This window comes from Oncorhynchus kisutch, linkage group LG12 (assembly GCF_002021735.2).
Source record: "Oncorhynchus kisutch isolate 150728-3 linkage group LG12, Okis_V2, whole genome shotgun sequence".
NCBI lineage: Eukaryota > Metazoa > Chordata > Actinopteri > Salmoniformes > Salmonidae > Oncorhynchus > Oncorhynchus kisutch.
This window is the reverse complement of record NC_034185.2, coordinates 39689676-39833854: the sequence shown is the minus strand read 5'-3', so window position 1 is coordinate 39833854 and position 144179 is coordinate 39689676. Positions and strand designations below refer to the sequence as shown.

At 43.2% G+C, this 144179-nt stretch overlaps 1 protein-coding gene, 1 long non-coding RNA gene and 1 pseudogene across 3 annotated transcripts; all 3 read left to right on the top strand.

The window, feature by feature from the left end:
* Positions 1-60381: 60381 nt before the first annotated feature.
* LOC116376529 (uncharacterized) lies at positions 60382-63504 on the top strand. Its single transcript, XR_004211950.1, has 3 exons — positions 60382-60587; positions 60695-60754; positions 60895-63504. It is a non-coding gene; the product is annotated as an uncharacterized LOC116376529 (long non-coding RNA).
* A 12297-nt stretch (positions 63505-75801) lies between these two features.
* On the top strand, positions 75802-91980 carry LOC109900397 (poly [ADP-ribose] polymerase 1-like; annotated as a pseudogene).
* Positions 91981-92243: 263 nt separating this feature from the next.
* Positions 92244-135078, top strand: LOC109900318 (protein lin-9 homolog). Of its 2 annotated transcripts, XM_031837542.1 has the most exons (14): positions 111632-111710; positions 115361-115446; positions 118760-118864; positions 124527-124657; positions 124740-124865; positions 131502-131659; positions 131869-132002; positions 132326-132451; positions 132630-132731; positions 132819-132899; positions 133039-133164; positions 133466-133648; positions 133732-133829; positions 134003-135078. In XM_031837542.1, exons 2-14 carry the CDS (start codon positions 115438-115440, stop codon positions 134106-134108), a joined length of 1485 nt encoding a protein of 494 aa, XP_031693402.1. In that variant the 5' UTR covers positions 111632-111710; positions 115361-115437; the 3' UTR covers positions 134109-135078. The 2 variants fall into 2 exon arrangements, with proteins under 2 accessions (XP_020351599.1, XP_031693402.1); XM_020496010.2 differs by lacking the exons at positions 111632-111710; positions 115361-115446 and adding an exon at positions 92244-92327.
* Positions 135079-144179: the final 9101 nt, after the last annotated feature.

Sequence of the window (144179 nt, the reverse complement as noted above, 5' to 3'; positions counted from 1 at the left end):
GGTGCAGAGGAGGGCCCTGAGGATCATCTCCAGAGGTGGAGCAGAGCAGGGAAGAGCAAGCTGCAGTGCACCTAGTTAAGGTCATGCACACGCTTGAACACCCACTCCATGACCTGCTCCCTCCAAAAAGTGGTGACTGCACCACCAGGCTCCCGAGGAACAGACACGAATGGTCCTCTGCCATATGAACTGCCTGAGAAACACGACTCTACCAATTACTGTCAGGCTGTACAACAACTCTAAAATGTTTTTTTTTACCAATTACATTTTAACATTTCAGTTTCCATCATGAAAACATTTCCTGTAATGTTTTTAAGTGTCCTGTATTCTATTTATGCCATGTGTTATGTAAAAGTGAGTGTTTTGCAATTTTTTATTAAGTAAATTCTGCATTTTTTTCAGTTACATTGAGACAGATGTTTCCTATTCCCTATCGCCTCAAACTAATTGCTAAACACACAGAACTAGAGTTAAAAGGAACTCACCTTCAGTGCGCATTTCAGACAGGTACCTCTTGACCAATGGACGTCCACCTCGTTGCTGCTGCTCGCTGCTCCTCTCCGCTGTTCACCAGCTGTGGGAAGACACATTACAACACTATCAATAGCACTACTAAAGGAAAGTGCTTATTTCCAGCATCTGAGTGTGACTTCATTTGTTGGCCGGTACCAGCTCTAATTGTATGTTTTGTCTCCCGGGTGAGTACAGACACGGGGTACACTCCTGACGCAGCTGCGAGAGGCTACAACCAACGTCACCAAGAGCTCAACTCATACAAATCATTCAACGCTCTATTTCTCCCAAAAAGGAGACATGATTACAAGCTCGGGTGGAGTGGCACATAAAACATACTCAGTCGGTCCACAGGTCAAAAGGCTCACGGGTCAAACCCTCTCATGGCCCCAGCTTGTAGCTTAGAGGTCTCTTGGGAAAACTTTGCTGCCTGCGTTGATAAGACTAATGGGTTGGTAGTACGCTAATGGACCCAGTCAGGGAAGCAAGGAGACTAATGTTAATTAAAGAGAGAATGCCTTGTTTCTTCTCTGTTCCCTTCCTACGACTCGGGCCTTTAAATCATCTTCCAACGAGCAACGACTTCCATCCAGAGCAGTGTTTTGTCATCTCTCCAATTAAGACATGGACAAGTGGATGTGCAGTTGGAGAGGGTCGCTGACTAATCCCTTTTGTGATGCATGAACGAGCATGAAGGACAATAATAATGGATGTTTAATACCAATGCGCATGAACTCCTTCACTCTGGTCTTTCTGAAGTGCTGCTTGATGAGGCCAAAGCACCAGTTGGGGGAAAACTTGGTGTGGGATGTGATCAGGAAGTGAAGGTCCAGACTGTGGTGGAGCTTGTGCATGGTCTGCCAGGCACAATATCAGAGCACAAACTTGTTCTTGTTTTGGCCACTGCCGTTATCACAATTCAGTTCCACATGTGTTTCCCCAACCAACTATTTGGTGAAGAAATGGTGCATGTAGTTGATGATTGTGCTGCTGCCATTGCTGGATGACATGCCTTCATCAATCAAGTAGTTGACTTGTTGTGGTATTCCTTCACAGCAGACACCAAACAAGCCATGCTTGCAAAGAGTTAAAAAGTAGATTGGACCTGGCTACATAGGATCAGAAGGATAGTACACCTGCAAACAACAAAAGAACATTAAGATAAATTACAATGAACTGTCAATTAACAGGCCTCCCATATATATACACTGCTCAAAAAAATAAAGGGAACACTAAAATAACACATCCTAGATCTGAGTGAATGAAATATTCTTATTAAATACTTCTTTCTTTACATAGTTGAATGTGCTGACAAAAAAAGCACACAAAAATGATCAATGAAAATCAAATGTATCAACCCATGGAGGTCTGGATTTGGAGTCACACTCAAAATGAAAGTGGAAAACCACACTACAGGCTGATCAAACTTTGATGTAATGTCCTTTAAACAAGTCAAAATGAGGCTCAGTATTGTGTGTGGACTCCACGTGCCTGTATGACCTCCCTACAACGCCTGTGCATGCTCCTGGCCAACTCCTGGCCAGTCTGTGGTGCAACTTGGCGTTGGTGGATGGAGCGAGACATGATGTTTCAGATGTGCTCAATTGGATTCAGGTCTGGGGAACGGGCGGGCCAGTCCATAGCATCAATGCCTTCCTCTTGCAGGAACTGCTGACACACGCCAGCCACATGAGGTCTAGCACTATCTTGCATTAGGAGGAACCCAGGGCCAACTGCACCAGTATATGGTCTCACAAGGGGTCTGAGGATCTCATCTCGGTACCTAATGGCAGTCAGGCTACCTCTGGCGAGCACATGGAGGGCTGTGCAGCTCCCCAAAGAAATGCCATCCCACGCCATGACTGACCCACCACCAAACCGGTCATGCTGGAGGATGTTGCAGGCAGCAGAACGTTCTCCACGGCGTCTCCAGACTGTCACATCTGTCACATGTGCTCAGTGTGAACCTGCTTTCATCTGTGAAGAGCACAGGGCACCAGTGGCGAATTTGCCAATCTTGGTGTTCTCTGGCAAATGCCAAACGTCCTGCACGGTGTTGGGCTGTAAGCACAACCCCCACCTGTGGACGTCGGGCCCTCATACCACCATCATGGAATCTGTTTCTGACTGTTTGAGCAGACACATGAACATTTGTGGCCTGCTGGAGGTCATGTTGCAGGGCTCTGGCAGTGCTCCTCCTGCTCCTCCTTGCACAAAGGCGGAGGTAGCGGTTCTGCTGCTGGGTTGTTGCCCTCCTACGGCCTCCTCCACGTCTCCTGATGTACTGGCCTGTCTCCTGCTAGCGCCTCCATGCTCTGGACACCACGCTGACAGACACAGCAAACCTTCTTGCCACAGCTCGCATTGATGTGCCATCATGGATGAGCTGCACTACCTGAGCCACTTGTGTGGGTTGTAGACTCCGTCTCATGCTACCACTAGAGTGAAAGCACCGCCAGCTTTCAAAAGTGACCAAAACATCAGCCAGGAAGCATAGGAACTGAGAAGTGGTCTGTGGTTGTAACCTGCAGAACCACACCTTTATTGGCGGTGTCTTGCTAATTGCCTATAATTTCCACCTGTTGTCTATTCCATTTGCACAACAGCATGTGAAATTTATTGTCAATCAGTGTTGCTTCCTAAGTGGACAGTTTGATTTCACAGAAGTGTGATTGACTTGGAGTTACATTGTGTTGTTTAAGTGTTCCCTTTATTATTTTGAGCAGTGTATAAATATATACAGTGGGGCAAACAAGAATTTAGTCAGCCACCAATTGTGCAAGTTCTCCCCTTAAAAAGATGAGAGAGGCCTGTAATTTTCATCATAGGTACACTTCAACTATGACAGACAAAATGAGAAAAGAAAATCCAGAAAATCACATTGTAGGATTTTTTATGAATTTATTTACAAATTATGGTGGAAAATAAGTATTTGGGAGAACTTGCACAATTGGTGGCTGACTAAATACTTTTTTTGCCCCACTGTATATATTATTTGAGTGTATATCTATCCATCTATGTCCTTAATCAGTATAAAGGAGGAAATGTTGCTTACTTGTTGAGCAAAATCAAAGCTGTAATGCATCCAAATGTCTTTGCTTGCTGGTTCAGTAGGCCCCCCAGAGGCAACTGCAGGTCTTGACAGGTCAGCAACCATCTTCTGGTAGACAGACCGCTCACTCTGAACAAGCAGGAGATGCTGCTCTTTCCTCTTCAGCGTGGCTGACTAAACAGCTTCTGGCAGATTGGCAGATCTGATAGTTCTCTGGCGCTGCCAGCACAGGTCTGTCCTGGGCTTAGTGCTTGAGATGTGGGGCAGCAATTTTCTCCACAAATTCCTGAAGGGAAACAGCTCGACGACACGTACCTCTGGAAAATACAGAAAAAAATGTGTGATCAATAAAAGTAGTGGTAATCATGGTGGAGGTCAATTAAATAATAAAAATGTGTTTATGCTTTACATACCAAGTGTTGTTATAGATTCCTTGTAAAAATGTTACACTGCTGCTTTTGTCACATGGGATGGCAGCAGCTTTCCACCAAAGTGTTGTGTCCTGGGTGGTGTCCTGGTAAAACTATTGCATTATCCTCTGCGTAGTTGAGTTCACCACTCGCTGTAAGTCCTCATGCTTCAGGTGTAACCTGTGCTTGCTTGGGCCAGCTTTCTTTTTGATGGGAGGCATTAGACCATTCTCATTGTATGACTGGTGGATGAGAGTCAGGCGTGTTCTACGGATGCTGAAAGACAAATTCCAGACACTAACGTTACACACACTTCATACATGTAAGTTGATTTTAGCTTGCAAGCCAGCCATCTAACCTCCGCTAACGTTAGCTAGCTAACAGCAAGCTTTAACTTGGGGTCTTTTGTTTAGACATGTAACGTCAACGTTAGCTAGCTAACAGCAAGCTTTAACTTGGGTCTTTTGTTTAGACATGTAATGTTAAACTTCTTACATAATGTTTCTGCCACCGTCTCTTATGACCGAAAAGAGTTTCTGGATATCAGAATGGTGATTACTCACCTCGAATTGGAATTTTTTATTTATTTAAGTCGGACACGAAGGATTTACTCCATATACCATACTAGGCCCCAATCCCTGTCATTTGCATGAAGAAAAGATGCTAATGCAGGGGACGCAGGTCTGGGTGCCTTGTTAGAATTTGTCAACAAGTGGGTAACCCACCTCTACCATCTGTCCTACTGGCCAAAATGAAATCATTGGAGAATAAACTGGATGAGCTCCATTCAAGACTATCCTACCAACGGGACATTAAAAACTGAAATATCGAGTTGTGGCTGAACGATGACATGGATAATATACAGTTGGCTGGTATTCCCGTGCATCGGCAAGACAGAACAGCTGCCTCCGATTCGACAAGGGGTAGCGGTCTGTGTGAATTTGTCAATAACAGCTGGTGCTCAAAATCAAATATTAAGGAAGTCTCAAGGTTTTGATCACCTGAGGTGGAGAATCTCATGATAAGCTGTAGACCACACTATTTACCAAGAGAGTTTTCATCTATATTTTTTGTAGCTGTCTATTTACCACCACTAACTGATGCTGGCACGAAGACCGCAATCAACGAGCTGTATAAAGCCATAAGCAAATAAGAAAATGCTCATCCAGAGGTGGTGGTCCTAGTGGCCGGGGACTTTAATGCAGGGAAACTTAAATCCATTTTACCGCATTTCTACCAGCATGTTATATGTGCAACCAGAGGAAAAGAACTATACACCACCTTTACTCCACACACAGAGATGCAAAGCTCTCTCACGCCCTCCATTTGGCAAATCTGACCATAATTCTATCCTCCTTATTCCTGCTTACAAGCAGAAACCAAAGCAGGCGGTACCAATGACTCGCTCAATACGGAATTGTTTAGATGGCGCAGATGCTAAGCTACAGGACTGTTTTGCTGGCATAGACTGGAATATGTTCTGGCACTCATCCGATGGCATTGAGGAGTATACCACAACAGTCACCGGCATCGATGACGTTGTCCCCACATTGCTCGTACGTACATACCCCAACCAGAAGCCATGGATTCTGTTTAACATCCCCACTGAGCTAAATGTAGAGCGGCCACTTTCAAGGAGCGGGACTCTGACCTGAACGCTTATAAGAAATCCCTATACCCTCAGACGAACCATCAACTAGGCAAAGCGTCAATACAGGACTAAGATTGAATCCTACTACTCTGGCTCCGACGCTCGTTGGATATGGCAGGGCTTGCAAACTATTATTGACTTACAAAGGGAAGCCCAGTCGTGAGCTGCCCGGTGACAGAAGCCTACCACACGAGCTCAACAACTTCTATGCGCGCTTCGAGGCAAGCAACACTGAAGCACGCATGAGAGCACCAGCTATTCCGAATTACTGTGGGATGACACTCGCCGTAGCCAATGTCAGTAAGACCTTTAAACAGGTCAACATTCACAAGGCCGCAGGGCCAGACAGATTACCAGGAAGTGTACCGCAAGCATGCGCTGAACAACTGGCAAAAGTCTTCACTGACATTTTCAACCTGTCCCTGGGAGAGTCTGTAATACCTACATGTTTCAAGCAGACCACCATAGTGCCTGTGCCCAAGAACACCAAGGTAACCTGCCTAAATGACCCATAGCACTCACTGTAACCATGAATTGCTCACATCAACACCATCCCCCCAGAAATCCTAGACCTATTCCAATTTGCATACCGCCCCAACAGATCCACAGATGATGCAATCTCTATTGCACTCAACACTGCCCTTTCCCACCTGGACAAAAGGAACACCTACGTGAGAATTCTGTTCATTGACTACGGCTCAGCGTTCAACACCATAGTCCCCTCAAAGCTCATCACTAAGCTAATGACCCTGTGACTAAACACCTCCCTCTGCATCTGGATCCTGGACATCCTGTCGGGCCACCCCCAGGTGGTAAGGGTAGGGAACAACATATCTGCCATCACCAACAAACTATCATGGTCCAAACACACCAAGACAGTCGTGAAGAGGGCATGACAACGTGTATTCCCCCTCAGGAGACTGAAATGATTTGGCATGGGTCCTCAGATCATCGCCTTGTATGGCAACTGCTCAGCCTCTGACCACAAGACGCTACAGAGGGTAGTGTATACGGCCCAGTACATCACTGGGGCCAAGCTTCCTGCCATCCAGGACCTCTACACCAGGCTGTGTCAGCAGAAGGACCTAAGAATTTTCAAAGACTCCAGCCACCCTAGTCATAGACTGTTCTCTCTGCTACCGCACAGCAAGCGATACCAGAGTGTCAAGTCTAGGTCCTAAAGGCTTCTTAACAGCTTCTACCCCCAAGCCATAAGTTTTATTTTATGCTGCTTCTACTCACTGTTTATTATCTATGCATAGTCACTTTACTTCAACCTACATGAAACATATTACCTCAATTACCTCAACTAACCTATACCCCCGCACATTGACTTGGTACCTACCCCCTGTATATAGCCTCGTTATTGTTATTATATTGTTGCTCTTTTATTTTTTACTTGTATTTTTCTTAACCTTTATTTAACTAGGTCACCACAGTAAGGTCTACAGCACTTGAATTCGGCGCATGTGACAAATAACATTTGATTTGATTGGATCACATAGGATTTTGGAGTTAAAATGACCCATTATTGCACAGTGGGATGGTTATGGTAATTTTGTTCACTGAAACTCAGAGGATGAGAAGTGAGGGAGGAGTGACAGAGATATTTTCAGTAACATTGTATTCATTGCCCCCTATCCCCCATCTTTACTTTTATTTAATTTTTACATTGAAATTAATACTATAATAAACCATATCTAAGACATTGGATGTATCTAAAATTTATAAATTGTTATGACATATGTACAGTATGGCAACATTATCCGTTGGAAGGTGTTTGCTTCAATTAAATGTTTGAATGTTAGCTATTGTAGCAGGTTGGGGATTTGTCTGCTGACATTGTCACATATGTGGGTGGGGGGAACAGGAGGGGAGTGTTTTCTGTAGTGTTTAACAGAATATGAGGGGAGTGGAGTGTTGTCTGTAGAGTTTTGCAGTTGCAGGTGCAGGGTAGTTGAAGGTGCAATATGTAAGAATTGTTCATTCAAATAGCGGTAAATGGCCATAATAAATGGCTAGGATTAAAGAATAAAATGTTTTTTAGATTATATGCTATCTTCAGACCCTAGTTTTGCCTCTCTGGCAGTTGGGTTAGGGTTAGGTCATTCTACTACTTGCTCCCTTCCTGATAAATAGGACTTTACCCAGCCTAGAGGGATACTGCTTAACCCCAGTGCCTCCAGTTTGGAGATTAGGAAACAGTGGTTAACTGTATCAAAGGCCTTCTGTAGGTCAAGCAGTTTCTCTCAACAAGCTCTTTCCTGACGAAGTCAGTCAAAGAAAGTAGACATGAATCAGTTGAGAATCTTTTCTAAAAACCAAACTGAAAATCATACATGAGACTTTATTTGTTAACATATTCATACATTTGCTCATGTACAACTCTCTCCAGGATCTTTGATGTTACACAGAGGATAGATACAGCATCACTGGCGGCACACTGCATGCACTCCAGGACATCTAAACCACCCAATGTCACAGGAAGGCCAAAAAGGTCATCAAGGACATCAACCACCCCGAGTCATGGCCTGTTCAGCCCGTTATCCAGAAGGTGAGGTCAATATAGGTGCATCAAAGCTGGTGTCAAGAGACTGAAAAACAGCTTCTATCTCAAGGCCATCAGACTGTTAAATAGCCATCACTAGCTGGCTACAACCCTGCACCTTAGAGGCTGCTGCTCTATGTGCATAGACATTGATTCACTGGTCACTTTAAATGGAACACCAGTCACTTTAATAATGTTTACATACTGTTTTTCTAATTTCATATGTATATACTGTATTCTACTCTATTTTAGTCAATGCCACTCAGGCATTGCTCATCCTAATATTTATATATTTCCATTATTTTACTTTTAGACTTGTGTGTATTGTTGTGAAATGTTAGATGCTACTGCACTGTTGGAGCTAGGAACACAAGCATTTCACTACACCCGCAATAACATCTGCTAAATATGTGTACGTGACCAATACAATTTGATTTGATTGCTGTGAATTGCTGACTGCCAGTCACACATTGACACATCAACCAGGATCAAGGGGCAATTTGTGAGTTTTGTGGTTTTGGTATTCAGTGGCTGTATTGGAGGCGGAGTGGTTTATCCTCTCATAAGAAATTAGTACCGGTAGGTGTGCTCTTCACCTTTGCAAGGCAATTAGCAATTAGTATTAGTAATTTAGTCTCCGCTGTTTTCTCAGCAGCGACCGTGTCAGCGACTTTCTAGGACGGTTTTGTCTAATTGTTCTGCGGAATTGTTCGAGGAAGGAAAGAGAGGAAGGCTACACACCACTCTCTCACCTGTATCTTACCTAGTTCTTTTCAGATGATCTATTTTTGCTTTTGTAGCTTTAGCACCTATGTGTGTGTTTTCTATCCCAGTTCGCTCCTCTCCCTGTAGGCTTTACAGACACTCTCCAGCCCTTGGCTGCAACCCCTTCTAATTTAGTGTACCCTGTTTGCACAACACATGGAATTCCTAGTCTCTGGCAGCATTTGGAACTGCCGATCTGTGGTCAAGAAGGCGTGTTCATCTCAGCCTATGCTGCCCTTCAGTCCCTTGACGTTTTGGCCCTGACGGAGACATGTATAACCCCAGAGAACACTGCTACTCCAGCCGCTCTCTCTTCATCTGACTATGTTTTCTCTCGTAGTCCGAGAGCATCTGGTCGTTGCGGTGGTGGCACAGGGCTACTCATTTCTCCTAGGTGGAGATTTTCTCTTTTCTCCTTCTCACCTGTCCAACTCCTCATTTGAATTCCATTCCGTTACTGTCACTTGTCCACTCAAGCTTAAGATTGTTGTCATCTATCGCCCACCAGGTGCCCTTAGAGAGTTCTTCAATGAGCCTGACACCTTGATAAGATAATTTCCTGACGATGGCTCACCTCTCTTCGTACTTGGCGTCTTCGCCTTCCCCTGCTTGCCTCTTTTGACTTTTCCCAGTCCCCTCCCACTCATAAGGCAGGCAATATGCTTGAGCTCATCTTTACTAGAGGCTGTTCACCTACTAATCTCACTGCAACCTCCCTCCAGGTCTCTGACTTTATTTTCTTTCCTCCAACCTTGGACACTCAGCCACTACCCAGATGGTCATGCATTGTCACAACCTTCACTTAATACACCTTCCTTTCCACATCCTATGACTCGCACTGTCACCATTCCCCCCGGCCGGCTTGGCCCTCCCATCCTGCTCCGTGGCTGAGTGACTCATTGCGAGCTTACAGAACAGGGATGCAGGCAGCTCAGCAAAAATGGCCCAAATCACTCCCCTGCTCAAGAAAACATCACTGGACTCCTCTGACATCTGACTTTTTTATACATCCTACCAGATGTCAGTGAGAGAAACTGTGTCTTCTCCACATACTCTTGTAACTGGTGCACCCCGGGGCTCGGTTTTAGGACCTCTTCTCTCTATACACCAAGTCACTCGGCGCCATCATATCCTCACATGGTGTCTCCTATCACTGCTATGCAGATGACACTCAACTACTTTTCTCCTTCCCCCCTTCTGACAACCAGGTGGTGACACGCATCTGTGTGCCAGGCAGATATCTCAGCTTAGATGTTGTCCCACCACCTCAATCTCAACCTTGACAAGACAGAGCTGCTCTTCCTCCCGGGGAAGGCCTGCCCGCTCAAATACCTCTCCATCACAGTTGACAACTCCACGGGGTCCCCCTCCCAGAGGGCATAGAACCTTGGCATGTCCCTGGACAACACCCTGTTGTTCTCTGCAAACACCAAAGCAGTGACTCGCTCCTGCATGTTCGTGCTCTACAACATCCGTAGTGTACAACCCAACCTAATCTGGACTACTGCAACTCTCTGTAGGCTGGGCTCACCGCTTGTGCCATCAAACCAAGTTGTTTAGAACGCTGCAGCCCACCTGGTTTTCAACCTTCCCAAGTTCCCCTCTGTCACCAGCTCCAACAAACACTCCACTGTCTACTCGTTAAAGCTTGCATCCACTACAAGACCATGGCACTTGCCCACGGGAGCGTCAAGAGGAACTTACCTTCCCGACCTTCAGGCTATGCTCAAACGCTACAACCCGAGCACTCTGTTCTACCACTGGTCTCTTGGCCCTCCCAGTCCTACAGGAGGGAAGCTCCCACTCAGCCCAGTCCAAGTTCTTCTCTGTCCTGGCACCCCAATGGTGGAGCCAGCTACCCCTGAAGCTAGGACAGCAGAATCCCTGCCCATCTTCCGAAAACATCTAAAATCCTACCTCTTCAAAGAGTATACTAAATAATATGTTTTGTGAACCAACACTCGTACTTGATTCCCCCTCCCTTCCCTTACTAGCTGTAACTAGCTACTTTAGAGCAAACATGTACCTACTATAACTGTGATATGTGGTTGTCCCACCTAGCTATCTTGAGATGAATGCACTAGCTGTAAGTTATTGCCATTTCTGTGATAAGATGCGTCTAGGTGGTAGGTAAAGGAGTCAGGCGCAGGAGAGCAGGGAGGTCTGAGAAGCGTGTTTTAATAAGACAGTCCACCAACACAGAAATGGCACAATCGAAAAGGACAATGCCCTCGTTAAACAGAGAACCCGTGCAAACGCACGGAGGAACAAACAGAGTTCCTACACTCATACACTTTACTGAACCGAAAAAACAAATAACAGTAAATCCAACCGAGCACATCACAATAAAAGACTAATCGCGCACAAACTTAGGCAGTCAACAGGTTACAATTATGCACACAGAAATTAACGCAAATGAAATCCGGTGTGAAAAAGACAAAACAAAGACAAAACAAACAGAAAAGGAAAAAGGGATTGGTGATGGCTAGTAGACTGGCGTCGCCGACCGCCGAGCACCGCCGGAACAGGGAGAGGAGCCACCTTCGGTAGAAGTCGTGACAATTTCCTTGATTCAATAAATATTTCACCAAATATATGTTATCTTCTTTCAATCCAGAAGACAAAAGAGGGTCTATGCATTGAAGACAAAGGCAGTACATCTACTCCCCAGATCTCCAAAGAGCTGACTAACATCTGACCGGGGTATAGCAAGAAGAAGCCTAAGCCTAACCTATGTCAAAGACTGGAGAACGACTGTCACATTGCACAACATACAGTAAATGTCATTCAGAGGATAGGTGTAACGGTTGTCGTCTTCCTCTTCTGAGGAGGAGTAGGAAATATTGGACCAATATCCAGCTTGGTAAGTGTTCGTCATATTTATTACACTAAACACAGAGAACAAACGGATAAAGAAAAACCGAAACAGTCCCGTATGGTGAAAAACACTGAAATGGAAAATAACCACCCACAAACAAGAGTGGGAAAACAGGCTACCTAAGGCTACCTAAGTATGGTTCTCAATCGATTGACAGCTGCCTCTGATTGGGAACCATACCAGGCCAAACACATAGAAATTAAAACACAAGAGCAAAACATAGAATGCCCACCCCAACTCACGCCCTGACCAACCTAAAATAGAGACATACAAAAGGAACTAAGGTCAGGACGTGACAATAGGTTGGGAAGACTGTAATGTAACATTTCTAAATTGTCAGAAATACTAGGATGCTGAGTTATGGGTGAATGGGTTTGATGATATGTTGTTGTGTATCCATGGTTTAGTTATTATTCAATGTTTTTTTATGCAATATAGGCCCACATTGCTCGGAATGAATTTACAACTTGTAATTTGCTAAAAAAAGATTTAATTGCTAAAGTATATATGTTTTGTATTAGCTTGGGTTCACGTGTAATATGTCGATATATTTATTTCATGTTTCAAATGCATGTTGACGTTTGTGCTTTAATTTAACCAACATCTGAGTCATGTCAAAATTAACTCTTTCATCAACGACAAATTACTAATCGAGGCATGGGACATCCCAGGCTGCCTCAACTGAAAGTAGTTTGGACCAAAGCTACCAACTACCCTTGGTTTACTAGCTAATTCATTTGAGATATACATTTCCATCATTGAATTATAAGCATTTTCCTATGTATTGTTATGTGTACTCCAGTGGATGTGAGGAGCTGGTTGCTAAGCGTTAATGTTTACATGACTACAATTCCAAAGTGAAAAATATCAAAGTTGTTGGGAAAGTGTGAACACAGATGCAATTTTACTGTAGAAATACATGTTTTCTTTGTCACTGCTATCAATTATGCTCCAGGAAAGTCCAAACATTTTCTCCTTGACCGTCAATTCTAAGCGGGCACTCTGTAAGACAGCCCTGTCTCCTAGAGTATGGGGCACGAGATGAAGCACTTTGGAGTGCAGTCAAGCAATTATTCTCACTGACACTAGTGTCGACATTGCGCCACATGTCCAACACTACAAAGTATACCTTTAAATGTTTACAGGAGGGAGCGTGGGCACAGCTCCTGCCAGTTAGTGCCCAGTCCCCTGTGCGCGTGGGGTAACTTATTTTCTTTGGCAAGGTTGAGCACACAGTCACTTGGTTTGTGTTGTGTGATTGTAGCTCTGAAAGACACTCTCTCCCTCTGTCTGTGTTTCTCTCTCTTTTCTCTCTGTCTTTCTCTCCCTCTCCCTCCCAGTTTCTCTCTCTCTCTCACTAACCTTTCTCTTCCTTTCTCTTTTCTCTCTCTCCTTCCCACTTTCTCTTTTCTCTCTCCCTCCCCCCCTCACTCTCTCTCCATCCGCTCTCTCCCTCCACCTCCACCCCTCACTCTCTCTCCATCCGCTCTCTCCCTCCACCTCCACCCCTCTCTCTGTCACACTGGGATGAAGGCTGTCTTGTTGTGCTGTGTGTTTGCCTGCCTGGTTCCAGGCTGTGTTGTTAGTAAATTGGGTCATTAGAAGACACTCTGACATAACCAAAGGCATTTAGTTCTTGCTGCCGTGTGCAGGGGTGCGAGGTAATTGAGGTAGATATGTACATATAGACATGTTTATCAAATTGAGCACACAGCCATGCAATCTTCATAGAACATTGGCAGTAGAGCTCGGTGACTTTCAATGTGGCTGCTATTTTTCCAACAAGTCAGTTTGTCAAACTTCTGCCCTGCTAGAGCTGCCCCAGTCAACTGTAAGTGCTGTTATGGTGTAGTGGAAACGTCTAGGAGCAACAACGGCTCAGCTGTGAAGTGGTAGGCCCCACAAGCTCACAGATTGGGACCGCCGAATCGCCTTTCTTCGGTTGCAACACTCACTACCGAGTTCCAAACTGCCTCTGGGAGCAATGTCAGCACAATAACCATTCATCGGGCACATCATGAAATTAGTTTACATGTCCGAGTAGTGACACACAAGCCTAAAATCACCATGCGCAATGCCAAGCGTCAGCTGAAGTTGTGTAAAGCTTGCAGCCATTAGACTGTGGAGCAGTTGAAACACACTCTCTGGAGTGATGAATCACGCTTCACCATTTGGCAGGCCAACTGATTTTTCTGGTTTGGCAGATGCCAGGAGAAAGCTACATGCCTTAATGCATAGTGCCAACTGAAAAGTTTGGTGGAGGAGGAATAATGGTTTTGGGCTGTTTTTCATGGTTCGAGCTAGGCCCCTTAGTTTCAATCAATCAATCAAATGTATTTATAAAGCCCTTTTTGCATCATCAGATGTCACAAAGTGCTATACAGAAACCCAGCCTAAAACCCCAAACAGCAAGCAATGCAGATGTGGAAGGGAAATATTTGATTCAATGGAAATCTTAACGCTACAGCATACAATAACATTCTAGACTATTCTGTGCTTCCAACTTTTCAGCATGACAATGTACCCATGCACAAAGTGAGTTTCATAGAGAAATGGTGTAACGGCGTTCTTCGTTTGTAGAAAGAGAGTCGGACCGAAATGCAGCGTGGTGGTTACTCATGTCTTTAATGAAAAAAGTGACGGTACAAGAAATAACGAATAAATACAAAAACAACAAACGGAACGTGAAACTTATTACAGCCTATCTGGTGACACTACACAGAGACAGGAACAATCACCCACGAAAGACAAAGCGAAACTCAGGCTACCTAAATACGGTTCCCAATCAGAGGCAATGAGAAGCACCTGACCCTGATCGAGAACCGCCTCAGGCAGCCAAGCCTACACTCGACACACCCCTAATCAACCACAATCCCAATGCCTACAAAACCCAATACGAATACAACACGTAAACCCCTGTCACACCCTGGCCTGACCAAATATATAACGAAAACACAAAACACTAAGACCAAGGCGTGACAGAACCCCCCCCCCCAAGGTGCGGACTCCCGGACGCACCTCAAAACCAAAGGGAGGGTCCGGGTGGGCGTCTGTCATTGGTGGCGGCTCCGGCTCGGGACGTGGACCCCACTTCATTAATGTCCTCGTTCCTCCCCTTCGCGTCCTGGGATAATCCACCCTCGCCGCCGACCATGGCCTAATAGTCCTCACCCACAACCCCACAGAACTAAGGAGCAGCTCGTGACTGAGGGGCATCTCGGGACTGAGGGGCAGCTCGGGACTGAGGGGCAGCTCGGGACTGAGGGGCAGCCCGGAACAGAGGGGAAGCCCAGTACTGAGAGGAAGCCCAGTACTGAGAGGAAGCCTAGTACTGAGATGAAGCTCAGGTAAGTAGTAGGCTCCGGTAGATCCTGGCTGGCTGGCGGATCTGGAAGATTCAAGTTGACTAGTAGATCTGGTAGATTCTGGTTGACTAGCAGATCTGGAAGATTCTGGTTGACTGGCGGATCTAGCTGCTCTATGCAGACTGACAGCTCTGACTGCTCCATGCAGGCTGACAGCTCCTTGCAGACTGGCAGCTCTTTGCAGACTGACAGCTCTGACTGCTCCATGCAGGCTGACAGCTCCTTGCAGACTGGCAGCTCCTTGCAGACTGACAGCTCCTTGCAGACTGACAGCTCCTTGCAGACTGGCAGCTCCTTGCAGACTGACAGCTCCTTGCAGACTGGCAGCTCCTTACAGACTGGCAGCTCCTTGCAGACTGACAGCTCTAGCTGCTTCATGCAGACTGACAGCTCCTTGCAGACTGGCAGCTCCTTGCAGACTGACAGCTCCTTGCAGACTGACAGCTCCCTGCAGACTGGCAGCTCCTTGCAGACTGGCAGCTCCTTGCAGACTGGCAGCTCCTTGCAGACTGGCAGCTCCTTGCAGACTGGCAGCTCCTTGCAGACTGACAGCTCCTTGCAGACTGACAGCTCCTTGCAGACTGGCAGCTCCTTGCAGACTGGTAGCTCCTTGCAGACTGGCAGCTCCTTGCAGACTGGCAGCTCTTTGCAGACTGACAGCTCAGGCTGCTTCAAACAGGCAGGAGGCTCCGGCAGCTCTGTAGAGAAGGAAGGTTCTGATAGCGCTGAACAGGCGGGAGACTCCGACAGCGCAGGAGAGGAGGAAAACGCTGGTTGCGCTGAACAGGCGGGAGACTCCGACAGTGCAGGAGGGAAGGAAGGCTCTGGCTGTGCTGAACAGGCGGGAGACTCCGACAGAGCAGGAGAGGCGAGGTGCACTGTAGGCCTGATGCGTGGTGCGGGCACTGGTGATACTAGAGCGAGGACACGCACAGGAAGCCTGGTGCGGGGAGCTGCTACCGGAGGACTGGTGTGTGGAGGTGGCTCTGGATAGACCGGACCATGCAGGCGCACTGGAGCTCTTGAGCACCGAGCCTGCCCAAGCTTACCTGGCTCGATGCCCACTCTAGCCCGGCAAATACGAAGGGCTGGTATGAACCGTACCGGGCTATGCACCCGCACTGGAGACACCGTGCGCTCCATAGCATAACACGGTGTCTGCCCGGTCTCTCTAACCCACCGGAAAGCACAGGGAGTTTGCGCAGGTCTCCTACCTGGCATTGCCATACTCCCTGTAAGCCCCCCCCCCAATAATTTTTTGGGGTTGTTTCTCGGGCTTCCTTGCCAACCGTGTTCCCTCGTATCGCCGGCTCCTATCTCCTGCTGCCTCTGCTTCCTCCTTGGGGCGGCGATATTCACCAGGCTGAGCCCAAGGTCCTCTTCCGTCTAATATCATCTCCCAAGACCAGAAGTCCTTATATCGCTGCTCCTCATGATTAACAGGGAGAGTTGGCTCAGGTCTGACTCCTGACTCTGCCACTCTCTCCCTGAGCCCCCCCAATACAGTTTTTGGGGTGACTTTCGGGTTTCGCTCTGCGCCGCCGTGTCTTTCTTTTCTCCAACTCCATTCGCCTATAGCCCTCTTCGCACTGCTCCAGCGAATCCCATGCGGGCTCCTGCACTCTCTCTGGGTCGGCCGCCCACCTGTCGATTTCCTCCCACGTCGTATTCTCCATTCGCTTTTCCTGCGGTCGCTGCCTGTTTCCACGCTGCTCGGTCCGTGTGTGGTGGGTGATTCTGTAACGGCGTTCTTCGTTTGTAGAAAGAGAGTCGGACCGAAATGCAGCGTGGTGGTTACTCATGTCTTTAATGAAAAAAGTGACGGTACATGAAATAACGAATAAATACAAAAACAACAAACGGAACGTGAAACTTATTACAGCCTATCTGGTGACACTACACAGAGACAGGAACAATCACCCACGAAAGACAAAGCGAAACTCAGGCTACCTAAATACGGTTCCCAATCAGAGGCAATGAGAAGCACCTGACCCTGATCGAGAACCGCCTCAGGCAGCCAAGCCTACACTCGACACACCCCTAATCAACCACAATCCCAATGCCTACAAAACCCAATATGAATACAACACGTAAACCCCTGTCACACCCTGGCCTGACCAAATATATAACGAAAACACAAAACACTAAGACCAAGGCGTGACAAATGGTCAGCGTGGAAAAACTAGATTGGCCTGCACAGAGCCCTGACCTCAACCCTATCAAATACCTTTGGGATGAATTGGAACGCTGACTGCGAGCCAGGCCTAATCGCCCAACATCAGTGCCCAACCTCACTATTGCTCTTGTGGCTGAATGGAAGCAAGTCCCCCCACAGCAATGTTCCACCATCTAGTAGAAAGCCTTCCCAGAAGAGTGGAGGCTGCTGTGGTAGCAAAGGTGGGACCAACTCCATATTAATGGCCATGATTTTGGAATTACATGTTCGATGAGTAGATGTCCACATACTTTTGGTCATGTCGTGTAGGTAGGGTTAAAGTGACTCGGCGTATGTGATGAGTCAAAAGAGATTAGTGCAAAAAGGGTCAATGCAGATATTTCTGTGTAGCTATTGGTTAACTTATTAACTAACTATTAACATGTTATTGAATACGGGATGGGTGTCTTTTCAGTCATAGAAACATAATTCATAGAATGGACCTATCCCTTCAGACCACTGGAATTGATCTGCTATACCATTGAAATTGAATGGAAATGGTAACTTATATTCTATATTTATATGATTTCAATAGGTTTTCCAATGAGGATTAACAGTATAATAAAAAACAACAGATGTTCCCATTCAAGTCAACATTCTCTGATGTCTGGACCTCCAACTATCTTTGTGGTACCATTTGAAATGTGAAATGTATTCCCATTTTAGGACATTTATCAGCCAAAACATGACTCCCACCCTGTATTCAATAGCATGATGTGTCTCATCCGATTGCGGGCACAGCACAAAAACCTAAGACGATGAAAAATAAGATATGTGAATATGAAAATAATTTGAGTTGATGCATTTTTGGTTAACAGAGGTTTCTATTTTTGGTTAACAGAGGTTTTCTGTTTCTATTCTATGTACCTTCAAGACCGGACGGCACACTGGGATAAGACGAAAGGAGGAGGGGTGTGTCACTTTGTTACCAACAGCTATGACTGAGTGGAATTTATTTGAATTGCACTGAATTAAATTCGACTTCCTGTCACTCAAACAAAAATTATTGTTCTACACTCTTTGGGGTGTGGCCAATTCAATTAGAATTTCAATTCATGAGTTTAATGGGAGTCAATTCCAAAATGCTCAATTGAGCCCAACCCTGCTTGGCATAGCTCCTGGTCAACAGTCGTTCTGAAGCTGTTCGCTGCAACAAAAACACCACTCAACATGGGTCCGTGCCCATATGTTATTCTCTTTCATCTCGAAATCACCCCTAATGATTTGACTATTTATTGGTTTGTCCATAATTCCGTTCTGACTCTTTATTTCAAAAGGTTCGTCACAGTTCCTTTCATGATGTGTGAATAGAACGTAAACATCACAAGTGTATCAGTCTCTCTCTCTGTCAATGAGTTTTAATTGTCAGTGAATGTCGAGGTTCAGCACATGTATTTTATCTCATCCTGAAACACGTCTTGTGTAATGTTGTCCTTTTGTCGAAGTACACTCATATCATCCTTCATACACAGTGTCTCTGACGTATGTCCTATTGTTCCTCAAGTACCCATTTTGATGTTGGAGCATCAACAAGCATCTATTGGCTGAAACAAAATTAGCTTTAACACCTTATTACTCACCTCCATTTAAAAGCCTGGACCTTGACCACTTACGCTGTGAAAGAAAATTACCCTGGCACAAAGACCGAGCTCTTGTCTCCCCAAAACACATCACCGCACCCTTGTCATTAGTGGAGGGTCTATTATTAAAAAAAATGTAGCCCTTCACTGTGGCCAGTTTGGTCTTTGTGCAGTTGTGGGTTTGTATCACTGGAGAAGGACAGAGTATAAACAATGGATGAGCCGTTTAGTCAGAGTAAGACTACACTGTGATTTTAGAACATCACGGGGTGGAAGTCACATGGGGTGACCGGTGAAGATGGCACTCTAGGCACTAGCTGCGAAACCCAGACCAGAATTGTTATGAAAGATATTCTCTGGAACCTTTGTATACTTTTTAGCCAGTAGTTCTGAAAGCAGTTCTCACAAGCCAAAAGTGGTCCCCGAAAATTACATACAGGTACAGTATGGTATAGCCTCAGGATAGTTACAGAATGAGAAGTGTAACCTCAAACATGTACATGCCCCTAATATTTCACGTCACCTTTCTCTCTACCTTGGAGCCTGTGATATCTAACTCTCTTGAGGGTCCCAGAAGTATGGATGGTGACGTTAATTTGCTTTGCAAATCCTTTACTAGACCATTCTGGTGCCCTCCTTCTCTCAGACACATGCCACAGCAGCAATGGTGGAATTTCAGTCAAGGCTATCGCTTTCGGATGTGTGGCTCCTGGTTAATTCAGATTCATGGGAATATACCTTTTACCTGATCAATTGAAACAGATAGAGAACTAACAGTCTATTCAAGCCATTAGGGATAGTGAGAGGGTACTTCAATGTGATGCCAACAGAAGTAATCAATATTTTAGGCACTTCTATTCCAAGTTGTATGGGTCAGAGAATAGAGCAACAGGGCAATGACTTTAATGCCTTCTTTAAACTTACGGTATAGGGGGCAGCATTTTCACTTTTGGATAAATAGCGTGCCCAATTTCAACTTCCTGCTACTCATGCCAAGAATATAAGATATGCATATTATTAGTAGATTTGGATAGAAAACACTCTGCAGTTTCTAAAACTGTTTGAATCATGTCTGTGAGTATAACAGAACTTAGGTAGTAGGCAAAACCCCGAGGACTAACCGTTCAGAATTTTGATTTTTGTCTGTTCAGTGAGTTCTCATTGGGAAACAATATTTCTTAGGCACTTGTTTTCAGTTCCTACCGCTTCCAATAGATGTCACCAGTCTTTGGAATTTGGTTGAGGGTATTCCTTTGTGCAATGAAGAAGTATGGCCATATTGGAAAAAGGTAACGCAGTTGAGAGTGCGCAAGACTTGAAAAGTAGTGTTAGTTTCCTCTCGTCCTCTATTGAAAACAGATAGACCCGTCTTCAATTTGATAGATTATTAACATTTAAAAATACCTAAAGTTGTATTACAAAAGTAGTTTGAACCCCCCCCCCCCGGCATCTCTTCACTGTCTTCTACAGATAGCTTCATAGTTCTGGATGGATGTCCCATGATAATGTCCCATTTTCAATATCTCACCTGGGCCACCACCTTTAAAACCCATTATGTCTTGTCCATTCGTCAACGAGTATACCAGCAACATAAGAGAAGTTTGGAACAGATCTCTCTCCATGATCACTCCAAGTGGACTCCTGTCACACCCCTGAGAGAAACGACATGAGAGAAAAAGCAGTTGATTGCTTAGATTGGATTCTGTACACCGGTTGCAGGCTCGAACTCAGGTGTCAGTTTTATCATGTAATCATTAATACCCATGTTTGGTTATCAATTATGATCATGGTCACTGCTCTATCGCAATTACCTATCTGTTATTTTTCCATTTTCACCTAAAATGACGTACCTAAATCTAACTGCCTGTAGCTCAGGACCTAAAGCAAGGATATGCATTTTCTTGATACTATTTGAAAGGAAACACTTTGAAGTTTGTGGAAATGTCTAATAAATGTAGGAGAATATAACACAATAGATCTGGTAAAAGATAGTACAAAGTAAAAAACGTGCACACCATCAACTTTGAAATGCAAGAGAAATGCCATAAAATATTATTCCAGCACAGGTGCAATTTAGGTTTTGGCCACTAGATGACAGCAGTGTATGTGCAAAGTTTTACACTGATCCAATGTATCACATCTTCGCCTGCTCATCCCCTCCAGCATAAGACATCACCGGAATACTAACCACCGGTCCTGGGATTCATCATTACGGGCACCTGTTAATAATTATGATTCACCCCTGGACTTCATTACCTTCATCGTTTCCTCCCGTTTATATGTCACTCTATTATGTTCACTCATCAGTTGGTATTATTATTGTGTTCCTGCGTGTAGCCTTATAGATAGGTGTCATCGTCTTAAAAAAACTGATTTATATGGTGGTCAAACCCATCTACAGTTGAAGTCAGAAGTTTACATACACCTTAGCCAAATACATTTAAACTCAGTTTTTCACAATTCCTGACATTTAATCCTAGTAAAAAATCCCTGTCTTAGATCAGTTAGGATCACCAGTTTATTTTAAGAATGTGAAATGTCAGAATAATAGTAGAGAGAGATTTATTTCAGGGTTTATTTCTTTCTTCATATTCCCAGTGGGTCAGAAGTTTACATACACTCAATTAGTATTTGGCAGCATTGCATTTAAATAGTTGAACTTGGGTAAACGTTTTGGGTAGACTTCCATAAGCTTCCCACAATAAATTGGGTGAATTTTGTCCCATTCCTTCTGACAGAGCTGATGTAACTGAGTCAGGTTTGTAGCCCTCCTTGCTTGCACGCACTTTTTCAGTTCTGCCCACACATTTTCTATAGGATTGAGGTCAGGGCTTTGTGATGGCCACTCCAATACCTTGACTTTGTTGTCCTTAAGCCATTTTGCCACAACATTGGAAGTATGCTTGGGGTCATTGTCCATTTGGAAGACCCATTTGTGACCAAGCTTTAACTTCCTGACTGATGTCTTGAGATGTTGCTTCAATATATCCACATTTTACTTCCTCATGATACCATCTAATTTGTGAAGTGCACCAGTCCCTCCTGCAGCAAAGCACCCTCACAACATGATCTTGCCACCCCAGTGCTTCACGGTTGGGATGGTTTTCTTCGGCTTGCAAGCCTTCCCCTTTTTCCTCCAAACATAACAATGGTCATTATGGCCAAACAGTTCTATTTTTGCTTCATCAGACCAGAGGACATTTCTCCAAAAAGTACAATCTTTGTCCCTATGTGCAGTTGCAAACCATAGTCTGGCTTTTTTTATAGCGGTTTTGGAGCAGTGGTTTCTTCCTTGCTGAGAGGCCTTTCAGGATATGTCAATATACAGTGGATATAGATACTTTTGTACCTGTTTCCTCCAGCATCTTCACAAGGTCCTTTGCTGTTGTTCTGGTATTGATTTGCACTTTTCGTACCAAGGTACGTTCATCTCTAGGAGACAGAACGCGTCTCCTTCCTAACCGGTATGACGGCTGTGTCGTCCTATGGTGTTTATACTATTGTTTGTACAGATGAACGTGGTACCTTCAGGTGTTTGGAAATTGCTCCCAATGATGAACCAGACTTATGGAGGTCTGCAAAAAGAAAATCTGAGGTCTTGGCTGTTTTCTTTTTTCCCATGATGTCAAGCAAAGAGGCGCTGGGTTTGACGGTAGGCCTTGAAATACATCCAAAGGTACAACTCCAATTGGCTCAAATTATGTCGATTAGAAGCTACTAAAGCCATAAAATAATTGTATGGAATTTTCCAAGTTGTTTAAAGGCTTAGTGTTTGTAAACTTCTGACCCACTAGAATTGTGATACAGTCAATTATAAGCAAAATAATCTGTCTGTAAACCATTTTTGGAACAATTACTTGTGTCATGCACAAAGTAGATGTCCTAACCGACTTGACAAAACTATAGTTTGTTAACAAGAAATTTGTGGAGTGGTTGAAAAACAAGTTTGAATGACTCCAACCTAAGTGTATGTACAGTGCCTTGCGAAAGTATTCGGCCCCCTTGAACTTTGTGAACTTTTGCCACATTTCAGGCTTCAAACATAAAGATATAAAACTGTATTTTTTTGTGAAGAATCAACAACAAGTGGGACACAATCATGAAGTGGAACGACATTTATTGGATATTTCAAACTTTTTTAACAAATCAAAAACTGAAAAATCGGGCGTGCAAATTTATTCAGCCACTTTACTTTCAGTGCAGCAAACTCTCTCCAGAAGTTCAGTGAGGATCTCTGAATGATCCAATGTTGACCTAAATGACTAATGATGATAAATACAATCCACCTGTGTGTAATCAAGTCTCCGTATAAATGCACCTGCACTGTGATAGTCTCAGAGGTCCGTTAAAAGCGCAGAGAGCATCATGAAGAACAAGGAACACACCAGGCAGGTCCGAGATACTGTTGTGAAGAAGTTTAAAGCCGGATTTGGATACAAAAAGATTTCCCAAGCTTTAAACATCCCAAGGAGCACTGTGCAAGCGATAATATTGAAATGGAAGGCGTATCAGACCACTACAAATCTACCAAGACCTGGCCGTCCCTCTAAACTTTCAGCTCATACAAGGAGAAGACTGATCAGAGATGCAGCCAAGAGGCCCATGATCACTCTGGATGAACTGCAGAGATCTACAGCTGATGTGGGAGACTCTGTCCATAGGACAACAATCAGTCGTATATTGCACAAATCTGGCCTTTATGGAAGAGTGGCAAGAAGAAAGCCATTTCTTAAAGATATCCATAAAAAGTGTCGTTTAAAGTTTGCCACAAGCTACCTGGGAGACACACCAAACATGTGGAAGAAGGTGCTCTGGTCAGATGAAACCAAAATTGAACTTTTTGGCAACAATGCAAAACATTATGTTTGGCGTAAAAGCAACACAGCTCATCACCCTGAACACACCATCCCCACTGTCAAACATGGTGGTGGCAGCATCATGGTTTGGGCCTGCTTTTCTTCAGCAGGGACAGGGAAGATGGTTAAAATTGATGGGAAGATGGATGGAGCCAAATACAGGACCATTCTGGAAGAAAACCTGATGGAGTCTGCAAAAGACCTGAGACTGGGACAGAGATTTGTCTTCCAACAAGACAATGATCCAAAACATAAAGCAAAATCTACAATGGAATGGTTAAAAAAAACATATCCAGGTGTTAGAATGGCCAAGTCAAAGTCCAGACCTGAATCCAATCGAGAATCTGTGGAAAGAACTGAAAACTGCTGTTCACAAATGCTCTCCATCCAACCTCACTGAGCTCGAGCTGTTTTGCAAGGAGGAATGGGAAAAAATGTCAGTCTCTCGATGTGTAAAACTGATAGAGACATACCCCAAGCGACTTACAGCTGTAATCGCAGCAAAAGGTGGCGCTACAAAGTATTAACTTAAGGGGGCTGTATAATTTTGCACGCCCAATTTTTCAGTTTTTGATTTGTTCAAAAAGTTTGAAATATCCAATAAATGTCGTTCCACTTCATGATTGTGTCCCACTTGTTGTTGATTCTTCACAAAAAAAATACAGTTTTATATCTTTATGTTTGAAGCCTGAAATGCGGCAAAAGGTCGCAAAGTTCAAGGGGGCCGAATACTTTCGCAAGACACTGTACATTTCCGTCTTCAACTGTAGGTTAATGGATATATTTGCTAGCTATTAATCTGATTGATAAAGTTGCCATTACTAGCCAGCTATCTTCCAACTGCTGGGGTAAAGCTAGCAAACTCCCACCATGACAGTTTACATTAACTAATGTAATTAGTTTTGTAGAAAATAACAACTAGCTATATAATTGTTAGCTATATTTTAAAGAGTAGGTAGATTCTGAATATTCAGCAGTTTTTGACAAACTACCCCTGCCTGTTTTTTGATTTATTGGTGACTAAAAGTTGGCAAGAAAAATGAACCTCCTAATTGCACTGGAAATAGTCTGTTTCTTTTCTCCATATAATTTGGCTTATTAGGCTTGTGCACATTTACATGAGTGTTGTATTTACCTACCTAGTTAGCTAAGTTACTGAGTGACTAAGCTAATTCTTATTCATGTTTTTGTTGCATTTCAGGTGGAGTGGCATTGCTGACAGGTCAGCATGCTGAGAGGCCAGGGCCCATATTCACAAAGAATCTCAGAGCAGGAGTACTGACTTTAGTGTGTGCAAATGAGGTAGGATAAGGGAGGTAAGGCAATAAATAGGCCATAGGGGTGAAATAATTACAATTTAGAAATTAAACACTGGAGTGATAGAGACAGGAGTGATAGATATGCAGAAGCTGAATGTGCAAGTAGAGATATTGGGGTGCAAAGGAGGAAAAAATAACAGCATGGGGATGAGGTTGTTGGATGGGCTATTTACAGATGGACTATGTACAGGTGCAGTCATCTGTGAGCTGCTCTGACAGCTGGTGCTTAAAATTAGTGAGGGAGATATAAGTCTCCAGCTTCAGTGATTTTTGCAATTCGTTCCAGTCATTGGCAGCAGAGAACTGGAAGGAAAGGGGGCCAAACAGGAATTGGCTTTGGGGGTGACCAGTGAAATATACCTGCTGGAGCATGTGCTTCGGGTGGCTGCTGCTATGGTCACCAGTGAGCTGAGATAAGGTGGGGCTTTACCTAGCAAAGACTTGTAGATGACCTGAAGCCAGTGGGTTTGGCGATGAATGCGAGGCAAGGGCCAGCCAAGGAGAGCATACAGGGCACAATAGTGGGTGGTATATAGGGCTTTGGTGGCACTGTGATAGACTGCATCCAATTTGCTGAGTAGTGTTTTAGGCTATTTTGTAAATGACATCACCGAAGTCAAGGACAGGTAGGATAGTCCGTTTTTACGATGGTATGTTTGGCAGCATTAGTGAAGGATGCTTTGTTGCGAAATAGGAAACCGATTCTATATTTAATTTGGGATTGGAGATGCTTAATTAATGTGAGTCTGAAAGGAGAGTTTACAGTCTAATCGGACACCTAGGTATTTGTAGATGTCCACATATTCTAAGTCAGAACTGTCCAGAGTAGTGATGCTGGATGGGCGGGCAGGAGTTGGTAGCGATCTGTTGAAGAGCATGCATTTAAGAGCAGTTGGAGGCCACGGAAGAAGAGTTGTATGGCATTGAAGCTCATCTGGAGGTTAGTTAAAAACATCTTAGGGATTGCGAACCTCTAGTGGTCCACCTGCGACAGCATCTGGTCAAATTGCAGAGCGCCAAATTCAAAATAAAATAATCTTAATATTAAACATTCATGAAAATACAAGTGTTTAACATCATTCAAAAGCTTAGAATCTTATAATCAATCTGCGTTGTCCAATTTGCAATAGGCTTTACGGTGAAAGCATAGCATTCGATTGTCTGAGGACAGCTCCCCACATCTAACATATTTTTCAAACCAGAACAGCGTCACAAAATCACAATTGCCGACAAAATAAATCACTTACCAAATCTTCCTCTGTTTGAAATCACAAGGGTGTCCAGCTACACAATAAATGGTTGTTTTGTTCGATTAAGTCCTTCTTTATCCTCTTGGGCTAGACGTGCCGCTAGCGGCACACCTCCGTGAAATTGCAGAGTGCGAAATTCAAAATACAAAAATCGTAACATTAAACATTCATGAATATACAAGTGTCTTACATCGTTTAAAAGCTTAACTTCTTGTTAACTCTTGACCCTATCCACTACAGCCCCGTTGATTGTGTGTTTTATTTACTGCTTTAGCACAAACTGCCAACCCAGATGTCCTAGCCGTGTCTGAATCCTGGCTTACGAAGGCCACCAAAAATCCTGAAATGTCCATCACTAACAATAACATTTTCCGACAAGATAGAACTGCCAAAGGGGGCGGAGTTGCAATCTACTGCAGAGATAGCCTGCAGAGTACTGTCTTACTATCCAGGTCTGTGCCCAAACAACTTGAGCTTCTACTTTTAAAAATCCACCTTTCCAGAAAGAAGTCTCTCACAGTTGCTGATTGCTATAGGCACCTTCTGCCCCCAGCTGTGCCCTGGGCACCATATGTGAATTGATTGCCCCCCTTCTATCTTCAGAGCTCGTGCTGTTAGGTGACCTAAACTGGGACATGCTTAACTTCTTTGGGGTAGGGGGCAGTATTGGGTAGCTTGGATGAAAAACGTGCCCAAATTAAGCTACCTGCTACTCAGCCGTAAAACTGAGTAAAACAATTATTTCAAAAAGTATGGAATCAATCTTTAGGATGTTTTTAACATAAAACTTAATTAATGTTCCAACCGGACAATTCCTTTGTCTGTACAAATGAAGTGAAATGTTTCACGTGAGCGCGCCAGACCGAAGCTGTGGCACTCTGCCAGACCACTCACTCAAAGAGCCCTTATGAGCCCTTCCTTTAGAGTAGAATCCTCGAAACAGGTTCTAAATACTGTTGACATCTAGTGGAAGCTTGGGGAAGTGAAACATATTTAATATCACCCTGTATCTTCAATGGGGGCTGAGTTGAAAAACTACAAACCTCAGATTTACCACTTCCTGGTTGATCTTTTTCTCAGGATTTTGCCTGCCATATGAGTTCTGTTATACTCACAGACATCATTCAAACAGTTTTAGAAACTTCAGAGTGTTTTCTATCCAAATGTACTAATTATACTTAGGTTGGCATGTTTCTACTGGCTGTAACCAGTACTAGACAGGTTAACACCCCGGCCATCTGAAAATCTAAGCTTCATGCCATCAATCTCACACAAATTATCAATGAAACTACCAGGTACAACTAAGTAATTCACAGAAATGCGTAAGGTAAATATGGTTACAAGAAATGATAGGAAAATGTGCCCCAGCAGGCTAAACTGGCATCGCGGCTTGGTAGACAAAAGGGGGAGTCAGCTGAGAAGTCACTACAGAGTGATAATTCTAACAATTGAAATGCTAATCCTTTGCACATGAACGCTCACTCATTCGGGAACAATTGCAATTAATATATATATTTACGCTCAGTGTTTCGTCTTGACCGCTGTTGAAAAGTTAGTTTCTGTTGGAGAGTTTCCGTCCTCTCTCTCTCTCTCTCTCTCTCTCTCTGTGGTTAGGATGGGTCGTACAGAGTGACATTCATTCGTTTCGTTATAGAATGGATGTTTCGGCGGTTGTCGTTCTTTGCGTTCAATGATACTGAATTCCTAGCTGCAGACTAGTAATTAATATCAAAGACTTGTTCTTATTCTGTCGGTATCGATAGTCTAAGAGTTTAACCACGTGGTATAGTTAAAAGATTCAGCAATGGTCTGCAACCTTCGTCCTCCCGTGATTGAGAGAAACATGGTCTACTGAGAATTTCTCAAAGTTGGGTTTTATTCGTAATTGCAGAAAGGGGGCTGTCCCAGGAAGCCTGACCCTAACTGGGCTCATGGGCGGTCCTCTGATTTAGTTCAACTCAAAAGGGAATTGGAGTTTCCTTCATTAAACAGTCCAAAATCACATTACACAATTTTACAAACAGTATCATACTCACTAATTTTTCTTATACAACAATTAGATGTAAACCTGATATCTGAAGCTATTATATAAACAGCGTTATGGTAATGTGGCCGCACCGTCTCCCATGAGCTTCCCCAAGTTGTAACAAACGGACCAGTTCGTAGCTGGATTCTTCACCGATCTTTTTTACCTTCTCCGGAACGTAAAGCTTGTTCAGACCTCAAGTTCTGTGAGGTGGAAGAAATTCCTTTGTTCTCTATGAAACTTCACTCTATCTCTATACTGTGTGGCCATGAGGCAGGGTCTTCTCCTCAGGAATTTACGACCTCTCTTTGACCACAGCAGCCTAGTTGAAGGAGGCAAGGGGGAGGCAGGGAGAGGGGGATGGGGCTTGCTGTACCCAAAGAGGGCAACGTCATGACACTACTACACTACTCTGGACGGCTCTGACTTAGAATACGTGGACAACTACAAATACCTGGGTGTCTGGTTAGACTGTAAACTCTCCTTCCAGACTCACATTAAGCATCTCCAATTGAGAATCGGCTTCCTATATCACTACAAAGCATCCTTCACTCATGCTGCCAAACATACCCTCGTAAAACGGACTATCCTACCGATTCTTGACTTCGCCGATGTAATTTTCTAAATAGTCTCCAACACTCTACTCAGTAAATTGGATATAGTCTACCACAGTGCCAAATGTTTTGTCACCAAATCCCCATATACAACCCACCACTGCGACCTGTATGCTCTCGTTGGCTGGCCCTCACTTCATATTTGTCGTTAAACCCACTGGCTCCAGGTCATCCATTAGTCTTTGCTAGGTAAAGCCCTGTCTTGTCGCAGCTCACTGGTCACCATAGAAGCACCCACCTGTAGCACACTCTCCAGCAGGTATATTTCACTGGTCACCCCAAAAGCCAATTTCTCCTTTGGCTGCCTTTCTTTCCAGTTCTCTGCTGCCAATGCCTGGAACGAACTGCAAAAATCACTGAAGCTGGAGACTCATATATCCCTCACTAGCTTTAAGCACCAGCTGTCAGAGCAGCTCACAGACTACTGCACCTGTACATAGCCCATCTGTAAATAGCCCATCCAACTACCTCATCCCCATACTGTTATTATTATTATTTTTTGCTCCTTTTCACCCCAATATCTCTACTTGCACATTCATCTTCTGCACATCTATCACTCCAGTGTTAAATTGCTAAATTGTAATTATTTCTATGGCCTATTTATTGCCGTACCTCCCTTATCCTACCTCATTTGCACACACTGTATATTGACTTTTTCTATTGTATTATTGACTGTATGTTTGTTATTTCCATGTGTAACTCTGTGTTGTTGTTTGTGTTGCACTGCTTTGTTTTATCTTGGCCATGTCGCAGTTGCAAATGAGAACTTGTTCTCAACTAGCCTACCTGGTTAAATAAAGGTGAAATAAAAAATAAATAAAATAAATACATGTGAATGTGGTCGTGTTTGGCCCTGCTTTGTCTTGCTCACATTGAGGGAGAGCTTATTGTCCTGGCACCACACTGCCAGGTCTCTGACCTCCTCCCTATAGGCTGTCTCATCATTGTTGGTGATCAGGCCTACCACTGTTGTTTCGTCAGCAAACTTAACGATGGTGTTGGAGTACAGGAGAGGACTAAGCACCTTCACTTTCTTTGGCACAGGGACAATGGTGGTCTGCTTGAAACATGTAGGTCTTAGACTCGGACAGGGAGAGGTTTAAAATGTCAGTGAAGACACTTGCCATTTGGTCCGCGAATACTCTGAGTACACATCCTGGTAAGCTGTCTAGCCCCGTGGCCTTGTGAATGTTGACCTGTTTAAAGGTCTTGCTCACATTGGCTACGGAGAGCTTGATCCCACAATCATCCGGAACAGCTGGTGCTTCAGTGTTGCTTGCCTCAAAGAGCATTTAGCTCGTCTGGTAGGCTTGTGTCACTGGGCAGCTCACGGCTGGGTTTCCCTTTGTGGTCTGCAATAGTTTGCAAGCACTGCCACATCTGACAAGCGTCAGAGCCGGTGTAGTAGGATTCAATTTTAGTTCTGTATTTACACTTTGCCTGTTTGATGATTCATCTGAGGGCATAGCAGGATTTAGACTTATATCCTGCCCCCAAGGGTTCTTCAGCTAATAATGAGGCAAAGCTATCACATAATGTGAAATTAGATCCCTGCATTGCTTACTGAGATGGATGGAATATTCAGTGGTTTACGACTGCAGGTTCCACCCCACACGACCACTCTCACAAGCAGCTGTATACTGCTGTAGCTGCTTTAGTATTTTTGTGCATAAGTAATACATTTCCTAGTTACCGTCCTCTTCTGAGCCTGAGTGAGTAGCTGAGGAGGTGTGTGTGTGTGTGTGCTTGTGTGAATTGTGTCTCACATTAGCCTTTTCCATTAAAGCAATTTCACCGACCATTGTATTCCTGAAGAGGACCTGGGATGTCACTAATGGTGTCTCACACAGACACACACACACCTCTCACGTCGTGTAATCATCATCTGTCACCTGATTGCTGTGTAAAACACAGACATTAGCATAGAATGAGACACATTATGACTCCTCACACCTTTCCTCAACAGTGCCCGGAATTACTGAGATAATGTTTCAGAAAAGCTCTGACACTCCAGAAGGCTTGAGACTGTGGTGATTGCATTAATAGGTTATTCTTATTCACATTCATTACAGACAGTTTTATTATCAAGTCTAATGTAAATATTGTTGTTAAAATAAGACAGATGCGCGCACACACACACGTACACACACACACCAGTCAGTCAGAATGACAGAGGTGACAGCGGGAGGTTGTACAGGTGGTCTGTCTTGAAGAGGAACAGGAAATGTTGGACATGTACGGCAGACACACTGGATACATGCTGGTGTCAGAGGTCGCTGCTCTCTCCTCTCAGCCATGTTGTCTTAAGTCCTGCCTACCTAATGAGGTCTTGTTACATCTGCTATCCCTTGCTTATTATATGGGTGGAGGGGATACAGGAGGAAGGAGGGAAGAGGTCATTGACTCCTTTTCCTTCTTTTTGTGTACCCCTTCATCACATGAAGGAAATCCGGCCCAGGGGGCTCCTTCCACCTGCGGCCCAGCAGGGTCACTGGGCAGTGGGGCTGGAGGTGTCCAGGAGGTGGGCTGGGGCTGGAGTATCATCCTGAGGCACAGACAGTACTAGAAAATGACAGACAGACAGACAGACAGACAGACAGACAGACAGACAGACAGACAGACAGACAGACAGACAGACAGACAGACAGACAGACAGACAGACAGACAGACAGACAGACAGACAGACAGACAGACAGACAGACAGACAGACAGACAGACAGACAGACAGACAGACAGACAGACAGACAGACAGACAGACAGACAGACAGACAGACAGACAGACAGACAGACAGACAGACAGACAGACAGACAGACAGACAGACAGACAGACAGACAGACAGACAGACAGACAGACAGACAGACAGACAGACAGACAGACAGACAGACAGACAGACAGACAGACAGACAGACAGACAGACAGACAGACAGACAGACAGACAGACAGACAGACAGACAGACAGACAGACAGACAGACAGACAGACAGACAGACAGACAGAGAAAAAGAGAGTACTGGAACTCCTTGGATGTAAATGGGTTTGTTTCCCCACCTGTCAGCCTGCCCACTTGCACATAGACATGCACATAGAGGTCTTTGATAATGACATAATCACCCGAGAGCACCAAACCATGCAAATGGGCAAGATGAGTTGTGTTCCAATCCGTGGGTCTCCATCTATTTCCATTGTTGTAATGTACTGGTGCTGATGACCTGTACTCACAGAATTAACAGCTACTGAGAGGACTGCTCTCGGAAAGAGACCTGCACTGACACCCACCTGCTGGAAATGTGTGGACACTTTTAATTAGTATTTTTCAAAAATATTTAACAAAGAAAAAACATGGAAAAGTAGTGCGTGTATGTATGTTTTCAACCCGTTTGCTATGAAGCCCCTAAATATGATCTGGTGCAACCAATTACCTTCACAAGTCACATAATTAGTTAAAGTCCAACGTGTGTGCAATCTAAGTGTCACATGATCTGTCACATGATCTCAGTATATACAGTTGAAGTCGGAAGATTACATACACCTTAGCCAAATACATTTAAACTCAGTTTTTCAAAAATCCTGAAATTTAATCCTAGTTAAAATGTAATGTCTTTACGTCAGTTAGGATCACCACTTTATTTTAAGAATGTTAAATGTCAGATAAATAGTAGAGAGAATTATTTATTTCAGCTTTTATGTCTTTCATCACATTCTCAGTAGGTCAGAAGTTTGCATACACTCAATTAGTATTTGGTAGAATTGCCTTTAAATTGTTTTAAACTTTGTATGGCTTGGGGGCAGTATTTCGATGTCTGGATGAGAAGGGTGCCCTGAGTAACAGGCAGTTTACTTCAGAAACTAGGATATGCATATAATTGGTAGATATGGATAGAAAACACTTTAGAGTTTCCAAAACTGTTAAAATAATGTCTGTGAATATAACAGAACTGATATGGCAGGCAAAAACCTGAGGAAAATCCATCCAGGAAGTGGGATGTTTTTAATGTGGGTATTTTCAATTGAATACCTATAGAGTATCTAATAGGTTGGGATCCATATTGAAGTTCCTATGGCTTCCACGAGATGTCAACAGTCTTTAGACATTGTTTCAGCCTTGTTTTCTGAAAAATGAAGACGAATGAGACCTTTCTGTCAGTGGACTGTAGAATCATACAGTGCTCATTTGCGCGCATAACCGAGTGCGTGCCCTTTATTGTCCGGTTGAAATATTATCGATTATTTAGACAATTCACAAGCTAAGGATTAATTATAAACATCGTTTGACATGTTTCGACTAACTTTACCGGTACTATTAGGATGTATTCATCTGCATGTTTTGACTGCCTTTGAGCCAGTGGATTACTGAACAAAACGCGCCAACAAAACTGAGTTCTTGGGATATCAAACAAAACAAACATTTATTGTGTAACTGGGACCCTTCACCCCGAGTACACCATCCCCACAATGAATTATGGTGTTGGCAGCATCATGCTGTGAGGATGTTTTTCATCGGCAGAAACTGGGAAACTGGACAGAATTGATGGAATGATGGATGGCGCTAAATACAGGGAAAGTCTTGAGGGAAACCTGTTTCAGTCTTCTGGAGATTTGAGACTGGGACGGAGGTTCACCTTCCAGCAGGACAATGACCCTAAGCATACTGCTCAAGCAACACTCGAGTGGTTTAAGGGGAAACATGTAAATGTCTTGGAATGGCCTAGTCAAAGCCCAGACCTCAATCCAATTGAGAATCTGTGCTATGACTTAAAGATTGCTGCACACCAACTTGTAGAAGCTGGAGCAGTTTTGCCATGAAGAATGGGCAAAAATGCCAGTGGCTAGATGTGCCAAGCTTATAGAGACATACCTCAAGAGACTTGCAGCTGTAATTGCTGCAAAAGGTGGCTCAACAAAGTATTGACTTTAGGGGGGTGAATAGTTATTCACGCTCAAGTTTAAATATTTTTTGTCTTTTTCTTGTTTGTTTCACAATAAAGATATTTTGCATCTTCAATGTGGTAGTTATGTTGTGTAAATCAAATAAAACAATCCCCCCCAAAAATCTATTTTAAAACTTCTTGTGGCTGAGATCCCACTAACTGGATCGATATGACAACAGCCAGTGAAAGTGCAGGGTGCCAAATTCAAAACAACAGAAATCCCATGATTCAAATTTTTCAAACCATTTTAAAGATACACTTCTTGTTAATTCCACCACAGTGTCCAATTTCAAATGGGCTTTACGGCGAAAGCACCACAAACGATTGTTAGGTCAGAGCCAAGTCACAGAAAAACACAGCCATTTTTCCAGCCAAAAAGAGGAGTCACAAAAATCAGATATAGAGATAGAATTAATCACTAACCGTTGATGGTCTTCATCAGATGACACTCATAGGACTTCATGTTACACAATACATGTATGTTTTGTTCGATAAAGTTCATATTTATATCAAAAAATCTCAGTATACATTGGCGAGTTATGTTCAGTAGTTCCAAAAACACCCAGTGATTTTGCAGAGAGCCACATCAATTTACAGAAATACTCATCATAAATGTTGATGAAAACACAAGTGTTATACATGGAACTTTAGATACACTTCTCCTTCATGCAACCGCTGTGTCAGATTTCAAAAAAGCTTTACTGAAAAAGCAAATCATGAGATAATCTGAGTACGATGCTCAGAGCCCAAACAGGCCAAAAAGATATCCCCCATACTGTGCAGTCAACAGAAGTCAGAAATAACATTATAAATATTCACTTACCTTTGATGATCTTCATCAGAATGCACTCCCATGAATCTCAGTTCTACAATAAATGTTTGTTTTGTTCGATAATGTCCATCATTTATGCCCAAACAGCTCCTTTTGTTAGCGCGTTTGGTAAACAAATCCAAACTCACGAAGCACGTTCACAAGGAGCAGACCAAATGTCAAAAAGTTCCATTACAGTCCGTAGAAACATGTCAAACGATGTATAGAATCAATCTTTAGGATGTTTTTAACATAAATCCTCAATAATGTTCCAGACGGAGAATTCCTTTGTCTGTAGAAAAGCAATGGAACAGAGCTCACTCTCACGTGAACGAGCGTCACGAGCTCAAGGCATTCTGTCAGACCTCTGACTCATTCCCCTCTCATTCGCCCCCAATTCACAGTAGAAGCATCAAACAAGGTTCTACAGACTGTTGACGTCTAGTGGAAGTGCAACATGATCAATATCCCACTGTATCTTCAATAGGGAATTAGTTGAAAAACGACCAACCTCAGATTTCCCACTTCCTGGTTTGATTTTTTTCTCAGGTTTCTCAGGCCTGCCATATGATTCTGTTATACTCACATACATCATTCAAACAGTTTTCTATCCAAATATACTAATAATATGCATGTATTAGCAACTGGGACTGAGTAGCAGGCAGTTTATTCTGGGCACCTCTGGGCACCTTATTCATCCAAGCTACTCAATACTGCCCCCAGTCATTAGAAGTTAATTCCAGGCTGTAAGGCATTAAAATATGAAAAATGCCAAGGTGGGTGAATACTTTCGCAAGCCACTGTATCAATCATTTAGGGCCTAATGCTACTAAAGACCAAAGCTTGGAAGGTTATTTACAAGTCCTGTTGTGGTTTTGTTCTGTGGACTTCTTTCCTTTTGGATTATTATACTGAACCATACAACTGAATTGGGCCCGGTTTTCCAATAGCGATGGAAATTAAGCTTATGAGTGTTTAAGCAATGCATTGTTGCTATAACGACCGGAGAACTCATGCTTTTGACCAAAACACCAAATAGGGAGAACTTTCACAAGTGCAACATTGGAGCATGTGTATCGACAAGATCGATAGAAAGGATTGACCTACTCTCAGATCAGCTTTCCCCATTCACATGTTCACAATAATGTTAAAATTGCTACTGCTGATGAGAGATCAGCTGCTAGAGATACAGTGCCTTCAGAAAGTTTTCATACCCATTGACTCATTCCACATTTTGTTGTGTTACAGAATGAATTCAAAATGGATTAAATATATTTTCTCACCCATCTACATTCAATACCAAATAATGACAAAGTGAAAACATATTTAAAAAATGTTTTGCAAATTTATTGAAAAATTATACAGAAATATCTCATTTACGTAACTATCCACATCTCTGAGTCAATACTTTGTATAAGCGCCTTTGGCAGCGATTACTGCTGTCAGTCTTTCTGGGTAAGTCTCTAAGAGCTTTTCAAAGCTGGTTTGTGCAACATTTGCCCATTATTCTTTTCAAAATTCTTAAAACGCTATAAAATTGGTTGCTAGACAACCATTTTCAGGTCTTGCCATAGATTTCCAAGCAGGAATATTCACTGTCTTCTTGGTAAGCAACTCCACTGTAGATTTGGCCTGTTTTAGGTTCTTGTTCTGCTGAAAGCTGAATTAATTTCTCATTGTCTGGTGTTAAGCAGACTGAATCAGGTTTTCTTCTAAGATTTTGCCTGTGCTTACTTAGCTCAATTCCATTATTTTTTTATCTTGAAGAACTCCCCAATCCTTAATGATGACAAGGGTGCTTGAGAATATGGAGAGTGGTACTCAGTAATGTGTTGTATTGGATTTGCCCCAAACATAAAACTTTGTATTTAGGACAAAAAAATGAATTGCTTTGCCACATTCTTTGCAGGATTACTTTAGTGCCTTGTTGCTAACAGGGTGCATGTTTTGGAATATTTCATTCTGTACAGTCTTCCTTCTTTTCACTCTGTCAATTAGGTTAGTATTGTGGAGTAACTATAATGTTGTTGATCCATCTTCAGTTTTCTCCTATAACAGCCATTAAACTCTGCAATTGTTTTAATAACATCACCACGCTCAAAGGGATATTCAATGTTAGCTTTTCCTTTACCCATCTACCAATAGGTGCCCTTCTTTGCGAGGCATTGGAAATCCTCCCTGGTCTTTGCGATTGAATCTGTGTTTGAAATGCACTGTTCGACTGAAGGACCTTACAAATAATTTTATGTGTCAGTTACAGAGATGAGGTAGCCATAAAACAATAATGTTACCCTTCTTATTGCACACAGAGTGAGTCCATGTAACTTTTTATGTGACTTGTTGAGCACATTTTTACTCCTGAACTTATTTATGCTTGCCATAAAGAACGGGGTTGAATACTTATTGACTCAAGACATTTCAGCTTTTCCTTTTTTTAATTTAAAAAAATAATAATTATTCATTCATTTGCACATATTTTTTATTCATTCGCACAAAAATAATTTTAAACCATAATACCACTTAGATACTATTGGATATTGTGTGTAGGCCAGTAATAAAACGTCTCTATTTAATCCATAACACAACAAAATATGTGACTCACCACCTGGCTTTGGTCTTATGTAGCAAAATGTGAAATGGTGTTTTATACATTGGATGAAAGTAGAGACTCGGAGCTACAAAATGGTATATCATACACTACATGAGGAAAAATGGAAAAGTAATTCTGCTTTGAAAATTGATTAACTTGTAAACTCACTTTTGATAAATTGGTCTTTGAATGTTTTGGTATCTAGTGAAGAGCTCTTCTTTGTCTACACCCATTCAGCATCACTCTTCAGCTTTAGCCCCACCCATCTCGTTTTGCTCACCTGATGCTCTGGCCGAGGATTTGTTTACCTCTGGATGACACGAAGCTAGATTATTTGGATGTTTGCTCATTTTCTGATTTTATTCTGGAGTTTGGGACTGAATTGAATTAAACATTTATGAAACCATTTTCATTTGTGATTAAGAGACTGAGCCTATAAATTTGAGTGGATTTTGGGGAATTTTGGTTTGATTCTGTATGCCAGCTGATGCATTTGTGAATACACATCACTCTTCACATGACAATGAGGTTAGTGCTGACTGACCATTGTAGATATTTACAGCAAATGACAAGGCTTCACAAGGCTCTTCCCCTCTCTCAAACCCTTCTCTGTCTATCTTCTGTATCGTTGTTTCTTTCTTTGAATATATTTGCCACTTTCTCGTTCTCCCCCTCCTCTTCGTCTGTGATCTTTGGAGAATAGGCTGTTGATTCTGGACTGGGACTTGGCTCCTGCTCCCTGGCCTTGGCCATGCTTTGATCAGACTTTAAATTGGATCAGGGCTTTTGTGATGGCTGATGGGACAGATTTAAGCCAAGTGGCACACACTGAGCGGGCTCAGTAGCGGGCAGATGGACACCGAGTGAAAGCACTGTGATTTTTCATTGTGTTCCCCGTCTTTAGGGGTGTGTTCCCTAGCAGATCCAACGACCAAAAGCTCTATTCATAAATCAACGGTGAGTGCTTTCCCAGTCCAAGGAAATGCCTCTCCAAGATCTCATCCCTAAATGTGTAATCAAGACTGGGCCATGAGGAGCGGAATATAGGAGAGCACATGCCTGCTCACAGTTATCATCAATAGGGTTGGGGTCAATTTAGGGAAATAATAAAAATCCAGATGAATAATAATAATGAAAACATTTATGCAATTTATATTGAATTAGGATTTGTAAAAAACATTTGGAATTTCCCTAATGCCTAAATGGATTAGATTGTTGACACCAACCCTAGTGTACTAGCTCTTTTTTAATTGCAAGCATCAGTTTAGTCATAGTTGTCTCCAGCTGTTCATGATGATGTCAGACGTTAGGGACAGATGTGTACCAAAACAGCGGCAGAAATGTCTTTTTTTTCAACAGCCCAACACAATTAAAAAGGGTTAAACGACTGGGGGCTAGAAGTTCAAATTTCAAACATCTACAATCACAACCTCTTCACTCTCTAGCAACCTTGTGTCCTCAGCCCCAACACTTGAATAGGATTTAGCCCATGGGTGAACATTACATTACTACTGCTAGTCTGTGTGTATGTGTTTTGAGTGTGTCTATATATATGTATGTGTGTGTGTGTTTTGCCAATTACTGTAGATTACTTACACCCATGTAAAAACAGGAATTAGTTCCTAATAAGAAGGGGGTACATCTCCCTATGTTACGCAAGCCCTCGCCTGCATCACACATTTAAAAGTACCCCACCCCTCCATCCCCCAAAAACTCGAACTGAGCCACCCGTCCGTGGCTCTGCTTAACTGCTCCTCTGATCTGGACATTGGCAAGGGGGCTTTGCGGTTTTATTTCGGGGAAAAACCATGCGATAGGGTTTCAGCTCCAAAGCCCTGGTATGTGTGAGTATAGGGCCAGGAAGGGTGGTCGTTATCCCCAAATCTCCCGTCCTCTCCTCTTCCCTCCATGCCCTCCCTCCCCTGTTTGGACCTATTTAGAGACAACCTCTCCAACGTTTTGTTTTCTGTGGTGAGGCATGGTGAGCCGAGCCACAGCCAGCCAGGAGGCCTCACTGCACAATGCTTCTATGCTGCAGTACCTAAATAAATGGATGAGTGAATGCACACAAATAAATCATTTAAATAACGAATCCCAACTTCTTTGATGTTTTTCATTTATATAAATTATTTCATTAGTTTATTTCTGTATTCCTTCCTCCAATACGAAAATGAGGGGCGGTCAAGCAAACGTATGTGAGTGAAATCGAACACCATTGTTTGATCAATGCCACGGCGCATTGCTCGATTGCATTTGCCTGGGCTGCATTCCGCATGACAGAACGGTGTTCAACAAAGGCCATGTTCCACTCCCCAAACAATAATATGTAGCGTATGTCACAGGAGGTTGGTGGCACCTTAATCGGGGAGGACGGGCTCATGGTAATGGTTGGAGCGGAATAGAATGGTATCAAATATTTTAAACACATGTCATTCCATTTACTCTGTTCCAGACATTATTATGATCCGTCCTCCCCTCGGCAGCCTCCACTGGCGCATATAGCTATGTGTCAATATGTCACCTTTCTTTGTGGAAATTGGAGATAAAATAGATTATATGCTGCTGTGCTGCAGAGTACAATAAAAACACACAAAAATTACAAATGGAACATTGTCCTTGCTCTGCCATAGAAACAGATGAACAGTTTTGGAACGCTGAACCATTGATTGCCTGGTTGCACCAGGTGGCTGTGTTACAAGTGGGTTGCTTTTGACAATAAAAGCCCAAATGAAATGAAAAGCTTTTTTTTTTTGCGTGTGAACGAGAATGCATGGAATTAGAATGCATGGTAGTGAATGAGAGAAAACAGATGGGCTGCGAGTGTCAACAGCTTCATGCGCTTCAAATTAGAAAGCAAGTCTATTTTTCTCATGTCGATGCTAAGCAATGCTGGTAAAGTGAGCGGATCAATTGCCAGATAAAATAGACTGCATTGTCACATCTGGAATTGTGACATGTATATTTAAAAAGTGTTGATAAGTTTGGCTGCCGGTGCCAATATTACATATTTCAAAACAATTATATGCCTAAATTACATATTTGAAAACAACCTTTGTTGATTTCTTGCACAGGCGTATACTGTAGCCTAGGCAGGCTACGGATGGGATACTTGAGGAACTTGTTCAACAGAGAATACTGTTATGTAAAAAGAATGTGACTAGCAACATTCTTTCCACACTGCTAGGGTGTATTAGCTACAACTCTCCTCATGTTCATAAAGCCAACATAACAGGAAGCAGGTATGGTGGTTCCCATAGGACATAAGGCGAGTCAAGAGGAACACACAGCAATAATTCACAAGGGCTACATGGTGAACATAACACATTAAACTGTTTATGGATTTTCATGACAATTACGTTGGAATACATTACACAGTGTATTTGAATTGACGATCTCTACCCTCTCCACGCAAATGTTTATGCTGTTGATACATCTCTCTGTGTGGTTTCACTTTAAGGCACCTGACTACAGCCATACAGATTGGAACCTAGAAGAAGACCAAGTGATGGGAGTAGGCAAGAAGGGAGGAATCCGGGAGAAAGAGAGCAGGCTTGTTTGAAATGGAGGAGCTTTATGGTAGCTATTGATAAAGAAGAACATCAAGACGAAGCAGCTGCTTTAAAAGTGGTATGCACTGTAGAGTGCTACATCCCCAGGGGTTTGTGCTGATTGTATGTCGATTGTGACAGCCGGTTAAATGGTATCCCTTGACAAGTCAAGAACAAGATGAATGTCAGGAGAAGTGCAGTGTTATCATAAGGAGACTTATACTTGGAATACGGAGGAGGAATGTAGGGAAAAAGAGAGGCAGCGAGAGAGAGGAAGAGGGTGTGCTTGAGTCGGTTAAAAAGGGGAGATGGTTTGTTAAAAGAAGAATAGTATAACGTGTAAGCAGAGTGAGTTGTAGACAGGAGGAGAAATGGAAGTGAATGAGCGCAAAGTATCGGAGGTGGTAGGTGTGGTGAAGTTCTCGGGAGCCCAGGCTTGCACCGAGGGTCAGGATAAAGATGAGTCTGTGACAGTAGGAGTGAAGTTTTTTGAAAAAGTCTATCCTTGCTTTTTGGCTGTTCCATTAGTGGTTTAAGGGTGGGTGAAAACAAATCAAATCAAAGTTTATTTGTCACGTGTCACGCAGAAAGTGGTACCAGAGCACCAAGTCTAGGTCCAAAAGGCTCCTACAGCTTCTACCCCCAAAGCCATAAGACTGCTCAACGATTAATCAAATGACCACGTGGACTAATTACATTGACACCCCACTCCCCTTTTGTTTTTACACTGCTGCTACTCACTGTTTATTATCTATGCATAGTCACTTTACCCCTAACTACATGTACAAATTCCCTCGACTAACCCGTACCAGTTGACTCGGTATCAGTTCCCCCTGTGTATATCCTTGTTATTGTTATTTTGTGTTACTTTAAAAAATATATATATATTTCGTAAATATTTTCTAAACTCTATTTCTTCAACTGCATTGTTGATTAATTAAGGGATTGTAAGTAAGCAGAATACTGTTCAATGCCTGTTGTATTCGGCGCATGTGACATATTACATTTTATTTTATTTTATTTGATCACTTAGTGTGACTCAATCTCTCAAGCTCACAGCTTCAGTCCTTTGTAACACTATGCTCTAGAAAGTGCTAATATAGATTACATTTATTTTTTTAACGTTTAGTCATTTAACCACTAGGAGTGAGTATTTCCTTATCACTAATACTGTGGTTTGTTTTAGTCATGTTTCTTTTGAAGGGCATGATAATCACACACACTCTTTCTCCCTCCTTAGTAAGACAAGGTATGTCCTATCTTTCTAAAAGGTCTTATCTGTGCCCTACTCAAGGCTGACAGCATCTATATCACACCAGGCCATGCCAGGGCTCCAAGGAACCTGTGTTTTCCCGCAAGAACCCCCTTGCGACCCTGCTAACCCCAACCTCCTGGCCTCAGACGCAACTCACCCCCACCTCAAACCCTCCCCTACTTATCGCCCTCCTCTTTTCTTTCTCTCTTATTCTGTCTCTCTCTGGAAGTCAAGGAGCCATGTCTCCGAGCCATGCCCATCGACAATGACACAGAGAGGGGGCCCGTAGCGGAGGCAGAAAGGAGAGAGACAGAGAGAGAGAGAGCAAGGGAGAGAGAGAGAGGAGATAAAGGAGGAGAGGAGGACTAACGAGCGGTGCTGCAGAGCCACAGAAGTTGTGTGCATCAGAGCGTGAGGAAGCTGTTGAGACAGAGCTGAGCTATTGAGATGACTGGGAAGCAAATGCTATTTTACTGGGACGCTAACGGCATGCCTAAACACAATGAAGCCTGCTCCACACTCGTTTGGGAGCAAGTTGAGACTTCCTTAACATCTGACCCATTCCATATGACTCATCGCTGGAGATTAGTATTATATAAAGTACTCCGTCTGCATGAATAACAAACAGTCAACGAGAAAATAACCACCCTGTCTACATGAAGTAGTTTCACAGAAAGTACCCTGGTGTATTTCTGCTTGAACTGAGCTCAGATATCTCCTAGGGTTAGTCTCTTGATTTTTCTCTATCTCTCTCATATGTACAAACACTGAAAAATAAATTCTAGCCCTGTAGGGTGCACCCTGACAACCTGTAATATTTACGCAGACCTCTGGTTGACCTTGTGAAATCATCTCCGGCCACAAGGCTAACAAACTGTCACAGGGTCACAATATGCCCTATAGGTCCCTGGAACTAATGTAAGATGTTATCTGATTCCAGATCTTTGATTACAGCCAAACTCTACAATCTTGACCCCCCCCACCCCCCACCCCCTCTGTCTTGTCATTGTTATAGGGGAATGTGACAGTCGAAAACCTGCTACCATATATATGGTCCCTAACCTCAACCCTTTCTATTCTACTATAGTCCTATTGAGCTCCCTCCATTCTCCCTCATATCCTCATATCACTCTTATATTAGTGTAACATAACATATAACATATAGCTCAGGAAGTGGGGGTATGTGTGAGGGTGATGGGGTGGATGGGGGTGGATGTACTAAAGAGGCTTTGTGTCTCTTCATTATGACATCATGGCTGGCTCTGACAGAAGCTGGAGAAGATGCCCGGGGATCTGAAGAAGGGGCACTGTGTGTGTGGGGGGAGGGGGGGGGGGGTTGTGTGCATCCCACCCTGGGCTATGGGAGTCCTCCTGTGCTTTGTGAAGGAAAGTCAAACAAAACCTGACCACCAGCAATATGAAGCAGAGAGCAAATCAATTGGCTGCATGCATGTGTGAGAGAGAAGGGAGACAGGGGGAGAGGGCACCAGAAGGGAGGTACATGCAGAAAAGGTGAAAAGGGTGTACAGTAAAATGTTTAAATGTACACTATTGTCAGTGAACATACAGTTGTCGTGTCTTTAGCTATGCCGGATTAAGTGATATGACATGCTATTCTATAAAATCCTTTCTCTGTATTACCTGATTGACCTAATCGTGTAAATGTAATTAACTAGAAAGTCGGGGCACCACGAGATAATATTTATAGAGCTGTTATCTTCCGAATAAACTCTTAAAGACCTAGCAATATTTTACATCAATATTAATCATCACCTTATTTCAGTCTCATCTGAAAGTTGTAAATTCTTGGTTATCTTCACGAACCCTGGCTAAGAAGTTGAATAAGCAATACAAAATTGGGTTTAATTATTTATTTACTAAATACCTAACTAATCACACAGAATTACATATACACAGAATGAATCATACCTTGATTACAAATTCTGTCATAAAGGAAAATGTCCCTCGCGGACGGAACAGATATGACAGCTGGTTACACAAAGAAAGATTGTTGGGTTTGAGTGAAAGAGCGGGAAGACTGAGGAACAAAGGGAGAAGCTGTGCTATCGTAAATACAATATCCTATGCATTCTAAATTACCACCAATTTGGAAAAGGAAAATGCAATAAATATTTACTCTGAGCTGCGCTTCAATAGGTTGGTGGTAGATGGAAGGCCGTGTTGCCCAACAGAGTCCTTGTCCTTTGAAGAGTGTCTCTGGTGGTGAACGGGTAACGTTGTTGTGTCGTCGTTGTCTGGTAGACAACGATACTCTGTCTGTCTTTCCTAGCACACGTTTACAGCTACTGTTGCTAACTCAATGGCTAGAATGTCTCACTTCTTTAGTGAATAAGAGTTCAAAGTTCATACCATTCACAACCAAAGCTCACGCTGAGTTTGGCTTAGTTCTGTAGTTGCACATGTCATGAAAAGGGTGTACAGTAAAATGTTTAAATGTACACTATTGTCAGTGAACATACAGTTGTCGTGTCTTTGGCTATGCCGGATTAAGTGATATGACATGCTATTCTATAAAATCCTTTCTCTGTATTACTACTACTGTTGCTAACTCAATGGCTAGAATGTCTCACTTCTTTAGTGAATAAGAGTTCAAAGTTCATACCATTCACAACCAAAGCTCACGCTGAGTTTGGCTTAGTTCTGTAGTAGTCCTTTTTAACGTATGGACCGTCGTCCTCACGTCCTCGGAACAGGAGGTTATATTGTCGTCAAGGCTTTATATAGGAAGGGAGAGTAGGGTGTGTTTCATAGGTTATAACCAATGTCTCTTCACGTGGGCAGGCCACTGAGTCGGGCCTAATTCACGCATGAAAATATAATAATATAATGTGTAGACTTTCCACTGTAGAGTTTGTCATCCTATTATTGATGAGAATGTCTCAGATGACAGCCGAACTGACATCATATTCACTAAGTACCAACGCATAGGTTCAACTGGTCGGATTACCAAAATATGGTTCATTTCCCTCATTTCCCTCTCTATGTTAATTAACCAAGGGATTTTCTATAGTCCCATCAGTAGGGTAGAGAGAGGGAAAAGGGGGGAGAGGTATTTATGACTGTCATAAACCTACCCCCAGGCCAGCGTCATGACACAGTGCATTCGAGAAAGTATTCAGACCCCTTGACTTTTTCCACATTTTGTTACTTTACAGCCTGATTCTAAAATTGATAAAATTGTTTTTTCCCCTCATAAATCTACACACAATACCCTGTCATGACTACACAGGGGATCACAATAGGTCAGATCAGCTTGGCAAGGGCTGACAATCACCAGACCCTCTCCCACCCACAAAGAGGGAGAGGAGTGAACGGTGGGTGGTTTGACACCTCCATACACCCGGTTGTAAATTTTATGCAGCAGAGAATAGCCCTAAACTCTAGCGTCCAAAAAGTGAACACTGGAACAATATTTCTAACATCCGAATGTGGGAAATGGTCAATGGGAAGATGTGGAAAATGAATGTCTATTTTGGGATGTCATTAAAAATGGTATAACAAAAATACTGTAACTTGGAAAGTGTGCATACTGTTTATATCAAGTTTCCATCCAATACGTGGTGTAGACAATATGAAAAAGCATGAAACTATTCTTGTTACGATATGAATGTGATTTTCGTTTTCTAACGAGATCATAGTTTTTGATTACACTTTGTACATTAAGTAGCCACACCCTGAATGAGATCAGAGAGCTTGTTAGTGTGGTGGAACTGCCTTTTTCAACCAGATTGCTTAAAAGGACAAACTAAGTCGTGAGACCATGGTCCACACATTGAAATGGTAGAAACTCTGAAACTCTCAACCTCAACACTAGATGAGAAGATAACCTCACCTACCAGACCAGGAAATGTGGAGCGTTAGCTGCATGTGGGAAATTGTTGAAACAACACGAGGTGAAGATAAACTCACTGGACTATATACGAGCATGAACAGGCTGCAGCTGCCCATGTAAAGGGGTTCAAACTTGGACTATCCACACGAGCTCAGAACAAGTTCTGAACAAGAACAGCGCATTGAAGACCAGACAATTAAGAAAAAGGACATTGTGACATTTGGTGGACAATCAGAGCATGTAGAAGTGGCCGTGGAAATACCAACAAAACCCCCTTTCAAGAAGATTTGGTTTCAACAGAGATATATATATATTTTTTTAAATTTAACCTTTATTTAACCAGGTAGGCCAGTGGAGAACAAGTTTAATTTACTACCTTGACCTGGCCAAGATAAAGCAAAGCAGTGCGACAAAAGCAACAAAACAGAGTTACACATGGGAATAACAAACGTCCAGTCAATAACAGCAACCATCACTTCTGTGTTAACTAATCCAAGTTGATAATTGGAAAAAATATTTTGCAATTATGTTAGCACAGCTGAAAACTGTTATACTGATTAAAGAAGCAATAGAACTGGCCTTTAGACTAGTTGAGTATCTGGAGCATCAGCATTTGTGGGTTCGATTACAAGCTCAAGATGGCCAGAAACAAAGACTTGTCAGTCTATTCTTGTTCTGAGAAACGAAGGGTATTCCATGCGAGAAATTGCCAAGAAACTGAAGATCTCGTAAAAAGCTTTGTACTACACCACTCACAGAACAGCGCAAACTGGCGCTAACCAGATTAGAAAGAGGAGTGGGAGGCCCCGGTGCACAAGTAAGTAAGTGAGTAAGAGGACAAGTACACTAGAGTGTCTAGTTTGAGAAACAGACGCCTCACAAGTCCTCAACTGGCAGCTTCATTAAATAGTACCCACAAAACACCAGTCTCAATGTTAACAGTGAAGAGATGACTCCAGGATGCTGACCTTCTAGGCAGATTTGCAAAGAAAAAGCCATATCTCAGACTGGCCAATAAAAAGAAAAGTTTAAGATGGGAAAAAGAACACAGCCACTGGACAGAGGAACTCTGCCTAGAAGGCCAGCATCTCGGAGTCGCCTCTTCACTGTTTGACTTTGAGACCTCCATGCCCCAATGAATTGAGGCTGTTCTGAGGGAGTGAAACTCAGTGTTTGGTATTCTCAGTGTACCTTGTCTGTGAACAGCTCAAACAAGGTGATTCTCAAATGCCACCAATCACGCCTATTCCTCGCTGACACCTCCAACGTCTACAACAAAGGAGAGAGAGAGAGAGAGAGAGAGAGAGAGAGATGGAAAAAAAAAAGGGATAGTTAACCTTAGAGATCAAATCCCGTTAACGGGATCGATTTGACAACATCCAGTGAAATGTCAGAGCCCCAAATTCACATTAAATTATTAGAAATATTTAACTTTCATACAATCACATTAAAGCTTTACTTCTTGTTAATCCAGCCACCGTGTCAGATTTCAAAAAGGCTATCCACTGACGGGATGTTATCTTTCTTGCTCATTTTTCAAAATAAAAGCCTGACACTATGTCTAAAGACTGTTGACACCTTGAGGAAGCCATAGGAAAAGGAATATGGTTGATATCCCTTTAAATGGAGGCAAGGCATCCAATGGAACAGAGAGCTTTCAGGAAAAACAGCACTTCCTGGTTTGATTTTCCTCAGGTTTTCACCTGCAATATCAGTTCTGTTATACTCATAGACAATATTTTGACAGTTTTGGAAACTTTAGAGTGTTTTCTATCCTAATCTGACAATTATATGCATATTCTAGTTTCTGGGCCTGAGAAATAGGCAGTTTCAAATGGGTATGTTTTTTTTGCCAAAAACAAAAATCCTGCCCCCTACACTCAAGAAGTTAAGAGTTATCTGTGCTGCTTTGTATGGTCTTAGATGTTTATGTGCTTGTCTATGTAAATAGTCATCTTTCTCTCCTTTTTTATTTCACATCCCCTAGTCAATGCTACTATTTCGGCCTGTTGTGCCGAATAATATCCGGGCAATGTTTCCGTAGTTAACACCTTAGTTCCTGAGACCAACTAAGCTTTCATTCCCCTTTTGTCTCCACTCAGTAACTGTTATCTACCCATTCTGTGTCACTCCTATCTTGCTCATTTTCTGGCCCCCCTTCCCCACCTTCTCCTCTCTGCTCTCAAACCTTCAAGGTCTCAGCAGTTCGGGGAGGGCTCCTCCGTCTGTCCTTTCTCCTATCTGTCTGTAGCTCTTTCTCATAACAGTCAGTAACAAATATGTGTTTTTTCCAAATATTAACTAAGTGTCTCACTGTTTGGCTTTATCTGAACTCGTGGATTTTTGGAAAAAACATGTCTATGGTGGCAATCTCTAAAGTCCTTACATAGGTTATCTCGATCCTATCAATAATCCTAAATCACCACAGATTTCATATATCCCTATCCTTATGGCCTGGAATAGGTTCTAAATACTTAACATAAATCCAGGGCTATGCCATTTCTTTCTTCTCATTGGTTAAAATTACGACTATGTCAAAGAACTATCAACTCGTTCATAATGATCAATTACTCAATTTACCTTAAAATCAGTATCACAAATGAACTTAAATTCATTATCCAAATGGCCCTCCCATGAGGCTGATCAGACCACAACGGAAACCCATGATAGAGGTCAAAGGTCATACCACCCTTTTACAGTCGTGTTCCATACTATATTTACAACTTAAAGAACCCTTTATCTAAAGAATTCACATGTTTAAATAAAACCCAGAAAACAAAACTTCTAATATTCCATATGTGTGTACCCCTTTAAGATATCGTGTCTATGGGAAAATGGAAATCTCCTTAACCCCAAAGGCTAGAAACAAACAAAACATATCCAAGCCTTTTCCATTTTGGTAGCAACATGCCTCTCTCACTAGCTCCCTTCAAGATTACAGCCCCGGAGAACATTTCCAAAGAATGACAATGAAACACTCCTTTTCCCAGAAAAACCACTTTGTCAGACTATCCCGATTCAGAAATCCAAACGTTGACTACAAACAAAACCCAATAATAATGATGATTCCATTGTGCTCCCTCCAATCATTAGTTTCAAACCAAAACTCAATAACCGGAAACCATCACAAAGCTTTTACGATTAAACTATTCAGACCTGAATCCCTTACAGTCAAATATAGCCCAGCATGCACCACCAACCAGTGATGCCCACCTAGCAATTTTGTTGCAAGATTTAGCATCTTTTCAGACTACCCTGACAAATTTAGCTACTTTTAAAAATTAATTTGGAACTTTTAGCAACTTTTGAAAAGTAACTCAAAGCTATAATGCACGCATTTTCCCTCTAAATAACACAAACAATTTTCTCTGTCACACCCTCAGTCACAACATCATTGCCTGGCTGCAAAAGTGCATTGTGAGTGACATCAGCAGCAGGCACTCAGCCCGTGCCCAGGCAGCAGCAATTTCCACGAATTGCAAATCATTGTTGGCTGACTGCAGCAGCAATTTCCACGAATTGCAAATCATTGTTGGCTGACTGCAGCAGCAGTAGTACGGGTTCGACAAGCCAAACCCAATGAATATAGTTGGTCACGAAGGTTTGATCTTGATCAGAACTTACAACATCAATCAACATCTCTCAATCAATATTGTACTGCCAGAAGTACAGAAAAGAGTGGGAGTCTGTACCTGAACAACTGTCAAATCAATTTAAGTAACGTTTTACGTTATCACGCAATGATATCACAACATAATTTAGCAACAAATCAACCTTCCTCTAGCAACTTTACCCTGAATATTAGTTGGCAACACTGCAACCAACTCTCCTATTCCTGCCTCTAGGCAAAAATCAAACCCCTACTCAGACTGAGTTCTCCTTGAATTCTATAGTGAAACCAAACTTTCCAACTTTCTCTTCTCTTTCGGCTTCCCCTTTATGAAATGTCCAAAATTTAAAAGTACCATGTACTTCGCTACATTTTTTGCGTATGTCAGTCAATCCATAGGAATGAAAACACAATTCGATGGGCACAACTCGATCGCAATTATTTCTCCACTATTATGTAGAATTCACTAGACTTGGGTAACTGTCTCTTCTATGATTCAGTCATTTAAATATGACTCCATTCCCAATACGTTATTCCAGCGGACCATTTAGGCAAGACAACGCATTCCATCGAAATCGACTCGCTATTATTTAGAATGAATTAGTCATTCAATTTAACCTAAACAAGCTATTAAAACGTTCAGTTTAATAATTAGTCAAAGACTAATTAAACGTTTATTCAGAGAACGTTCTGGCGTGCATAGTACAAAGCAATTCAGAGTCTCTTTTATGATTAGGCAAATATCAGGCTTCATACCACTCAAGAAGGCTATTTTTAATTGTTGGATGTAAGGTCCGTCCTCTCCCTGTCTAGGATCTACCAGTCCACTATTAGCATTGAACACGTCTCTCAGTCTCTCTAAATACTGGCTAACAGTTTCCCCATCACCTTGTTTACCTTCATGTAAGATTATTACAGAGCTGTGTCAATTTGTCTGTATGATCCCCATCTCCTGCCCACAGTAAAACCGGTTCTCCTCCTTGCCCTGGAACCCAGGTTCCCCTCACTGCTGCCCGGTCTATCCCGACTATCTGTCAGACAGCCCTTTCTAATTCTCCTGTATTTAGTTTAAATCTCTCGGTCAGTCCCTCCATATCTCTCCTAAACCCTTCTATTCCTGTTTTTGGATGTACTATTACCTCAACTGCTCTTGCTACATCTCTCTGAGTCCAGGGTCGATACACTGTTATGGCTACCCCCCCCACTTTGTGCAATTTCCGCCTGAAGACATACCCTATTCTAACAGCCTGTAGCTCAGGCCCAGAAGCAAGGATATGCATATTCTTGTTACCATTTGATAAAAAATACTCTGAAGTTTGTGTAAATGTGAATTGAATGTACGAGAATATAACACAATAGATCTGGTAGAAGAAAATACAAGGAAATAAACAGGCGTTTTTCAGTTCTTTTATTGTTGTAGCATCTTTAAAATCAACTAGAACATCAAAATATTCAGTTATGCTACTGTGGATACTTTCAAATGAGGGAATAAGCAGGCAACAGTATTTGCCCAAAGTTTCAGACAGATACCTCTAGGAATGAGTGAGGTACATGCCATTGGGTATGAAGTCACCCAGGTGTCCCTCACAAGTTTCCCAAATGTACCCAAGTGGCCGAATTGGTACATGGGTACATTGCTGAAAATAACTATATACAAAATACCCCAAAAATATTCAAACATACCCGGAAAAATATATTTAGGAAAATTGAAGAAAAAAATGAACATTTCCCCCAAAAAATGTATAACATGGGTAACTATTTACACGTTCAATGTTCAATAATGTGAAGACCCTCTACACAATATTGTGCTGCTGATGCCATAGCGCATAGCAGTCTCTTTCTGCTGTGAAGCAGAGGGTCACTGAACAGGTGTTGCAGCCGACAGAGGATTTCTTGTGGCAAAGAGCACAACGAAGCTTCCTTACTGAATTCCTTTTGCACTCATTCCTGCCTCCAATAAGGAATTTCAGCATGTGCAAACCACTGGTTGAAGGAGCAGAAGGGACAGAGGTAGAGGGGACTGAAGGTGCTGCAGTGGACCTGCTGTAGCTAGCAAGCTCACGGGTGAGCTGCTCCCTGAATACCAGCTGTGAGATGGGGGGCTGTCCACAGCTCTTGGCCATTTCCTTCTGGAGGATGAAGGAATTCACCACAGCAATGTCAATGAAATGGTAAAAGAATGTCTTGTACCATTTCATGGTTTTGTGGAGAACATTATAGTAACCTATAAGCGCATCTGACAGGTCGACTCCTCCCATGCTTTTATTGAAGTCCTTTACTGCAGTTGGAATGGGGACATTTTTTGTGGTCCATGCCCCAGTAGCGTCCTTCACATGCCTGACGACGTGATCACCACTGAAGGACTTGTGGATAGTGGAGCACATCACCACCTCTCTGGTGTCCATCCACTTCACAAACAGCAGGCCATCTTCTCGGATCCATCGCATGGTCCCCCGCTCAGCCCGCTTAGGCATGTCGTTCACACAGGTTTTCGGAAAGCCCACTCTGTTGGAACGGATGGTGCCACAGGCCCACATCTCCAGCTTTCTCAGGTCTGCAAACAAGGTAGGGCTTGTGTAAAAGTTATCCACAAACAGTTTGTAGCCCTTCCCTAGCAGCTGAAAATCTAATAACTGCATAACCGAGTAATAGCTCAGTCCCTTCCCAGTAGCACAACTGTTCTTCCCTTCATAGACAAAAAAATTGCACGTGCATGCACACGCAGAATCGGCCAAAACAAACAGTTTGTAACCCCATTTAGTCGGTTTGTTACGCATGTACTGTTTCAGGCCAATTCTGGCCTTTGAGGCTACCATTCTCTCATCTATGGAAAGGTTCTGGCCAGGCTGAAAATAGGTATTGCAGGCCTCAATGATGTCGAGGTAGAGAGGTTTAATTTTGCATAGCTTATCAAACCCCGCCGTGCCTCGTTTTGTCTCATTGACCTTATCAACTTCTGGGTCACTGATATGAAGTGCCCGTGAAATTGTCAGAAACTTTTTGCATGACATGACCGTGGAGGGAAAAGGCAGTTGATAGAGGGAATCAGTTTTCCAGTAGTCTTTCAGGGTTTTTAGCTTTATTAGACCCATGTAAATGACCATAGAAAAGTAACAAAAAAGATCTGACATGGAAATGGGCTTCCATGCCTCTTTCTTGCCTTCCTGCCTATTAGCTCCGTTCCTATTAGTGTTCAAAACCAGGGAATCAACAACTTGTGGGGTGAAAAACAACTGAAAAAGTTGCATTGGGCTGTACTTTGAGGTCATGTCCAGCTGAGGACCTGGTGGCCTCTTTGGTCTGAAAATTGGAGGTGGTGGGGCCACATCCTCAAAGGTAATTGATGAATTTTATTGCTATTTTTGACTTTTGTGGAAAATCTACTTTGCTGTAACTGTACCCAATGTGTTGTCTACTGATCGATAAACGGATTTGCTGGAAAGTTTTTTGAAATCTGACATGGTGGCTAGATTAGCAAGAGGTTTAGCTTTCATTTGGTGTGCTGCACTTCTGATTTAATTGAAGTTAAATATTTTTAATAATGAGACAGCCCTTTCTAATTCTCCTGTATTTAGTTTAAATCTCTCGGTCAGTCCCTCCATATCTCTCCTAAACCCTTCTATTCCTGTTTTTGGATGTACTATTCCCTCAACTGCTCTTGCTACATCTCTCTGAGTCCAGGGTCGATACACTTGTAAGGTATCCGATTGGTCAGCTTCGCCTGCTCTAGGATTAGGAAGCTCTATGAGAGGACACTGATCCTCTTCCCAATCTGATTGAACCTCCCTCAGCTCTGGCTTATTATATGGTGCTAATAGCTTTTTAAGGTTAGACTCTCTTGGTTCTGGCTCTTCTTTCCTCTCCCTGGCTATGGCGTGCTCTCTCTCTGTTCATGTTCATAATACCCATTCCTCTTCTCATCAGACTGCATATACCTCTTGTCCCTGGTTAATTCCGGGACCTCCTTTGAGGATTTACCACCCATGTTTACTCATTTACTGTTTTGCTTATTTTCTAATATGTATTCTCACTTTCTATGGGTGTATTTCTATAATCGGTTATTATAATTAAATCTCACTTACCCCCTCCTGTTAGTCCTAGACTAACGTAACTTACTTTACTTTATTTTACTTTTAGGTCGTACTGTTAGATACTGTACTTCAAAATTTCTTAATAAGATCTGTGACCCAGTGCCATCAACACTAACATAGATACTTTTGTCTTAAACTTTCTCTACATTAGATTATATGGACGGTATACCCGATACAAATCTTACTTACTGTTAGTTTTACAGTTAAAATCCTCCCTCACATTTATCTTGACCAATGCTTTATTTTTTGTAAGTTTAGAATTGAACCCCAAACTAATGAATAAAGATCACCGATCTTATCTTGCAGCTGAGAATTCAATGTTGGTTGGATTTCGTCACCGCTTTCTGTCGTGTACCAGTTTGCCACAAGCCTGAAATGGAACCTCAATTTCCAGAGGCCAGGTCTTTAACTTACGGATCTCTGATCCGTCCGTGCACGGTTTTCAACACTCCCATGGGACGACAGAAAACAGGTAATGAAAATACGGCTCGAAGGACCAGGTTGTCAAAAGAATTTTCTATCCCAATGATAATAACTGACAAACAATAGCTCTGGCCAATTTCCGAGGTTTGTAAGACCATGGGTACAAATCTGTCGTTCTGCCCCTGAACAGGCAGTTAACCCACTGTTCCCAGGCCGTCATTGAAAATAAGAATGTGTTCTTAACTGACTTGCCTGGTTAAAAAAAAAAAAAGATTCAGAGAACGTTCTGGCGTGTATAGAACAAAGCAATTCATTTTATACTGATTTCTCACGCCCACACATTCACACAACCATACGCACACACATACACACAACCATACGCACACACATGTCCTGCTACGCACACACTGTCGGTCTCACTACCCCGCCAACAGAGATTAGTGGCCTTGTCCTTGAGATGTACTCCCCGTTCTCTCCCAAATCTCTAGTCAGGTCGGCACCAAGCTCAGACAGTCTGTGTTTAAAATACCATAAAGACATATTACCCTAATTCTGACTAGGACTACACATTTATTGATTATGATTTTATACATTCTAATCAATTCCATACAATTATATGTTTTTAGGGCGGAATATTCTAATCATTCAATTAACAGACAATTCTCACCTATCAGAGCTTCTTCTATTGGCACCCCAATATGTCCCATAAACATCACAAATGGTCCTTTTGTTCAATAAATTCCGTCGTTATATCTCCAAAATGTCAATTTATTTGGCGTGTTTGATTCTAAAAAACACAGGTTCCAACTCGCCTGACATGACTACACATTATCTAATAAGTTACCTGTAAACTTTGTCCAAACATTTCAAACAACTTTCCTAATCCAACTTTAGATATTTTTTTACGTAAATAATTGATCATTTTTAAGATGGGATAAACTGCGTTTAATAGCGAAAAAAAAAGTGAAGCGAGCTTTCAGGTCGCGCGCCCCAACCACAACAGTACAGTTGGCTATCCACCCAGATAGGAAATGGCTACTTCATCATTACTCAAAGGAAAAACATCAACCAATTTCTAAAGACTGTTGACATCTAGTGGAAGCAATAGGAACTGCAACCTAGTGCCTTAGAAAACTATTGAAAACACTGTCACCTCAAAAAAAGAAATCGTGGATGGTTTGTCCTCGGGGTTTCACCTGCAAAATACCTCAGAGTGTTGTCTATCCAAATCTACTAATAATATGCATATCCTCGCTTCTGGGCCTGAGTAGCAGGCAGTTTACTTTGAGCACGCTTTTCATCCGGATGTGAAAGTACCGCCCCCTAGACTAGAGAGGTTGAAACTACTTTCAAAAGACACATGCAGTACCATTTTGAAAATACAAATGTTGCTCAGTCTTGCAGGTGTCCAGTCCAGCAGGCTAATCGCTGAAGGGTATACTACAAAGTAGCATCAATGAGTTAGCCACCTAACTTTGATAAATAACCGGAAATAAGTATTTATTTTCTGGTTCATGAAGAAAGCTAAACATGTGTTTTAGGTTGTTCAGTTAACCTCTCTGCGCACGGAACCCGGTAGTGGGCTGAAATTCCACAACATACGGTGATCGCTACATAAATAGTCATATTAAACATTCATAAAAATACAAGTGTCTCACATGTATCAAAAGCCTAGAATCTTGCTAATCCAAATGCGTTGTCAGATTTAAAAAAGGATTTACTGCGAAAGAATATGATGCGATTATCTGAGGATAGAGCCCCATAAAAGACAACTATTTCAACCAGCACAGGCGTAACAAAATCACAAACTGCATTAAAATAAATAGTTTACCTTTGACGATCTTCGTCTGTTTGTAATCTCAATGCTCATTGTTACACAATGAATGATCTTTTGTTTGATCAAATCCATTTTTATAGCCTAACATGAGACATTTTGTGAACCGCTTGTGTCGTGAATTCCGTCTCATTCCATTTTCGACGACACATTCGAGGTAAATACCCACACAAAACGTGACTTTTACAGTCATGTTTGGTTTCATTGCAATCAACTGGTTTGTTTGTAACACAACCAAACATGATGGGCCATTTCGCGGGACGTATTGACTGAAAGGAAACCGATTTGAAGACAACAAGTAATGACATCACTGTGCACCAATGATATGAACACTGTTTCGTTGATTGACTGTATTTTAACCCAATGACCACTGATCGTCTTGAAATCTAGCTGGGTAGATAGCCAATGAGCTGAGGTAAACGGCAATATGCAATGGTTATGTGTTGGAAGACCAACCCATGTAGTACACTCCGGTGTAAAGAGAGTCATTCGCTTTGAAGTTTCATACCGGAAGGAGCAAAGCATTTTACACACAGCGTTGTTTTGGTAAACGCGCAGATTCAGCTGTTTGTATATCAATCAGTATGGCGACTAAATCAGGGAAAGCTAAATCTAAGTCTAGATATACAGATGTACACACAATTTTAGAATAAATTGATCGGGAAAGTGAGACATAGATTGTTGTAGGAAGATTCAGTTAGCGATTCCCAAGTGGAGGAATATTTTTTGAACGGAGAGGACATCATTTTGGACTGGTAAGTTCTTCTCATGCTAATGCCCTTGTTTGAAATTAATAATATAAAATATTATTTGTGATTTTTAAAAAATATTTTAGAAGCAATATATACAAATGCAATGTAATGAAATGTGAGATGCGTGTGTCTGCCGTCCCACCCCAACCCACATGAAATTGCCTATTTGAGGCTGTTGAGGGGAGGGCAGGCCCACAACAATGGCCAAAGTGAAATGGAGACAGTACATACAGCTGGTCTGTTGTAATATTATAAAGACAGTAGATCTAGCTGAAATGTCATAATATAAAAGAGACAGTAGATCTAGCAGGTCTATAATAATATATTCAACCTTATGTTCCCTGTACTCTATATACAGTATATGTCTGTTTATTATACCTGTTGATACAAGGCTCATATGTGAAACTATTCTAACTGAACATTTTCTTTCACAGTGACACTGACTCCGAATGGGAGCCCCCAGTGCCAAGGTGTCCATCCCCCACTGAAGCTGGTCATCCAGCTCCTGCCACAAGTGGTGTTCATCTGCCCAAATTAATTTCTGCAGGCATGGATATGCCTCAGGGCCAAAAGGGCACAGCATGGAGGCGTCGCTGTATCCTTTGCTAAATTAAGTCCCCCATCACCTGCACCACATGCTTGGTGACCTGGCATCAGCAGCACAATATTGTGTAGAGATTTGGCAAAGTGGTTGGGGTTATATCCTTCCTGTTTGGCCCTGCCCGGGGGTCTCATCGGGTGGGGCCATAGTGTCTCCTGACCTCTCCTGTCTCAGCCTCCAGTATTTATGCTGCAGCAGTTTATGTGTCGGGGGGCTAGGGTCAGTATGTTATAGCTGGAGTACTTCTTCTGTCTTATCCGGTGTCCTGTGTGGATTTAAGTATGCTCTCTCTAATTCTCTCTTTCTCTCTCGGAGGACCTGAACCCTAGGACCATGCGTCAGGACTACCTGGCATGATGACTCCTTGCTGTCCCCAGTCCACCTGGCCTTGCTGCTATTCCAGTTTCAACTGTTCTGCCTACGGCTATGGAACCCTAAACTGTTCATATTTACTCTTGAGGTGCTGTCCTGTTGCATCCTCTACAACTACTGTGATTATTATTATTTGACCCTGCTGGTCATCTATGAACGTTTGAAAATCTCGGCCATGTTCTGTTATAATCTCCACCCAGCACAGCCAGAAGAGGACTGGCCACCCCTCGTAGCCTGGTTCCTCTCTAGGTTTCTTCATAGGTTTTGGCCTTTCTAGGGAGTTTTTCCTAGCCACCGTGCTTCTACACCTGCATTGCTTGCTGTTTGGGGTTTTAGGCTGGGTTTCTGTACAGCACTTTGAGATATTAGCTGATGTACGAAGGGCTATACATTTGATTTGATAGAGGTCTGAGGGTCTTCCAAATATTGAAAGTGTGTAAATAGTTACCCATTTTATTTTGTAAATGTATATATTTTTTGTCCATATTTTTTTCTCCATTTTTTGGGATGGGGGTGTTAGAATACCATTTTGGCATTTTGTATATATTTATTTGTTTCAAAATGTATACCTTCACCAATTTGGCCACTTGGGTACATTTGGGCTATTTGTGTGGGACACCTGGGTGACTTCATGATAAATGTCATGTAGCACACTCATTTTGGAAGTTATCATTCTGAAATGTTGCACAAGTACTGTTGCCCTCTTATATTTTTCACTGAAATTGTCCCCATCATCCTATCTGAATGTTTTTTTTATCTGGTTCATTTTAAAGATGATGATACAACAATAAAAATAAAAAAACATGTTTTTTTTCATTGTATTATCTAAACCAGATCTATTGTGTTATATTCTCCTACATTCAATTCACATTTACCCAAACTTCAGAGTGTTTTCTTTCAAATGGAACCAAGAATATGCATATCCTTGCTTCTGGGCCAGAGCTACAGGCAGTTAGATTTGGGTATGTCTTCAGGTTGAAATTGAAAAAAGTAGGGGGGTAGCTCTAAGAGGTTTTAATGTTAGTTTTTTACTAGTACCATCTTTAATTAACACCCTGAAGTATGAGCAAAACACAGACGCCATCATCAAAAAAAACATACCAGACATTACTTCCTCAGGAAACTGAACTCATTCAGTGTACACAAATCAATATGGCAAACTTTTTATAGTTCTTTCATCGAGAGCATTCTCTGTTTCTCCTTTGTATGCTGGTTCACATCCCTCTTCTAAGAACAGGAACTGCCTCCAAGCCATTGTGAACACCTGTGCTAATATCACCAGGGTACCTCTCGGAAGTCTGGCCTCATTCTTTGAGCAGCAGGCCAGGAGGAAGGTCTATGACATCCTGGGTTGCAGCACCCATGTCCTTAACCTGCAGTTCCAACTGCTTCCCCTTGGATGATGCCTGCACTGTCTCAAGTGCCCCACCAATAGGCACAGTGCACAGGAGGTTGGTGGCACCTTAACTTGGCTGAACGGGCTCGTGGTATTGGCTGGAGTGGAATAAGTGGAATGGTATAAAATATACCAACCACATGGTTTCCATGTGTTTGACACCATTCCATTGATCTCCGTTCCAGCCATTATTATGAGCCGTCCTTCCCTGAGCATCCTCGTTTGTGCTTGAGGCCATCCAACTGGGTAACAGGACCATTAAGGAAGGCCTAGGGACTATCCTTTAAATAGTTTAGCCCTGCCAAATTTTAAGAACTGTGGCTACCAAGGAATGTTTGTTTCTTAAATTTCACTATGTACTTTTAGCTAATGGCTTCATAAGTGTTTATTTTTTATACTGCCTGTCTGTTTGTCCACACACACACACACACACACGCACACGCACACACACACTCTCACCTGCTCTCTCTTTCCGTTATCTTTCTTTTCTACCCCTTTAGACGAGCACCCAGGTCCCTACACTGGAAGACCCAGTCAAGGTGAACGTGGTGTGGGCTGTGCATCCTTCCCATAACTCCACCTCCCTTTCTCCCTCCATCCATTCTTCTTTCTTTCCATCCCTCCCTTCCTGGCCCCTCCAGGCCCCTGGCATTCTCTCCCACAGAGGAGGTTAGGGAAGCAGAGACACACAGCCAGAGTGACAGGCAGGTCAGCTGGGGGCCACTGGTGCGTGTGTGATGTGTGTTCCACTGGGCACCAGATGGCCCCTTGTGTCTCTCTCTGCTCCTCCCTCCAAAGGGTGCCTGGTAGCCCTTGGGCCGGGGCCTAGGGGTCAGAGAGCATTTACCCAGTGACCAGGCTCCTCGGATGCGGGAGGAGAGACAAAGCCCTGGCTCCTTCAGTAGGCTCCAGGGAGCTGTGCAGCTCTCTTCCAGCCAAGGTTAGAGAGCCCCAGACGGGAGTATGATACTCCTCCCCTCTGGCCGCCCATTAGGAGCATCCAGCCTGTGAGCTCTCTCACACACACACACACACACACACACACACACACACACACACACACACACACACACACACACACACACACACACACACACACACACACACACACACACACACACACACACACACACACACACACACAACTGAGCAACAAGTCTTCAGGGCTCCAGATGACCACTGTTTTGACAGCCAAGGAGAAGAGATTGTCATTGAATAGACTAGTGATACCTGTGTGGTTATGAGCTTTGGGGGGGGGGGGGGGGATACTGGACACACACACACATGTCTCACAGCAAGGTCGATTGTCATCACAATGGATTAATGTCTGAGGAGCTGCAGGGAAAAGACAACGGAGCTGGCTACACTTACCGCTCTGTCAGAGCAAGTCCGGAAGAGAGAGAGAAAAGGGAAAAGAGAGCGAGAAAGAGGGAGGAATGCACAGCACAGGACATGGGTGACTAACTAAACCCACTCAAACAGTAAGCCTCCGTTTTACATGACGATAATACACGTGAGTAAATTCATAATGTTTATACATACTAAACTGTTTCTCTCCTGTCCTCCATGTATTTCTCATTCAATCTAGGAACGAGAACCTTGGCTGATCTTTACAATAATCAGTGAGAGCAAGGGAATGCGAAGCCAGGTAGGGAACAGAGGAGCCACACAGTATTCTCAGCCCAGGTGTGATGTCTAACTTCTCTATAGCTAACTAAAGGAGCTATAGGAGTTCCCTCTCCCTTGGTCAGTTGTTTAAGAAAAGTATTCTCTCTTCTCCTCTCTTAGGGCCAGGAGGAACCTTCTCTGTTCTCCTGTCTCTTCTCCACTTCCCTAAAAGCAACCAAGGGCCATTTGTCAAGGGGGAAATGATTCAGGAGGAAGTGGGAATTGAGGAGATGAGGTCTGGAGAGTCTGGAGATTCTCACGCTTCAGGTAGAAACTTCTACCTATTCTGATTGGCACAGTTGACGTTGGGTTTTGAGAACTTTAGCTCTGAATATAAATGGGGAAGCTTAAGACAGCCAAAAAAGAGGAATCTAATATCTTTAAGTATCTTTAAGTGAATCAGGCGATACAAATTGTGACAATGCACATATTATCATCAGACAGAATGAAAGGGAGTGAGTGAGATTGAAACAGAGAATGAAAAAGAGAGTAAGACAGAGTGAGTGAAAGTAAGATGAAGAGAAAGAAAGTGTTAAAGAGAGAGAGAAGTTGAAGAGAGTCAGAGAGAGAGACCAGTTATATGGACTTCAGACTCCCACAGGCATAGAATCACAAACAGACTCACAGACAGAGACTGAAAGAGACTCACAGGCAGATACTCACTGGCTGTACTCACAGGCAGAGACTCACAGGAAGAGACTCACAGACACACAGAGACTGAAAGAGACTCACAGGCAAGAGACTCAGACACACAGACAGACTCACAGACAGAGCCTGAATCCCCCCCCTGGAACCTCATGGCTACTACACCTATCACATGCTGCCCAATTAACAGTCCACAAACAGAACCAAACTAACCAGAAAGACACATAGATTAGACATGCTTTGACAATTAGTCCTATATCTGGAGCTACATCTATTCAGAATCTAGACTTAGTCACCCCACCCCATCAAAAGAATACCATATCTTCATATTTCCCAAATTAAAAGAAGTACAGCCAACACTCAATTCCATCTGGAATGAATGACCCCTATAAGAATGGTTCTATCTGACCTACAAAGTCCCCAACCTCTACCTGCTTATCCCTCCCTCATCTGTCTTTAGTGCAACAACTCCTGCTGACCTCTGACCTCTGCTGGCCTCTGACCTCTGTGTTCCCATCTCCATTAGAGGGCTTTAATACATGGATGGTGCTTCTGCTGCTCTGGCCTTCCTGGGGCTTAGGCTACTGTGCATTTTGAATATTATGTGTGGAGAGAGATGGTGCTTTGCATTCAGACTTATTGCACTGCCATACATTGTGTTTGGACACAATGATTGGGGGAGCGGGGGATTGGGGTGGGAGAGAAGGAGACAAGTAACACACACACACACTTAAAAGTATATACATCTGTCATTTTTGTTTCTCGGGCGACGCATATGTTAACTATGTGCCCCCTGTCGTCTGGTGTTCGAGTACAGTATCGTGTGCAGTGTCGCAAATAAACATGCACACAGACACCCACAACCACCTAAAGGCATTAAGTTGCAAGGTGGTCCGGTGGAGTCTTGCGCATAACAGCAGTGTGTTTAGTCAGCCTTTAAACAATATGCCAGGCCACAGGAGAGGTCAGTCACACCAGCGTAATGCATGCTGGCGCAACAACACCCTCCAAAGGACACTATGGGAACTACATCCAGCTTGTCCACAAATGTATATTTTCTTCTGTCATTTTAAGCCTTTCAAAATATGTAAAAACAATGGATGACAGTAGTCGTCTTTCATCAATAGTCACAAAAAAATGTTGGTCTTCTGTGCATCTGTTACTAAGTTTAATTCTGCGATAAGTGTGGGTTCAAATCTTGATCATGTTATAAAGACATCAATGAAAGACAACTCTCAAGGCACTCATAGCAAAACTACATCTCTTAGTGTGTGTAGATTGCCTTTTAACAGGCTAATAATAACTAAACATCTTTTAAATTAGCATGCCCTTGCAAAGCTTGACATTCAGATTAATTTGCCAGTGGCACATCAGGCCAGTGCCAACTGAAAGCTACTGGCCCGAATGAAAAGAATACTGGTCTAGGAAAACCTATATCCAATAATGACCTACCCTCTATACACAAATAACTACATTTTAACTTGACAATATCATATTTACATTGGAGGGATAAAATAAAACAAAACAATCCATCTCAAAAAGGGTGTTATTGTTTCGAACAGTCAAGTTACAGCTGTAAGGCCCTTTAAAATCTGTTTTATCTTTGGGTAAATTCAGTTTTCAGAAATACATTCTTTCCAATTTCCTCGTTTTCCTCGTATTTCAGGTTTTCACTCTCTGTAGAAAAACAACCATGCTTAAACCATGCCAGGAGACCACATTTGAGGCCTGGGAACAATAAAATAAAAAACATTTGGAGGGTGCAGTTATCCTTTAATTTAATTTCACCTAGCAAGAGACCAAGCTACATGTGATGGCAGAGTTTGCAAAACAAATGTCCCGCAATTGATACAAATCATCATCATATAATTTTGCCAGGTAGGCCTATAATTGGGAAGGCTTTTTGGGAAAGCCTTAAGAAATGTTCATAGAAATTGATGATTGATTTGAATTGATGATTGAATTGCACCTCGCAAAGATTCAACCAAGACTTCGGACCAAACTTTTTCAATACCTGGTCTACATGTAACAGTATAACTTTAGACCATCCCCTCGCCCATACCCAGGCACAAACCAGGGACCCTCTGCACACATCAACAACAGTCACCCATGAAGCATCGTTACTCATCGCTCCACAAAAGCCCCTCTGCAAGGGGAACCACTACTTCAAGGTCTCAGAGCAAGTGAAGTCACCGATTGAAACGCTATTTAGCTAGCTATTTCACATCCGTTACATACGTACCCATTGTTGCATACCCTTTGCTGTTTCAATCAATCTTGATAAACTAAAACAATTAATTATGAACCAAAAACAAACATGACCAGCAAAAAAAAACATTTCACTGGCACCTTAGCGACCAATTCAATATTGGTGTCACACTGCCAAGTCAAAGGGTTGCTAATGCGCTGACCCTCTCTCTCTCTCTCTCTCTCTCTCTCCACTCAGCTCACCTCTAGAACACCCCTCTTTTCCTTACTTCTTCCTCTCTTCCCTTTTAACAGAGGTTTTCCAGCAGTGCACGGCCCCAGTGATTACTCCTGTTTAGCTGCTAACGGCTAGTGCTATCGTTAGGACTAATGGTGTCATTAGCTAGCAGGGGCTATTAGCCTGAGCCTAGGCTAGGCAGACTGATGCACTACACTAGCCCGGGCTGGTGATGGCCATTTAGAACAATAATTACACACAGAGACACAGGGAGACAAACAGCCACTCAGCTAATTAGACAAGTGGCTGTAATGAGGTGCAGAGAGATAATGGGACTGGAAACGGAAAAGGTGAGAAATATTTTCTAGCCTGGGTCGGTGTAAAACAAAGAGGGAATTCCCAAACTATTGGTATCGGTTCGAACTGAGAGACGGAAGTATGAGTGGTATGTCCTATCTCTTTGAACACATCTAGTAGAACTACCATAGAGTCTAAGCTTTGAACGATGGTAAGCGCTGGTTGAAGATATCCCTCTAGTGGTGTGGGGGCTGTGCTTTGGCAAAGTGGGTGGGGTTATATCCTTCCTATTTGGCCCTGTCCGGGGGTATCATCGGATGGGGCCACAGTGTCTCCTGGCCCCTCCTGTCTCAGCCTCCAGTATTTATGCTGCTGTAGTTTATGTGTCGGGGGGCTAGGGTCAGTTTGTTATATCTGGACTACTTCTCCTGTCTTATCCGGTGTCCTGTGTGAATTTAAGTATGCTCTCTCTAATTCTCTCTTTCTCTCTTTCTTTCTCTTTCTTGGAGGACCTGAGCCCTAGGACCATGCCTCAGGACTACCTGGCATGATGACTCCTTGCTGTCCTCAGTCCACCTTGCCGTGCTGCTGCTCCAGTTTCAACTGTTCTGCCTGCTGCTACGGAACCCTGACCTGTTCACCGGACGTGCTACCTGTCCCAGACCTGCTGTTTTCAACTCTCTAGAGACAGCAGGAGCGGTAGAGATACTCTTAATGATCGGCTATGAAAAGCCAACTGACATTTACTCCTGAGGTGCTGACTTGCTGCACCCTCGACAACTACTGTGATTATTATTATTTGACCATGCTGGTCATTTATGAACATTTGAACATCTTGGCCATATTCTGTTATAATCTCCAACCGGCACAGCAGAAGAGGACTGGCCACCCCCTTGTCCCTCTCTAGGTTTCTTCCTAGGTTTTGGTCTTTCTATGGAGTTTTTCCTAGCCACCGTGCTTCTACACCTGCATTGCTTGCTGTTTGGGGTTTTAGGCTGGGTTTCTGTACAGCACTTTGAGATATCAGATGATGTACGAAGGGCTATATAAATACATTTGATTTGGTGTCAAGTAGTGACCCAATCAGTTCTTTAAAATCGATTTTCAGCTATTCTGAGCTGCCCTTCATAATGTTATTGAATACCACATGAACTATGATATACTCAATTTTCTGATGCTGGTTTAAAATGTTTGGGAGCAGCTTATTGATGTCCTGTACTCTTGCTCCTGGCTAGCACAAAGTTTTTGACGTTCCTCACTGTTGAACTGACCAATACAACGGCCGGAGAAGGGAATTGAGAAAAAAATGACAGCAGGCAAGATTTACTAAATGAACTGGTTTCATTCAAATGCAAACGCTATGTAAATGGCTTTGCTTCTGAGTGTGCGCGCCTGTCACAAACGTGTGTATAGGTGGCAGGGAAGTCAGGCGCAGGAGAATAAACTCTGTAAATGGAGTAATTTAATAAAACAAAACATAACTCCAAAACCATAAATACAAATGAAACAAATTGGTTACGAGGACCGGTCGCGCACCAAATACAAACAACACGAAACTGAAACAAGAAACAATCTCTGACAAAGACATGATGGGAAACAGAGGGTTAAATACACAACAGGTAATGAATGGGATAAAACCAGGTGTGTAGGAAGACAAGACAAAACCAATGGAAAATGGAAAATGGATCAATGATGGCTAGAAGACTGGTGACGTCGACCGCCGAGCACCACCCGATCAAGGACAGGCATCGACTTCGGTAGAAGTCGTGACAGTACACCCCCTTTGATGCACGGCTCCAGCAGCGCGCCAAAACCGGTGCAGGGCTATCCGGACGGAGACGGTGGAAATCCCGTAGCATAGAAGGGTCCAACACGTCCTCCTCTGGAACCCAGCATCTCTCCTCCGGACGGTACTCCTCCCAGTCCACGAGGTACTGAAGGCCCCTCGCCCGACGTCTCGAATCCAGGATGGATCGAACGGAGTACGCCGGGACCCTCCCAACAGAACACAGAGGGTGTTCTTTAATGGAAGCCTGTCTAACATAATCCTGGTAGAATCAGGAATTCCCCAGGGCAGCTGTCCAGCCCTTTACTTTTTTCAATCTTTACTAATGACATGCCACTGCCATTAAGTAAAGCCAGTGTGTCTATGTATACGGATGACTGAAATGATTGCAACACTTAACAAAGAGCTGCAGTTAGTTTCAGAGTGGGTGGTAAGGAATAAGTTAGTCCTAAATATTTCAGAAACTAAAAGCATTGCATTGGGACAAATCATTCAATAAACCCTAAACCTCAACTAAATATTGTAATGAATAATGTGGAAATTGAGCAAGGTGAGGTGACTAAACTGCTTGGAGTAACCCTGGGTTGTAAACGGTCATGGTCAAAACATATGGATACAACAGTAGTTAAGATGGGGAGAAGTCTGTCCATAATAAAGCACCGTTCTGTCTTCTTATCAGCACTGTCAACAAGAATAACAATTATAGCACATTCCTCGGTGCGGTGGGTAATGATGGTGGTGCTGCACAGTGCAATTTCTCTCACTCACTGCTTGAAACAACCTAGAATGAGAACGAAACAGTCAGTGGGGGCAGGGGAAGTGACTCCTGTTCCAGCAGCGGAGGCCTTTTCTAAATAAAATTCCCTCAACGAATCTAGAAGTCTTGCGCTTGTATTACACCTCTGGGGGGAGGTGGGCATTTCCCCCCTGTCCACCCCAGCCTCCTGCACCCTTGTCATTGCATCTTTCGCAAGTAATACAATTGTGGGGAGAATCTTCTCATGTGAGTGACTGCTATTAGTCCTTTCTCTCTCTTTCACGCATGCACGCACACACACACGCACACACACACACACACACACACGCACACACACACACACACACACACACACACACACACACACACACACACACACACACACACACACACACACACACACACACACACACACACACACACACACACACACACACACATACCCTTTGAGTGGAAAATAAGGAGGCCCAGGTGTTAGCACAGCTAATGAAGCGCTGCGCCACCGGGTATTCAGAATAATGACCTGTGACATAAACCAATCTCTATCAAACATCTGTTTACAACAAGGGCAGGGAGGAAATGGGAGGGAGCGACAGGGAGGGAGGGAGAGATTGTAGGGTAGGTGTGAGTGGGTATACATAGAAAAGGAGAGGAGACAAGGAGAGAATACATAGGAAATATGAGGTTAGTGACAGAGAAAAAAGGAAGGAGTGAGTAGTGCACCCTCAGCATACTGTAGCAGCAGAAACCGTGTCCTCTGAGAAGATGAACTTCCTCAATGCCCATTTGGGGGCACGGAGTGAGGAATGATGGTACGCTTGCTCCTCCCACACTCACTGCCTTTCCTCAGAATCTCGTTTGAGGAGGCAGCGAGGGAAAAGGCCAGGGTTGAGGGGAAAAGTTAGAGAGGAGATGAGTGATGTTGTAGGGATGAGGGACAAAAGTTGAAAGGACATCGATGAAGTAGAAACATTGCATTGAGGTTGTGCAAACATTTTCCTGCCATCCTGACTCCCTGTCTGTATTCAGCGAGACACATACATGTTTATGAGCTATTCTCGACTTCAGCAGGGGTGTGTGCGTGTGTATATGAGAGAGAAACCATGTTTGTGTGTGTGTGTGTCGCCTGTGTCTGTGCCGTGATGTTCGTTGGCATCTGGCACACGTCTTGCCACAGAACAGGAGAGCTGACAGGGACACGCACACCCTTACACTCAAAGCACATGGTGGCTTTCACACACACACACATACACACCACTACAGTCTGGATACATAGGACTGACGCACACAAGAGTAAGACTAGTAGTTCATGTGGAAGGACCACCAGAGGGCAGGCTGGGCTCATGGATAGTAGCCCAACAAGGCATGGGAGACAAGGTAACCAGAGGCTATTAAGCACAGCTGACGGTATTAATGACATACTCTCCTTCCCCTATAAGAGAGAGAATGGAACCAGCAGAGAGGGGGGGAAACTATCTCTGGAAGATGGCCAACGAGAGAGAGGAGCTATCCAGGAAGAACCACTAAGACGGTGACAATCCCGTGACTTTTTGTTGTAGTTTAAAGATAATCCTATTGTGTTCCTGTTTCATCCGGAGAAGAAGATGTATGTTTTTTCCTTAGAAGATTTTCATTGATTATGTTGGAGTGTTTGTGTTGACCAAATGCCCTCAATAGAGAACTGTGTTCAATCAAGAAAACCTACTCCTGACTCGTTTATTCCACCTTCCCGCTTTAGAGTGACGCCCAATTACATGGTCCGCTCACATTGGTGGAGAATGCGGGCATTAGGTGGACGAGTGACACAAGGATAAGTGAGTAAATCAAGATTCTTCCAGTAGACCCGGAGGAACCATTCAAGAACGATGGATAACGCCCTACTACAACAATTGATTACGGCACAGCAGACAACCATAGAACTCCTGCAACAACAGCTGAGCCGACGAGAAGAACCTAGAGTTAAGCCAAGAGCGGCTGCTCACGCCATCTTACCTCGTCTCTCCAAGGAGGATGATATTGAGGCCTTCCTCATGACCTTCGAAAGGACGGCCACCTTGGAAGAGTGGCCGCCCACAGAATGGGCGAGCGCATTAGCCCCTCTTTTGACCGGGGTGGCTCAGGAAGCCTATTTTGACCTGGATTCCCGCGAAGCTGAGGACTATGGGCGACTAAAAACCGAGATCCTGTCCCGGTACCAGCTGACTGCCAGAGATAGGGCTGTAAAGTTCCATCAATGGACCTATACAGCTGATCAACCCGTCCGTGCCCAGATCTTCGCATTAATACGACTGACGAAACAGTGGCTAGAACCTGGAAAGGGAGTAGGACATGTGATAGAGACTCTCGTAGTGGACAAGATATTGAGAGAATTGCCCAGTGACTTAAAAAGGGTTGTGGGGCAAGCCAACCCGTTGTCAGCCGACGACATAGCCCAGGCGGTGGAAACATATCGGTCTACAGGGGAGTTGTTGAAAAGTGACAAGGAGGAACGGAAGGAGTCTTCCAATCCCGTACCACGACTCACCCGGCGCGCCCGCCACCGAAACGTCCAAGCCCCCCCCGGAGGTGGGAGAAGTCAGCCACCACACAGCAGGGTCGGTGTTATAAATGTCAGTCTCCCAACCATTATGCCCCACAATGTCCTAGCAAGGATGAGCCCATGGTCACGGAGTCATCACTGCCTACCCCCACACATCCCGTTTTGAGGGGGCAGGATCAACACTGTTGGTTAGCAGAGAGAGCCCCAGCCTCAGAGATTCCGGTAGCTATTCTCGACTCGGGAAGTATGGTTACGTTAGTAGAGGAGCGGATGGTGACCTCCGCAACACTGCTACCAGACAAAGTAGCCGTATCCTGTATCCATGGAGACACCCACTATTACCCCACTGTGAATCTGCCTATTCTCACTCCAAAAGGAAGGTGTACAGTCAGGGCAGGGAAAGTGCCCCAGCTGAAGGTGCCATTATTGATCGGAGAGACTGTCCCCTATATAAGGAGCTTCGGCAGATGACGTTATGCACGGGAAGAAGGGGGACAGGAAAGAAGAGAAAATCCAAGCCCGAGGTAGTAGTCCTACAAGGAGACGTAGCCGCGTCCTCATCCTCTGCAGCAGAGGAAGAAATAGCGACCCAACGTTTACGACAGATATTCCAGGAAACCACTGATGAAGACACATGTGAAGGGTTATACACAACGCAGGAAGGAAGGAGCAACCAGGCGCTAAGGGATATATTTGAAGCTCCATCCGAGGAGGGAACCTGGAAGGGATTCTCCTCGGTCACCCCTGATGGGGATGTGGAACATCCTCCACATCCCTCTACCGAGGTCGACCTGCCCCAGGAATTAAAGGGACAGTTCGGCACCTCGCAGCATAGAGACCCAGACCTAAGGGAGGCCATGAGGAAGGTGAATGTGATCGATGGGAGGAACGTCGATGGATCAGGTGAGCCCCCTCTTCCTTACTATGCAATCAGGCGGGGTCTCTTATACTGGGTCGTACGACGAAGGGGGGAAAACCAGGAATTACTAATGGTGCCTAGGCCATACAGGGATACAGTTCTACAGTTAGCCCATTCCCACGTCCTAGGAGGACACCTGGCACGAGACAAGACTATTGACAGAATCATGCAGAGATTCTATTGGCCCCGGGTCACCCGGGATGTGGCCAGGTATTGTAGGACGTGTGATCAATGTCAACGTACAGCCCCACGGCCACACCTACATAACCCTTTGATTCCTCTCCCCATCATAGAGACTCCCTTTGAACGCATAGCTATGGACCTCGTAGGACCCCTCCCAAAATCCGCCAGAGGACACGAGTACATCCTAGTGGTTATAGATTACGCTACCAAGTTCCCGGAGGCCATACCCCTGCGTAACATGTCGTCAAAGGGAATTGCCAAGGAGTTATTCCTGATGTTCTCTCGTGTGGGCCTCCCCAAGACTATCTTAACCGATCAAGGAACCCCGTTCATGTCCCGGTTGATGAAGGACTTGTGTCGGTTATATCAGGTTCAACAGATACGTACAAGCATATTCCACCCTCAAACAGACGGGTTGTGTGAACGCTTGAACAAAACGATTAAAAGCATGTTGAGAAGAGTGGTGTCCCGAGACGGGAAAAACTGGGACATGCTTCTCCCACACTTAATGTTTGCCATGCGAGAAGTACCCCAGGCATCCACTGGATTCTCTCCGTTTGAATTGCTCTATGGCAGACCCTGTCGAGGAATCCTGGACTTAGCCAAGGAGACCTGGGAGACCCAACCATGTCCCTTTCGATCCACAATAGAACACGTTACCCTGATGAGAGACCGCCTGTCAGCAGTGTGGCCCATAGTCAAGGAGCATATGGAGAAGGCCCAAAGGACCCAAGGCCGGGCCTATGATAAGTCCGCGACCCCCCGTGAGTTCACCGTGGGAGAGAAAGTGATGGTGCTTGTGCCCACGGCCGAACATCGCTTGCTGGCCCAGTGGAGGGGGCCCTACGAGGTAATGAAAAGGGTCTCGACGGTCAATTACCTCATCAAGCAACCTGACAGGAGGAAGAAGGTCCAACTCTATCACATAAACCTGCTGAAGACGTACCATGGACGAGAGGAGGAGGTGGCTTTGATGGCCCTGGAGGGCAAAGGAAAAGAGGAGGCTCTACCACAGGTGCGCCGTGGCCAAACTCTCCTACCGGAGCAGTCAAGACAGCTAGACAAGCTGATTATGAACTTCAGTCGAATATTCTCTCCATTCCCAGGACAAACAGATGTCCTGTTCCACCATATCCACACGGAACCCGGCAAGAAGGTGCATATCCGCCCTTACAGGATTCCTGAGGCTCGCCGAGTCATCGCTAAGAAAGAGGTGAGGGAGATGTTGAGGATGGGCGTGATCGAGCCCTCGACGAGTGAGTGGTCCAGTCCCATAGTCCTGGTCCCCAAATCCGATGGTAGTATGAGACTCTGCAACGACTTTAGGGGCGTGAATGCCATCTCTACATTCGATGCGTATCCCATGCCCCGTGTGGATGAACTCTTGGAGCGCTTAGGAAAGGCCAAGTTCATCACTACCCTGGATTTGACAAAGGGATATTGGCAAGTGCCGGTGGCTCCGGAGGATCGCCCAAAGACTGCCTTCGCCACCCCAGAGGGTCTTTTCCAGTATGTGAGGATGCCCTTCGGACTGCACGGTGCCGCTGCAACTTTCCAACGCCTCATGGATGCCATTCTACGGCCCCATCAAGAGTATGCAGCGGCGTACATAGACGATGTGGTCATCCACAGCGAGGACTGGGATAGTCACCTCCTGCGATTACGGGCGGTGCTCGTGAGTTTGGAAGCCACAGGGTTGACAGCCAATCCAAATAAATGCTGCCTGGGCCTGTCCGAAGCGGAATACTGTCCTCCTGTCCTGTACACCGTGGGGAATGGGAAAATACGCCCACAGGCAGAGAAGACCAGGGCAATTCGTGACTGGCCTCGACCCCGGACCAAGCGAGACGTTCGGGCCTTCTTAGGGATAACAGGATATTATCGCCGTTTTATCCCGGGATATGCAACCATTGCCAACCCCCTCACAAACCTCATCAGGAGAAACCTGCCAAACCAGGTAGAGTGGAAAGACGAGACGGAAGAGGCCTTTCAATTGCTAAAAGATGGCCTGTGTTCTGATCCCGTTCTACAGGCTCCGGACTTCTCACAAGAGTTCATTGTGCAGGTCGACGCCTCGGATACAGGGCTCGGGGCCGTACTAGCTCAGGGTAAAGGTGAAGCAGAGAAGCCGATTCTCTTCATTAGTAGGAAGCTCAGCGATCGGGAACAGAGGTATGCGACCGTAGAGAAAGAGGCCTTAGCCATCAAGTGGGCCCTCGATTATCTCCGGTACTACCTACTGGGTCTGAGGTTTGCATTAGTTACTGACCATGCACCCCTCACGTGGATGGCTGGTAAGAGAAACAATAACAACAGAATAGCCAGATGGTTTTTGTCTTTACAACCGTTCTCTTTCCATGTCATCCACAGGGCCGGATCGAGGAACGGGAATGCAGACACACTGTCCCGACGCGACCAAGACGGTGCGTCTGGCGCCCGACCCTCCGGTTCGGTCCTGGGGGGGAAGGTATGTGGAAGGACCACCAGAGGGCAGGCTGGGCTCATGGATAGTAGCCCAACAAGGCATGGGAGACAAGGTAACCAGAGGCTATTAAGCACAGCTGACGGTACTAATGACATACTCTCCTTCCCCTATAAGAGAGAGAATGGAACCAGCAGAGAGGGGGGGAAACTATCTCTGGAAGATGGCCACCGAGAGAGAGGAGCTATCCAGGAAGAACCACTAAGACGGTGACAATCCCGTGACTTTTTGTTGTAGTTTAAAGATAATCCTATTGTGTTCCTGTTTCATCTGGAGAAGAAGATGTATGTTTTTTCCTTAGAAGATTTTCATTGATTATGTTGGAGTGTTTGTGTTGACCAAATGCCCTCAATAGAGAACTGTGTTCAATCAAGAAAACCTACTCCTGACTCGTTTATTCCACATTCCCGCTTTAGAGTGACGCCCAATTACATGGTCCGCTCACATTCACCATATAGTTACTTTCAAAATGAAGGCCTCCTGGGTTCTCATGTCCATAATCAGAAGAACCTGAGGGGGGAAACAAACAATAGAATACCCATTTAAAAAGACAAAGCATAAACATGACAGTCTCCCTCAATCTCCTCTCTTCCCTTCCTCCTTCCCTGCCTTTCCTCCCTCACTCTTAAATATTTTCCGTTGAACCTGCCTGGACCCCCTCCCTTCCTCTCTCCTTTCCTGACATCTTCATTTATTTTCTCTTTCACTTCTCCTCCTCTCTCTGACATCTCCATTTCTCTCCTGCTCATCCTGTCAGGGGCGAGCTGGAGCATATGTGGCGGTTTGTGTGTTATTCTCGCTGTGACACTGGCTGGGCCCAAACAGGTGCACGCTAAATAGATATGAATGGAGTTGTGAGTAAACAGAGTGAAAGTGCTAGCCAGGGCGCTAATATAATTAACACACATCAGGGATGAGCGGAGAAAAGAGGGGAGGGGGGAGGAAACACAGGGGTGACCAGCTCTTTCTATCTATCCAATTTAAAGTGAGCGAAGGAGAATGGGAGAAATGTTGTAGGGAGAAAGAGATAAATCTTGTCTTCTGTATGCCGTTGTGTTCGTTAGTTTAAAAACAATGCTGTTTAAAAACAATCCTTCGTTAGACACATTTTTTATTAAATTTTTTCCCCCTTTTCATGGTATCCAATTGTTAGTAATTACTATCTTGTCTCATCGCTACAACTCCCGTACGGGCTCGGGAGAGACGAAGGTTGAAAGCCATGCGTCCTCCGAAACACAACCCAACCAAGCCACACTGCTTCTTAACACAGCGAGCATCCAACCCGGAAGCCAGCCACGACAATGTGTCGGAGGAAACACCGTGCACCTGGTGCCCTTGGTTAGCGCACACTGTGCAGGGCTGCCACAGGAGTCGCTAGTGCGCAATGAGACAAGGATATCCCTACCGGCCAAACCCTCCCTAACCCAAACGACGCTAGGCCAATTGTGCGTCGCCCCACGGACCTCCCGGTCGCGGCCAGCTGCAACAGAGCCTGGGCACGAACCCAGTCTCTGGTGGCAAAGCTAGAGCTGCGATGCAGTGCCCTAGACCACTGCGCCACCCGGGAGGCCTCATTAGACACATTTTGATTTGCACAGAGGAATGGAGAAAATGTCCTACTGGTACTTAGTAGTGTTGCTGAGTTGTGCGTAAACATAGTATGGATTTAGTTGTGTAGAACTACAACACTGTAGCACATGTTGTGTGTTGTAATGGTGTCAATATTATTTGTGTGTTGGTTGTGTTCATAGAGCTGTGGCACTGGCCCGTGTTGAGCTCCATTGATTCTGTGTTGTGTAATGTCTGCTCTGCCAGCCAAGTCATTTCATGCTCCAGTGCTGGAGTCACTTTGCCAACAGCTGTTTGAGAGGACCAGTAATCTAAACTGACCTTGTGTCAGTTAAGGAAGTGTGTGTGTTGTGTCAGTGAAGGAAGTGTGTGTGTTGTTAGGGGTGCCCCCTAACAACACACACACTTCCTTCACTGACACACAAACACACTGCATTTCAACGGTTAGTATTACACACTGGCTTACATTCCCCTTCTCGTTGCCTTGAATCTAGCTGGATTTAAAGACCTGGATACAGTAGGTGAAAACAGGTAACACAAAAGTCTTTCTAGGAGATGAGTACAGGAAACCACAAGGTGCATCTCAATAGTCTAAAGTGGCTTCCTTTCATTGACTTCTCGACTTCATCTGCACCGAGGTAAAAGAAACCGTCTCTTTGACTGACCTTTAACTCCTTCCTCCCCAGGCTGACCTTATCAATGACCCTGTAGGCCCTGAGCTCCTCGGCTGGACTCTGCTGGCCCCCTCTGCTGATGGGGGTGGAGCACTGTACCCCCAGCGCCTGAGATAGATGGACGTTTACAAAATATTGATTTGATATAACCTTTATGTAGCCAGGCAAGTCATGGAGAAGAAATGTTGTATTTTACAATAATGACTATCATGGTGCATCAGTAGCCAAAGAGATTGTCTATAGCCACTTACCACTGCCTGTGTTGACCTTTGACCCATGTTTCTTCTCAGATGTTGATTGGATATCTGCTCAGCACGCATCAGATATTCAGCCATCCTTCTCTTCACCGCCTCCCACGTTGTACAGCTGGGCTCGCTTGGAGAGGGAGAAAGTCGCTCCAGCCCTGACACCCACCTTCTCAGATTCTTCTGAAATTATTTCTGTAGTTAGAAACAGGTACGATTGGCTTTCCTGAAACAGTATTTTGTTTAAATGTAATTGTATCTTGGAGATATTAAGCTAATTGTTTGCACCCAAATTGGCCATTTTAATTTATAGGATTCAGGCCACATTCTATAAATATAATACCCAACATCTGATGTGAACCAGACTTCCTCCTACCAATGAGTAAGACATGAGGAATACAAATTATAATAATCAAAAGCCACCAACAGACTAAACAAACAAACAAACCAAAACAACCAAAACAAACCAATGCCAATCCCACCCTACCCACGGACCCCCACACCCAATGCCAATCCCACCCCAACAACAGACCCCCACACCCAGTGCCAATCCCACCCCACCCACAGACCCCCAAACCCAATGCCAATCCCACCCCACCCACGGACCCCCACACCCAATGCCAATCCCACCCCAACAACAGACCCCCACACCCAGTGCCAATCCCACCCCACCCACAGACCCCCAAACCCAATGCCAATCCCACCCCACCCACGGACCCCCACAGCCAATGCCAATCCCACCCCAACAACGGACCCCCACACCCAATTGCAATCCCACCCCAGCAAAGGACCCCCACACCCAATGCCAATCCCACCCCACCCACGGCCCCCCTACACCCAATGCCAATCCCACCCCAACAACGGACACCCACACCCATTGCAAATTCCACCCCAATAACCAGTAAACAGTATCAGTTCTCTATGTTTGACAAGTAGCATGAACCTGCAGCTTGGAGTATTGCTTCTCCACTCCTTGTAATGTATTCCCTGTGAATCTGGTGATGGATTTTTTCCCATTACAGATAAATTTGTAATGGAAGTTGCTTTCATTATTTAGTGTGAAAGTAGCAGGTTTTGACCACTGTCAAATGCTGTTGAAGTAATATGGCTACAGGTTCACCTGCCTCACCTAAACCCGATTCTGGTCGGAAGCTGCTATAGACCAACAAGTGCTAACAGTCAGTATCTGGCTTTCATCAAGCTGGCCACTCAAGAAAAAACTTCAACATCACTCTAAACAGAGGCTGCATCATGGTTCAGCCAACCTACAAGGGTATTTACAAACAGAACAGGAATTAAATCATCCACTTGTATTGACCACATCCTTACTAATGCTGGAGAAATCTGCTCTAAAGCAGTATCCAAATCCATCGGATGTAGTGATCACAATATAGTTGCCATACCTAGGAAAACAGAGTTTCAAAGGCTGGGCCAAATATAGTGTATAAGAGGTCATACAACAAGTGTTGTAGGGATTCCTGTTTTCAAGATGAAAATAATATTTGCTGTTCAGTGGTGTGTAATAAGGAGCAACCAAATGCTGCACTTGACACATTTTTGAAATAGCTTATTCCAGTTACTTATTCCAGTTACTTCAGGAGGCTGAATAAATTTGGCTTGGCACCTAAAACCCTTACAATATTTTACAGATGCACATTTGAGGGCATCCTGTCGGACTGTATCACTGCCTGGTAAGTCAACTGCACATCCCGCAACTACAAGGCTCTCCAGAGGGTGGTTCGTTCCGCATCACCGGGGGCAAACTACTTGCCCTTCAGGACACCTACAGCACCCGATGTCACAGGAAGGCCAAAAACATAATCGAGGACAACAACCAACTGAGCCACTGCATGTTCACCCCGCTATTATCCAGAAGGCTTGGTCTGAAGAGCTGCATCAAAGCTGGGACAGAGAGACTGAAAAAAAGCTTCTATCTCGAGGCCATCAGACTGTTAATTAGCCACCACTAGCACATTAGAGGCAGCTGCCTATATACATAGACTTGAAATCACTGGCTACTTTAATAAATGGAACGCTAGTCACTTTAATGATATTTACATTTCTTGCATTACTCATCTCATATGTATATATTGTATTCTATACTATCTACTGTATCTTAGTCTATGCCGCTCTGACATCCACATATTTACACTACCGTTCAAAAGTTTGGGGTCACTTAGAAATGTCCTTGTTTTTGAAAGAAAAGCATAACATCAAATCGATCAGAAATACAGTGTAGACATTGTTAATGTTGTAAATTACTATTGTAGCTGGAAACGGCTGATTTGTAATGTAATATCTACATCGGTATACAGAGAGAGGCCCATTATCGGCAACCATCACTCCTGTGTTCCAATGGTACGTTGTGTTAGCTAATCCAAGTTTATAATTTTAAAAGGCTAGTTGATCATTAGAAAACGCTTAAAGAAGCAATACTTTCTTTAGACTAGTTGAGTAGACTAGACTAAAGTAGACTAGACTAATACCTTCTTTAGACTAGTTGAGTATCTGGAGCATCAGCATTTGTGGGTTCGATTACAGGCTTAAAATGGCCAGAAACGAATAACTTTCTTCTGAAACTCGTCAGTCCATTCTTGTTCTGAGAAATGAAGGCTATTCCATGCGAGAAACTGCCAAGAAACTGAAGATCTCGTACAACGCTGTGTACTACTCCCTTCACAGAACAGCGCAAACGGTCTCAAACCAGAATAGAAAGAGGAGTGGAAGGTAGTCATTAAGATAGTGTCACGCCCTGACCTTAGTTATCTTTGTTTTCTTTATTATTTTGGTTAGGTCAGGGTGTGGTGGTTTGTTTAGTTTTTGTATTGTCTAGAGGTTTTTGTATGTCTAGGGGTTATTGGAAGTCTAGGTGTTTATATGTCTATGGTTGCCTAGATTGGTTCTCAATCAGAGGCAGCTGTTTATCGTTGTCTCTGATTGGGGACCATATTTAGGTAGCCATATTCCTTGGTTAGTTTGTGGGTTCTTATTCTATGTTTAGTTGCCTGTTTGCACGAGCCATATTAGCGTCATGGTTCGTTTTTGTTGTTTTTGGATAGTTTGTTCAGTGTTCGTTATTTCATTAGGGAGTGGGTATGAGAAAATAACTTTTTCAATGGGAATGCTATTTTTCCACTATTTTTATTGAGATTAACGGTACCATATTGTAAATGTATATATTAAAAGGATGCTGTTTAATGGCAAGCAACCCAATTGTCTTCTTTTTTTTTGTACTGAGGTTTACCAAAAGGGCAACCGAGATGAAAGGCAGTGGTGCTGTCAATGTACAGGGATAATAGTGACAAGTGAGTGATTGTGCATGGGATGTGTTGTGTTCACTCAGCTCCTGTCGGCTGGTGAGTGATGCCAAATAGTAAGAGTAAGAGAGGGCAGGTTTAAGAAGCATTGCTCTGATTTATAACCACATGACCCTGTGGAGACAGTCAAATAAAACTGCACATGGCGATCATTATATCTGCAGCCGAGACGTTTTTGGGCCTCCAAGACTGAGTAGGGACCTGATCAAAACAGATCAGCTGGCTGATTTAGTTTAACATTTTGTTGCTGACAGTTTGTATGGAATTTGTCATTTGTTTTTTAGATGGATTTTTTTCTCTCTACTTTTTGGATCCTTATCCACCTGTACAGTAAGTGGCAGGATATGCACATATAATTGGTGCGAACGACTATTTCAAAGAAGAACAACCTTGTGATTGTGGCTACTGCTAGGAAAGTTTGAAGTCACAGTCAATCAACCTCATTCTAAATCAAAACAATACAGAAATGGCATATACTCAAGACGACAAGCTTTACGTGGCAAAAGTGGACATGCATCTTTGCAAGAAATGCCAAGAAACCATTGCAAAGGATTCGCTGTGACTGGCTGTCATGGTGCAGGTAACATGGAGCGTCTTTTTCATTCAGCGAAAACTGCAGAAATGTAACCGTATAAAACCCTTATAGACGGCTATGATGTTGATTCTGCGCTAAACAGCCCATTATTGATATGTTGTGGATTTCCTTTACGAATACAGAATGTTTTTGTGTCGATAAGCCCTCAGTAGCGTTTAAATAGCTTCTGAAGGATTTCATGTGAAAGCACGTTGATTCCTTAACGCATGTAGCGGCACATTCCTTGCTAACGTTATTTACTTTACCGAAAATCACTCAATTAGTATTTCTTCAGATTGCCATCAATTGTGAAGTGATCTTGATGCATTCATTTGTTTTCCTATAGGCCCTTCCAAGGTTACTTACTTCCGGCGCCGATAAAGATGGCCGCCTCGCTTCGCGTTCCTAGGAAACTATGCAGTTTTTTGTTTTTTTTACGTGTTATTTCTTACATTGGTACCCCAGGTCATCTTAGGTTTCATTACATACAGTCGAGAAGAACTACTGAACATAAGAGCAGCGTCAACTCACCATCAGTACGACCAAGAATATGACTTTCGCGAAGCGGATCCTGCGTTCTGCCTTTCACCCAGGACAATGGAATGGATCCCAGCCGGCGACCCCAAAAAACTACTTCGAAAAAGGGGAAAACGAAGCGATCTTCTGGTCAGAGCCGTATATATTCCCCCCCAAAGCAGACACAACGATGGCTCTGAACAAACTTTATTTGACTCTTTGCAAACTGGAATCCATATATCCGGAGGCTGCATTCATTGTAGATGGGGATTTTAACAAGGCTAATCTGAAAACAAGACTCCCTAAATTTTATCAGCATAACGATTGCGCAACCAGGGCTGGAAAAACCTTGGATCATTGCTATTCCAACTTCCGCGACGCATATAAGGCCCTGCCCCGCCCTCCTTTCGGAAAAGCTGACCACGACTCCATTTTGTTGATCCCTGCCTACAGACAGAAACTAAAACAAGAAGCTCCCGCGCTGAGGTCTGTTCAACGCTGGTCCGACCAATCTGATTCCACACTTCAAGACTGCTTCCATCACGTGGACTGGGATATGTTCCGTATTGCGTCAGACGACAACATTGACGAATACGCTGATTCGGTGTGCGAGTTCATTAGAACGTGTGTTGAAGATTTCGTTCCCATAGCAACGATTAAAACATTCCCAAACCAGAAACCGTGGATTGATGGCAGCATTCGCGTGAAACTGAAAGCGCGAACCACTGCTTTTAATCAGGGCAAGGTGACTGGAAACATGACCGAATACAAACAGTGTAACTATTCCCTCCGCAAGGCAATCAAACAAGCTAAGCGTCAGTATAGAGACAAAGTAGAATCTCAATTCAACGGCTCAGACACGAGGTACAGTGCCTTGCGAAAGTATTCGGCCCCCTTGAACTTTGCGACTTACTTACTTACTGTACAACTGTATTTTTTTGTGAAGAATCAACAACAAGTGGGACACAATCATGAAGTGGAACAACGTTTATTGCATATTTCAAACTTTTTTAACAAATCAAAAACTGAAAAATTGGGCGTGCAAAATTATTCAGCCCCCTTAAGTTAATACTTTGTAGCGCCACCTTTTGCTGCGATTACAGCTGTAAGTCGCTTGGGGTATGTCTCTATCAGTTTTGCACATCGAGAGACTGAATTTTTTTCCCATTCCTCCTTGCAAAACAGCTCGAGCTCAGTGAGGTTGGATGGAGAGCATTTGTGAACAGCAGTTTTCAGTTCTTTCCACAGATTCTCGATTGGATTCAGGTCTGGACTTTGACTTGGCCATTCTAACACCTGGATATGTTTATTTTTGAACCATTCCATTGTAGATTTTGCTTTATGTTTTGGATCATTGTCTTGTTGGAAGACAAATCTCCATCCCAGTCTCAGGTCTTTTGCAGACTCCATCAGGTTTTCTTCCAGAATGGTCCTGTATTTGGCTCCATCCATCTTCCCATCAATTTTAACCATCTTCCCTGTCCCTGCTGAAGAAAAGCAGGCCCAAACCATGATGCTGCCACCACCATGTTTGACAGTGGGGATGGTGTGTTCAGGGTGATGAGCTGTGTTGCTTTTACGCCAAACATAACATTTTGCATTGTTGCCAAAAAGTTCAATTTTAGTTTAATCTGACCAGAGAACCTTCTTCCACATGTTTGGTGTGTCTCCCAGGTGGCTTGTGGCAAACTTTAAACAACACTTTTTATGGATATCTTTAAGAAATGGCTTTCTTCTTGCCACTCTTCCATAAAGGCCAGATTTGTGCAATATACGACTGATTGTTGTCCTATGGACAGAGTCTCCCACCTCAGCTGTAGATCTCTGCAGTTCATCCAGAGGGATCATGGGCCTCTTGGCTGCATCTCTGATCAGTCTTCTCCTTGTATGAGCTGAAAGTTTAGAGGGACGGCCAGGTCTTGGTAGATTTGCAGTGGTCTGATACTCCTTCCATTTCAATATTATCGCTTGCACAGTGCTCCTTGGGATGTTTAAAGCTTGGGAAATCTTTTTGTATCCAAATCCGGCTTTAAACTTCTTCACAACAGTATCTCGGACCTGCCTGGTGTGTTCCTTGTTCTTCATGATGCTCTCTGCGCTTTTAACGGACCTCTGAGACTATCACAGTGCAGGTGCATTTATACGGAGACTTGATTACACACAGGTGGATTGTATTTATCATCATTAGTCATTTAGGTCAACATTGGATCATTCAGAGATCCTCACTGAACTTCTGGAGAGAGTTTGCTGCACTGAAAGTAAAGGGGCTGAATAATTTTGCACGCCCAATTTTTCAGTTTTTGATTTGTTAAAAAAGTTTGAAATATCCAATAAATGTCATTCCTCTTCATGATTGTGTCCCACTTGTTGTTGATTCTTCACAAAAAAATACAGTTTTATATCTTTATGTTTGAAGCCTGAAATGTGGCAAAAGGTTGCAAAGTTCAAGGGGGCCGAATACTTTCGCAAGGCACTGTATGTGGCAGGGTCTACAGTCAATCACGGATTACAAAAAGAAAACCAGCACCTTCACGGACCAGGATGTCTTACTCCCAGGCAGACTAAATAACTTTTTTGCCCGCTTTGAGGACAATACAGTGCCACTGACACTGCCCGCAACTAAAACATGCGGACTCTCCTTCACTGCAGCCGACGTGAGGAAAACATTTAAACGTGTCAACCCTCGCAAGGCTGCAGGCCCAGACGGCATCCCCAGCCGCGCCCTCAGAGCATGCGCAGACCAGCTGGCTGGTGTGTTTACGGACATATTCAATCAATCCCTATCCCAGTCTGTTGTTCCCACATGCTTCAAGAGGGCCACCATTGTTCCTGTTCCCAAGAAAGCTAAGGTAACTGAGCTAAACGACTACCGCCCCGTAGCACTCACTTCCGTCATCATGAAGTGCTTTGAGAGACTAGTCAAGGACCATATCACCTCCACCCTACCTGACACCCTAGACCCACTCCAATTTGCTTACCGCCCAAATAGGTCCACAGACGATGCAATCTCAACCACACTGCACACTGCCCTAACCCATCTGGACAAGAGGAATACCTATGTGAGAATGCTGTTCATCGATTACAGCTCGGCATTTAACACCATAGTGCCCTCCAAGCTCGACATCAAGCTCGAGACCCTGGGTCTCGACCCCGCCCTGTGCAACTGGGTACTGGACTTCCTGACGGGCCGCCCCCAGGTGGTGAGGGTAGGCAACAACATCTCCACCCCGCTGATCCTCAACACTGGGGCCCCACAAGGGTGCGTTCTGAGCCCTCTCCTGTACTCCCTGTTCACCCACGACTGCGTGGCCACGCACGCCTCCAACTCCATCATCAAGTTTGCGGACGACACAACAGTGATTACCAACAACGACGAGACGGCCTACAGGGAGGAGGTGAGGGCCCTCGGAGTGTGGTGTCAGGAAAATAACCTCACACTCAACGTCAACAAAACTAAGGAGATGATTGTGGACTTCAGGAAACAGCAGAGGGAACACCCCCCTATCCACATCGATGGAACAGTAGTGGAGAGGGTAGTAATTTTAAGTTCCTTGGCGTACACATCACAGACAAACTGAATTGGTCCACCCACACAGACAGCATCGTGAAGAAGGCGCAGCAGCGCCTCTTCAACCTCAGGAGGCTGAAGAAATTCGGCTTGTCACCAAAAGCACTCACAAACTTCTACAGATGCACAATCGAGAGCATCCTGTCGGGCTGTATCACCGCCTGGTACGGCAACTGCTCCGCCCACAACCGTAAGGCTCTCCAGAGGGTAGTGAGGTCTGCACAACGCATCACCGGGGGCAAACTACCTGCCCTCCAGGACACCTACACCACCCGATGTCACAGGAAGGCCATAAAGAACATCAAGGACAACAACCACCCGAGCCACTGCCTGTTCACCCCGCTATCATCCAGAAGGCGAGGTCAGTACAGGTGCATCAAAGCTGGGACCGAGAGACTGAAAATCAGCTTCTATCTCAAGGCCATCAGACTGTTAAACAGCCACCACTAACATTGAGTGGCTGCTGCCAACACACTGTCTCAACTCCAGCCACTTTAATAATGGGAATTGATGGGAAATTATGTCAAATATATCACTAGCCACTTTAAACAATGCTACCTAATATAATGTTTACATACCCTACATTATTCATCTCATATGTATATGTATATACTGTACTCTATATCATCTACTGCATCCTTATGTAATACATGTATCACTAGCCACTAACTATGCCACTTTGTTTACATACTCATCTCATATGTATATACTGCACTCAATACCATCTACTGTATCTTGCCTATGCCGCTCTGTACCATCACTCATTCATATATCTCTATGTACATATTCTTTATCCCCTTACACTTGTGTCTATAAGGTAGTAGTTTTGGAATTGTTAGCTAGATTACTTGTTGGTTATTACTGCATTGTCGGAACTAGAAGCACAAGCATTTCGCTACACTCGCACTAACATCTGCTAACCATGTGTATGTGACAAATAAAATTTGATTTGATTTGACCCATTTACAAATTAGCTAATGGAAAATGTAGTCTAATACATTATTCTTTGTCATAATGACTTTTTAGTTAACCTATACAATTCCTGAGACTTGTGTGAGTTGTGGCAAGAATTTTACATGGGCCAATGTTTACACTTCACAAGTGTAACGAGAAGCTAAAATTGCAAGTGTATGTTGCAGAACTTCAAGTTCCTTGGTGTCCACATCACCAACAAATTCAAATGGTCCAAACACACCAAGAGAGTCGTGAAGAGGGCACAACAAAGCCTATTCACCCTCGAAAAACTAAAAAGATTTGGCATGGGTCCTCAGATCCTCAAAAGGTTCTTCAGCTGCAACATAGAGAGCATTACTGCCTGGTATGGCAATTGCTTGACCTACGACCGCAAGGCACTACAGAGGGTAATGCGAACAGTCCAGTACATCATTGGGGCTAAGCTGCCTGCCATCCAGGACCTCTACACCAGGCGGTGTCAGAGGAAGGCCCTAAAAATTGTCAAAGACCCCAGTCACCCTAGTCATAGACTGTTCTCTCTACTACCGCATGGCAACAGTTTTTACCACCAAGCCATAAGGCTACCCGGGCTATTTGCATTGCCCCCCCCCCCCAACCCCTCTAAAATGCTGCTGCTACTCTCTGTTTATCATATGCATAGTCACTTTAACTATACATTCATGTACATACTACATTCATGTACATATATAGCCTCGCTACTGTTATTTTTTTACTGTTCCTTTTATTTCTTTACTTATCTATTGTTCACTTATCTATTGAAAATTGCACTGTTGGTTAGGGCCTGTAAGTAAGCATTTTACTGTAACATCTACCTGTTGTATTTGGCGCACGGGACAAATACACTTTGATTTGATATGTGCTTGCTGGTGACTACAGTTTTTTGTTGTCATATTTGCCTAAAACCTTGACTATATGTACAGTATAGTGGTGGTTCCATCAGGTGTGATTCTACTCAATCCACCCTGACCCTCTTTATTTTCCCCAGTCACCCATGTTTGACGGTAAGGTGGCCCCTGGCAACACTTCTCCTGCTTCTGCCTGCGAGCGGCCGCCCGCGGACATCGCTGGGTTCTCTGACATGCGCTTAGGACCAGGAGAAGGTCAAGAAGGCCATTGAGACTGGGGGAGCCACAGGAGGTCAGGCTTTAACTTCTAACTGTTAACTTTTCCCCCAGCATGAAGTCATCTGTGTATCCCTGTGACACAATTGAAAAGGCACCGGAGTGCCAAGTCTAGGACAACCGTTTTTACCCCCAAGCCATAAGACTCCTGAACAGGTAATCAAATGGCTACCCGGACTAATTGCATTGTGTAATAATCACATCAATAAATTGGTTATAACAAACTCCAAACACCGTAGCAAAATGGATGCGCAGGACGTGAAAAATAAACTCGAAACGGGGAAATCTTTACTGCTTCCTCAGGAGGGAACAGAGAAGTCGGATCTGACTTCAGGCCCTATTGGTCACATGCATGCGATGCATACCGTACATGTTTCACGTAAAGAGAGCAAGGGTTGAGGGAATAGGGTATGTTCTTCCTAAACAAATGAGGCAGCAGAACTTTTCAGTCAGAAACATGTAAGAAACGAAATGGTTGAAATTATGTTGAAGCTTCAGCACGGACAGCGCAATGAACACTTGCTGTGGTGCCCTTTTACTGAAGCAAGGAGGAGAGGGACAACGTGCGCCAGTCACACAGGCAATTGCTTTCTTTTTTTTACACAGCTTGGCCATCGGGCTCCCCCTTGAGTCATTTGTCTTAATTGTTTAATAAAACTCTGCGCTTAAAGCATCAGACAAGCTCAGTGCATATAGTTGATTTTATTAAAACACACAGGGTGTTTTGGAAGGACAGACAACTTTTTTTCATGGACAGCCCTTATTTCCAAATTTGACATCTTTGATCTCCCAGAGGAGGTGGAAGGAGTCTTGCGTGCGTGTCGTCTCAGAGGACTTCCCTCACAGACATCAAGTCATCTGGCAAGGCCATGCAGGAGCTGGTCTCCCTGAACACCATCTACCCCTGGAGGGGAGAGGTCAAACTAGAGACCAATGCTACAACAGTAGCCTCCAAGTCTGAAGCCATGACTGCCAAGAGCACTATGAGGGTGAAGGAAGAGGAAGGTAAGGAATCGGATGTAGCATTGATGAGTCATTTAACTGATTGTTATGGTAGAGTGTTATGTTGTTACAGGCTGCTATGGTAGAGTATATAGTAGTTGGGGTCAATTCTACTTTTAATATTTTTGCAGGTGGTAGCAAGGCCAGTAAGAAGATGAAACTGACTGAAAGGAGGGGCAGCAGTGGACCCAGATTCTGGTCTAGAGAACAGTGCTCAAGTCCTGGAGCAAAACAACAAGATATTTAGTGCTATGCTGAGTCTGGTGGACATCGTCAGGGGAACCAACTCCTACTACAAACTGCAGCTGCTGGAGGACGATGTTCAGAAACGTGTGCCACTTTCTCTCTTGCTCTCATCACTCTCTTTATCCTCCCCATTCACCACTCGTCTCCCCCTTTCCCTTGGCTACTCACTACTTTCTGTCACGCCCTGGTCTTAGTATTTTGTGTTTTCTTTATTTATTTGGTCAGGCCAGGGTGTGACATGGGTATATTTTGTGGTGTGTTTTTGTATTGGGGTTTTAAGTAGGTATTGGGATTGTGGCTTAGTAGGGTTGTCTTGAAAAGTCTATGGTTGCCTGAGGCAGTTCTCAATCAGAGGCAGGTGATTATTGTTGTCTCTGATTGGGAACCATATTTAGGCAGCCATATTCTTTAAGTGTTTCGTGGGTGATTATTCCTGTCTCTGTGTAGTTTGCACCAGTTTAGGCTGTTTCGGTTTTCACGGTACGTTTTTGTTTTGTTCGTGTTTCATCTTCATTAAAGATGTATCGAATTAACCATGCTGCATTTTGGTCCGACTCTCTTTCACCCGAAGAAAACCGTAACTTTCGGTGTATTTTTCTTTCTCTTTCTCCCTTTGTCCTTTTCCGTTCCACCTCATCTCACCCTTCTCTATTTCCTCTCCCTCTGTCTCCTGTCCTTCCTCACCTTATCTCTTTCTCCTCTGTGTGTAGGTACTGGGTGCTCCTGGGGCAGAGTGGGCACCACCATCGAGGGGTAATAAGCTGGATAAGTTCCATGAGCAGAACTCTACAATGGACAACTTCCTTGGTGTGTATGAAGAGAAGACAAGCAACACCTGGGGTTCTTCCCACTTCAACCAAGTACCCCAACAAATTCTACCATCTGGAAATCGACTATGGACAGGTACAGCTAGAACTCGCAGACACTGCTCAAGCTATGAAATCAGCTACAAGGATTGTTTGTGTTCATATTTAAGAAACATGTTGTGCATTTGACTTGACAGGACTACTTTTTAATGAGAAATGATTGTGGACTACCCTGACTGGCCCATCCTCATTGGTTGTTTCCTCCACCAGGATGAGAAGGCAGTGAAGAGGCCTACAGCCAGTGCTGGCACCAAGTCTCTGCTGGCCAAGCCTGTCCAGGAACTTATCAGGACCATCTTTGATGTAGAGAGCATGAAGAAGGCCATGGTGGATACTGAGTTTTTCTATAAATGTCTCTATTTGACAAAATATGAATTTTTGTCTTCCTTACTCGCATTTCTCTTCATTGAGAATGAGTCATTCATCTTTTGTCTGTATCAGACATTTCCTCAGAGCCTCTACACCCTCATACCTCACAACTTGGGCATGAAGAAACCACCACTGCTCAGCATCCTGGATTACATTCAGGTGAGGCCACCTGTGTTCTCTCCTTCGTGCTCATCCTCTTACTCTCACCCCTAACTAAGAGAACTGGAATTGAGACTTTACTCTTGCAATTGTCAGATCTCAAGCTCTAAGAATACACTGTCAGTCAAATGTCCTGAGGTACTTGAACCAAATAAGTCAAGTTTAGTTTATTTCAAAACACTTCAGTAAGCTATGGTAAATGTTTTTAACCCATTGTGTCCCTCTACTGTCCAAGCTAAGGTTCAGATGCTGGACAACCTGCTGGACATTGGGGTGGCCTACAGTATGTTGAGAGGAGGGGCCAAGGATAACAATAGGGACATCAACTACGAGATTCTCAAAACCAAGATTGAGGTACAGTAGGGCCTGGTGGTTTTTCAATGCTCCTCTCTTTTGTGAATACATTGCTCTAAAAGTTATGAACTATGAATGTGTTGTATTTGTCATCCACCATGCAGGTTGTTGACAAGACCACATAGGAGGCAGAGATCAATCTGCCGTACGTCAAGAACACATGCTGCTACACACAACCCCAACACACTGGAAGTCGAGGAGGTACGACGTTCCAGTGTGAAGAAAAGAAGCTATGATGTTTCTTTACTCAACAATGATTTAAGTTCTGCTTTTGACATACAGAAATTCCTTATCATTTTCCCCCCCTTGTTGTTTTTAAAACTATTGTGTGTCTCGCTTCCGCCCTCTCAGATCTTCAAAATCGTGAGGGAGGGAAAGGATCAAGGATCTGCCCAATCGTCAGCTACTGTTCTCATGCCACCAACTATGCTGGTATCCTGTCTCGGGGTCTGTGCATCGCCCTGCCAGAGGCCCCTGTGGTAAGTGTCCACCTCACGTTACAGTGCTGTCTAATGCATGGGATGCTTAGCACAAGTTCCTTTTGTTTGTATTAGAAGTTTTTGTGCAGTCCATATTTATCATTATATGACAACAGCTCCAGCTCAAATTCAGCTTTACTACATTTTGAAAAAACGCTCACAATGTTTTGACACCTTCCAGACGGATTACATGTTTGGCAAAGGTGTGTACTTTGCAGACATGGTGTCCAAGTTCGCCAACTACTGCCACACCTCCCAGTCCAACCCTACTGGACTCATTCTACTGAGAAAAGTTGCCCTCTGAAACATGTGCGTGACAGCTCAGGTTCTTAAGGATGCTGTTAATATTCCATATTCTCTGCAGTCAACAACTATTGTCATTGATTGATTATTTATATTTTTTTGTACAGGCATGAACGTAAGAAGGCCCCGCACATCACAAACCTACCCAAGGGTAAACCAAGTGTGAAAGTTATGGCTTGATTTGAGGTAATATCAAAATGATCGAAAAGGCAGTATACAATCATGCACTATTTATACCAAAAAGTATATTGTAGTAACTTACTTGCCATTTAACTCATTATTTTCTTCCGTCTCTCCCTGTTAGGTTTGGGTAGAAATGCCCCAGATTCTAGTGCCATTGTCACTTTAGATGGGGTGCCTGTGGGAAAAGGAACCAACACCAACATTGACACAAGTCTGCTGTACAACGAGTATCCTTTGCTTCCTCTGAGGGCCTAACTTCTGACTCTGAGTCTTATACTTTGCCCATTCACATCCAATTGAGTTTGTGCACTGCACTTGTTGCAGCTCTACTACATTGTTATTACAAAACCTCAAAAAAGAAACGTCTTCTCACTGTCAACTGTGTTTATTTTTAGCAAACTTGTGTAAATATATGTACAATGGTCAACAACTGAGACATAAACTGAACAAGTTCCACAGACATGTGACTAACCAAAATGGAATAATGTGTCCCTGAACAAAGGGGGGGGGGGGGGGGGATCAAAAGTAACAGTCAATATCTATCTGGTGGATCTCCTCCTCATGGACTGCACCAGATTTGCCAGTTCTTGCTGTGAGATGTTACCCCACTCTTCCACCAAGGCACCTGCAAGTTCCCGGACATTTCTCGGGGGAATGGCCCGAGCCCTCACCCTCCGATCCAACAGGTCCCAGATGTGCTCAATGGGATTGAGATCCGGGCTCTTCGCTGGCCATGGTAGAACACTGACATTCCAGTCTTGCAGGAAATCACGCACAGAACGAGCAGTATGGCTGGTGGCATTGTCATGCTGGAGGGTCATGTCAGGAAGGGTACCACATGAGGGAGGAGGATGTCTAACCTGTAACACACAGCATTGAGATTGCCTGCAATGACAACAAGCTCAGTCCGATGATGCGGTGACACACCGCCCCAGACCATGACGGACCCTCCACCTCCAAATCGATCCCACTCCAGAGTACAGGCCTTGGTGTAACGCTCATTGCTTCGACGGTAAACGTGAATCCGACCATCACCCCTGGTGAGACAACCTCGACTCATCAGAGAAGAGCACTTTTTGCCAGTCCTGTCTGGTCCAGCGACGGTGGGTTTGTTTCCATAGGCGATGTTGGTGCCAGTGATGTCTGGTGAGGATCTGCCTTATAACAGGCTTACAAGCCCTCAGTTCAGCCTCTGTCTATTGCAGACAGTTTGAGCACTGATGGATGGATTGTGCGTTCCTGGTCTAACTCGGGCAGTTGTTGTTGCCATCCTGTACCTGTCCCTCAGGTGTGATGTTCAGATGTACTGATCCTGTGCAGGTGTTACACGGTCTGCCACTGCGAGGACAATCAGCTGTCCGTCCTGTCTCCCTGTAGCTCTGTCTTAGGCATCTCACATCTGCAGTTCTCATGCCTCTTTGCAGCATGCCTAAGACACGTTCACGCAGATGAGCAGGGAACCTGGGCATCTTTCTTTTGGTGTTTTTCAGAGTCAGTAGAAAGGCCTCTTTAGTGTCCCAAGTTTTCATAACTGTGATCTTAATTGCCTACCGTCTGTAAGCTGTTAGTGTCTTAACGACCTTTCCACAGGTGCATGTTCATTAATTGTTTATGGTTCCTTAATCCTTTACAATGAAGATCTGTGAAGTTATTTGGATTTTTACGAATTATCTTTGAAAGACAGGGTCCTGAAAAGGGACTTTTTTTTTTTTTTTTTTTTTTGCATAGGTGACGTGTCATATTGTCAAGACTTACATTTTTGTTTTTTGCTCCAGGAATGAAACTTGCGTTGAATTTTATGCCATGCCCCCATACTGTACTCCCTAGTCCCTTTTTCCCTTAACCTCCCCTCCTCCAGATACATTATGCATGACGTGGCACAGGTGAACCTGAAGTACCTGCTGAAGATCAAGTTCAACTACCAGACGTCCCTGTGGTAAAGGGAGCTGTAGTAGCCCACCACCACTCCAAAAAGATCCAGCTGACCACGTAGCAACCCCACTGCTTCCAGCCCACGCCCCACAACAAAAGACATCTTTGCCCCCCTTTACCATCTTCCCAGCATAGTACCATGTTATGTTTTAAAATCCTTGCCACTATATACATGGCTTATTGCAATAGCAGATAGCTATGTATTGGTTTTATGCAACTCAGTACGTACCTGTTTCAGTCTTTACTAAGTTACTAATAAGACTGTGGATCATGAGGTCAGAGTTTGCCTTTCAGAATGGCTGAATTGAGGTACCTGTGGAAAGAGATTCTCATTAGATAACAATATAAAATTGTACATGTGTACCCATAGTCCTAGGTAGTATTTGAGGTAAAATAAATGCTCTGTTATTTACTCTTAACTGCAATTTGGCACAGTTAAGGTATTAGTTTGGACTAAATGCATTTAGACCACATTCTGTGAAATGAATGATTTACTTGGAGTAATTGTTGGTGTTATATCAATCTTGTCATGACTTAATGAAAACCTCTGGGGTTGCCTGTACAGTATGTCTGGAGAATTCATGTCTACACCTAATATGTCAAACATCCCCAGGTGGCCCACTTACTGCATGTCTGTCATTTGGGGGTATCCTTTGAATCCTGTGTGAAACAAGGGAAGATTCTCTGCGTGGTCAGGCAATTTAAACCGCATTCTCATTCATGTATGTTTGTCTTATTTGTGTGGATGAATTATACAACTGGGATCATTGGATTTTTTATTTTTTTCCCCCTCCTTCAGACAGGACGTTTGAGGTCTGTGCCAGTCTTCTCAACGATTTATACAACTATAGCTAAATACATTAATTTCACTGTAACCCAATTTGAACAACCCTTTACATAAACAATATATCTGAAAATAATAATGTACTGGTTTATTATAAAGATGACCGCTGAGTTAGTTGTATGCTCCAGACACCCTTTGTCCCAGAATGCATCTTGACAATACATCTTTGAAAAAACGGCGCGGCTAATTCAAGATGGCGGAGATTGACCAGCTGTTTGATGAGAGTAAGTAATAACACGAATTTTACAACACGTTTAAGCTACCAATGCCATTCTGTGAGGTAATTTGTTGTTTAAAACCTGATATGTTGTTATTCACTGAATACTTGTCGCACCCTCCCCCAATGAAGTGTTTATAAGCTCACGATTTCTAGACTCAAAATCTAGTGAGCTAATAATGCTTGTTAGTTACTAAGGTTAGCTAGCTAGTTATTTGCTAACGTTAGCCAGCTACACTAAACCTAATTAGGCGATGGTCATAATGGCTAGCGAAATTATAGCAACCTTGTAGTCCGTTAGCTAAAGACTAAACTAGCTCATGCTAGCTAGCTGAGTTTTGTTTCTGAATATTTTTATCCACTCACATTTTGGAGTCAAGGGTGTAACTAACGCTTATTTATGGGATAATAATTACCCAACCACGATGAGAGGTCTAACTTACTGTTGTTGTAATAACACATCTAGTTAGCTAGTTGCTTACATTATCCACTGTTCCCTAAAATATATAGTTAGGTTTCTTTCTGCTATCTAAAAACAAACCGCCTATTCAGCAGCTGAAGACACTGACAGAACAGCGGGTGGGTGATGTGAGGCGTCATACTGTGTTGGCTTGCTGTCTGACATTTTTCTGTATGGGGTGGACTGTATCAACTGTATTTTGTGGGCTCCCGATTGGCTCAGTGGTCTAAGGCACTGCATCTCAGTGCATCACTACAGTCCCTGGTTCGAATCCAGACTACCACATCAGGTTGTGATTGTGCGCACAATTTGGCCCAGCGTTTGCCCGGGGTAGACCGTCATTATAAATAATTTGTTCTTAACTGACATGCCTCGTTAAATAAAGGTAAAATAAATAAATCTCAGATTCATAGAGCTAGCTATTTCAATTAATTCTCCACTCCAATACCTTGACTTTGTTGTCCATAACTTTCGAAGTATGCTTGGGGTCATAGTCCATTTGGAAGCTTTAACTTCCTGACTGATGTTGCTTCAATATATGCACATACTTTTCCTCCTCACAATGCCATCTATTTTGTGAAGTGCACCAGTCCCTCCTACCGCAAAGCACCCCCACAACATGATGCTGCCAACCCCGTGCTTCACAGTTGGGGTGGTGTTTTTCAGCTTGCAAGCCTCCCCCTTTTTCCTCCAAACATAACAATGGTCATTATGGCCAAACAGTTCTATTTTTGTGTCATCAGACCAGAGGACATTTCTCCAACAAGTACGATCTTTGTCCCCATGTGCAATTGCAAACCGTAGTCTGGCTTTTTTATGGTGGTTTTGGAGCAGTGGCTTCTTCCTTGCTTAGCGGCCTTTCAGGTTATGTTGATATAGGACTCGTTTTACTGTAGATATAGATACTTTTTTACCTGTTTCCTCCAGCATCTTCACAAGGTCCTTTGCTGCTGTTCACTTCGCAACAAAGTACGTTAATCTCTAAGAGACTGAACACGTCTCCTTCCTGAGTGGTATGACGGCTGTGTGGTTTCATGACACATAATTTTCTGGAAATTTCCAATCTGTTTAAAGGCACAGTCAACTTAGTGTATGGACACTTCTGACCTATTGGAATTGTGATAGTGAATTATAAGTTAAATTATCTGTCTGTAAACAATTGTTGGAAAAATGACTTGTCATGCACAAAGTAGATGTCCTAACTGATTTGCCAAAACTATAGTTTGTAACAAGAAATATGTGGAGTGGTTGAAAAACAAACTAGTTTTATTGACTCCAACCTAAGTATGTAAACTTCCGACTTCAACTGTATTCACTCTCACACACAAAACCCACACACATTCACATAAGCTTCATTCACACACACGCATACCGACACAACACATACACTTACACATAATTTGCTGCTACTACTCTGTTCATTTTACTCTGATCTGTTCTGATGCCTAGTCACTTTACCCTTCCTTCGTGTACAGTGCATTCGGAAAGTATTTAGACCCTTCAACTTTTTTCAAGTTTTCAGAATCGGTAATCTGCATTTTTGGATGCCGATTACATTACAATCTAAGGGGAGACTGCGTGGCAGACTTGACCACCTGTTATGCGAGTGCAGCAAGGAGCCAAGGTAAGTTGCTAGCTAGAATTAAACTTAACTAGTGACTATATTAAGATTGATTGTTAACTTCACATGGTTGATGATATGACTAGTTTAACTAGTTTGTCCTGCGTTGCATATAATCAATGTAGTGCCTTTTAATTTATCATCGAATCACAGCCTACTTCGCCGATCGGGTGATGATTTAACAAAAGCGCATTCGCGTCAGGGTTTATGCAGCAGTTTGGGCTGCCTGGCTCGTTGCGAACTGTGTGAAGACAATTTCTTCCTAACAAAGACCGTAATTAATTTGCCAGAATTGTACACAATTATGACAACATTGAAGGTTGTGCAATGTAACAGGAATATTTAGACTTAAGGTTGCCACCCGTTCAATAAAATATGGATTGGTTCCGTATTTCACAGAAAGAATAATCGTTTTGTTTTCAAAATGATAGTTTCTGGATTTGACCATATTAATGACCTAAGGCTCGTATTTCTCTGTGTTTTATATTATAATTGATTTGATAGAGCTGTCCGACTGAGCGGTGGTAGGCAGCAGCAGGCTCGTAAGCATTCGTTCAAACAGCACTTTACTGAGTTTACAAATCAGCAGCTCTTCACAATGCTTGAAGCACAGTGCTGTTTGACTTCAAGCCTATCAACCCACGATATTGGGCTGGCAATACTATAGTGCCTATAAGAACATCCAATAGTCAAAGGAGACTTGTCCTGGAGTCATTACTGCGTTATCTTGGCTGTGTGCTTAGGGTCATTGTCCTGTTGGAAGGTGAACCTTCACTCCTGATGTCCTGAGCCCATTGGAGCAGGTTTTCATCAATGATATCTCTGTACTTTACTCTGTTCATTTTTCCCTTGATCCCAACTAGTCTCCCAGACCCTGCCTCTGAAAAACCTCGCCACAGCATGATGCTGCCACCACCATGCTTCACTATAGGGATGGTGCCATGTTTCCACCAGACGTGACGCTTGGCATTCAGGCCAAAGAGTTCAGTCTTGGTTTCATCTGGGAATTTTGTTTCTCTTAAAGTCCTTTCGATGCCTTTTGGCAAACTCCAAGCGGGCTGTCATGTGCATTTTTTACTGAGTGTCTTCTGTCTGGCCACAACCATAAAGGCCTTATTGGTGGAGTGCTGCAGAGATGGTTGTCCTTCTGGAAGGTTCTCCCATCTCCACAGAAGAACTCTGGAGCTCTGTCAGAGTGACCAACGAGTTCTTGGTCACTTCCCTGTCAAATCAAATGTATTTATATAGCCCTTCGTACATCAGCTGATATCTCAAAGTGCTGTACAGAAACCCAACCTAAAACCCCAAATAGCAAGCAATGCAGGTGTAGAAGCACGGTGGCTAGTAAAAACTCCCTAGAAAGGCCAAAACCTAGGAAGAAACCTAAAGAGGAACCAGGCTATGTGGGGTGGCCAGTCCTCTTCTGGCTGTGCCGGGTGGAGAATATAACAGAACATGGCCAAGATGTTCAAATGTTCATAAATGACCAGCATGGTCAAATAATAATAATCGCAGGCAGAACAGTTGAAACTGGAGCAGCAGACTGGGGACAGCAAGGAGTCATCATGTCAGGTAGTCCTGAGGCATGGTCCTAGGGCTCAGGTCCTCCGAGAGAGAAAGAAAGAGAGCATTAGAGAGAGCATACTTAAACTCACACAGGACACCGAATAGGACAGGAGAAGTACTCCAGATATAACAAACTAACCCTAGCCCCCCGACACAAACTACTGCAGCATAAATACTGGAGGCTGAGACAGGAGGGGCCAGGAGACACTGTGGCTCCATCCGAGGACAGCCCCGGACAGGAAGGATATAACCCCACCCACTTTGCCAAAGCACAGTCCCACACCACTAGAGGGATATCTTCAACCACCAACTTACCATCCTGAGACGAGGCCGAGTATAGCCCACAAAGTTCTCCGCCACGGCACAACCCAAGGAGGGGTGCCAACCCAGACAGGAAGATCACATCAGTGACTCAACCCACTCAAGTGACGCACCCCTCCTAGGGACGGTATGAAAGAGCCAGTGACTCAGCCCCTGTAATAGGGTTAGAGGCAGATAATCCCAGTGGAAAGAGGGGAACCGGCCAGGCAGAGACAGCAAGGGCGGTTCGTTGCTCCAGAGCCTTTCCGTTCACCTTCACACTCCTGGGCCAGACTACACTCAATCATATGACCCACTGAAGAGATGAGTCTTCTGTAAAGACTTAAAGGTTGAGACTGAGTTTGCGTCTCTCACATGGGTAGGCAGACCATTCCATAAAAATGGAGCACTATAGGAGAAAGCCCTGCCTCCAGCTGTTTGCTTAGAAATTCTAGGGACAATTAGGAGGCCTGCGTCTTGTGACCGTAGCATACGTGTAGGTATGTTCGGCAGGACCAAATCAGATAGATAGGTAGGAGCAAGCCCATGTAATGCTTTGTAGGTTAGCAGTAAAACCTTGAAATCAGCCCTTGCCTTGTCAGGAAGCCAGTGTAGGGAGGCTAGCACTGGAGTAATATGATCAATTATTTTGTTTCTAGTCAGGATTCTAGCAGCCGTATTTAGCACTAACTGAAGTTTATTTTGTGCTTTATCCGGGTAGCCGGAAAGTAGAGCATTGCAGTAGTCTAATCTAGAAGTGACAAAAGCATGGATAAATTTTTTTGCATCATTTTTGGATAAAGTTTCTGATTTTTGCAATGTTACGTAGATGGAAAAAAAGCTGTCCTTGAAACAGTCTTGATATGTTCTTCAAAAGAGAGATCAGGGTCCAGAGTAATGCCGAGGTCCTTCACAGTTTTATTTGAGACGACTGTACAACCATTAAGATTGTCAGATTCAACAGAAGATCTCTTTGTTTCTTGGGACCTAGAACAAGCATCTCTGTTTTGTCCGAGTTTAAAAGTAGAAAGTTTGCAGCCATCCACTTCCTTATGTCTGAAACACATGCTTCTAGCGAGGGCAATTTTGGGGCTACACCATGTTTTATTGAAATGTACAGCTGTGTGTCATCCGCATAGCAGTGAAAGTTAACATTATGTTTTCGAATGACATCCCCAAGAGGTAAAATATATAGTGAAAACAATAGTGGTCCTAAAACGGAACCTTGAGGAACACCGAAATTTACAGTTGATTTGTCAGAGGACAAACCATTCACAGAGACAAACTGATATCTTTCCGACAGATAAGATCTAAACCAGGCCAGAACTTGTCCGTGTAGACCAATTTGGGTTTCCAATCTCTCCAAAAGAATGTGGTGATCGATGGTATCAAAAGCAGCACTAAGGTCTAGGAGCACGAGGACAGATGCAGAGCCTCGGTCTGATGCCATTAAAAGGTCATTTACCACCTTCACAAGTGCAGTCTCAGTGCTATGATGGATGGGGTCTAACACCAGACTGAAGCATTTCGTATACAGGAAGGCAGTGAGTTGCTGCGCAACAGCCTTTTCTAAACATTTTGAGAGGAATGGAAGATTCGATATAGGCCGATAGTTTTTTATATTTTCTGGGTCAAGGTTTGGCTTTTTTTTTTTTTCAAATGCCCTTCTCCCCATATTGCTCTGTTTGGCCAGGCAGCCAGCTCTAGGAAGAGTCTTGGTGGTTTCAAACTTCTTCCATTTAAGAATGATGGAGGCCACTGTGTTCTTACGGACCTTCAATGCAGCAGAGATTTTTTTGGTACCCATCCCCAGACCTACCTATCCCCTCAACACAATCATTTCTTGGAGCGCTAATGACAATTCCTTCAAACGCATGGCTTGGTTTTTGCTCTGACATGCACTGGCATCTGTGGGACGGTATATAGACAGGTGTGTGCCTTTCCAAATCATTTCCAATCCGCTGAATTTACCAAAGGTGGACGCCGATCAAGTTGTAGAAACTTCTCAAGGATGGTCAATGTAAACAGGATGCACCTGAGCTCAATTGTGCATGGATTATAAGGCTCTAAATGTAACAATGTGGAAAAAGTCTAGGTCAGAATTTTTATTTATTTAACTAGGCAAGTCAGTTAAGAACAAATTCTTATTTATAATGACGGCCTACACTTGTCGAACCCTAACCAGGACAATGCTGGGCCAATTGTGCGCCGCCCTATGGGACTCCGGATCACGGCCGGTTGTGATACAGCCTGGGATCGAACCAGGGTCTGTAGTGCCTTAGAATGCTGAGCCACTCGAGCCAATACTTTCCAAATGCATTCTATCTACCTCAAATGTCTCATACTTATGCTCACTGATGTGGTACTGGTACTCTTTATACAGTAAAGAGTAAATTCCCTTTATAAGTATTCATATTTTCCACCATAATTTGCAAATAAATTCAGTTAAAATCCTACAATTTTCTGGATTTTCTTTTCTCATTTTGTCTGTCATAGTTGAAGTGTACCTATGATGAAAATTACAGGCCTCATCTTTTTAAGTGGGAGAACTTGCACAATTGGTGGCTCACTAAATACTTTTTTGCCCCACTCTATAATTCCACTTTGACATTATGGGGTATTGTGTGTAGACCAGTGATACAAACATCTTAATTTATACTATTTTTAATTCGGGCTGCAACACAATAATGTGGAAAAAGTCAATGTGTGTGTGAACTTTCTGAATAGCTCCATTCTTGTGTATTTTGTTTTTTTCCTGTTCTTACTATTTTTATCTTTAAACTCTGCAATGTTGGGAAGGGCTCGTAAGCAAGCGTTTACTGTGAAGTCTACACCAGTTGTGACGACAACAAATCCCAATCACTATTTAATAGAACATCCAATTTAGTTGTTTTTCTAAGTGAACAACAATGCTTAAACCACATTGAGGTCTTTTTTGTGTTACCTTTTTAGTTCAGGTGCGCACCATCTAGACTTGTGTGGCTAGTGGTGTTGTAGCATACTTGTGATGGAGTTTTCTACACAAATGGCCACTGGATTAATGCAAGTATGTGATTCTGCCAGGTAGGCATAGGTTACTTTGTTGATACCTTTCAATTGCCCGAAAAGGGTTAAGCCAGTGGTCACCAACCTTTTCTGGGTCAAGATCACTTTTGCAGTTTTACCTTAACCTCACACAAACAGTTTTGTAGGAATGAGGTTTGGGCAGTAGGCCTAATACATTATCATAGCATATTGGGTTTATGATTGGCGTGCCAATATTGTAAATCAGACCATATTATTTTTCAAAACTCGAGCTTTGATGAAATGGATCAGTTGGTTGAGCACTTGTAGAGCATGAATTGAAATAATTAGCTTTTTTATTTTACTGTACTGATGGTACCTGCATCTGATGGCCAACGAGGTCAAATCACAAAGTCAGTGATCTTCAGGTCGGAGCTCAAGAAAGATGCCAGAGTTTCCGACGTATTCCAATTTGGATGACTGTTCAAAACAAATTTTCCCAACCGCTTCTCACGGTCCCTGCTCTCTCCTTCCTTTCCTCCAGTGAGACAGACCAGAGAGCGGGGACACCGTCTTCCACCTGATGGTGAAACTCGAGTCGAACCGCATGTCTCATCCACAAATTCATGTTGTTTCTATGACCAGAGAATGTTAAATATTCCTTAATATTAAAATCAACACGACGAGCTGTTAATAATAATAAAAAGCTGGGCTTTCAATACTTGGCTATTCATTCATTGCAGCTGCAGCCTGAGCAGAAGTACGGAGAAGTGTTTTGTAATAGTGTTGAATTAAAAACGGTGATAGTGCTGAATATAAACTTTAACATGAACTCATAAAAACAGCAGCTCTTTGCTGTATTCGTTGACAGTCTCTCTGTGGTCATGGTTTTAAAAGTTATAAAATCTTACGTAGGCTAGTAACCTATTAAATTTGGCTGTAGCCAGGTTCATGGAAGCTCATGGGAACACTGCTTACCCGGTGCGCAGGACTTTTGAATCAAGTGCACCTACCGGCAACACGATTTTAAAAAAGGAGCGTAAGCCTTTATCGTTCGTTGGTTTTTCTACTAGGAATGCGATCGACCAATTGGCGACCACTGGGTTAGGTTATTGTTAGGATCGCTAACGGCTAGACATTGATATAGGCTCTACGCACACTACACACAGCAGGGCTTGACATTCAGGTAAATTTGCCAGTATCACACCGGGCTAGTGCCAACTGAAAGATCCTGGCATGAATGGGGAGAGAAATACTGGCCCGGGTCAAAATGTAACCGGAAAGTGAATGAAGTGTGCATAATTTCAATAGCAGGTGATTTAATGCTTCGTTTGCGTGCTGAGCAAGGGTTTATACAGACATTGGCAAATCAAATTCAACAAGTTTTTCCACCACTTAACTGTAATTTTCAAGGACCTACATTTCATTCAATTGTTGTAATAACCTATAGAAAAAATGCGCCCACAAATGTATGCATTACCACTTTAAGTATAATGCATTTTTAATAGACCGGCCTATCCAATCTCATTATGCGTTGACATTCACATAATTTGTACATTCTAAAATGTGTCAGAAGAATGTGGGCCTTACCTGACTAAATAGACTGCATGCTTCCGACACAAACACACTAATGAAGTCTGTCTATATGGTAACTACTGCAGTCTCGCCATTTGAGATGTTTTAGAGTTATTTAGGAGTAACTGTATCATGTTTTTAAAACTAGAAAGCGACCAAAAACTGGGTTCGCTCATAATAACTGCACATGGTTTTACTGCAACAAGCGCAACAGACAACACCCTTCAATTGAAGCTGTGGGAAACAAACGAAAGCGCCTACATCCGTAATAAAAACAGATCATGGTTCGAGTGGCGCAATGGTCTAAGACATTGCATCTCAGTGCATCACTGAAGTACCTGGTTCGAGTCCAGGCTACATCACATCTGGCCGTGATTGTCCCATAGGGCGGTGCACAATTGGCCCAACATCGACTGGGTTTGGCTGTGGTAGGCCGCCATTGTAAATAAGAATTTGTTCTTAACTGACTTGCCTAGTTACATTTAAAAAATAAATATATGTTTATATTTAAATATATTTTTATTTTATTTAGAAAGCTTAAGTCATTTCAAGCTTTATTCATACAGTTTTGTTGAATAGGAAATGGATCATATGAAATCTTTTATCATATTTGTACTGTGTACTTGAGCTTGTCCTCAAGTGAGAACACCTCAGCAATTCTATAACTATTCTTACCAGAAAGGTGAGATTTGAACCTTTCTTGGAGCATGCACATTACTAGGCATTGTTTATGGGCCTCTCATGATAAATCATTTAATGTGTGCCTTCCCTCACCTAAAAAAAGAATACTACACCGCTAATCATAACATGGAACATCTTTCCTACCCCTACTACTGTCGGTCTTTGCCTCACGCTACAACCAGCTGTTTGAGAGCTGCACGATCTCTCTGCCTGACAGATTATCTATAGGCTGTATGTGTGCACCCAACGTGTGATAAATAATCGACAGCTTCGGGTATCTGTCTGTTATAAAATTAAAAAATCTAGCCTAGATTCAAAATGGCATGATTACAATATTTTTTTTCTCGCTGGCCCAAGCGTGCCACTGACAGGGATGATCGACTGGCTATAGCCTACCTGCTGATTTGGTATGGAGCAGTTTTGTACTTCAAACAATCAGTGTATATGGTCATTTTTAGGTATACCGGGTGAAATTGATCATTTCCTAGGCGCACTACATGGCAAAAGCACGAGATCACTGTAAAAACTTCCAAATGGTGAAAATCATTGGATTTTGAGAATGGTGAAGGTAGCCAACAACACCTCCGCCACACTGATCCTCAACACGGGGCCCCACATATGTTCTTAAGGTTTTGTACACTGTATGTTTATATACATTATATGTATATACACTGAGTGTTCAAAACCTTAAGGACACCTGCTCTTTTCTTGACATACAGACTGACCAGGTGGAAGCTATGATCCCTCATTGAAGTGGATTAAACAAATGACATTCAGTATGTGGAAGATTTTTAAGCCTTGAGACATGGATTGTGTATGTGTACCATTCAGAGGGTAAATGGGTAAGACAAAATATTTAAGTGTCTTTGAACGGGGAATGGTAGTAGGTGGCAGGCACACCGGTTTGTGTCAAGAACTGTAATGCTGCTGAGTCAGTAGTAGGATATTGGCACCGGAGGAGTTGGCTCCCGTTTTTTAGGGGCTCCTAACCAATTGTGCTATTTTGTGTTTTTTTGGGAGGGGGGGGGTTGTACTTATTTTGTACATAATGTTTCTGCCACTGTCTCTTATGACCGAAAAGTGCTTCTGGATACAGGACAGCGATTACTGGACAAAGATAGTTTTTCTTTAATGAGTCAAACGTGAAGGATTTATTGCTGATACCAGCACAGGCCAAGATCCCCTTAATTCGTATGAAAAAAGACACCAATACAGTGTCCGTCCAACGTTCAATCATTGGAGAATAAACTGGATGAGCTCTGTTCAAGACTATCCTACCAATGGGACATTAATAACTAATATCTTATGTGTCACTGAATCGTGGCTGAATGATGACATTGTTAATATACAGTTGGCTGGGTTTTCCGTGCATCGGCACGACAGAGCGGCTGCCTCCAGTAAGACAAGGGGTGGTGGTCTGTGTCTATTTGTCAATAACAACTGGTGCGCAAAATCTAATATTAAGGAAGTCTCAAGATTTTTCTCGCCTGAGGTAGAGTATCACATGATAAGCTATAGACCACACTATTTACGGAGAGAGTTCTCATCTATATTTTTCACAGCTTTCTATTTACCACCACAAACTGATGCTGGCACTACGACCGCACTCAACGAGCTGAATAAGCCCATCAGAATAAATAACATTTTCATCTAGAGGCGGTGTGCCTAGTGGCCAGGAACTTTAATGCAGGGAAACTTAAATCCGTTTTACCTAATTTCTACCGGTATGTAGAGGGGAAAAAACTTTACTCCACACACAGAGATGCGTACAAAGCTCTCCCTTGCCCTCTATTTGGCAAATCTAACCATAATTACAAGCAAAAATTAAAGCAGGAAGGGCCAGTGACTCTTAATATAAAGTGCTCAGATGAGCTAGCTTGGGGACGGTTTTGCTAGGACAGACTGGAAATTGTTCCGGGTTTCATCCGATGGCATTGAGGTGTATCAGTCACCAGCTTCATCAATAAGTGCATCGATGACTTTGTCCCCACAATGACTGTACGTACATAACCCAACCAGAAGCCATGGATTACAGGCTAAATCCACACTGCGCTAAAGGGTAGAGCTGACACTTAAAAGGAGCGGGAGTCTAACCCAGATGCTAATAAGAAATCCAGGTATGCCTTCTGACGAACCATCAAACAGGCAACGTGTCAATACAGGACTAAGATTGAATCCTACTACACCGTCTCCAACGCTCGTCAGATGTGGCAGAGCTTGCAATCTATTACGGACTACAATAAGTCCAGCCGGGAGCTGCCCTCTGACACATGTCTACCGGACAAGCTAAATGACTTCTGTGCGCGCTTCGAGGCAAGCAACACGGAAGCATGCATGAGAGCACCAGCTGTCCCGGACGACTGTGTGATCACGCTCTCCGTAGCCGATGTTAGTAAGACCTTTTTAAACAGGTCAACATTCACAAGGCCCCAGGGCCAGACGGATTACCAGGGCGTGTACTCTGAGAATGCGCTGACCAACTGGCAAGTGTCTTCACCGACTTTTTCAACCTGTCCCTGATTTGAGTCTGTAATACCTACATGTTTCAAGCAGACCGCCATAGTCCCTGTACCCAGGAACACCAAGGTAACGTACTTAGATGACTACCGATCCGTAAGCACTCACGTCTATAGCCATTAACTGCTTTGAAAGGCTGGTCATGGCTCACATCAACACAGTCATCTTAGAAACCCTAGACCCACTCCAATTTGCATACCACCCTAACAGATCCACAGATGCTGCAATCTCTATTGCACCCCACACAGCCCCTTCCCACCTGGACAAAAGGAACACCTACTTAACATCTTGGTGACAGGGGGCAGTATTTTCATGTCCGGGTGAAATGCATGCCCAAATTCAACTGTCTGCTACTCATCCCCAGAAGATAATATATGCATATTATTAGTAGATTTGGATAGAAAACACTCTGAAGTTTCTAAAACTGTTTGAAATATGTCTGTGAGTATAACAAAACTTATTTAGCAAGCAAAACCCCGAGGACAATTCATTGAGATTTTCTTTTAGGTCACTCTCTTTTCAATGATATTTCATTGGGAATCCAGATTTCTAAGGGACCTTCTTGCAGTTCCTATCTCTTCCACTGGATGTCAACAGTCTTTAGAAATTGGTTGAGGTTATTCCTTTGTGTAATGAAGAAGAACGGCCATCTTGAACGAGGGTCACTTGAAGTGTACTGTTAGAGGCGCGTGACCAGAAAGCATGCTACAGTTTGTTTTACTCCTGTATTTTTACATTTTTTATTTCACCTTTATTTAACCAGGTAGGCTAGTTGAGAACAAGTTCTAATTTGCAACTACGACCTGGCCAAGATAAAGCATAGCAGTGTGAACAGACAACAGAGTTACACATGGGGTAAACAATTAACAAGTCAATAACACAGTAGAAAAAAAGAGATTCTATATACATTGTGTGCAAAAGGCATGAGGAGGTAGGTGAATGATTACAATTTTGCAGATTAACACTGGAGTGATAAATGATCAGATGGTCATGTACAGGTAGAGATATTGGTGTGCAAAGGAGCAGAAAAGTAAATAAATATAAACAGTATGGGGGTGAGGTAGGTAAAATTGGGTGGGCTATTTACCGATGGACTATGTACAGCTGCAGCGATCGAGCTGCTCAGATAGCAGATGTTTAAAGTTGGAGACTTTTATCTCCCTCACCAACTTCAGCGATTTTTGCAATTCGTTCCAGTCACAGGCAGCAGAGAACTGGAACGAAAGGCGGCCAAATGAGGTGTTGGCTTTAGGGATGATCAGTGAGATACACCTGCTGGAGCGCGTGCTACTGGCCATCGTGACCAGTGAACTGAGATAAGGCGGAGCTTTACCTAGCATGGACTTGTAGATGACCTGAAGCCAGTGGGTCTGGTGACGAATATGTAGCGAGGGCCAGCCGACCAGAGCATACAGGTCGCAAACAAAACGGATGGCACTGTGATAAACTGCATCCAGTTTGCTGAGTAGAGTATTGGAAGCTATTTTGTAGATGACATCGCCGAAGTCGAGGATCGGTAGGATAGTCAGTTTTACTAGGGTAAGTTTGGCGGCGTGAGTGAAGGAGGCTTTGTTGCGGAATAGAAAGCCAACTCTGGATTTGATTTTAGATTTGAAATGGTTGATATGAGTCTGGAAGGAGAGTTTACAGTCTAGCCAGACACCTAGGTACTTATAGATGTCCACATATTCTAGGTCGGAAGCATCCAGGGTGGTGATGCTAGTCGGGCATGTGGGTGCAGGCAGCGAACGGTTGAAAAGCATGCATTTGGTTTTACTAGCATTTAAGAGCAGTTGGAGGCCACGGAATGAGTGTTGTATGGCATAGAAGCTTGTTTGGAGGTTAGATAGCACAGTGTCCAAGGACGGGCCGGAAGTATACAGAATGGTGTCGTCTGCGTAGAGGTGGATCAGGGAATCGCCCGCAGCAAGCGCATCATTGATATATACAGAGAAAAGAGTCGGCCCGAGAATTGAACCCTGTGGCACCCCCATAGAGACTGCCAGAGGACCGGACAGCATGCCCTCCGATTTGACACACTGAACTCTGTCTGCAAAGTAGTTGGTGAACCAGGCAAGGCAGTCATCAGAAAAACCGAGGCTACTGAGTCGGCCGATAAGAATATGGTGATTGACAGAGTCGAAAGCCTTGGCAAGGTCGATGAAGACGGCTGCACAGTACTGTCTTTTATCGATGGCGGTTATGATATCGTTTAGTACCTTGAGCGTGGCTGAGGTGCACCCGTGACCGGCTCGGAAACCAGATTGCACAGCGGAGAAGGTACGGTGGGATTCGAGATGGTCAGTGACCTGTTTGTTGACTTGGCTTTCGAAGACCTTAGAAAGGCAGGGCAGGATGGATATAGGTCTGTAACAGTTTGGGTCCAGGGTGTCTCCCCCTTTGAAGAGGGGGATGACTGCGGCAGCTTTCCAATCCTTGGCGATCTCAGACGATATGAGAGGTTGAACAGGCTGGTAATAGGGGTTGTGACAATGGCGGCAGATAGTTTCAGAAACTTACGGGATGAGGTCAATATCCTTCCAGGATACCCGGGCCAGGTCGATTAGAAATGCCTGCTCACAGAAGTGTTTTAGGGAGCGTTTGACAATGATGAGGGGTGGTCGTTTGACTGCGGATCCGTAGCGGATACAGGCAATGAGGCAGTGATCGCTGAGATCCTGGTTGAAGACAGCGGAGGTGTATTTTGAGAGGCAACAGTGAGAGACTTATTTCTGGAGAGAGTAATTTTTAAAATTAGTAGTTCGAACTGTTTGGGTATGGACCTGGAAAGTATGACATTACTTTGCAGGCTATCTCTGCAGTAGAATGCAACTCCTCCCCCTTTGGCAGTTCTATCTTGATGGAAAATGTTATAGTTGGGTATGGAAATCTCAACATTTTTGGTGGCCTTCCTGAGCCAGGATTCAGACACGGCAAGGACATCAGGGTTAGCAGAGTGTGCTAAAGCAGTGAGTAAAACAAACTTGGAGAGGAGGCTTCTGATGTTGACATGCATGAAACCAAGGCTTTTTCGATCACAGAAGTCAACAAATGAGGGTGCCTGGGGACATGCAGGGCCTGGGTTTACCTCCAGATCACCCGCGGAACAGAGGAGGAGTAGTATGAGGGTGCGGCTAAAGGCTATCAAAACTGGTCGCCTAGAGCGTTGGGGACAAAGAATAAAAGGAGCAGATTTCTGGGCATGGTAGAATATATTCAGGGTATAATGCGCAGACAGGGGTATGGTGGGGTGCGGGTACAGCGGAGGTAAGCCCAGACACTGGGTGATGATAAGAGAGGTTGTATCTCTGGACATGCTGGTTGTAATGGGTGAGGTCACCGCATGTGTGGGAGGTGGGACAAAGGATGTATCAGGGGTATGAAGAGTGGAACTAGGGGCTCCATTGTAAACTAAAACAATGATAACTAACCTGAACAACAGTATACAAGGCATATTGACATTTGAGAGAGACATACAGCGAGGCATACAGTAATCGCAGGTGTTGATTGAGAGAGCTAGCTAAAACAGTAGGTGAGTCAACCACAGCTAATCAGCTAGCACAACAACAGCAGGTAAAATGGCGTTGACTAGCCAGAGATGGTCGGATTAACTACACACAGAGCCTGAGTGTGGCAGGGGCCGACAGATAAAAACATAAACAAACAGAATGGAGTACCGTGATTAATGGACAGTCCAGCAGGCATCCGCTATGTAGCCAAGTGATCACAGTGTCCAGGGGGCAGCGGTAGATGGGACAAGGAAGCTAGACTGGCGAGTATTATCCAGGCAAAAAAAAACTGGCTGGCTGTGCAGAAGGTAAAAGCCGCTAGCAGTGGCTAACAATGACTAAATAGCTTGTAGCTAGTTAGCTGGTTAGCTTCTGGAGCTTCTTGAATGTGTTCTAAAAATGTAAAATAATAGCGATTCCATATCACATTGGGTGAGGCAGGTTACCAGAAGGTATAATCGAATTAAAAATCGGAAAGAGATTGAAAATAAATATGGGTCCAGTGAGTGGTTGGGGACGCCGCGGTTCAGACAGTTAGCAGGCCTATGCTAACAGTTAGTAGGTTGGGGCTAAACAAGCTAGCAGTTAGTAGTCAAGGGTTGGCTAGCAGTTAGCAGGCCAAATTTGCAAGCAAGCAGATAGCAAGGGCTAGAAAGTTAGCCTTTGGGGGACGTTGAGATGGGGTTAAGTCTTCATGCGGTGACATCGATAGACCGGTCGTGGGTCTGGATATTGTAGCCCAGGAGTATGCTTCGGTGGTAGCACAGGAGCTCTGGCTGGGCTAGCTTCAAGCTAAGTGGATGGAAACGTTAGCCATGAGTAGTCATCCGGGTTGCGGTTAGCTAGTTGTGAAGATCCAGCAGAAAATGTTCCGTTTGCGGTGGGAATCCGGGGATAAAAATAGTAGGTCCGTTATGCTCTGGTTATAGTTGCGTTGTTCGAACTGGCGAGAGCTTTCCGAGCTAAAGGTTAGCTGATGACCGCTAGCAATGGTTTGCTGACTGATAGCTGGTAGTTGGCTAGCTTCAGTTGAGGGGTTCCGGATCCGAAGTAAATATGAGTACTTTAGAAGAAAAAAAAGCAGATCCACGCTACATTGGGTGAGGCGGGTTGCAGGAGAGTATTTAGATGTTGAGGTTTAGCAAAATGTTTTAAAAGATATGCGAACACCGATCATCCCGCCTTCAATTTTATCGATTATTTACGTAAAAAAATACCTAAAATTGTATTACAAAAGTAGTTTGAAATGTTTTGGCAAAGTTTACAGGTAACTTTTGAGATATTTTGTTGTCACATTGCGCAAGTTGGAACCGGTGTTTTTCTGGATCAAACGCGCCAAATAAATTTACATTTTGGATATATATCAACGGATTTAATCAAACAAAGGACCTTTTGTGGTGTTTATGGGAAATATTGGAGTGCCAACAAAAGACGCTCGTCAAAGGTAAGGCCTTTATATCATTTTTATTTTATTTTTTATTTTATTTTTATATCAGAGTTTTGTGTCGCGCCTGCAGGGTTGAAATATGCTTTTCTCTCTTTGTTTACGGAGGTGTTATCCTCAGATAATAGCATTGTTTGCTTTCGCCGAAGAGCCTTTTTGAAATCTGACATGTTGGCTGCATTCACAACAAGTGTAGCTTTAATTTGCTATCTTGCATGTGTGATTCCATGAAAGTTAGATTTTTATAGTAATTTATTTGAATTTGGCACTGGCTTTTGGCCAGGTGGGATGCTAGCATCCCACATAATCAAAATCAAATCAAATTTTATTTGTCACATACACATGGTTAGCAGATGTTAATGCGAGTGTAACGAAATGCTTGTGCTTCTAGTTCCGACAATGCAGTAATAACCAACAAGTAATCTAACTAACAATTCCAAAACTACTGTCTTATACACAGTGTAAGGGGATAAAGAATATGTACATAAGGATATATGAATGAGTGATGGTACAGAGCAGCATAGGCAAGATACAGTAGATGGTATCGAGTACAGTATATACATCTCGATTGTGCATCTGTAGAAGTTTGTGTGCTTTTGGTGACAAGCCGAATTTCTTCAGCCTCCTGAGGTTGAAGAGGCGCTGCTGCGCCTTCTTCACGATGCTGTCTGTGTGAGTGGACCAATTCAGTTTGTCTGTGATGTGTATGCCGAGGAACTTAAAACTTGCTACCCTCTCCACTACTGTTCCATCGATGTGGATAGGGGGGTGTTCCCTCTGCTGTTTCCTGAAGTCCACAATCATCTCCTTAGTTTTGTTGACGTTGAGTGTGAGGTTATTTTCCTGACACCACACTCCGAGGGCCCTCACCTCCTCCCTGTAGGCCGTCTCGTCGTTGTTGGTAATCAAGCCTACCACTGTTGTCGTCCGCAAACTTGATGATTGAGTTGGAGGCGTGCGTGGCCACGCAGTCGTGGGTGAACAGGGAGTACAGGAGAGGGCTCAGAATGCACCCTTGTGGGGCCCCAGTGTTGAGGATCAGCGGGGAGGAGATGTTGTTGTCTACCCTCACCACCTGGGGGCGGCCCGTCAGGAAGTCCAGTACCCAGTTGCACAGGGCGGGGTCGAGACCCAGGGTCTCGAGCTTGATGACGAGCTTGGAGGGTACTATGGTGTTGAATGCCGAGCTGTAGTCAATGAACAGCATTCTCACATAGGTATTCCTCTTGTCCAGATGGGTTAGGGCAGTGTGGTTGAGATTGCATCGTCTGTGGACCTATTTGGGCGGTAAGCAAATTGGAGTGGGTCTAGGGTGTCAGGTAGGGTGGAGGTGATATGGTCCTTGACTAGTCTCTCAAAGCACTTCATGATGACGGAAGTGAGTGCTACGGGGCAGTAGTCGTTTAGCTCAGTTACCTTAGCTTTCTTGGGAACAGGAGCAATGGTGGCCCTCTTGAAGCATGTGGGAACAGCAGACTGGTATAGGGATTGATTGAATATGTCCGTAAACACACCGGCCAGCTGGTCTGCGCATGCTCTGAGGGTGCGGCTGGGGATGCCGTCTGGGCCTGCAGCCTTGCGAGGGTTAACACGTTTAAATGTCTTACTCACCTCGGCTGCAGTGAAGGAGAGACCGCATGTTTTCGTTGCAGGACGTGTCAGTGGCACTGTATTGTCCTCAAAGCGGGCAAAAAAGTTATTTAGTCTGCCTGGGAGCAAGACATCCTGGTCCGTGACTGGGCTGGATTTCTTCCTGTAGTCCGTGATTGACTGTAGACCCTGCCACATGCCACTTGTGTCTGAGCCATTGAATTGAGATTCTACTTTGTCTCTGTACTGACGCTTCGCTTGTTTGATAGCCTTGCGGAGGGGATAGCTGCACTGTTTGTATTCGGTCATGTTACCAGACACCTTGCCCTGATTAAAAGCAGTGGTTCGCGCTTTCAGTTTCACGCGAATGCTGCCATCAATCCACGGTTTCTGGTTAGGGAACGTTTTAATCGTTGCTATGGGAACGACATCTTCAACGCACGTTCTAATGAACTCGCACACCGAATCAGCGTATTCGTCAATATTGTTATCTGACGCAATACGAAACATATCCCAGTCCACGTGATGGAAGCAGTCTTGGAGTGTGGAGTCAGCTTGGTCGGACCAGCGTTGGACAGACCTCAGCGTGGGAGCCTCTTGTTTTAGTTTCTGTCTGTAGGCAGGGATCAACAAAATGGAGTCCCAGAGAGGTTAAGAATGCTGCTCATTAACCACCGCTCAGCATTCAACAACGTAGTGCCCGCAAAGCTCATCACTAAGCTTAGGACCCTGGGACTTAACACCTCCCTCTGCAACTGGATCCTGGACTTCCTGACTGGCCACCCCCAGTTGGTAAAGGTAGGCAACAACACACCTGCCACGCTGATCCTCAACATGGAGCCTCACTGGGGCGCATCCTTAGTCCCCTTCTGTACTCTGTTCACTGATGACTGCGTAGCCAAGCAGGACTCGTTCTCTGATCGCACCGAATAGTTTCAAACTGAAATAGATTTTTCCTGTACTTATCGGAGCCCATATGCGTAATGCATCGTCTTGAAAGGGAAAGATACGCATCCCAACTGCATTTAAAAAAAAAACATTTTTAGTTCCATGGTAAAGTCTAACCTAATTCCCTCTTCTCTTGATTGTAGGCTCTTCAGCTGAGGCACTTGTCAGTCTGAAAGGTACTGTATCTTCACACATTGCATTGATTATCCTTGTGTGTAAGTATACAGTGCATTCAGAAAGAATTCATACCACTTGACTATTCCGCATTTTGTTGTAGCCTGAATTCAAAATGGATCCACAAAAATCCTCACCTATCTACACGTAATGCCCCATAATGACAAAGAGAAAACAACATGTTTTTATTTTAAAAAGGGCAATTTTATTGATGATTAAATACAAATCTAATTTACATATGTTTTCACACCCCTAAGTCAAACAGAATCACCTTTGGCAGTGATTACAGCTGAGAGTCTTTCTGGGTAAGTCTAAGATCTTTGCTTACCTCGATTGTACAATATTTGCTCATTTTTTAAATTCTTCAAGCTCTGTCAAGTTCATTGTTGAGCATTTGTTGAGCACAGACATTTTTCTTGCTATTGATTTTCAAGCACATTTAAGTCAACTGTAACTCTGTCATTCAGCAAGTGTCTTCTTGGTAACCAACTCCGGTGTAGATTTGGCCTTGTGTTTTAGGTTAGTTTCTTGCTGAAAGGTGAATTTGGCTCCCTGTGGCTGTTGTAAAGCAGACTGAACCAGTTTCCCTCAAGGATTTTACCTGTGCTTAGCTCTATTATTTTTATCCTAAAATAATTAGTGATGTGTTGTTGGATTTTCCCCAGACATTTTTCCGTCACATTTTTTACTTTAGTGCCTATTGCAATATTTTTGGGAATATTTTTATTCTGTTCAGGCTTCCTTCTTTTAACTCACTTTTAGGTTAGTATTGTGGAGTAACTACAATGTTGTTGATCCATCCTCAGGAGAACTGCTTTTAAAGTCGCAATTGATTGACCTAGTGAAATCCATGAGCGGTTTCCTTTTAGGAAGGACGCCTGTCTTTTACACTTTTACAAAGTGTAATTAATAACTTCACCATGCTCAAAGGAATATAACATTTCAGCTTTTTTTTTCTTTTTTTTACCCATCTACCAATAGGTACCCTTTGAGAGGCATTGCATAACTTCCCTGGTCTTTGTGGTTGTATCTGTGTTTGAAATTCTCTGCTCGACTGAGGGACCTTACAATTATCTGTATGTGTGCGATACAGAGATGAGTTAGTCATAAAAAATTCATGTTAAACTCTATTATTGCACAGAGGGAGTCCATGCAACTTATGGGACTTTTTTGCCATAAAAGGGGTTGAAAAGCTTAAATGTCTTGAGTCAATAAGCATTCATTTCTCATTAATTGCAAAAATATTCTAAACATAATTCCACTTTGACATTATGGGATATTTGGTGTTGACCGGTGAGACACAATTTAAATTTAATCCATTTTAAATATGGCTTTAACCAAATGTGAAATATGTCAAGGAATGTGAATACTTTCTGAAAGCTCTGTATGTATTGCATATGTGTTTGAACTGAGTTTACCAACCTCTTCAAGAGGGAAACAAACGTAGCAGGTGTAAAACAACACCTGCTACGTTTGTTGTGGAGTTCCCACATGCGTTTTTCAGGGGAAATGGAAGTTAGGTTGAAAATACTGTATCCCTGAGAACCGGAAACATCCACTTTCTGCGACCCCACGGAGATTGAGAGGTTGGAGATGTCAGTACCTCATTGGATTAGGCGTCTTTAGTAGATTCACGAATGACTGATTTAAAAATGCAACACGCAAGGGATGTGTCGTAGACCCATAACTAAGCCAATCTGAAGTCTTAACTTGTCAATTGTTATACTGTAGTCAACAAATAGTCTTGAGTCGATGGACTTTATTAACTAGTTAAGTAGTTTACTCTTCTTTTCTCCTTTCCTGTATGACCAATGATCGCAGGAGACTTGATAAAGCAATAGTGTGGAAACTAGTCCTGTCACCGACGGTGCCTTGCAAAAGTATTAATCCCCCTTGGTGTTTTTCCTATTCTGTTGCATTACAACCTGTAATTTAAATGGATTTTTATTTAGATTTCATGAAATGGACATACACAATATTCCAAATTGGTCAATTGAAATGGGAAAAAAATAACTTTGTTTAAAAAAATGTAAAACTGAAAAGTGTTGTGCATATGTATTCACCCCCTTTGCTATGAAGCCCCTAAATAAGATCTGGTGCAACCAATTGCCTTCAGAAGTCACATAATTAGTTAGATTGCACACAGGTGGACTTTATTTAAGTGTCACATGATCTCGGTGTATATATACACCTGTTCTGAAAGGCCCCAGATTCTGCAACACCACTAAGCAAGGGGCACCAACAAGCAAACGGCACCATGAAGACCAAGGAGCTCTCCAAACAAGGAGCACTCCAAAGTTGTGTCGAAGTACAGATCAGGGTTGAGTTGTAAAAAAGTATCAAACTTTGAACATCCCACGGAGCACCATTTAAATCCATTATTAAAAAATTGAAAGAATATGGCACCACAACAAACCTGCCAAGAGAAGGCTGCCCACCAAAACTCACAGTCCAGGCAAGGGGGGGATTAATCAGAGAGGCAACAAAGAGATCAAAGATGACCCTGAAGGAGCTGCAAAGCTCCACAGTGGAGATTGTAGTATCTGTCCATAGGACCACTTTAAGCCGTACACTCCACAGAGCTGGGCTTTACGGAAGAGTGGCCAGAAAAAAAGCCATTGCTTCAAGAAAAAATAAGCAAACATGTTTGGTGTTCACCAAAAGGCAGTTGGGAGACCCCCCAATCATATGGAAGAAGGTACTCTGGTCAGATGAGACTGAAATTGAGCTTTTTGGCCATCGAGGAAAACGCTGTCTGGCACAAACCCAACACCTCTCATCACCCTGAGAACACGATCCCCACAGTGAATTGTTGTGGCAGCATCATGCTGTGGGGTTGTTTTTCATCGGTGGGGACTGGGAAACTGGTCAGAATTGAAGGAATGATGGATGGCGCTAAATACAGGGAAATTCTTGAGGGACACCTGTTTTAGTCTTCCAGATTTGATACTGGGACCGAGGTTCACCTTCCAGCAGGATAATGACCCTAAGCATACTGCTAAAGCAACACTTGAGTGGTTTAAGGGGAAACATTTAAATCTATTCGAATGGCCTAGTCAAAGCCCAGACCTCAATCCAATTGAGATTCTGTTATATGACTTAAAGATTGCTGTACACCAGCGGAACCCATCCAACTTGAAGGAGCTGGAGCAATTTTGACTTGAATGGTCAAGAATCCCAGTGGTTTGATGTGTCAAGCTTATAGAGTCATACCCCAAGAGGCTTGCAGCTGTAATTGCTGCAAAAGGTGGCTCTGCAAAGTATTAACTTTGGAGGGTGAATAGTTATGCATGCTCAAGTTCTTATTTTTTGTCTTATTTCTTGTTTGTTTCACAAAAACATTTAGCATCTTCAAAGTGTTAGACATGTTGTGTAAATCAAGTAATACAATCTCCCCCCCCCCCCCCCCCCCCTCCAAAAAATATGTATTTTAATTCCAGGTTGTAAGGCAACACAATAGTTAAAATGCCAAGGGGGTGAATACTTTCGCAAGGCACTGTATCAATGGTCATGAAGGAAGGAGACTGGGAAAGGAGGACACTTCAAAGTTTGGGAAAATAGACTGTCTAAACAATGAGGGAGCAGTTGTGACTTGTCAGGGTATTGTGAGTTTAATCTATTTTTGATAATACCATATGTTGTAAATTTCCAGAGGGCAGTCTGTCAAATACTTTGAATGAGAAGCAAACAAAAGCTCACAACACGAGAGGACGACACACCCTGGTGTCCATGGAAACGGTGAGATGACCAATGTAGCCCTTCCTCCCGTCTATGCCTTGGAACTCTTTAGGGCTCATATGGATTTTTATCTCTGGTAATTCAACCATTATTGATTAAGTCGGCATTGACACTCTTATCAGCACTTCCCATAAGTTTGGACACCTGTTCATTCAAGGGTTTTTCTTTATTTGTACTATTTTCTACATTGTAGAATAATAGTGAAGACATCAACACTTTGAAATAACACACAGAATCATGTAGTAACCAAAAAAGTTTAAAATGTTTTACATTTGAGTTTCTTCAAATAGCCACGCTTTGCCTTGATGACAGCTTTGCACAGTTTTGGCATTCTCTCAACCAATTTCATGAGGTATGCACCTGGAATGCATTTCAATTAACAGGTGTGCCTTGTTAATTTGTAGATTTTGTTTCCTCAATGCGTTTGAGCCAATCAGTTGTGTTGTGACAAGGTAGGGGTGGTTTACAGAAGATTGCCCTATTTGGTAAAAGACCATATTATGGCAAGAACAGCTCAAACGTAATGATGGACTGTTGTTTCTCTTTGCTTAACCTCTCTGGGATATGTGGGATGGTGGCGTCCCACCTGGCCAAAAGCCAGAGAAAATGCAGAGTGCCAAATTCAAATAAATTACTATAAAAATCAAACTTTCATGAAATCACACATGCAAGATCCCAAATTAAAGCTACACTTGTTGTGAATTCAGCCAACATGTCAGATTTCAAGAAGCCTTTTCGGCGAAAGCAAACAATGCTATTATCTGAGGATAGCACCATAGTAAACAAAGAGAGAGAAGCATATTTCAACCCTGCAGGCGCGACACAACTCTGATATAAAAATATAATTCATGCCTTACCTTTGACGAGCGTCTTTTGTTGGCGCTCCAATATTTCCCATAAACACCACAAAAGGTCCCTTGTTCGATTAAATCCGTGATATATATATATCCAAAATGTCAATTTATTTGGCGCGTTTGATCCAGAAAAACACCGGTTCCAACTTCCACAACGTGATTACAAAATATCTCAAAAGTTACGTGTAAACTTTGCCAAAACATTTCAAACTACTTTTGTAATACAACTTTAGGTATTTTTTAAAGTAAATAATCAATAAAATTGAAGACGGAATGCTCTGTGTTCAATACAAGAGGAAAACAAACTGTAGCTAGCATTCTGGTCGCGCCTCTAACTGTACACTTCAAGTTATCCTTGTTCAAGATGGCCATACTTCTTCATTACACAAAGGAAAAATAATTTCTAAAGACTGTTGACATCCAGTGGAAGCGATCGGAACTGCAAGAAGGTCCCTTAGAAATCTGGATTCCCAATGAAAACGCATTGAAAAGTGACCTCAAAAAAAAAAAACATCTCAATGGTTTGTCCTCTGGGTTTCGCCTGCTAAATAAGTTCTGTTATACTCAGACATGATTCAAACAGTTTTAGAAACTTCCGAGTGTTTTCTATCCATATTTACTAATAATATGCATATCTTATCTTCTGGGGATGAGTAGCAGGCAGTTGAATTTGGGCATGCATTTCATCCAGACATGAAAATACTGCCCCCTGTCACCAAGAAGTTAAAGACATGGTCAGTCAATGCGGAAAATTTCAACAACGTGGAAAGTTTCAAGTGCTGTCGCAAAAACCATCACGCGCTATGATTAAACGGGCTCTCATGAGAACCTCCACAAGAAAGGAAGACCCAGAGTTACCTCTGCTGCACAGGATAAGTCTATTAGTTACAGAGTTCAAGTATAGACGCATCTCAACATCAACTGTCCAGAGGAGACTGCGTGAATCAGGCCTTCATGTTTGAATTGCTGCAAAGAAACCACTACTAAAAGACACCAATAAGAAAGAGACTTGCTCGGGCCAAGAAACACAAGCAATAATTTTTTTATATATTTTTTTACATTTAACCTTCATTTAACTAGGCATGTCAGTTAAGAACACATTCTTATTTACAGTGACGGCCTACCGGGGAACAGTGGGCTAACTGCCTTGTTCAGGTGCAGAACGACAGCTTTTTACCTTGTCAGCTTAGTGATTCTATCGAGCAACCTTTTCAATTACTGGCCCAATGCTCTAACCACTAGACTACCTGCAATGGACGTTAGACCAGTGGAAATGTGTCCTTTTGGTCTGAGTACAAATTGCGACACAGAGTATGTGAATGGATGATCTCCGCATGCGTAGTTCCCACCGTGAAGCATGGAGGAAGTGTGATAGTGTGGGGGTGCTTTGCTGGTGACACTGTCTGATTTTATTTAGAATTCAAAGCACACTTAACCAGCATGGCAACCACACTTTTCTGATGCAATACGCCATCCCATCTGCTTTGCACTTAGTCCCACTATCATTTGTTTTTCAACAGGACAATGGCTCAACACATATCTAGGCTGTCTAATGGCTATTTGACCAAGAAGGAGAGCAATGGAGTGCTGTATCAGATGAGCTGGCCTCCCCAATCACCCGACCTCAACCCAATTGAGATGGTTTTGGATGAGTTGGACTGCAAAGTGAAGGAAAAGCAGCCAACAAGTGCCCAGCATATCTGGGAACTCCTTCAAGACTGTTGGAAAAGCATTCCAGGCGAAGCTGGTTGAGAGATTGCCAAAAGTGTGGAACGCTGTCAAGACTAAGGGTGGCTACTTTGAAGAATCTAAAATATATTTAAGATTTTTTTGGTTACCTGATGATTACATATGTTATTTCATAGTTTTGATGTCTTCACTATTATTCTACAATGTAGGAAATAGTTAAAAAAAATAAAAATGTAAACCCTTGAATGAGTAGGCGTGTCTGAACTTTTGACTGGTATTGTATGTATTGCAATTTGATGCTGTGATTTTATTGCGATTCAATGTTCCAAACATATTGCTCACCATATCTCTGCTGCAGAGGGACAAGAGCCATGAGAAAACACTTTTTTTTAAATCAGCTATGGAAATAAAAGTACTGAAAACAAATTGGCTACCTTTTTTTTTAAGCTATGAAGGAAAAATAGCCAACTAGCGCATGAATGTGATATTGTCTATATAATCGTCAAATAATATCACTATGTAACTCATGTTGTTTTTTTTACCACCCATGAGCAGTTTGTCTTTCTGTTCAAATAACCGTCATTGGTCTGATTTGCACAATCAATTCTACCATGTTGACACTTCATTTGTATTATCAACAAATCAGGGCCCCAGTTTCATCTTAGATGGAGTAGGAATGTTTAATAAGCAAAACTATCTGCACATTTTAAAAACATGTTAAAACATCAACATTATCACCCATATGCTGACCCTGCCCTCCCTGTGTCCAGCCGACGCGGAGCTCCAAGAGTAGCAGACTGTTCGGGGAAGAGGAGGAACAGTGCCTCCCATCCAGATCCCCTAGAAGGAGCCAAAGGGTCACCTCTGTGCCCCAGGTAAGGGCTCCAGCTCACACAGATGGGCAATGCAGTCTCTCTTCTTGAGGTCGACCGATTAATCGGAATGGCCGATTTCAAGTTTTCATAACAATCGGAAATCGGTATTTTTGGACACCGATTTTTATTTCATTAAAAAAATGTTTTTTATATATATATTAAATATATATATTAAATATATATATATATTTTACACCTTTATTTAAATATTGTTGTTACATTGTACAACCGCCAATGTTAATTCATAATATGTGCAATTCTGGCAAATTAATTACGGTCTTTGTTAGGAATGAATGGACTTCACACAGTTCGCAACGAGCCAGGCGGACCAAACTGCTGCATATACCTTGACTGCTTGCACGGAACGCAAGAGTAGTGACACAATTTCCCTAATTCTAAGAAATGCATGTTAGCAAGCAATATTAACTAAATATGCAGGTTTAAAAATATATATTATTGTGTATTGATTTTAAAGAAAGGCATTGATATTTATGGTTAGGTTTGGTGCAACGACAGTGCTAAATCATCACCCGTTTGGCGAAGTAGGCTATGATTCGATGAGAAATTAACAGGCACCGCACCAATTTATATGCAATGCAGGACACGCTAGATTAACTAGTAATATCATCAACCATGTGTAGTTAACTAGTGATTATGTGAAGATGGATTGTTTTTTATAAGTTTAATGCTAGCTAGCATCTTACCTTGGCTTCTTGCTGCCCTCGCGTAACAGGTAGTCAGCCTGCCACGCAGGCTCCCCGTGGAGTGCAATGTAAGGCAGGTGGTTAGAGCGTTGGACTAGTAACCGGAAGGTTGCAAAAACGAATCCCCGAGCTGACAAGGTAAAAATCTGTTGTTCTGCTCCTGAACAAGGCAGTTAACTCACCGTTCCTCAGCCGTCATTGAAAATAAGAATGTGTTCTTAACTGACTTGCCAAGTTAGACTTAGGGATGCCACCCGTTAGATAAAATACGGAACGGTTCTGTATTTCACTGAAAGAATAAACATTTTGTTTTCGAAATGATAGTTTCCTGATTTCGACCATATTAATGACCAAAGGCTCGTATTTCTGTGTTTTATTATGTTATAATTAACTCTATTTGATAGAGCAGTCTGAGCGATGGTAGGCAGCAGCAGACTCGTTAGCATTCATTCAAACAGCACTTTCGTGAGTTTGACAGCAGCTCTTCGCTGTGCTTCAAGCATTGAGCTGTTTGACTTCAAGCCTATCAACTCCCGAGATTAGGCTGGTGTAACCGATGTGAAATGGCTAGCTAGTTAGCGGGGTGCGCACTAATAGCTATTCAATCGGTGACGTCACTCGCTCTGAGACTTGGAGTAGTTGTTCCCCTTGCTCTGCAAGGGCTGCGGCTTTTGTGGAGCGATGGGTAACGATGCATCGGGTGGCTGTTGTCGACGTGTTCCTGGTTCGAGCCCAGGTAGGGGCGAGGAGAGGGACAGAAGCTATACTGTTACACTGGCAATACTATAGTGCCTATAAGAACATCCAATAGTCAAAGGTATATGAAATACAAATGGTATAGAGGAATAGTCCTATAATTACTACAACCTAAAACTTCTTACCTGAGAATATTGAAGACTCATGTTAAAATGAACCACCAGCTTTCATATGTTCTGAGCAGGGAACATATTGCACTTCTACTTTCTTCTCCAACACTTGGTGCAAAAACAATTTCAACCAAATTGAACATGTTTCATTATTTATGTGAGGCTAAATTGATTTTATTGATGTATTAAGTTAAGTGTTCATTCAGTATTGTTGTAATTGTCATTATTACAGATAAAATAAAAAATATTGGCCGATTAATCGGTATCTGCTTTTTTGGCCCTCCAATAATAGGTATCGGCGTTGAAAAATCATAATCGGTCGACCTCTACTCTCTTCAAATCAAATTAGTCACATGCGCCAAATACAACCACCTTACAGTGAAATGCTTACTTACGAGCCCCTAATCAACAATGCAGTTTTTTTTTAAAGAAAAAAGATGATGATAATAATAAGAAATATAAGTAACAATGAATTAAAGTAACAGTAAAATAACAATAGCAAGACTAAATATACAGGGGGTACTGGTTAGTTGAGGTAATGTGTACATGTAGGTAGAGTTATTGAAGTGACTATGCATAGATTATAACAACAGAGAGTAGCAGCGGTGTAGGGGGGTCAATGCAAATTGTCTGGGTGTCCAATTGATTAGGTGTTCAGGAGTCCTACGGCTTGGGGGTAGAAGCTGTTTAGAAGCCTCTTGGACCTAAACTTGGCACTCCGGTACTGCTTGCCGTGTGGTAGCAGAGAGAACAGTCTGACTAGGGTGGCTGGAATCTTGGGCAATTTTTAGGGCCTTCCTCTGACACCGCCTGGTATAGAGGTCCTGGATGGCAGGCAGCTTAGCCCCAGTGATGTACTGGGCCGTAAGCACTACCCTCTGTAGTGCCTTGCGGTCGGAGGCTGAGCAATTGCCATAACAGGCAGGGATGCAACCAGTGCTCTTGATGTAGCCGTAGAACCTTTTGAGGATCTTAGGACTCATGCCAAATCTTTTTAGTTTCCTGAGGTGGAATAGGTTTTGTCATGCTCTCTTCACGACTGTTGGTGTGCTTGGACCATGTTTGTTGGTGATGTAGACACCAAGGAACTTAAAGCTCTCAACCTGCTTCACTGCAGCCCAGTTGATTAGAATGGGGGCGTGCTCAGTCCTCTTTTTCCTTTTAGTCCACAATCATCTCCTTTGTCTTGATCACGTTGAGGGAGAGGTTGTTGTCCTGGCACCCCTCGGCCAGGTCTCTGACCTCCTCCCTATAGGCTGTCTCGTCATTGTCGGTGCTCAGGCCTACCATTGTTGTGTCATCGGCAAACTTAATGATGGTATTGGAGTCGTGCCTGGCCGTGCAGTCGTGAGTGAACAGGGAGAAACAGGGGGACCGAGCACGCATCCCTGAGGGGCCCCTGTGTTGAGGAGCAGCGTGGCGGATGTTGCTATCTACCCTCACCACCTGGGAGCGGCCCATCAGGAAGTCCAGGATTCACTTGCAGAGGACGGTGTTTAGTCCCAGGATCCTTATCTTAGTGATGAGCTTTGAGGGCACTATGGTGTTGAACGCTGAGCTGTAGTCAATGAATAGCATTCTCACGTAGGTGTTCCTTTTGTCTAGGTTTGAAAGGGCAGTGTGGAGTGCAATAGAGATTGCAGCATCTGTGGATCTGTTGGGTCGGTATGCAAATTCGAGTGGGTCTAGGGTTTCTGGAATAATGGTTTTTAATATGAGCCATGCTTAGCCTTTCAAAGCACTTCGGCGAGATGGGACGAGTGTCTGTCGGTGTAGTACGATTTGATCTTAGTCCTGTATTAGTCCTGTTCTATGGTTTGTCGGAGGGCATAGCAAGAGTTCTTATTATCTTCCTGGTTAGAGTCCCGCTCCTTGAAAGCGGCAGCTCTAGCCTTTAGCTCAGTGCGGATGTTGCATGTAATACATGGCTTCTGGTTGGAGTATGTACGTACGTTGACTGTGGGGAGGACGTCATCGATGCACTTATTGATGAAGCCAGTGACTGTTGTGTACTCCTCAATGCCATCGGAGGATTCCCGGCACATATTCCAGTCTGTGCTAGCAAAACAGTCCTGTACCTTAGCATCTGCTTCATCTGACCACTTCATGCAAATCACAGGGATCTGTGCCTGTTCAGAGAAAGCAGAATATCATTTGCGTCGGGCTCTTTAAAGGGAAAAAAGGTTTCTGCCAGTCCGTGGTGAGTAATCGCAATCCTGATGTCCAGAAGTTATTTTTGGTCATAAGAGACGGTAGCGGCAACATTATGTACATTTAGAGTCATTAAAACCAGTTTTTTTAACCACTCCACAAATTTCTTGTTAACAAACTATAGTTTTGGCAAGTCTGTTAGGACATCTACTTTGTTTATGACAGAAGACATTTTTGCAACAATTGTTTCCAGACAGATTATTTCACTTATTCACTGTATCACAATTCCAGTGGGTCAGAAGTTTACATACACTAAGTTGACTGTGCCTTTAACTTCTTATTGCTTGGGGGCTATATTGAGTAGCTTGGATGAATACGGTGCCCAGAGTTAACTGCCTGCTACTCAGGCCCAGAAGCTAAGATATGCATATTATTAGTATATTAGAAATAGAAAACACTCTGACGTTTCTAAAACAGTTTGAATGATGTCTGTGAGTATAACAGAACTCATATGGCAGGCAAAAACCTGAGAAAAAAATCTAAGGTTTGTAGTTTTTCAACTCATCCCCTATTGAAGGTATATTGGGATATTGGTCATCTTGCACTTCCTAAGGCTTCCACTAGATGTCAACAGTCTTTAGAACATTGTTTGATGCTTCTACTATGAAGGGGGCTGAATGAAAGGGGAATGACTGAGGTCTGGTAGAGAGCCACGGGCTCGTGACGCGCGGTCATGAGAAACACCACGGGACCCTGCAGCCGTCATACCGCTCAGGAAGGAGACTCATTCGGTCTCCTAGAGACGAACATACCTTGGTGCGAAAAGTGCAAATCAATCCCAGAACAGCAAAGGACCTTGTGAAGATGCTAGAGGAAACGGGTACAAAAGTATCTATATATCCACAGTAAAACGAGTCCTATATGGACATAACCTGAAAAGCAGCTTAGCATGGAAGAAGCCTCTGCTCCAAAACCGCTGTAAAAAAAGCCAGACTACAATTCGCAACTGCACATGGGGACAAAGATTGTACTTTTTGGAGAAATGTCCTCTGGTCTGATGAAACAAAATTAGAACTGTTTGGCATAATGACCATCGTTATGTTTGGAGGAAAAAGGGGGATGCTTGCAAACCAAAGAACACCATCCCAACCGTGAAGCACCTGGTGGTAGCATCATGAGGCATAAAACAAAATACATATCATCATGAGGCAGGACAATTATGTGGATATATTGAAGCAACATCTCAAGCAATCAGTTAAGGCTTGGTGGCAAATGGGTCTTCCAAATGGACAATGACCCCAAGCATACTTCCAAAGTTGTGGCAAAATGGCTTAAGGACAACAAAGTAGAGGTATTGGAGTGGCCGTCACAAAGCCCTGACCTCAATCTTATAGAACATTTGTGGGGAGAACTGAAAAGGCTTGTGTGAGCAAGGAGGCCTACAAACCTGACTCAGTTACACCAGCTCTGTCAGGAGGAAACTTATTGTGGGAAGCTTGTGGAAGGCTACCTGAAATGTTTGACCCAAGTTAAACAATTTAAATGCAATGCTACCAAATACTAATTGAGTGTATGTGAACTTTTGACCCACTGGGAATGTGATAAAAGCTGAAATAAATCACTTTTCTATTATTCTGACATTTTCACATTCTTAAAATAAAATGGTGATCCTAACTGACCTAAGACAGGACATTTCTACTAGGATTAAATGTCAGGAATTGTGAAAAACTGAGTTTAAATGTACGAAATAAGTTTTTAAAAATGTTACAGAAAACGCACCACCATTTTAGTATATTTGCATATATCCTTTTTTAAACCATGAGGAAGTAATGTGAATCATTGCCTATAATTGATAAACTTGTCAGGATCTGATTAACCTAGATGTCTCTAACTTAATTGTCTCTAACTCTTGTTCATTTGTTTTGGTATGTTTACTTGTAGAAGTTTACTAATGTGACAACCCCAGATAAGAAAGTGTCTCAGAGAATTGGTCTGCGATTGAGAAACCTCCTCAAACTGCCAAAAGCACACAAATGGTGCATCTACGAGTGGTTTTACTCTAACATAGACAGGTAAGCTGTATTACATACTTTCACAGTGAGTTATTGTAAGTTCTTTATTCCATTGAGCGCTGCCAACTTTTTCTCCTTCCAGACCTTTATTTGAAGGAGACAATGACTTCTGCCTGTGTTTGAAAGAGTCCTTTCCTAACCTGAAGACCAGGAAGTTGATCCGTGTGGAGTGGGGGACAATCAGGAGACTGATGGGAAAACCCAGACGGTATTGTTCATTATTATAGCATATTCTCTTTTCAAAGCTTGGCCCTCCAAATCAGATTTTTATTTCAAAGCTCTCTTACATAGAACATTGTCCTGATCATATAGGCCTAGACCATGTCCAAAACAACAAAAAATTCACTAAGTTCATACATTTTCTGTCATTTAAATTGTGAAGTCATGTCTTTCTACACAATACCACTACTAATATATCCAATCTGGGAGGTAAACTTGATAAAGTATTCAATAATTTTGCTGTGTATTTCGGATGGAATCAAGGCATTAGAATGTACCAGAGGCCACCAAAATAGAGCTCCTTCTGCTAAAAATGTTTAACCCGGGGGTGGCCTGGCTGGTTATGTACTTGTGGAAAACACTGATCCCTAGCCACCAATGATACACCATGCAGAAACATGTTTAACCATTTATTGAATAATGCAGGTCTTGTCGATATAGGCTCTGCTCCTTCAGCATCAATATATACAATTAACTACAAGCAGTGAATGTGGTAAACTATACCAATCCCCCAAAACAGCAGAGCCAGAATACTGTGTAGCTACGGCAGAAAGCACTATTTAGATATTATCAAATGATCCAGCTAAGTCATTCTACCATATCAAGGTTGTGTCTGGCCTATGAGGATCAGATTACAGTGGATCATGGTTCTACAGAGAGATCTCTTCCTCCCGCACAGGTGGAAAGGTATAGAGGGATTGGTTGAGGGGTTTATGATCTCACACCCATCGTAAATTTTAAGGCAGCAGCCCAACCCTTCTGGTCTGTAACGTGAGAGGCTGGAATGTCTGTGTGCCTTAGGAAGAGTTTACAGCCCAAAATGCCAGAACATCAAATAAATTGACCTTTGAACATTATATTTCAGCCAAAATGGTGGTAAAACAATGATAGATGGAATATGAAAATGAATGTCGATTTTTGTGCTGTCATTAAAACTTAAATGAAGACGTTATAACAAAAATGTTACTTGAAGAGTTATTATTTGTATATGATGCTTACATCCTTTTTGTTGTGTAGAAAATATCCAGATCAAAGAGAACTGTGATTTTAGTTGTCTAAACGAGATCATAGTAAGTTCTAATACCTTGCCTTGTAACTAGCTACAACCCAGGGAACCCAGAGAGCATGTCATAAAGACGGAAACTGCCCTTTTGACCCGAGGGTATAAAACATGTGCGCTAAGAATGTACATATCAGACTAAGTTGACCATGCGCTGCAGCCGCGAAACGCAACACGAGTTTGAGGAAGACAAAGGAACCTTTTAACAATCAATGCTATGGTTGATTACTGTATCTAGGAAGGTGAATTCAAGCAGGGCCACCCAGTTATTCTTTTCAAGTCACCGGTTGTCTACACGGCCCTCCTATCCAAGTTGGGAGTGTCGACACGGCTGATTAGCCTCGCCTCCTCAGAAGCTCACTCACAGAACGAGTGCAAGGAAACAGACAACTAAGAGAAAGGATATGGCTCTCCCGAGTGGCGCAGTGGTCTAAGGCTAGCTGTGCAACTAGAGATTCTGGGTTTATAGAAAAAGTGCGACTAGGCCTATTTGTTTTTAGAAAAAGTTTAAACAATTTTGCTGTTCATTGTCTATATATACACTACTCATTTAAAAGCTAGAGAGAGGCCGGTGGAGATTCAGTACGTGAATTGCGCATGAAGCGAACAGTGAAGAAAACCAAGATGTGTAAATTAGAAGTTAATATATTAATGCAAAAAATATCAGTAAGTGTTTGCACAGATTTAGATAAAGCGCTCACTTAAATTAAAATGTAGTGTCATCATAGCCACCCACTGCTTCACTAAAATTGATCATTAGGCTATGGACAGGTTGTGTGCATTTGTCTATTTTCTAATAGTTGTCAATTAAATCTTCGTGCCTATCACAACTGTTTCAAAACTCAGCAAAAAAAGAAACGTCTTCTCACTGTCAACTGCGTTTATTTTCAGCAAACTTAACATGTGTAAATATTTGTATGAACATAAGATTTAACAACTGAGACATAAACTGAACAAGTTCCACATACATGTGAATAACAGAAATTGAATAATGTGTCCCTGAACAAAAGGGAGGGTCAAAATCAAAAGTCAGAATCTGGTGTGGCCACCAGCTGCATTAAGTACTGCAGTGCATCTCCTCCTCATGGACTGCACCAGATTTGCCCTATTATTTCTGTGAGATGTTACCCCACTCTTCCACCAAGGCAGCTGCAAGTTCCCGGACATTCCGGGGGGAATGGCCCGAGCCCTCACCCTCCGATCCAACAGGTCCCAGATGTGCTCAATGGGATTGAGATCCGGGCTCTTCGCTGGCCATGGCAGATCACTGACATTCCTGTCTTGCAGGAAATCATGCCCAGATCGAGCAGTATGACTGGTGGCATTGTCATGCTGGAGGGTCATGTCGGGATGAGCCTGCAGAAAGGGTACCACATGAAGGGGGAGGATGTCTTCCCTGTAACGCACAGCGTTGAGATTGCCTGCAATGACAAGAAGCTCAGCCTGATGATGCTGTGACACACCGCCCCAGACCATGACAGCCCTCCACCTCCAAATCGATCCTGCTCCAGAGTACAGGCCTCGGTGTAGCGCTCATTCCTTTGATGATAAATGCATATCCGACCATCACCCCTGATGAGACAAAACCGTGACTCGTCAGTGAAGAGCACTTTTTGCCAGTCCTGTCTGGTCCAGCGGCGGTGGGTTTGTGCCCATGGGCGATGTTGTTGCCGGTGATGTCTGGTGAAGACCTGCCTTACAACTGTCCGCAATAGGGCTTGTATGCCTGTCTGAGCACTGATGGAGGGATTGTGCATTCCTGGTGTAACTCAGGCAGTTGTTGTTGCCATCCTGTACCTGTCCCGCAGTTGTGATGTTCAGATGTACCGATCCTGTGCGGGTGTTGTTACATGCGGTCTGCCACTGCGAGGACAATCAGCTGTCTGTCCTGTCTCCCTGTAGCGCTGTCTTAGGCGTCTCACAGTACGGACATTGCAATGTATTGCCCTGGCCACATCTGTAGTCCTCATGCCTCCTTGCAGCATGCCTAAGGCACGTTCACGCAGATGAGCAGGAACACTAGGCATCTTTCTTTTGGTGTTTTTCAGAGTCAGTAGAAAGGCCTCTTCAGTGTCCCAAGTTTTCATAACTGTGACCTTACTTGCCTACTGTCTGTAAGCTGTTAGTGTCTTAACGACCGTTCCACAGGTGCATGTTTATTAATTGTTTATGGTTCCTTGAACAAGCATGGAAAACAGTGTTTGAACCCTTTACAATGAAGATCTGTGAAGTTATTTGGATTTTTACGAATTATCTTTGAAAGACAGGGTCCTGAAAAGGGGATGTTTTTTTTGCTGAGTTTAACATTTCCTTGTCAATTTATATGATAGGCTACATTGATTTAGCGTTATTCTATAATGTAGACAAAAAAAATATTCTCCAGAAAGGATTTGAAGGTAAGGCACCGTTCTTGAGTGTGATGCACTGCAGGTGACTTTGAATGATGAGTCCTTTTAGGTGGGTCGGTGTGCATGTATAAGTTCACTTATTCTCTATGTCCATTCATAAAGTTTTCTAAAATAGCTTAGACTGTCTGGACTTCGTCTCTTTTTGCAGGGTCAGCATATATACGAGGAATGACGACAGGTGCCAGTTTTGCATTGGCTCTCTTATTAAATGGATGCAATTGAATGAAACGTAGCCAAGCTCCGTTTCAATAAAATTCATGATTCATCCTATCGGATACTTAGCCTATATCCTAATATTTTCAGTAGCATATTTTTCCGGAAGTATATAATTTTATCTCATTACTGTGTCCCCTCTTACCACTTTTAACAACATATTGCCATATGGAATAACTACAGCAGCATTAGTGACGTCAAAATTCGCATCGGACTTAGTTAGTGCGTCAAAATTCGAATTCCTCTCCAATCTGACATTTTATTCATTTGTATATTAAAATAATATTTAGAGGTTATAACTTGAATATGAATAAAATGCTACTGATAATAACGAAGTGTCATGGTTATAGTGAAGTTGCAATGAAAAGCCATGTGTTTCTTTTGAAAGGTTATGTCGGTTACTGTGTACATTGGCCTGGCTAATTACCATGATTTCAAATTCCATACTCTCACAGCATATTGCTTGATCGCTAACAGCTAATCGCCATATGGGTGTTTAGCAAGCCAACCGCATGCTAGGTAATGCTAGTATCAACTGCTCATCCAACACAGCTGAAACTATAGCAAGCCTTAATTGGTCATCTCACAGCTATAAAGCGTCAGCTTCCCCACTAAGGTATACGGTGATAACTTGAAATCTGAGGAAGAAAGCTTATGGTTTGGGTTAGGCAGTAGCAACTATTTCAAATGAAACTACCTCTGTGAAAATATTCTTAATGATGGAAAGACCCAGAAAAGTTTAGCTGACGACAGCCTTATGCCATCCGAGTAGCACAAGATATCACGCTGCTCGACTGCTGAACAGTGTGTGTAGTAGCCCGCAGCATTTGGGCCAGCACAACGGTGGTAGATATGAGTCATGCTCCACTACAATGACTGTAGCAGTGTGAGCGGCATCAGGGTATTAGATGCCTTGCATACGCACCATGTACAAGCATGCATGATAATGCACGTAAACTTGTTTACCACTATCCTAAAATGATGTGTGCCATCGTACTGCGATGCTCCAAGCAGATGCTATTGAGGGGTAGACAGTGTTGGCATCTGTCACCACAACATCGTGTGCTATTGGCAATAGCAATAATAGCAACCATGCCATAACGACTATGTGCAGATCATACAAGACGTAACAAGAAATGCATGAATTAGCTCATGCATGAATTAGATCATGGATACGGAGCCAAACCATGCACATGCTCCCATGAAAGTAGGAGCAAGCAATATCGGCAGCCATTCCATTTATGCAGTACTGTGTGTAGATAATGAAGCAAAGAATATTAGCTACAACCTGAATGTGTTATCATTCCCCACAGCATAAGTGTTGAAGCCTAAAACGCTTGATAGAACTAAATGAATTAATAACAGTAGCTAATGCATGATTACTAGAATGAAACAATCACTAAAATTAGCATACAATAGCAGATATAATTAGAAAAGAGTCACAAAACTGTCACTCGAAAAATACTAATAGAATGCAAAGATGGACCGACGGGAAGGACTACATATGTAAAATGCATGCTTAAACCTGGCTAATAAATCAGCCTAAACCTACTGCTGCAGATAAGGATGAAGTAAATGTAACTACTTTGTCTGAAACTATGCTGTAAAATGTATGCCAATAGTGTGACTCGTGAAACAGTATGCACAAATGTGCTAGCAGACACTCCTGATTTGATCAAATCAAACTGTCACATGCTGCAAATACAACAAGTGTAGACCTTACTGTGAAATGCTTACAGTGCAGTTCAAGAAAGAGTTAAGAAAATATTTACCTAATTAAAAGTAATACAATAAAATAATAACGAGGCTATACACAGGGGGTACAGGTTTGTCGGGGTAATGTGTCCATGTAGGTAGGGGTGAAGTGACTATGCATAGAGCAGAAAAGCAGCAGAAGTGTAGCTATACAAGTACACTAATCCAGACCAGTCTGCAAGTTCCTTTGAATGCCTTTCTAGCTTTAAAATGTACCAGGGAAAAAGGTTACAAAGAATAATAACCATAGTTAGAAATCATTTGTACAACATTTACAATGTGACTGCCGGCGCAAGTCACAATAACTAATGTGATTGGGATGTTCCCTAAAATGTAGAATATTGCTGGAAGGCACCGTATCAGCAGTCTCGTGAGGTGCACGACATGCAGTGATAGTTAGGCTACTTTCGATATTGATGCTACACTAAACAAATGACTGACTGTATAGAGACTGAAATACTATCGAATCGCCATAAGTACCATCTCCTGCTCCTGATCAGAAAGCATTGCTCCTCACTCATGGAATATCAACGCCTAGGCCTCTATAGCTGTCCTAGCATTGGCTACTTTCTAATTGTATGGACGAGGGATGATTCTCCATGATGGGGTGTGAGTTCACCGAGCGCACAGACTTCCTGAAATCTGGCATTGGGAACAAAGTAGGCTATATGATAGGCTACTCCCGAGACGACTAATTATACAAAGCTAGCTAGTTTGTAGCTGGCTATTGATGGACAACATTCATGCAGCAACATAGTTGATCCTCACAATCAATGACATCCCCTGCAGCAGCCATACATTTCATCATGAGCATATTGAACCATGCGTGTGAGGTTAAAACACAGCTAGCGAGCATTCACTAAGAAAATGTATCATAAAGCGGCAGCATGGCGATGAACCGCTAGCTGCAGCATACTAGCAGTAGCAGCAGGATGTGTGAGCAGAACCGTTCAGCTTAAGTGGGCCGCCAAGTAAGGTAGGCGTGATTGCACCAATTAGATGTTAGTAATAATCTAAGTTGAGGTGGGTACTCAGGTTCCCTTTCTGAACTGGCTTCTCTTTATGGACACCATGGATCTCTGGGAAATGCAATGGAATCTAATGAAACATTTTGGGGGGTTTTCTTTTTGATGCACATCAAGTGTACCAGTTATTTGTGTCTGTAATTAACTTAAATGTTCCCCTCTAGGTGTTCATCTGCATTCTTTTCGGAGGAGCGGACTGCACTGAGGCAGAAGAGGCAGAAGATGCGTCTGCTGCAGCAGAGAAAGCTTGCCGACGTGTCACACTGCAAAGACCTCCCCGATGAGATTCCCCTGCTGCTTGTCATAGGAACCAAAGTCACTGGTACAACACTGTTGTCATGGCAACCAAAGTGACTTGTTAAATATCAGCAGCCCTTACCCTAAAAGTAGCTATCATAGTCACCTGTAAAATATCCACAAACCTGTAGCCATAGCAACCAAAGTCACCTGCAAATATCTCCAGATTTAGATTTCCTTGTTTTTGTATGTGCAGCCAGCTTTGAGTATTGATTATGTCTGTGTGTATTCCAGCTCGTCTCAGGGGAGTCCATGACGGCCTGTTCACTGGGCAGATTGATGCTGTGGATACAGGCGCTGACACTTACCGTGTGACCTTTGACCGGAATGGGCTGGGCACACACACTGTGCCTGACTACGAAGTGTTGGTATGCCTGCCTAGCCTTCATAACACTCATTCAGCATTATGTTAGAACCGGGATTCTATCCTCATCAGACATCACAGACACAAACACATAAGTCTTTGGCCATCACTAGCAGTTTTGTCCAAGCCCCAAGAAAGCATTACCAACCTAGAAGACGATACATTTTTCTTCCTCGATCACGCTCATATGCTTTAGGAAAATTAGCAGCAAGGGAGGGAACATGTACAAGATATTAAAAATATCAAATAGTAAAAATACCATGGTGATTTATTGCATTACCAGCTAGAGTTCATTTAAAGTATCTGTTGTGTTTCTTCCCTCTCCAGAGTAACGAGCCTAACGAGACCATGCCCATCTCAGCCTTTGCCCAGAAACAGAGACCCTCCCGCTTCCAGAACTTCATGACCCCACCTAGGGAAACGTACCCCTCTGCCACCACACCCATCCTCATGGTAAGCATGAAACAAGGGCTTCAGTGCACATTATAGTTGCCTTTCCAGTTTTATTTGTGATCATGTGAGATTACGGGGAATGTTTATGTACTTCTATTGCTATAAGATGAATATGACAGACCCTTAAATTGAATATTGTTTTGTTTATTTGGAATTGACACGTCAATTCCTGTGACAGGACAATGACCCCCTCATCAGCCAGTCTCCATGGAAAAGCAAACTCTCCGGAGCTGAAGGGGGTACACTCGGCGGATTCCCTGTCAAGTTCCTCGTTCAAGTGGTGAGTGTTCTTGTCTTGGCTTTGCCTCTAGGATCATATATCATAGTGTAAATATGTCCCACTAAAATCTCTCCCTCTATCTCCTAGACGAGGCTTTCCAAGATCCTTATGATCAAGAAGGAACACATCAAGCACTTGAAAGATATGAACTCAGAGGCTGAAAAACTGGTATGGTCATAGATAGTTCTATAACAATATTATAACAGAATATTTTCAAGACAGTATATTCAGTCAAAGAAATGTGGAAATAAGTGACAAAAAGTAAATGTATACCACTTAACATTGATATGTGTGTTTGTCTTTGTAGAAGTCATACTCAATGCCTATAGACCTGGAGTTCCAGAAGCGTTATGCCACCACAGTCCTGGAGCTGGAGCAGCTCAATAAGGACCTGAACAAGGTGCTGCACGAGGTCCAGCAGTTCTGCTGCAAGGTGAGGACTTATATCGGGCTCATCAAATAAATGGGCTATATTTGATAGTTTTGCAGCTAAATGTGTAGCATGTAGCCAAGCCTCTTGTGAGGGTACTTAGTGAGAAGACATACCGAAGACTAGCAAAACATCAGCAATAGTTGTTTTAGATTGTCATCAGCGAAAGGGCGTCTTAATAATAATGTAAATAAAATGTGTTTTTGTTTCCAAAGCTTATATGAACTTCTTTCTCTTCAGCTGCTCCCAGAACAGTTTTGCAACAACATGAATCTAAGTATCTATGTCCCTGCGCCCTCTCTAGCTGGCCCCAGATCAGGGCATGGCGCCTGCAGACCGGCCCACAGAGCTGCGTCAGCACTGTGAGGAAGAGGCCAAGGAGATAGTGCAGCAGACCAACTCCCTCCGCGACGACCAGCAGTGTGTTTCTAACTCCAGCCTCACACACCTCATCTCAGGCCTCACCGCCTTGTTGCTTCAGATCAAGGTTAGTGTAAGGTACACACACGCAGCCTCACAGCCCTACTCAAGTTATTTGTTTGCCTGATCATGTATTTGTTTGTGCTCCAGTGTCTGGCTGAGGGAGGAGACCTGAACTCCTTTGAATTTAAATCACTGACGGACTCTCTGAATGACATAAAGAGCTCAATAGACCCCTCCAACCTCAGGTGAGTGCCTCTACATATCACACTCATTCTCTGCCCCAATGTTTTGTCCTATTTAGAGTTATGCAGGGAGATGGATGGCTGTGATAGAAGTCTTCAGAGAAAGGTCTATAAATATGGCCAAGATGACGGGTGCATGTTCACATGGTCAAAATGTGTGTGTCTTGTCTGTGCAGTTGCTTCCAGAACAACGTAGAGATCCACGTAGCACACATCCAGAGTGGCCTGAGTCAGCTGGGAAACCTGCATGCCTTTGCAGCCAACAACACCAACACGGTCTGAAGCCGGCATCATTACCACACACCGAGAGCAGCCTGGTCAGCACCAACTAAGTGGAACATACACACACACACACCATCTCGAATGACTGAAAGAAAATATGTCCTTTGTGGATCCCCTAACTTCCCTCCAAGAAAGGCCCCACTGAAATGATCTGGTTCAACATGAATTTTTTAGGTTGTGGGGAAATATCAGTCTGTCGTCCACTTTTATCAGTCTGTCGTCCACTTTTATTGTGGATGTCTTTTGAAAATGATTTGTTTACTATAATGAAAACTGACATTTTAATGTCAAAAAATTGCCCTGGTCTCTAAACTAGATTTTGGTCATTGCGGGAATTCACGTACATTTCCTGTTGTAGATGATTCTATAGTCTCATGTACGTTAAACAGTTTCTATAATAATCCATATTTATTTATTTATTTTTGAGTGATATAACAATTGGAGCTTCCCTTTGAGTCAATGTTTTGTGTTCCTTTACTCAACTGGTAGTAAGCACAGGGGAGGCTAAAGAATGTTTTGTACATTTTCTTTATTGTGGATATATGTAGAATGCCTTTATGATTACTAGGATTTATCATCAACATTTCTGTAACATACTCAAAGATGGCTTTTGTAATTTTGTGTGCACTGAAGAGATTTTTGTAATAGGAGGTTTGACAGTCTCGAACAGGACATTGCTGTTGCTGAAAGCTCACATCAGGCCTACATCACTGATGTAACCAAATTTCAAACACAAAACTGAGTTGGTAAAGTTTGTTACCAGAATTTCTCCATTTCATAATTGGTTGTGTAAATCTGTATATGGGAATGCCCCAGGGCAATTGTAAATATTCCTTGCTGTCATTTTGTATTAAACATATAGCAAAGCAAACCGATTACATGCATTTGTACACAGTGCTGGTACATTAAATGTCGTATATATTTTATTTTGCATGTTTGCAAACGAAGATAATTAAAATATTTATTTAAATCTGCTAGTGTTTCTTTATAACAAACTGACATTTCATTTTGAAGTTAAGAACCCACCACTTTTTGTTGTTGCTGTGACAGAAAATGTACATACAATTTCAAAAGCCAGACATGGCACTCTGAATCTCATCAGAATACTCTTGCTCCTCACTGGCACAAATAGGAAAGGAGTGGCCAAAGGTGTCTCGTCTTCACTTGAGGATGCTGGACTTAACATGCTTTGGAGAGGACCTGCCGAAGTTGTTCTGTGATTGAATTGGAGGGTTTACCACTCATCTCTGGACCAATGGTTTCATTTGAGGGAAGGTTGTCATATTCAACCAGGACATGTTTTGGCCCTGTGCTAACGCTTATGTTGTATAAAGACTTGATGTAATGTCCATTTTCTTTGATACAGATGAGTGTTGTTGCACGGAACCGCAATGCTCAACTCGTCGAGTCTCATTTGCTCAACTTTGCTCCTATTCACCTCCCTGGCATCATAAACACAAAGGATAGTCGAGTGTATGTGGTTGCCCGTTGTCCTGGGTAGTGTTGCCTTCACATGCGTTTCTTCCACCTGGTGTGAAGTGGTGGTCTGAATTAGTTCCTGACTGAATCTCTTGGGGCATTAGGTTATAGGGTTGTGTGAACGGGGCCACAGGGGTGTTTGCAGCAACACCGTTGAGATTCATGGACAAAGGCAACCCTTCCTGGTGATGGGATTTGGCTCGTCGGTTCTGTAACCACACCTTATTGCATTTTAAAGTTGTGGTTTAGTGGTTAGTAGTCCAAGACCAATTTGTTGTCATGGAAACTGTTTTGTGTCTTAACTGACTTGAAATGTGGTGCCTTACCTGAATTCTGGGTTCTTGTAGGCCAGTGAGAGCCTCAAGTCTCTCGCGGTGGTAGATGTCAGGGTATTTGGTGTTAGAGTACACTTTCTCCGGCACCCCTATTTACTGCTGGTTGATGGGTCAGCAAAGCCATGCTATCCGCTCTTGGCCCCGTGGGGTTTGCAGAATTGAAATTGCTTATCCTATCGGCAGAACCATAAATGGTTTAAACCAAGAATGATGGCATGAGTATAACAACGTAACCAATGTAGACTGTTAAAATTTACACAGTAACCAACCTGAATGCAGCATGCTATTCCCCTCCATGTGTCCTCGGTACATCTGGAATTGATTTAGGTCCCTCAGTTTTCCGTGGAGGGCAGACATATTACTCGTCTTTTATTCGAAGGTGACTAGTAACGCATTACATTGATAAATTAGCCTACCCAAACTCACACATCTATTACATTGTGAAAGTGTTTCATAATAAATGACCATGGGAATGATGTTACTTCTTTTTGACTGTATGTTTGGCATTGTCAAAGACGGTCACTAGCCCTACTATTCATAAGATCTGGGTTGGTATTTTAATTAAAGGCTGGAGAAAGTTTATTAGTTCATTTTACTTTCAAACATCAAACAGCAGTGAGCTGCTGGCTGGTCAGGGCATCATGCACACGCGAGTGATCAGCTGAGCTGTTTTATAGCAGGCACTGGCAGCTATTGGAGAGACAAATCATGTCAACCATATGATGTTCTGTTGTCTATTCTATTTAGGCCTGTAACCTGTGGGTGATGATACAAAGGATCACAATACAATTGTATTTGTCACATGCTTCGTAATCAACAGGTGAAGGCTAACTGAAATGTTTACTTAGGTGCGTTTCCAACAATGCAGAGTTAAAGTTAAAATAGAAATAGTGACACGAGGAATAAATACACCGTGAATAAGAACGAGTAAAAAATAACATGGCTATATACAGGGAGTACCAATACCAAGTCGATGCGCAGGGGTACCAGGTAATTGAGGTAGCTATGTACATATACATAGGGGTAAAGTGACTAGGCAACAGGATAGATAATAGACTGAGCTGTAGCAGCAGCGTATGTGGTGAGTGTGAAAGTATGTGTGCACATGTTATGTGTGTGTGTGTGTATGCAGTTTGGGTTTAGGGGTGTGAACGTGTGGTTAGAGTCCAGTGTGTGTGTGCATGGTCAGTGCAAGAAATGTAGTAAAAAAAGGTCAATGCAGGAAGTCCGGGGTGCCATTTTATTAGCTATTTAGCAGCATTGTTTAGCAGTCTTATTGTTTGGTGGTAGAAGCTGTTCAGGGTCCTGCTGGTTCCAAATTTGGTGCACTGGTACTGCTTGCCATACATTAGCAGAGAGAACAGTTATTTTTTCAGCTTCCCTGAGGGGGAAGAGACAATGTCGTGCCCTCTTCAAAACTGTGTGGACCGTGTTAATTCCTTAGTGATGTGGACACCGAGGAACTTGAAGCTCTCAACCCGCCTCATCGTCCTCGTTGATCAGTCCTAACACCGTTGTGTCATCAGCCAACTTGATGATGGTGTTGGAGTCGTGCACAGCCACGCAGTCGTGGGTGTACAGGGAGAACAGAAGGGGACTAAGCACACAACCCTGAGGGGCCTCCATGTTGATGGTCAGCATGGCGGATGTGTTGTTGCCTACCTTCACCACCTGGGGGCAGCCCATCAGGAAGTCCAGTTGCAGAAGGAGGTGTTCTGTCCCAGGGTCCTGAACTTGGTGATGAGCATGGAGGGGACTATGGTGTTGAATGCTGAGCCATAGTCAATAAACAGCATTCTTACATAGGTATTCATTTTGTCCAGGCAAGGGGATACCTAGTCAGTTGCACAAGTGAATGCATTGAACTGAAATGTGCCTGCAGCATTTAACCCAACCATGACCAGCCTTTCAAAGCATTTCATGGCTATGGATGTGAGTACTATGGGGTGATAGGCATTTAAGCAGGTTACCTTGGTGTTCTTGGGCACAGGTACTATGGTGGTATGCTTGAAACAAGTTAGTATTACAGACCGGATCAGGGATAGGTTGAAAATGTCAGTGAAGATGTCAGCGCATGCTCTAAGTATGCATCCTGGTATTCTGTCTGGCCTTGTGAATGGTGACCAGTTTAAAGGTCTTCCTCACATCGGCTACAGAGAGCGAGATCACACTGTCGTCGGGAAAAGCTGATGCTCTCATGCATGGTTCAGTGTTGCTTGCCTCGATGCGAGCATAGAAGGCATTTAGCTCATCTGGTTGGCTCGTGACGCTGGGTAGCTCGCAGCTGGGTTTCCCTTTGTAATCCGTGATTTTTGTAAGCCATACCACATCTGACGAGCGTCAGAGCCAGCATAAGAGGATTCGATCTTAGTCCTGTATTGATGCTTTGCTTGTTTGATGGCTTGTTGGAGGTTGTAGTGTGATTTCTTATAGGCGTCCGAATTAGTCACGCTCCTTGAAAGTGGGCTTTAGCTCTGTGCGGATGTTGACTGTAATCCATGGCTTCTGGTTGGGGTATGTACGTACCAGTGGAGGCTGCTGAGGGGAGGACGCTCATAATAATGCCTGGAATGGAGTGTCAAGCACATGGTTTCCATGTAGTTGATACCATTCCATTGACTCCATTCCAGCCATTATTATGAGCTGTCCTCCCCTAAACAGCCTCCACTGGTACGTACAATCACTGTGGGGACGACGTCGTCGATGCACTTATTAATGAAGCCGGTGACTGATGTGGTAAACTCCTCAATGTTATTGGATGAATCCCCTAACACATTCCACTCTGTGCTACCGAAACAGTCCTGTAGTTTGGCAACCGCTTCATCAGACAGCTTCCGCATTGAGTGCGTCACTGGTACTTCCTGTTTGAGTATTTGCTTGTAAGCAGGAAGATAGAGTTATGGTCTGACTTGCCAAAGGGGGGGGGGGCAAGGAATGACCTTGTATGTGTTTCTGTGTGTGGAGTAAAGGTGATCTAGAGTTTTGTCATCAATAGTTGCACAGGTGACATGCTGATGAAAATGAGGTATAACGGATTTCAGTTTCCCTGCATTAAAATCATCGGCCATGAGAACCCTCTGAATGTATATTTTCTTGTTTGCTTATGGCCCTATACAACTTGTTGAGTGCCATCTTAGTGCCCGCATTGGTTTGTGGTGGTAAATAAACAGCTACAAAAAATATGAATGATAAATAGAATGGTCTGCACCCAAGACTTCCTTAACATTAGAGATTGCGTACAAGCCGTTGTTACTTGTTAAGAAAGAGATACACCCTTCCTCCTTCCATCTTACCCAAGTCTGCAGTCCGGTCTTGGAAATGCATAGAAAAACAGCAAGATATATATCCATATCATCGTTCAGCCACGACTCTGAGAAACATAGGATATTACAGTTTTCAGGTCCCATTGATAGGATAGTCTCGAATGGAGCCCATCCAGTTTGTTCTGCAGTGATTGCACGTTCGCCAATAGAATGACGGCCTATTTGCTCACCAACATAGTTTTGTCAGGCTACCTGCTCAGCCTGCCTCTCTTTAGCTGCCGCTTCCTCTTTCGAGTCCTGAGGATTAAGGCCTGGTTGGAATAAGCAGAACATCCAGAGCATTTTGTCCAAATCGAGGTTAGTGATTGCTGTTCTGATGTCCAGAAGCTGTTTTCCATTTTAGGAAATGATGGCGGAGACAGTATGTACAAAAAAGTTATCAGCGTAAAAAATATATATATATCCACTGCAGCACCATCTTTTCTTTTTGTTATTAATCTAAAACTGTAAAACGCTATTAGCCAAGTAATTGATATTTTTTTTAATTGAACGGGGTTCGTATTTGATGCATATTGCATTGGAGGGTCTGGTTCATTGGTATGGTTGAGGGAAAATAGAACTCATAGCCCCATAAAAATTATGCATGAAGATCTTTCTATAAACTAGGCTACCAGTGAGGATTTCCTACGCTGGACAACTTCTTACTTGACAATAATCTACCAATTTCTTTAATGTCATTACATTAAGCTATAAGGGGGAAAATAGCTCTATTCAATCAAATTCACAAGTCCTTTTCTGTCCTTGCATTTATGGCAGTGTAAGTTGTTATCATATAGGCCTATTAAATTATAGGCCTCAGTTAAATTAGACACTGAACTTGAACCCTTTAAGAATCCTGGATCTAACTGTCGGACAGTTCTTTGTATAGAAATCTCAGACATGCAGTGTATCTAGGTAACATTTTGTGTCTCCTTATGTTACGGGTGAAAGCTGTTTTCATGGGCACACCAAGACGCAGCCGGTGGAGAAGAGGTATTTGGAGTGGACTTCTGGTCTGACTCAGGAGGCGTGCACACCATCCACCAATTCTAAGTATTTTACTCGCAAATGTTCAGACCTTGGACAAAAAAGTAGATGAGCTCAGGGTGAGGATCTCCTTCCAGAGAGACATTAGGGACTGTAACATACTCTGTTTCACAGAACCATGGCTCTCCCCGGATACACTGTCCTTCTCCATACAGCCAGCTGGGTTCTCAGTACATTGCACAGACAGCAATAAAGAACTCTTCTGGCAGAAGAAAGGCTGTGGTGTATATTTCATAATTAACTACTCATGTTTCTTGGTAATTTCTCTGCCTAGAAGGCCAGCATCCCGGAGTCGCCTCTTCACTGTTGATGTTGAGACTGGTGTTTTGCGGGTACTATTTAATGAAGCTGCCAGTTGAGGACTTGTGAGGTGTCTGTTTCTCAAACTAGACATGTACTTGTCCTCTTGCTCAGTTGTGCACTGGGGCCTCCCACTCCTCTTTCTATTCTGGTTAGAGCCAGTTTGCGCTGTTCTTTGAAGGGAGATGTACACAGCGTTGTACCAGATCTTCAGTTTCTTGGCAATTTCTCGCATGGAATAGCCTTCATTTCTCAGAACAAGAATAGACTGATGAGTTTTAGAAGAAAGGTATTCCTTTCTGGACATTTTCAGCCTGTAATCGAACCCACAAATGCTGATGCTCCAAATAGTCTAAAGAAGGCCAGTCTTATTGCTTCATTAATCAGGACATCAGTATTCAGCTGTGCTAACATAATTGCAGAAGTGTTTTCTAATGATCAATTAGCCTTTTCAAATGATTAACTTGGATTAGCTAAAACAACGTGCCATTGGAACACAGGAGTAATGGCTGCTGATATTGGGCCTTTGTACGCCTATGTAGATATTCCAGAAAAATCCGGCATTTTTGTAGCATGAGTACTACAGGCAATGTTTTGATAGAACTTCAGTAGCATTTTCCTCAAATTAAATTTTCCCCGGCACCACTCCACCAGGGCCCTCAGTCAAAAGTTTAGACACACCGACTCATTCAAGGATTCTTCTTTATTTTTTACTTTTTTCTACATTGTAGAATAATAGTGAAGACATCACAAGTATGAAATAACACATATGGAATCATGTAGTAAGCAAAAAAGTGTTAAACAAATCAAAATATATAAGTAGCCACCCTTTGTCTTGATGACAACTTTGCATTTTCTCAACCAGCTTCATGAGTTAGTCACCTGGAATGCTTTTCCAACAGTCTTGAAGGAGTTCCCACATATGCTGAGCACTTGTTGGCTGCTTTTCCTTCACTCTGCGATCCAACTCATCCCAAACCATCTAAACTGGGTTGAGGTCGGGTGATTGTGGAGGCCAGGTCATCTGATACAGCACTCCATTGCTCTCCTTCTTGGTCAAATAGCCCGTACACAGCCTGGATGTGTGTTTTGGGTCATTGTCCTGTTGAAAAACAAATGATAGTCCCACTAAGTGCAAACCAGATGGGATGGTGTATCGCTGCAGAATGCTGTGGTAGCCATGCTGGTTAAGTGTGCCTTGAATTCTAAATAAATCACAGACATTATCACCAGCAAAGTACCCCCACACCATCACACCTCCTCCATGGTTCACAGTGGGAACTATACATGCAGAGATAATTTTCTTACTCTGAGTCTCACAAAAACACGGTGGTTGGACTCATAAGACCAAAGGACAAATTTTCACTGGTCTAATGTTCATTGCTCGTGTTTCTTGGCCAAAGCAAGTCTCTAATTATTGGTGTCCTTCAGTGGTAGTTTCTTTGCAGCAATTCGACCATGAAGTTCTGATTCCCGGTCTCCTCTGGACAGTTGATGTTGTGATGTTACTTGAACTCTGTGAGGTGCAATCTGAGTCTGGTAATTTTAATGAACTCTGCAGCAGAGGTAACTCTGGGTCTTCCAGGCCTGTGGTGGTCCTCATGAGAGTCAGTTTCATCATAGCGCTTGATGGTTTTTGCAACTGCACTTGATTTAAAAAAAAAGATTTTTAGTTCTTGACATTTTACGGATTGACTGACCTTCATGTCTTAAAGTAAAGATGGACTGTCATTTCTCTTTGCTTATTTGAGCTTTTCTTGCCATAATAATGAACTTGGTCTTTTACCAAATTGGGCTATCTTCTGTATTCCACCCCTACCTTGTCATAACACAACTGAATGGCTCAAATGCATTAAGAAGGAACGAAATTCCACAAATTCACTTTTAACAAGGTACACCTGTTAATTGAAATGCATTCCAGGTGACTATGACATAAAGCTGGTTGAGAAAATACAAAGAGTGTACAAAGCTGTCATCAAGGCAAAGGGTGGCTTCTTTGAAGAATCTCAAATATAGTATAAAATCTATTTTGATTTGTTTAACACTTTTTTGGTTATTGATCATTCCGTATGTGTTATTGCATAGTTTTGATGTCTTCACTATTATTCTACAATGTAGAAAATAGTAAAAATAAAGGAAAGCTCTTGAATGAGTAGGTGTGTCCAAATTTTTGACTGTTACTGTACGTGTATGTGACCAATAAAATGTGATTTATTCTGGATATAATGACAAAACATTACATAGCCTAGTGGGCTTATTCACATTATCATCTAGTAATGAAATAACATGACAAATATATTTTGTTTTCCATGTTACAACTGCAATTTCAGACAATACAAGGGTTCTACTTGAATTTGGAGCTCAGAAATTCAAGTACTGTAATTTGTATTGGTATTTATTATGGGTTCCCGTTAGCTGCTGCCAAGGCATCAGCTACTCTTCCTGAGTTCTGGCAAAAATTAAGGCAGTTATACAGTTTTAAAACATTACAATACATTCATAACAGATTTCACAGCACACTAAGTGTGTGCCCTCAGGCCCCTACTCCATTATCACATATCTACAACACCAAATCCATCTGTACGTGTGTGTATAGTGTGTATGTTACCGTGTGTGTTTGTATGCTTGTGCTTGTGTCTGTGCCTGTGCCTATGTTTGTGTTGCTTCACAGTCTCCGGCTGTACCATAAGATGTATTTTTATGTTTTTTAAATCTGATTCTACTGCTTGCATTAGTTACATGATGTGGAATAGAGTTCCATGTACTCATGGCTCTATGTAGTACTGTGCGTCTCCCATAGTCTCTTCTGGATTTAGGGACTGTGAAAAGACCTCTGGTGGCATGTCTTGTTGGGTATGCATAGGTGTCTGAGCTGTGTGCTGGTCGTTTAAACAGACAGCTCAGTGCTTTGAACATGTCATACATCTCACAAATACAAATAGTGATGAAGTCAATCTCTCCTCTACTTGGAGCCAGTAGAGATTGACATGCATATTATTAATGTTAGCTCTCTGTGTACATCTAAGGGCAAGTCGTGCTGCCCTGTTCTGAGCCAATTGCAATTTTCCTAAGTCCCTCTTTGTGGCACCTGACCACACGACTGAACAATAGTCTGGGTGCGACAAAACTAGGGACATGCCTTGTTGATAGTTCTGTTAATAAGGTATTATGGACAGACTTCTCCCCATCTTTGCTACTGTTGTATCAATATGTTTTGACCATGACCTCAACTTGCTCAATTTCCACATTAATTATTACAAGTAGAGGTTTAGGGTTTAGTGAATTATTATTATTTGTCCCAAATACAATGCTTTTAGTTTTAGAAATATTTAGGACTTTAATCCTTGCAACCCACTCTGAAACTAACTGCAGCTCTTTGTTAAGTGTTGCGGTCATTTCAGTCGCTGTAGTAGCTGACATGTATAGTGTTGAGTCATCCACATACATAGACACACTGGCTTTACTCAAAGCCAGTGGCATGTCATTAGTAAAGATTTAAAAAAGTAAGGGCGCAAGACAGCTGCCCTGGGGAATTTCTGATTCTATGTTGGAGAGGCTTCCATTAAAGAACACCATCTGTGTTCTGATAGACAGGTAACTCTTTATCC

Coding starts and splice junctions, on each gene's coding strand:
- LOC109900318 (XM_031837542.1), top strand. Junction 118,865..124,526: donor GGGTCACCTCTGTGCCCCAG/GTAAGGGCTCCA, acceptor GTTTACTTGTAG/AAGTTTACTAATGTGACAAC. Junction 133,830..134,002: donor ATAGACCCCTCCAACCTCAG/GTGAGTGCCTCT, acceptor TTGTCTGTGCAG/TTGCTTCCAGAACAACGTAG.